This window comes from Xenopus laevis, chromosome 4L (genome assembly GCF_017654675.1).
Source record: "Xenopus laevis strain J_2021 chromosome 4L, Xenopus_laevis_v10.1, whole genome shotgun sequence".
Taxonomy (NCBI): Eukaryota; Metazoa; Chordata; class Amphibia; order Anura; family Pipidae; genus Xenopus; species Xenopus laevis.
Genome location: NC_054377.1, coordinates 24,399,310 through 24,522,044, shown reverse-complemented (window position 1 = coordinate 24,522,044; position 122,735 = coordinate 24,399,310). Strand labels below are relative to the sequence as shown.

At 39.8% G+C, this 122,735-nt stretch overlaps 4 protein-coding genes across 5 annotated transcripts; 1 reads left to right on the top strand and 3 right to left on the bottom strand.

Annotated features, from left to right (window-relative positions):
- Positions 1 to 9,928: 9,928 nt before the first annotated feature.
- slc22a8l.2.L (solute carrier family 22 (organic anion transporter), member 8-Like Gene 2 L homeolog) lies at positions 9,929 to 22,759 on the bottom strand. Of its 2 annotated transcripts, XM_041589990.1 has the most exons (10): positions 22,095 to 22,757; positions 21,872 to 21,975; positions 18,619 to 18,773; positions 17,031 to 17,199; positions 16,737 to 16,857; positions 16,484 to 16,599; positions 16,060 to 16,274; positions 14,660 to 14,768; positions 12,639 to 12,842; positions 9,929 to 10,555 (listed from the first exon to the last, which is right to left on the bottom strand). In XM_041589990.1, the coding sequence occupies exons 1-10, from the start codon at positions 22,425 to 22,427 to the stop codon at positions 10,495 to 10,497; spliced, it is 1,587 nt and encodes a 528-aa protein (XP_041445924.1). In that variant the 5' UTR covers positions 22,428 to 22,757; the 3' UTR covers positions 9,929 to 10,494. The 2 variants fall into 2 exon arrangements, with proteins under 2 accessions (XP_041445924.1, XP_018112541.2); XM_018257052.2 differs by lacking the exon at positions 12,639 to 12,842 and having other exon boundaries at positions 22,095 to 22,759.
- Positions 22,760 to 29,421: 6,662 nt separating this feature from the next.
- On the bottom strand, positions 29,422 to 44,460 carry slc22a8l.1.L (solute carrier family 22 (organic anion transporter), member 8-like, gene 1 L homeolog). Its single transcript, XM_041589989.1, has 11 exons — positions 44,385 to 44,460; positions 43,435 to 44,134; positions 42,148 to 42,251; positions 41,032 to 41,186; positions 39,809 to 39,977; positions 38,192 to 38,315; positions 37,275 to 37,405; positions 36,856 to 37,070; positions 35,353 to 35,461; positions 34,053 to 34,256; positions 29,422 to 29,985 (listed from the first exon to the last, which is right to left on the bottom strand). The coding sequence occupies exons 2-11, from the start codon at positions 43,741 to 43,743 to the stop codon at positions 29,910 to 29,912; spliced, it is 1,596 nt and encodes a 531-aa protein (XP_041445923.1). The 5' UTR covers positions 43,744 to 44,134; positions 44,385 to 44,460; the 3' UTR covers positions 29,422 to 29,909.
- An 18,470-nt stretch (positions 44,461 to 62,930) lies between these two features.
- LOC108713484 (serine/threonine-protein phosphatase 2A 56 kDa regulatory subunit beta isoform) lies at positions 62,931 to 101,550 on the top strand. Its single transcript, XM_041589988.1, has 14 exons — positions 62,931 to 64,088; positions 67,621 to 67,956; positions 78,862 to 79,058; positions 79,817 to 79,918; positions 89,242 to 89,334; positions 89,829 to 89,959; positions 90,425 to 90,484; positions 90,921 to 91,029; positions 92,249 to 92,302; positions 93,491 to 93,541; positions 95,580 to 95,699; positions 96,412 to 96,539; positions 97,383 to 97,484; positions 98,514 to 101,550. The coding sequence occupies exons 2-14, from the start codon at positions 67,764 to 67,766 to the stop codon at positions 98,647 to 98,649; spliced, it is 1,476 nt and encodes a 491-aa protein (XP_041445922.1). The 5' UTR covers positions 62,931 to 64,088; positions 67,621 to 67,763; the 3' UTR covers positions 98,650 to 101,550.
- Positions 101,551 to 104,341: 2,791 nt separating this feature from the next.
- gpha2.L (glycoprotein hormone alpha 2 L homeolog) lies at positions 104,342 to 108,217 on the bottom strand. The gene is made up of 3 exons (XM_018257568.2): positions 108,051 to 108,217; positions 106,690 to 106,874; positions 104,342 to 105,109 (listed from the first exon to the last, which is right to left on the bottom strand). Exons 1-3 carry the CDS (start codon positions 108,139 to 108,141, stop codon positions 105,008 to 105,010), a joined length of 378 nt encoding a protein of 125 aa, XP_018113057.1. The 5' UTR covers positions 108,142 to 108,217; the 3' UTR covers positions 104,342 to 105,007.
- Positions 108,218 to 122,735: the final 14,518 nt, after the last annotated feature.

The following is a 122,735-nucleotide window of genomic DNA, read 5'->3' as shown; positions in this document are numbered from 1 at the left end:
AATTACAGGAAGGCCTTCATGCATAGAATCTATTTTAAGCAAATAGTTCTAATTTTTTTTAACAATTAATTCCTTTTTCCTCTACTTCATGGTAAATAAACTACTTTAATCCATGTTGGTGGCAAACAATGCAAATGGGTTACATGTTTTGTTATCAGACATAAGTCATGGAGATGGAAAACTATGGAAAAACCCTCTGGTCCCAACAATTCCAAATAGTGGTTCCTATACTTGTATTTGTAAGCTTTTTAGTTTTAGTGTCAAATTTCACAAACTCTTGCTACTTTTAGAGGCATGCTGTAGTGCTTTGTGCAAAGGCTTTTTTTTTAATAGTGGCATCTAAGGGTCCCATTGGTTTTTTTTTAAAACCAGGGCTAGATTTTTCACAATTTAGGGAGAAATAAATTATTTTTTTTTGTCCAAAAGCAACCTTGAGTTTTTAGGTTTTGTTGTTTTTTCACATCAGAAGGGGGTTTTGTGCAAACTAGCACCAGATTGTTTTTTTCTTGTAAATTCTTTATTTAAGAGATATATGGGGAAGGGGATACAGAAAGCAAGAAGGGAGGGAGGGTAGGCATATTAAAACAATGGAATAAATGTATTTCAAGAAGCAAGCACGAAAACAGTCATAACTCAGTATTTGGCAATAAGCGTATATATCTAGGGCCAGATTGTTTTAAAGGAGAACTAAAACCCCAAACTAATGAAAACCCCTACCCTCCATAGTCCCACCTCCCTGTTTCCCCTAAATGCCCCTAAGTCTCACGGGTGCCATCTTCACTGCTTCGGAAGTCTTCAGTAAGTGAGCAGTGTATCAATGCATGCGCAGTTGTAGCAATTTTCCAGTCCCAAACAACTGCGCAGACACCAACAGCCACAGAAATTGCAGAAGGGACCCGAAGATTCCCGAAGTGGTGAAGATGGCACCCGAGAGCTCTGTTATGCTGATTCTGCATAGAAGGGTAATTAAAGACTTAGGGGCATTTAGAGGTATTAACACCTATGCAGGTGGGGGACTATGGAGGGTAGGGGTTTTCATTCGTTTGGGGGTTTAGTTCTCATTTAAGGGCTAATTTATGAAAAGGCAATGGGTGAAATCGACCAATAGTATTGTTAGGTTTTTAGGCTCTAATTTTACAAAAGATCTCCATGTTTTTTGTGCAGACTAAGCCCAGATATTTCATAGCTTTGGGACCAAAAATGGGGTCAATATAGGAGTAGGCAATGTCTGAAATTGGCCAAAAGGCATACGTTTTAAGGCTTTTTTTATACTTTGTCATCAGCAGGCCCCAGTGTCCTATACAAACCAGGGTTGGCAACTTGGCAACCAGGTAAAAAAAATGTGTTCCCTGGCATCAGAACATTCCATTTTTTGTGCAAATTAAGGCTATAGTTTTTTAGAAAAACTTGGCCTGACTTATTGCTTTTAGCCAAGAGCTGCCCCTTGGGAGACACCAATGTAACAGAGGTGAGTTGAAAGGGGAAGAGCCTGTAGAAGATGATGTTGATGTCCATGGCACCAGATTGGCTGAGGGACTTCAACTGTAAAGGAATTGTTCAGTATACAAATAAAAACTGGTTAAATAGATAGGAGGTGCACTGGATGTCTAACGTAATAGCCACAACACTACTTCCTGCTTTGCAGCTCTCTTGGTATCCATTGATTTGTTACCAGGCACTAACCAGTCAGTGACTTGAGGAGGAGGGGGGGCATGGGTCATAATTGTTTGCTTTTGAATCTGAGCTGCATGCTGAGGATCAATTGCAAACTCCATGTGACTCCTTTAGGGTCGCTGACTCATAGTTAGAAAGCTGCAACACAGGAAGTAGTGTTCTGGCTATTATGTTAGACATCCAGTCACTCCAGCCTTTATACATTACATTTTTGACTAACTAATTATATTAGAAACTTTTTTTTTTTGGACAGCCTATCTATTTACCCAGTATTTATTTTTACTCTGAACTGTTCCTTTAAGCGAGAAGCTGCTAGGAGAGGAGGTGGTGTTGGAACGTGATCTGGAAAGAAGAATGAAAGAACTGGCAGGGTCATTGTGAAAGAGAGACTCTCTCCTTATGGTATTGAGGCTTTCAAGCAATCAATATCAAGTTGCATTTTTCGGACTACCATTGACTTTGTAACTGATCAATATTCATTTTCTTTCCACAGCATCAGACCAGAGAACTTTCAGTTCCACTCCCAGATCTAAGCTCTGTCTAAAACTCAGCCATGGTATATGAAGAAGAGCTGTGCTAGGCTCCCAACCAATCAACTTAACTCCTACCTATGTGTGTAAGTATCAGATACGGGCCAGGCCTGCAAGCCCCGCTCCCCACGCATGTGCATGCGCCAGAGAGTGAAGAGATGGACGGGGAGAGAGGGGTGAGTAACAGAGGGAGGGTGTCGGGAGGAAAGGAAGGGGAGTCAGACGGAGAGGTGAGGACTAGGGGTAGGTAGAAGACAATTTTAGAGATAGCTGCCCAGCACCCCCCTATTTTTGCACCCTATGCAGCTGCCTCTTCTACCTACCCCTAGTTCCGGCCTAGTATTTAATGATGCATAATAAAAAAAATTGCTGTTAATAAGTAAAGTTGGCCATACACAGGCAGATTGTGTCATGTTCTGCAAACAAGTGTCAGGGAACTGGGAGTTCCCTCTGGGGAGGTTGTCTGGATCAAGGAGGAAGCCCCTCAGGAGGGATCAGGATCGTGGTCTCCAGGGATAAGCAGAAGGGGTAATAGAGTACAGGCAACAGGTCAAAAGGCAGGCAGAATACAAACAGAGTCCAAAGTCCAGGCAGGGGGTCAACAACAAGAGATCAAAACAGGAATATCTTCAGGGATAACAGGAATAGAAGCAGGGAATCCAGGAATCAACTCAGGAACGAGATCCTATTTTCGGGCGCCATCTTGGCGCCTCAGGCGTCCTTTTAAAGGGGTTTTTTGGCGCCCTTGCGTCGGCGTCAGCACGTCTGCGACCGACGCGCTGCGCCTGCGTCCGTCGCGCCGTTGTGACGTCTTCGCGCCTGCGCACTTGTGCGCAGGCGTCTCTGCGCCGGCGCCGCTACCCACGTGGCGGCCATGGGCGCCGCCATTTTGGGAGCGGCGTCGGAAGAGGTAGTTGCGCCGCCCGGAGCTCCTGGTCCTGCTCCGGGCGGCGATCGTGACAGTACCCCCCCTCACGGGGGGCCTCAGGACCACCGGGACAAGGCTTCTGGGGAAACTTGGCGTGAAAATCCCTCACCAGACGAGGAGCGTGAACATCACGGTGTCCTTCCCAGGAGCATTCTTCAGGGCCAAAGCCCCTCCACTGAATGAGGTACTGAAGGGACCCTCTGGAGATCCTGGAGTCTAGGATTTTCTCCACCTTGTACTCGAGTTGACCCTCCACAGAGATGGCAGGAGGAGGAGACTGACCGCCAGAGAACCGGTTGGTGATGGTGGGTTTCACCAGAGACACGTGGAACACGTTGGGGATTCTCATCTCTGGTGGAAGCTGGAGTCTGACAGCCACAGGGTTGATTATCTCCAAGATGGGAAATGGACCCACGAATTTTGGACCCAACTTGGGAGATGGTATCTTCAACCGGATATTCCTGGAAGAGAGCCAGACATTATCACCCACCTTGTAGGGAGGAGAGGATCTTCGACGACGATCCGCGAAAGTCTTATGAACAAGAGCGCTCTTCTCTAGGTTCAACTTGGTAGCAGCCCAAATAGCAGACATATGGGCTGCGGAATCGTCAGCAGCCGGGACGTCAGATAACACAAAGTCTTGGGGAAAAGCTTGAGGATGCTGACCATACACCAACATGAACGGAGACCTTCCTGTAGAGGAATGACAAGCATTATTATGAGCGAATTCCGCCCACGGGAGGAGATCAGACCAGTCATCCTGGCAGAGGGATACGTGGTTCCTCAGGAACTGTTCCAGGGCTTGGTTGACACGTTCAGCTGCCCCATTCGTCTGCGGATGGTATGCAGAAGAAAACTGAAGAACAATTCCCAAGTCTTTGCATAGTGAACGCCAGAATTTGGCAGTAAACTGGGTGCCTCTATCGGAGACGATCTCCACCGGGAAACCATGCAGGCGGAAGATGTACTGGATAAATAGCTGGGACAACTCCACCGCAGAGGGCAACTTCTTCAGGGGGATGAAATGGGCCATTTTGGAGAATCGATCAATGACAACCCAGATCACAGTGTTCCCACAAGAGGGAGGAAGTTCGACAATGAAGTCCATGGACAGGTGGGTCCAGGGACGGGAAGGAACCGGCAAAGGCTGTAGTAACCCACTGGGGCGAGAGTGGCTTGACTTAGATGTGGCACAAACATTACAAGCAGCAACAAAGTCCTTCACATCTTTGCGGATATCAGGCCACCAAACCAGGCGTCGTAAGAGTTCAAGAGTCTTAGCTGGGCCTGGGTGTCCGGCTTGCCTGGAGCAATGGGTCTGTTGCAGGATAGGCAGACGCAGCTCAGGAGGAACAAATGCCATTCCAATGGGTGTATCTGAAGGAGCAGAAGACTGACCAGCCAGGATTTGGTCAGCAAACTGTGGATACAGGGAGGCAATAATCTTGATTGGAGGGATGATTGGCTCTTGTCTCTCAGGAGAGCGGTCCACCGGAGTGAAGCTACGAGACAAGGCATCGGCCTTCTGATTCTTGGAGCCTGGGCGATAAGACAAGATAAAATTAAATCGAGAAAAGAAGAGAGCCCACCTTGCTTGTCTGGGGTTTAGCCTCTTGAGGGACTGGATGAACTCGAGATTCTTATGATCGGTGTAAATCTGAACAGGAATCAGAGAACCCTCCAGGAGGTGACGCCACTCTTCAAGGGCAAGTTTAACAGCCAAGAGTTCTCGGTTCCCGATATCGTAGTTCTGCTCCGCGGACGAGAACTTCTTGGAGAAATAAGCACAGGGATGCAACTTCCCATCAGTGGGGTGTCTCTGAGACAGGATGGCTCCGGCTCCGACTTCAGAAGCATCAACTTCGATGCAGAAGGGTAGTTCGGGATTGGGGTGTCGGAGGACAGAAGCGGACGTGAAGGCCTCTTTCAAGGACTGAAAAGCTTCAATGGCAGATGGAGGCCACAAGCTGGGTTTACCCCCTTTCCGGATGAGGGCCAGGATAGGTGCAATGCGGGAAGAGAACCCCCGGATGAACTGCCGATAGTAGTTAGCAAATCCGATAAATCTCTGGATTGCCTTGGTACTCAGCGGGAGAGGCCACTCCTGGATGGCAGACACTTTCACGGGATCCATCTCAAATCCCTCAGGAGAGATAATGTATCCTAGGAAGGGGATCTTGGACACCTCGAAGACGCACTTCTCCAACTTGGCGAAGAGAGAGTTCTTCCTCAGACGAGAGAGTACCTCCTTCACCTGGGAGCGATGGCTTTCTAGGTCTTTAGAAAAGATCAGGATGTCGTCCAGGTACACGACTACGAACCTTCCTAGGAGATCCCGGAACACATCGTTATCAAACTCCTGGAAGACGGCAGGGGCATTGCAGAGGCCGAAGGGCATAACGAGATATTCATAGTGCCCGTCACGAGTGTTGAAAGCCGTCTTCCATTCATCACCCTCACGGATGCGAATGAGGTTGTACGCCCCCCGGAGATCCAACTTAGAGAATATCTTCGCCCCCTTCAGCTGGTCGAAGAGCTCTACGATCAAGGGCAGAGGGTACCTGTTCTTTACAGTGATTTTATTCAGGCCCCGGTAGTCTATGCATGGCCGAAGGCCTCCGTCCTTCTTCTCCACGAAGAAGAACCCAGCCCCTGCAGGAGAGGTGGAAGGGCGGATAAACCCCCGCTGGAGATTTTCTTGGATGTATTCCTTCATTGCGGTAGTCTCAGCAGGAGAGAGAGGGTAAGTGCGGCCTCTGGGGGGCATGGCTCCTGGCAGGAGTTCGACAGGACAGTCGTAGGAGCGATGTGGAGGAAGGAATTCCGCAGACTTCTTACAGAACACATCGGAGAATTCTTTATAACAGGAGGGAAGAGACTTTAACTCGGTTGAGGAGATAGTTACCTTCTTGAGGGGTTTAGCAGGAAGGCAATGCTGTAGGCAGAATGGGCTCCAACGAGAAACCTGCCCTGTGGACCAGTCTATGGTGGGATTGTGCAGGTGCAGCCAGGGGAGACCCAAAACAACTGGAACAGCGGGACAAGGGATAATAAGAAACGAAAGTCTCTCTTTATGCAGGGTCCCAACCTGCACAAGTAGTTCGCCAGTGGTCATCGTGATTACAGACTCCAGGGGTTTATCATCTATGGCGACGATCCTCATGGGAGAAGGCAAAGGAAATAAGGGAATTCCCATGTACTTAGCAAAGAGAGCGTCCATGAAGTTACCCCCGGCTCCGGAATCGATGAAAGCATTCCCGAAGATGGTCTTTTCAGTCAGACGAATCTGGAAGGGAAGGAGAAACCTGTGTGAGTTTCCTTGGGTCTTCCCCTGAGACCTATCTCGAGACTTTTGAGTAGTGCCCCCTACATGAGTTACCATAGACATACCTCGGGGTACAAAACTCTTAGCCTTTGCAGGACAGGCATTGGCGAAGTGGGAATGTCCGCCACAATACAGACACAGGCCTGACATCCGTCTGCGGAGTCTCTCTTGTTCAGTGAGGCGAGTTCTTCCCACTTGCATGGGTTCCTCCTGGAGAGAAATGGATGCTTGAGCAGGTGGGGTGACAGGAGCCTGCAGGAAAGGCCTTTTGAAGCGGGGTGCCAACATGGGTTGAAACCTCCTGACACGATCTCTCAGGGTTTGATGCTCTCTCAGAAGAGTGTCCACCTTGACAGCCAAGGCGATGAGGTCTTCAACTTGCGTGGGTAATTCACGGGAGACCAGGTCATCTTTGATGCGGAGGGAGAGACCATTATAAAATGCAGTATGGTATGCGTCGTTGTTCCAACGAGTCTCAGCAGCAAGTGTACGGAATTCGATAGCATACTCCGCTACACTGCGACTCCCTTGGCGGATTTGGAACAGACGGGAAGCAGCGGATGTCACCCGGCCGGGAGCATCGAAGACGACCCGGAATTCTTTAAGAAATGCTTCTGCGTCATCCATCAGTGGGGACTGCTTCTCCCAGTGAGGAGATGCCCACTCGAGAGCTTTCCCTGCCAGACGAGTAATCACGAACCCCACCTTGGCACGTTCAGAGTCAAATACAGTGGGGTGTAGGGCAAATCGAATCTGGCACTGATTCACGAATCCTCGACAGGCTTGAGGATCGCCATCGTAGAGAGGCGGAGCAGGAGTATGTGCACCAGAAGTGGAGGACTGGGTAGCCTTGGCAGCAGCCGCTTGCGGAGGAGGTGCCGGCAGGGGGGTCGCTGGTGTCAACAAGGAGAGCTTTTCCAGGATCGCCTCCAGCGTGTGTCCCACGTAATTCTGCCGGGCTTCATACGCCTCCATGCGGGAATGCAGGCCCCGAAAGGCCCTGCCGAAATCAGGCTGAGCTTCCTCAGTGGGATCCATGGCCCGAAAATAATGTCAGGGAACTGGGAGTTCCCTCTGGGGAGGTTGTCTGGATCAAGGAGGAAGCCCCTCAGGAGGGATCAGGATCGTGGTCTCCAGGGATAAGCAGAAGGGGTAATAGAGTACAGGCAACAGGTCAAAAGGCAGGCAGAATACAAACAGAGTCCAAAGTCCAGGCAGGGGGTCAACAACAAGAGATCAAATCAGGAATATCTTCAGGGATAACAGGAATAGAAGCAGGGAACCCAGGAATCAACTCAGGAACGAGATGCTATTTTCGGGCGCCATCTTGGCGCCTCAGGCGTCCTTTTAAAGGGGTTTTTTGGCGCCCTTGCGTCGGCGTCAGCACGTCTGCGACCGACGCGCTGCGCCTGCGTCCGTCGCGCCGTTGTGACGTCTTCGCGCCTGCGCACTTGCGCGCAGGCGTCTCTGCGCCGGCGCCGCTACCCACATGGCGGCAATGGGCGCCGCCATTTTGGGAGCGGCGTCGGAAGAGGTAGTTGCGCCGCCCGGAGCTCCTGGTCCTGCTCCGGGCGGCGATCGTGACAACAAGCTTACAGGCTTAACAATCATTTGAACGAACAATTTGCCCATCCATGGTAAACAATATGTGAGGAGACTTTGGTTGTATCTTTGTTGTGTTGGCTGTAAGATCTCACATACAATGCCCTTCATAATGTTTGGGACAAAGACAATTTTTTCTTTGATTTAACCCTCTGCTTCTCAGTGTAAAAACATGAATGAAACCATTAGAGACATTGGTCAATCCTTAGGATAACCAAAATCAACTGTCTGGAATATCATTAAGAAGAAAGAATGCACCGGTGAACTCGCAAAGGGACTGGTAGACCTCCACTACTGATGACAGAAGAATCCTCACTATGGTCAAGAAAAATCCCCAAACGCCTGTCATGAACTTACTTAAAAGAGCCTGCAACATTCTGGACAAAGGTGTTATGTACAGACAAGATCAACATTAACCTGTAACAGAGTGATAGCAAAAGGAAAGTGTGGAGATGAAAAGGAACTATCCAAGATCCAAAGCATACCAGCTCATCTGTTAAACGGTGGTGGGGATGCTATGATGGGGGCATGTATGGCTGCCACAGGTACTGGCACACATCTCCATTGATGATGTAACTGCTGAAGGCAGTTGCACAATAAATTCTGAGGTGTATAGAAACATCTTATCTGCTCTAGTTCCAGTAAATGCCTCCAAACTCTTTGGACAGCGCTTCATCCTGCAAAAAAATAATGATCCCAAACATACTGGTAAGACAACATGGGAGTTTCTCAAAGCTAAAAAATGGAAAATGTTTGAATGGCCAAGCTAGTCACCTGATTTAAATCCAATTGAGCATGCCTTCCATGTGCTGAAGAGGAAACAATCCCCCCAGAACAAGCAGGAGTTGAAGGTGGCTGCAGTAGAGGCTTGGCAGAGCATCAGCATTGAAGATACTCAGCACCTGATGAGGAATATGCAACAATATGCTCCGCACACCCGCCCCTTTTGGTCCCACCCCCACCAGCCGGTAACAAATATAGGAAAAGTTGGCAACCCTACTGCTTTAAAGGACCAGTTAAATAAAAACATTTTTTTTTAAAAATTGTTTGTACATTGAAAAAAAAACCCACTAAGACACATTTAACTTTAAATTCACGAAGTCTTTATTAAGAAATAACATACTGATACTCTGCCTGCACTCCTCTTCAGAAAAGGCGACAGGGCGACGATCCATCATGCGGCACTCGATTTCTATCTCCTATTCAAGGCAGGGAGGAGAAATCCTTGTATAGGAGATAGCCAGGGAGGAGAAATCGAATCCCTTTGTTTAATTTCACAAAAGGAATATGCAGTGATAGATCTTTTATTATCTGATTGTCCGATCCACTGACCAATTTCATTGTTTCACGACGAAAATTTTTAAACCAGTCCGATTGACTGTTGTGACTGTTGTGTCAATACGATCGCTAGCACCCCAACAATTCCGATCAATTTAATGATAAGTGAACGATTTTATCTGATTGTATTAAAATTGGTAATTTCAAACAAATAAAGCTGACATGGACACATAGGGGGTTATTCATTAAAGTCTGAATGCAAAAAACTAAAAAAGCTTTCTATAACTATAAAATCTGAATCTTTAGTAGAAAAAAAAACCTCAAAATTTTTGGAAAAAAGTCTGAATCTCAAAATCTGCCATCTCAGACCTACTGAGGTTGCATATAAGTCAATGGGAGAGGTCCCTATCCAATTTGGAAGTTGCTGTGGTCTGCGCTGGAATTAGCTCAAAAATCTGACTATTCATTTTGGACTTTTCAGGCAAAAATCTGAAAAACTGAGCAATTCGGTAAAAATATCCAAAAAAATTGTTAGATTTGGATTTTCGCTCTCGTTTTTTATTTGTCCCCTATCTGATTACATGGTGGTTTTTTAAAATAAAAAATAAAGTCCAAGCGTGGATGCTAGTTTAGACTTTGATAAATAAGGCTCCCTGGACTAAAAGAATAGGCATGGAATTATGCTGGGGTTTGTTTTTGACTTTTTGAAAAAAGGACACACATCTAGCTTATAATGTTTTAGATAAAGGAACATGAAATTAGCATTCAGCATGATGTAATACAGCGCCATTTTAGGTTAAACCTGTTCACAGGCTTATTTTCACTGGGATAATTCTGTAATAGTTGAGTGAATAGCAGTCATACACAAGTTTGATAATAACACCAGTAAGAAATGTGAAATTCATTTTGCAGATGTAGACCATTGTGAGATCATCTTTATCTCATGAGTAAGAGCACCATGGTACAAATAGAAACAGTTCCTGTTGATGAGATATTGTTGCAGTTGTAATATGGAGTTCTACATGAGGGAATATTTTATCTGTTGTAACACAGAGCACTGCTATAAGAAACCATTTTCTCTTTGAGGCTGTGTACAGGGGGACCTAATGAACAGTCTTGAATTCCAGTTGTCATACAGGTTGTAGTATTGCTGTTATCTACAGTTTAGTTGCAGGCCCTGAGTTCTCCTTTGGTAACTTGGTCTGAGATTTCGATTTTCTAAAAAGAAATGTAAAATCAAGAGGGATAGAAATTAGAGAATTGATGTAGATACAGAATTGATGGCACGATTTTCCATAAACTACTCTTGAACTATTTACTTGAACTTGAACAAACGATTATGTATGCATCTGTTGGTTTAAGGAGTTGTTCACCTTTAAATTAACTTTTAGGATGACAAAGAGGGTGATATTCTGAGTCAATTTGCAATTGGTTTTCATTTTTAATTTTTTGTGGTTTTTGAGTTATTGAACTTTTTTCAGTAGCTCTTCAGTTTGCAATTTCAGCAATTTAATTACTAGGGTCCTAATTACCCTAGCAACCATGCATTGATTTGAACAAGAGACTGGAATATGAATAAAAGAGGGTCTGAATAGAAAGATGAGTAATAAAACGTAGCAATAAAAATACATTTGTAGCCTTACAGAGCATTTGCTTTTTAAATGGGGTCAGTGACCCCCCATTTGAAAGTTGGAAAGAGTCCAACAACAAAGGCAAACAATAAAAAAAACTATAAAAAAAACCAATGAAGTGCAATTGAAAAGTTGCTTAGAATTGGCCTTTCTATAACATACTAAAAGTTAACTGAAAGGTGAACCACCCAGAGACGGAACTAGCTGGGGGCGGGCCGTGCACCCGGGCCCCGCCCCCCACCCTCTTCCCGTGCGGCGCTGCAGTGGACGTGTGACTTCCGGGAGGCCCTGCGGGGGTGCGGGCCCTGGCCCAATTGCACCCCCTGCTCCCCCTGTAGTTACGCCACTGGAACCACGCCTTTAATATAACACTAGTTTGTATGCATTTTTGCCATTTTAAAACTTCAATGCATTATAGCCCACTACCAGGGCTGGATTTAAATAGCATTTGCCCCTAGGCCAGCTGCCATTCGTCACCCCTGTCCCTCCCCTTAGTAGGGATTGGTGCACTGGAAATTTAAAAAATGATTGTAATTCCAGCACATCCCCAGTGTTTTTTAACCAATGTGGGTGTGGTTGGGCAGCATTCTGCCCCCTAAAATCCTTCCACCCTAGGCCCGGGCCTTGGTGGCATTTCCACAAATCTAGGCCTGCCCACTACTGTTTATTTGCCCCAGTTGTTAACCAACAAATATAGGCCACTATTATGTTTTTATTTTGTGTATGACCCTAGTTCCATCAATTGTTAACATCCAAATAAGGGCCACTAGTATTTGGGCCATTTATATGATTGTTAACAATCATAACAATAACAATTTTCACAGATAGCTCCTGGTATTTATGTTCCCCTTATGCCATTGTTAATCTTCAAGTGCAGCCCACTAGTGTTTTTGTTTCTGTAGAGCCATTGTTAACCTTTCGACACAGTCCACTAGTGTATATATAACATTTTTCTTTTTTTATCTTCCAGGTGTTGGCAGTTTGTGTAAAGCAGTAATTAAATGCAACGTGTGTTCTGCGAGACAACTTGTTTTAATATAAATAGTAAAAGACAGAGGCCAGAAACATACTGTGACCCACATACAAGAGGTTTCAGTTAAAGGAGAATTCAACCCCTTACGTTAAAAAACCCTTACCCATCTACCCTATATAGACCCCACTCCCTCCTCCCCCCAGCCTAAGTGTTACGTTTTACTTACCCCTCGGTGCATATTCAGGCATCGGAGTTCATGGGCGCCATCTTCTTCTGTTCGGAAATCTTCAGAATGAGACCGGCGTGGCGGCACATGCGTAGTTGGAGCAATTCTCTGTTTCCCGACAACTGCGCATGCACCGAAAATTGCCGAAGCGCCGGTCTCATTACGAAGATAGCTGAAGATGGCACCAGTGAACTCCGATGCCTGAATCTGCACCGAGGGGTAAGTAAAACGTTAGGGACATTTGCCTGGGGTAATACTTAGGCTGGGGGGAGGAGGGAGGGGGGTCTATGTAGGGTAGGGGGGTAGGGGATTTTTAACATTAGGGTTGAATTCTCCTTTAACTTTAACTGTAGTATTCTTTAAATCCTACAGTTTGTTTGCCTTTCTGCTTTGCTCATTGGAGGGAGGATACACCTGTTAAAGTGCTGGGTAGTTGCAAGGGCCAAAGATTTTGGTCTATTTCATTCTCACCTTGACTCTACTTCTTCCACTGTATCCATTAGAGGACAATCCAAAGTCTCTGGTAACCACAAAATTGGAAGTCCACTGATCATAGGCATGATGGCAAATATCACCAAGGGCAGAAAGGACACATACGCCTTGGTTATCATTACCAGTGGGGAAATAATTGCACCCAACCTCATCATCATATTAGTGAATCCCAATCCTGTTTGCCTGTAGGCACAGATGATCAAAATTGCAATAGTACTCCATAACATTTATATTAACAAAAATAAACTGCTTTAGCTACCCATTCTAATTATTTGATAATATTCACCTAAACTTTCTAAAGGCTTGCCATTAGTTCATTGTTTAGTACAGCGTTATAGCCTAATCTTTCCATTTGTATCTGAAAGAAAAGTGCAATTTTTAGTAATGGAAGATTATTTTGTTTGCTATTTTAATGATCATATATCAATTTAAGTGGACACTTATTCATGCCCCACTTGGTTAACCAAGTCTGCTATCCAGGTGGAAGAAAATAACTGTGATATTAAAAGCTGTGGTACAAGTCTGTCTTTACCCCACTGTGCCCACCTATATATCAGCATGCTCATGGTTGCTCATGATACATAGTAATATTAAAGATCACTACCTACTTATTTGTATTATCTGATGGCCAAATTAATAAATCATTGGCCAGTCTGTCTACACATACAGGTAGCCAATGTAAAGGAGAACTAAACCCTAAATCTGACTAAAATGACATATTTTATATACTGAACTTATTGCACTGGTCTAAAGTTTCCGCTTCTCAATAGCAGTAATGATTCAGGACTTCAAACTTGTCTCAGGAGGTCACCATCTTGGAAAGTGTCTGTGACACTCATATGCTCAGTGGGCTCTGAGCAGCTGGTGAGAAGCTAAGCTTAGGGGTCGTTGCAAATTAGAACATGAAGTTGACTTGTAATAAAAGCTGATGCTACAGTTCTGATTATTATATTCTGATGCTAGCTGCACTGGTTTCTGAGCTGCCATGTCACGAGACTCTGAATTAATTACTAATCAGCCTTATATTGTGACATTTCAATTCTATGTGTACTGTATATTGTGAGTGGGTCCCTAAGCTCAGTAAGTGACAACAGTGCAGTGAATCAGCAGAACAGAATATGGGGAGCTACTAGGGCATCTTTGGAGACACAGATCCTTACTGCTAAAGGGCTGTGGTTGCCTTGGGCTGGTACAGAAGCCCAAAACCCAATGTACAACATTTCTAGCCTACTTTAGTTAAACTTTAGTTCTCCTTTAATTGGTTTGGGTATGAATTAATACATTCAGTCAATAACAGTCTAGCATGAATCTGTCTTCTAGCTGGTGCAAAATTGCTCAGACTGTTTTAACAGTATCTGCTTGTGTGTACCCAACCTAATCTTTTCATGTCTTAGGACGACATTGGGTCTTTATGTGCTCAGAAGGCAAAGCAAAAAGGAACAGGGTTTACCCTGATGTGGTATGATGGCTTTTCAACTTAATGATCATAACTTTGTAACTAAAAACCCCTGTTCTGTAAACACATGTACTTGCATTTATACTGAATTACTTATGAGACAGGGGAAAAGGGAAGTGCATTGTAAGTAGCACTTCCATTATACTTAAATATACGTTAATTTAGCCTTTAGAGTGCTCCCACAACCCCCCAATTTTTTGTATAGGGTAAACTATTGACCATGAACCATAAACTGATGCAGCAAAGTCTACTTGCATATTTAACAATATTTTACATGAACACAAAGGTTAAGATTCTTCCTAAGGTGGGCCTAATTTGTGTCGTGCATGTTGTGTGTCAGTGAAACTTTAGACACTACGGTGCAGTGCAGTTTTTAGCGAACAGGAGTATCGGCCCAGGGTATCAGGTAAGTGATTATAATCACTAGGGAGTGCCTAACATTTTGGTCCTCCCCTCCCAGTGATTTTAAATATAGTTCTTAGGCTACACCAATTGTATTTTTTCAGTCACTATAACCTTTATTTGTATCTTGTATTAGGCTTACCTGAGCACTGTAGGGTACAGTTCAGCAGTATAAAGGTAGGAGCAGACAATAGAAGATCCAAGAATTCCCTTAGCCAAGACGGTTAAAATCATCTGCAGCAGTAGCATGTCTGAGAAGCACAAACAATATATGCTTACATATTCATGTACACTTTATAAAATGATAGTAATATTTATTAAGTGGGAAATGAAGAGGAATGGCTAGTGAAAATAAACACCCAGCTTAAAGGAAAGCCATTCCATACTAAAAACGTTTACAACTAAAACACCCTTTGCACTTAGTTTGTGTTTTTTATGGATTTACACATTGCCTTGGGTCTTTGAACCTTCATCAGGAAATCCTTAGAAAGACATCTGAAGCTCTCAGAAAATGTTGCAAACTTTTTAGGAAACCTGGATCTGTGGAATTTGCAAGATTCCAGTCCTTCCTCTCTTCACAATGCTTTAGCCTACAAGATGACTTCCTTTGAACTTAGCACTTGCATACTATGCACTTGCATACTAATCATCAGAGTAGGCTAGACAGATGCATTGGGGCTTTCCAAACAATTGCAAGGAGCATGTAAGTAAATACCTTTTGTAAGAAGCATTAATGCTGAGGTTTTTTTTCAATTGAAAAGTTGTTGGCCTGACTTGGTCTTTCTTCATAGAGCAATATCTTTTATATTTATATATATATATATTGTACCAAGCAAAGCAAAAGTAGGCAAGCTAAACAGGACAATATAACAATATGACGAGTGATCCCCAATCAGTGGCTCGTGAGCAACATGTTCCTCACCAACCCATTTGATGTACTCATTTTTTTTAAAGCTGAAGTAGTTGAACTACAAGGAAGTGCACATCATATAATGTATATAGTGTAGTAAGTTGTGTACAAGCCTATATACACACCATACACCAAAGTGTATACACAAATGTGACCAATAAATTCCGCTTAAAGTGATGTGTGTATGAACCATCTTTCTCCTTCACCCAGCACCCAGTGAGTCAGCCTACTCACCAGATGTAGACCAGAATAAGGCTATATAATGAGGGACAGTGATGCATATGGTGGTGCAGCAGATCTTCAAATGCTCAAGATTTTTATTCATGAAATATGTTTTGAACGTCATTAACTGGTGCTCATTTTTAAATTGTGGGCTTGTAGGCAAGTTTTTGAGGCATAAAGACCATGTACATTAACAAATGGAGCCTCCTGCTGGCTGTCAGTCCACATAGTGCTACCAAATAGCTAATCAATTACCTTATTTTGCACTCCCTATGAGCTTTTTTGATGCTTGGGTTGCCCCCAACTTTTTTACATTTGGCTTGCCGCAAAAAAAAAGGTTAGTGATCCCTGGACTAGACTGATATGTTTATGGATAGACAATTGGAACAGACACAGCTTCTTGACACTACCTTTAGGCACTGCCATGGTGCACAGCATAAGGATCCCTGAAAGGAAAAGCAAGAAGGAGATGGTGATTCTTCTTCCTATGTAGGAAGCTGTAATGGTAGCGAGGATCCTGATGGGTAACTCTGAGACAGCAAATACAGCCTGGGACAGATATATGCTAAGGCCAAAACGGTCCACATCCAAGGCAAGAGCAAAGAAGCCAAAACTACAGGAAAACCTGGGGAAGATTGAGTACAGCAAAGATAAACTGGAGAAATGCATAAGTAAGTAAATACTTACTAAATAAAGCACTAAATGAAAATAATCAATTAAGAGATGGAGAAGTGCAAATAATTGTAGATAAAAGGAAATTAATGCATAAACCCTGGCTAATTAATTGCACTGCAGATACTAGATTCTTCTATTGCACAGGCATCAGTGTCTTACCAAGACAGGGAGAGAATAAGGGTTATGGTTCGCATAGCAGGTGTACGGAAGAGGTCCAGAGGCGTCAGCCTGGCCGTCGTTGTTGTCAAACTTTGCTGATCATCGACTTTGAGCATCTAAGCAAGAAGAGAGGACAGCAACTAATGAAGACCAATATAAATTAAAGATTCTCAAAACAATGAGTGACCTTGTTAACAACAAGAGCAAAATCCAAACAAAAGATATACATTCTGGATACTGGGCTTCTTATTACCTCAAGAGTTATGGGGCCTCCCTCTTTTCTTCCATTGATTTTGGCCACACGGTTCAGATTAGCAAGAGCCTGATCTGAACGTTTTTTGAGTGAAAGCCAGCGAGCAGACTCAGGGACCCAGCTGTAGCGAGAACATAATGTAAGGCTTTTTGAAAGCTTAGAGGAGACAACAGTAATACAGGAGTAAGGGGAAGAAAGAACTAACTACCTTGCTTCCTACATTTTTTTTAATTTAAAATTGTCATGCTCTAGTTTCCCTTCCTTTTCACTTTATCATTTTTAGTAGACACGTACCATATAAGTAGGAAGAAAATGAAATAGGGCAGGGACACTGTTATTTGTAACCATCGCCAGTCTCTAATGCCATATGCCACCGCAACAAGAATTATTGCTCCACAAGTGAGACCATAACCTTGTATCATAGATACTATTGGGCGATATCGTTTTGGAGTCCATTCCATAGCTGTAAAATAGAGATAAAATTACAGTGAGATTGAATAAGAATCTAGAGAAAGCCCTAAAAGGGATTCGTTGTACAATTGATTATAAGAGGAGGCTGACAATACAGTATATACAACAGATATAACATCAATCAAATGTGCTTACTTTTTAATGTGTGCTACAAAAATAACAGATTCACAAGAAAATGCTGAGTTTAATAGATTAGGCAAAATTCAGAAGTAGAGTTTATTTTAATTAAGGATTCACCGAATCCAGTATTTTGGATTCAGCCGAACCCCTGAATCCTTCGTGAAAGATTTGGCCGAATACTGAACCGAATCCTAATTTGCATATGCAAATTAGGGATGGGAAGGGGAAAACATGTTTTACTTCCTTGTTTTGTGACAAAAAGTCACGCAATTTCCCTCCCTGTCCCTGGGAGGGAATTCGGATCTGAATCCTGCTGAAAAAGGCCGAATCCTGGCCAAATCCCGAACCGAATCATGGATTCGGTGCATCCCTAATTTTAATATCTAGCTTTTACACATGGGCATTACACAACTTGATGTGTTCCACCCATGTCCAGCACGTGCCTGTGCCTCAGTGAGTATTTTAAAGAAGGGGCTATGTTCCTTGTTGCATTCTCCTACAGTGGAACACATGAAAACAACCCTAACCTAAACATGAACAACCCTTCTTTCTATTCAGTATATAACATGAACCCACTGAGGACGTCAACAAGGCTGAGGGGTCACAGGAGAGAACAACTGACAGACTGGTGAGGGGACCAAGGTACAGTTGTGTAAGTACAAAGCATTGAAAAATTTTCTGGAAGGGGGGCCCGGCATGCTCTTGTTAAATCCCTGCTTAAAGTGTCATTGAAGCCCTATGTCTTTTCTGAAAAAGGAAGTCAGAACACTTAGGGGGTTATTTACTAATATCTGATTTCATCTAATTTTTTTTAATAAAGAAAGCTTGACCAAACACCCATCCATGATTTTACTTTATTTATCATTAAAATAACTTGAAAAAGCTGGGTCCGGAAAAAAAACTCGAATCGTATAAATTTTTCACTTTACTCGTGAATCGCTCGATTTTCGGATCATCGGTCTAAACCCAGCGCAGACCATGAAATCTTCAAATTGGGATAGGGACACCATTGACTAATACGTGACCTTGACAAGTTTAAGGTGCTGGGTTTTCGGATTCTGGCTTTTTGCTGCATTGGGGTATAATTCAAGTTTTTTTTCCACGAAAGTTCACGTTTTTGCCCCTAAAAGCCAGACCAGAAATTTTTTTAGTAAATAACCCCCTTAATATTGAAGTGTAAGAAGCAACTGGAATTCATGTAACCAGGGGTTGCTAGGGCTGTAATGTATAATACACTTACATTATATTTTTCATTGTAATTTACCATTACGCATAGTATACAAATACTTACCAAGACCAAGGTCATTAATGATAAGGCCACACAATCCCATGCCAGTCAGGAAACGGAAAAGGCAGTAAAAGATGATGTTTGGAGAAAAGGCTACACCGATTCCCATACAAGCAATTTGCAGGAGGGAACATAAGATCATGATTCTTCTTCCAAATCTGCAACATAAAATGATAACCATTATCTATACCAGAAGCCTACTGTATATTGGTCCTGTGTGCAGATTCTCCACTGCTGTAGCTCCATGCCCATTGATTGTTATTAAATGTTAAATATATGAATGAACAATCTCTACTTGACCATAGGTTCAGCTAATTAATAATTACACAATGTATTCATAAAGCAGCTAGCTGTTGAGTATTTATTCATTTATACTAGTTCTAATTATATTGATATGGCTGTATTTCAGTATTGTATACTTTAAATCATTTTATTTATTAATTTCCACAAAGCAACTGTTTTTAGGCTGACATTTTTCTTACTAACCCTGCTAAAGCCCACTTCACTAGACATACTGTATAAGGGGTCAAATCCCCTTCTGTGAATGATAGAGCACTGTGTAGGTGTTCAGCAAGGGACAGGGTGAAAAGTACCAGTGTTTTGTGTATCCTGCCCTGCTGGTTGTTAATGAGCTTAGGGTTACTATATCACCCCTTATTGAATAAATACATTAATGAGCCCTATAGCCTTACATTTATGCCTTGTGAATACTTTTTTTAATAAAGAGGAGTTTGTGATGCACTCACACATGAGGCATCCAGATCCTGGTATGCAAAACAGTGTAAATATGAAATTACAGGTATATGTATGGGACCCGATATCTGTTAACTCATGATCCGTTAACCCATTATATGGAAATGCCATCTCCCAAAGACTTAATTTTATCAAAATAATCAAAAATTTTTAAAAATTACTTCCTTTTTCTCTGTACTAATAAAACAGTACCTTGTACTTCATCCAAACTATGATATACCATAATTAATCCTTATAATTATCCTTATTATTATTAAAAACAGCCTATTGGGTTCATTTAAGAGGAAACTCCACAAAAACATAACTTGAGCTTTTTGAAAAGTAAACATAATTTCAAGCAATTTTGCTAAGCCTAGCCCCCTGCTCTCCTGCTGATCTGTCTGACTACTTTGCTGAGCTGGCTGACTACTGTTACTTTGTATCAGCAGCCATCTGTTCTAAGCCTGCATCCTCCAAGCCTCACAATTCACTACACATGTGATTTCAATAAGGAACAGAACATCACAGTGCAATGCATTGTGGGTTATGTAGTTCCTGCATGCTGTCTGTAAGCTGTGGAGAAGTTGTTACAATTTGTAACATCAGTGTTTAGTCCCTTCTTCCCTGCCAGGATTTCAAATGATGCAGAAAGAGAATAACTGTTAAACAGCAGGATTTCAGCATAGAAAATGGCATTTATTCATACTTTTTGAAGAAACAGGTAACTATGATGGGGATATTAGGGATTTCTCTGTTATGTGGGCCTCTTTATCAAATTTTGGTTTGCAACCCGGAGTTCCCCTTTAATGTTTACATGGTTTTCTAATAGACTTAAGGTATGAAGATCCAAATTACGGAAACATCCATTATCTGGAAAACCCCAGGTCCTGAGCATTCTGGATAACAGATACCATACCTGTACTATTAATGCTTTTTTAATAAGTTATTGTTCTTGGTTTTTAACTTTCTAGTATGGGATTAAACTAGTATAACCTGAAAAAGAAATGAATAGAAGAGGGCTTAAGAGTTAACAGAAAGCTGAACAGTCGATGTAAAGGTTCACCTTGGAGATAGGTTAAATATAAATAGAGACTGTAAAAAAAAGGCAATCAGAATATGCTTATAACATTTTTAACATTCAAGAACAGTGATCCCCAACCAGTGACACTTGAGCAACCTATTGGTCACCTTGGATGTTGCTCCAATGGCCTCAAAGCAGGTGCTTATATTTGAATTCCAGGCTTGGAGGCAAGTTTTGGTTGCATAAAAAACAGGTGTACTGCCAAACCTCCTGTAGGCTGCCAGTCGACATAGAGTCTATAAAATAGCCAATCACAACACTTATTTTGCACCAACAAGAAACATGTTTGTGTTGAATGTTGCTCACAGGTAAAAAAAAGGTTGGGGAACCTCCATTCTCAAACTTCATTTAAAGATGAACTTTGTCTTTCCTGTCCCTGCACATTATTGCATCTCAGATGATCAAACGAGACAGCAAAAATAAGTTTCAATCAAAAGTTTTATTTAACCGAAATATCATTGTAGGATATATATGTATATGCAAATTAAAAAAATAATTCCAGCACATATTGGGCCAGAAACGTTATCTCATGGTTTATCACGTGAAAACTCATGGACAAGATTCAATTCAAGGAGAAAAACTTTTCTCCACATTCAGTTACAGTTTTTTCACCGTAGACTAGAGTCCTGACTCGGAACCAATTTGTTAAGCCCGACCCGCAACCCGGATCCGCAACCCGGACCCGCAACCCACATACATACTGGCTTTGACCCGCTACCCGACCCGCAAGTACCTTATCCGCAACCCTATCCGCGACCCAAGAAACAGGAAGTGCTGCAATTGTAAACCAGAAATGACATCATTAGAAGTTGACGTGATCAGAAAAAAAGGAGTAAAACAGGAAGTGTTGTCATTGTAAACTAGAAGTGACATCATTGGAAGTAGGTGTGATCAGAAAAAAAGGAGTAAAACTCGCTATTGAGAAGACCCACAACTTGATCCGCAAACCCTGAGAACCGCCGACCCGCGTCTATGCCCTCCCCCGAAACCTCTACCTGCAACCCACAGGGTACCACAGGTTTTTGCGGGTAACCCACGGGTACCCGACCCGCTGCAGGACTCTACCATAGACTTCAATAGAGTTTTCACATGATAAACCGTGAGATAAGTTTTCTGAATTTAATTGCATCTCATATTGAATCTGGTCAGTAACTTTTAATGTGATAAACATTTTTCTCACTGAATTGAATCTGGCCCATTATTGGAAAAATTCCTAGTAGTCATGAAATTCAGATTTATATTTAGTACTTTCTGTTAAACACAAGCGACACAGCTCCATTATGTGAAGCTGATGCTATAAAAAATATAAATATATACAGTAGAATGATACAGACAGATACAGACTGATTTTACATCCCCCCAACTTAAGTATATTTAAAATAACATTTCATTAATGCAAACACTTAATGCAGACACCATGTAAAAAAAAAGTGGTTATCTCACCTGTCTGCAAGGGTACCATACACTGTTGCGCCCACCAACACCCCTGCCATGTAAACTGATTGAGCCACTTCCTTCAGAGCCTGACGGTCACACACCAAGTCCCACTGTGTAAGAGGGGGGTTACTCAGTGTGCAAAATTACTCCGTAATGATAGTCATATCACTAGATTACAATTTCAAAAATGAGCATAAAATGTGATTTTTGAAAAGCCAGCTTCACTTACCTCACTGATGATTGTAGAGGTATATACGCTACGATCATACTCCCAGCCCTCTTCACATGGCTTTGTACTATTAGATAGTGGTGATACATATTGAGTGCATGGGTCTTCTGGATGGTGGGGCTGGTCCATTGTCATATTTGAGTGGCAGTGATAAGGGGGCACAGCAGCTGCAAAAATCTGCATAAAATTATGGGTGCCAACAAAACACAATGGAGCCGACAAAAGAGAGACCATAATTGCCTGAAATGGGGAGAAAAGGCTGTCCTTATCTAACACGTTCAGCGCCATGGCCACGGGTAGAGTTGGACTTTCCATTGGTAAGACGAGTGTCATTAAGGTTGCATTCTAGTAAACAAGGATAATAATAATAATAAGTGAAACCTTTCCCAATGATGAATACAGATGTATGTTAATGAGTTTCATCTAGTGAATCCAGCATTATCCTAAAGAGAGTGATATCCAAAGTTGCCTGTTAATGAGCAGAACTTGCAGATCCTATAGTTACTATGTCTTGAATTCTAGAGTGCAGAAATGGCTTCCCTCTGTTCTGTTAGATCCTGGAGTACGGATTCTCTTCACTAAGTGAAACTGCTCTGTAATGAGTGAGATAACTTAAGTTTATTGGCATGAAGATAAGTAAGCATGACTTAGCAGCTTAATGTTGTGTGAGTGTTAACGATTCACACTTTTAACTAAAAAAAACAATAACTGACATATTTTTATTAAACATTTACATTATGATGTGATCAGGGCAGCACTGGTCTGTTGAATGTTTGTTATCATGAGACGTATGTACCAAGGGAATTTATCATTTATTTTTTGGTATTACTGTAAAACATCTGATAGTGACGTTACGATATACTGTATAATATCCACTGGCAGAATAGATAGTTTCTCATTCACAAGTTATTATTGGGGGTATAATCACAAAAAGGTTTCTATTAACGTATTTCTAAAAATGGGATCCATTATCCGGAAAGCTCGGAATTACGGGAAGGCCATCTCCCATAGACTCCATTTTAATAAAAATAATTCACATTTTAAAAAATTATTATAAGGGTCATTTAGGAAATAGAGGGTTTACAAAAGGGGAATTATAAAAAATAAAAAAACAAACAAATACAAAAAGTATTGTAGAAGTGATACCCATATTGGCTAACAATAAAAATAAATTGCAAGCTTTCGGAGCACCAAGGCCCCTTCGTCAGGCAAAATACAAATGAAAGCTAGAAAGGCACAGCATATATACTGTTAGATCAGTGAAAGGTAATCATGGGCAATAAAGTGGACTACGATCAGAATTCGATCGTGCGATGCAAAAAATCCTACGAATTCGACTTTGAATTTAGTAGTATTCAGTTCGATTGTAGAATTTCGAAATATTTTCCACTTCAAAATTTGACCCTTGATAAATCTGCCCCACAGTGTGACATGAAACCTGGCCCTAAATTAAGGCCCTGTCTGTGTTAAATAACTCCATACATTTGAATTCATAAATCTTCCTTTCCCGTTCAGTTTTAAAGTTCCCTTTTAGAAGGGATTGTGATTTTGACTGCAGAAATGTATATATATGCTGTGCCTTTCAGTACCGGAACTAGAGGGGGGCGGGACGCGCAGTGGTGCGCAGGCTGCCGGGGGGCCCTGAGGGGGTGCGGGCCCTGGCCCGCTCGCACCCCCTGCTCCCCCTGTAGTTCCGCCACTGGTGCCTTTCTAGCTTTCATTTGTATTTTGCCTGACGAAGGGGCCTTGGTGCTCCGAAAGCTTGCAATGTATTTTTATTGTTAGCCAATATAGGTATCACTTCTACAATACTTTTTGCATTTGTTTGTTTTTTTATATGTTATTTTTGCTACTGGCTAACACGGTACCACAGTTTTTGTTTATTGCAAAAGGGGAATGTAATTGAGAAAATATCACTCTATGCTGACAACATGACTATACTTAGCAAATCTGCATCAGGTTTTAGATACATTTTTAAAGGTGGTCTCTGAATTTGGCAACACTCGGAACTTAAGATCAATCAGGCCAAGTCAATCATTTTTCCAATATATACATTCCCCCAATGCACACCGGACACTATATTACAACTCCAGGTAGTAAAATAATTTAAATACCTAGTGGTAATGATACACATGGACTTGGATAAATATGTACAATTGAATTTGAACCCTGTGATGCATGCATTAAACAACAAAGTCTCAATTTGGCAGAATCTGCCACTTTCCCTCCCAGGTAGGATTAAATGTTCAAAATGATTTTTCTCCCTAACTTCATTGAACCCCCCCCCCTCCCCGTGCACAGCAGTTCATCAACATAGACAGGATAATTAGAGTCTTTTTGTGGGCAGGGGAACACCCACACTTAAACTTTTCTTTTTAATGTACTCTAAGCGCCCTAGTCTGGGGGTGGTTTGGTGCTGCTCAACCTCAAGTTCTATTTTCTTGTGTCACAGTTAGTATACGCCCATTGGTGGCTGAATATATAACCCAGCTATGGTTCTTGAGGCCACCACAGTAGGCTCCTTTGAAGCCCTTGCTAAACTTCCTTACCGTGGAGCCTCTACTTACTTCGATATTACCCCAGCTATGAAAACAGGTATACAGGCCAGTATACAGGCCTTTCAGATATGGCAGAAACTAGTATGAGGCTCTTCAGATGCCTGGTCCCCCCCGGACCCCCCTTTGGGGCAATATCCAGCTTCCTCACTTTCAATATGTACCAGACATTTCCAGATGGGCCCATCTGGGAATAAAAATGCTAGGTGATATTGTTTCAGGAGGTGTCTGCAAAAGTTATGACATGATACGTAAGGTAGTTTGTTTCCCTCCAGATCTGTTTTTCAGGTACCTGCAACTGCGACATGCCTTTGATGTACAATTTCCCACAAGACCTGTAAACTTGTCTCAAACAACTCTTGAAAAGTACTTGTATAGGCAGGACTTGATCAATCCTCTGTCATGGCTGTACCTTATACTATACAAACGAAGTACTCCAGCACACGTATTCTGCTTAAGGGTTACTACCCGTGTTTAATGTCAAGCAGAATACGTGTGCTGGAGTACTTCGTTTATATTGAATTGTGGCGGTGCCGTCCTCCTATGCCCCAAGCACCGTGTATGATACTGAGAGACCAGGTGTGCACCTGCAACCTTTGGCTGATGTACCTTATACTGTCCACATCGGGTCCTTCTCCTTTGGATTAAATGGCAGCAAGATGTCCCTGAGCTGGATGAGGATATGTGGACTGATGCTCTTACACTGGTCCCAGAGGTGTCAATCTCTATAAGGGATAGATATATATAAGTAAAATTCTAACCACCTATCGCATACCGAAAATATCTCTGACCAATGTTCTAAATTCAGCATTGATATAGGCTCCCTGTTTCATGTGTTCTGGTCCTGCACTGTAATACAAAGGTATTGGAGCAAGATTCTTCAATTAATTAACGAAAAGCTCACCCTGCCAAACATTCTCTCCCAAGAACTCTGCTTGCTGGGAATAACAGGGGCCCTTCAACTCTGTCGTACGCCAGGATATGCTATTTGCAGCTGCTTTACTATGCAAAAGAAGCTGTCTTAATGCGATGGAAATCTTAGACCCCCACCCCACCCTACAATAGTGGCAAAAATTAGTGAACGACTCCCTCCAAAGCCAGAAACTCACCTATTTAGCTAGAGGTTTCCCTGAGAAGTTTGATGCTATATAGAGAACTAGGCTAGACTAACAGAATAATTAAGCATGTTAATGACATATAAAATACAGTATATGTCCTGTTCCCTTTCCTCACTTCCTCCCTTTTCATGTTGTTCTTTCTTTATCTCCTTTTTCCTTTTCTATTGCGATTGTTTGTGGTTTTTGAAAAATTGAAAATAAAAATCTTTAAAAAAAAAGACAGGGGATAGAATAAAATTTTAAGGAGTTATAGATGAGTAGAGCTCCACATTGGTTTTTACATTGCGTATTCTATCCATTTACGCAAGGACCTGTATTTTTTCTGACCGTTTTGAGATTTTAGGTCTGTCTCATCATAAAAAGTCTTTGTGTAAGTTAGTGGTCTAAAATTCCTTCCTTGTATTATAGTTATTCAGAAGTTGCCATATTTATTATATGTAGCATATTGTATTGTACTTATTTAGCACCTCAACTTTATTTCGCATAATATTAATAATAATTAGTAACAAGTATTCCTTCTTCAGAACCAAGCTAGTAGCATGTATCCCTTCTACACAACTAGGCTAATAGGAGCCATAACATTTTGGGCTTTTAGGTTTTCAGGCATGTTTTCTTTTTTAATGTAAAGACCTCTGTACGTCTCATGTATAATTCTAAAGTGTTCTTGCTATAATTCTATTTTTATTAAGCTGTTCACTTAATACCATATTTTTCTGCATTCCAAAGAATGTATACAGGAATTCAAGAATGGTGCCGAGCTAATAGTATCTTTTTCTAACTGATGCTGGAAGTTATGTAATATTGTTCCTATTTTTTCCGCAAGGGATGGGTTTTTTTTCATAATTTTTTTCTGCATTTTTTTTTTAAAATATGTTCTGCTGCCTTCTCTCCCATTGATGCCTCCTTGTTCTGTGCCACACAGGGTCAAAATTAGGGGTAGGCAGAAGAGGCACATACCTAGGGTACAAGGCCTTGGGGGTTGCTAGGCACACACCTTTGCCTACACCTAGTTCAGGGTCTTGGAGAATCTCGGGATGGCCTTTTGCAATTCACATCAGCTTTGGGTGCACCTTCTGCTTGGCAGCGGACTGGTGGCACCTCTTTCTATTCTCCACATTACCAAAGGACCAAAGATGCCGTAGATCTTCAATAGTTGGGCTGGTGGCTGGCTGTTTGGGCCTTTGTCAGGGCCTATTTTGAATCCAAGTCTGGTCCTGGCCCCATCCATATACTGTAACAGAAATTGTCTGCAAATTGATATAGGGATATTTGCAAAACAGGGTTGTCATATTATCTGCAGTTAACTGTAGGTACAATTCAGGATATATATATATATATATATATATATATATATATATATAAATATATGTGTGTATATATATATATATATATATATATATATATATATATATATATATATATATATATATATGATAATACCTTTGGTTGCAACATTTTAACAACATTGTAATAAAATGATATAGTATGTGTTACTTTGTTGCATAGACAGCTAAATATATGTTGATATAATTAACCTATTAAAGAATTGAGTTTTGTGATGTCACGCACCAAAGTGAGGCTGTTTACTGATTGGTTAATTATTTTGTTTTTACCTATTTAATGTGATTTTAAATAGGAATCTGGGTCTTGATAAAGGTCCAAGCAGGGGACCGAAAACGTTGACCTGTTTTCTTTTAAAGCATGAACAAATAAAGATAAAGAATTTTAAAATCCCAGTGTGCATTCCTAATTCTGTGGATTACTGAATATTTGGCATGGAATAGCACCTGGGTGTATTATACCTCAGCGTTGGAGTGCTGGAACCATTGGAACCCATATATATATATATATATATATATATATATATATATATATATATATATATATATATATGTATATATATAAAGCGAAGGATGAAGCTTGCACTCACAGGTCTTATAAAAAGTTTTCAAGTGTTTATTGAATCAAAAAAACAATTTATGTTTCGGCTAGCACTCTAGCTAGCCGAAACGTTAGTTGTTTTTTTGATTCAATAAAAACTTTTTATAAGACCTATAAGTGCAAGCTTCATCCTTCACTCTACTTCTACCTTTTTGGGCTTTTTGCACCCAGGCAAAATCTACCGTTTTACAAGTTGTGCTGGCTTCCAGGGGTTGGGGGGGCCCGAGTGCACATCCTGGAAGAGATTAGTTATGTTACTGTACGCCCCTGATCCAAAGAAACTCCACTCATTTTGTTGTCATATCCCCACATTTTGGGGGAAATTCACTATGAACTATTCTATGAAAAACACATTATACCTCTTTCCAGTCATAGGATGTTAGCAGTATGTACAGATATGGGGAATGGTCTTTTTGTAAACATGCTCGTACAATCGGCTAACGGTAACTATTTCTGATAATTTTCTTGTGCCAACAAAGCATTCGTTTGTAGGACTGTAATATAAGAAAAGAAAGTAAATTCAAACCAATTACTGAGCTAGAATAATAGCTCTGGCTTAAGCAACGAAATGCAGAAATTTGCACACTATAAAATAATTATAGCATTTTAATGTTTAAGGTGCCACTGTAAAGAGCAAAGAGTTGTGTGTGCAGCACAATGGCATATTAAAAAGTACGTGTATGCTATTTAAAAACATTAGTTCAATTTTATTTACCCTAACAAAAGTAAATAATGACTTTATCTGGAAACATTGTAAGGACCTCCAGTTTAGTGGTTGCCTGACTTTTTTGGTTCAAGCACCCCTTGAAGAACTAACATTTGTTTGGGGTCCCTTTAGCTTGTAACCAGTTAGAGATATAGGAGAACATTGCTGTATTAGCCATTCATTAATAGTTTCAAGAATATCTGGGGAAACAAATCAACTCTTAAGCTGGCCATACAGGGGCCGATAAAAGCTGCCAACAGACCGAGTCAGCAGCTTTTTGGCCTGTGTGTGGGGCCCTCCGACTGGCTTCCCTTATCGATATCTGGGCAGGGTTAAAAATCCCATCGGATTGTGGACCGTATGTGTTCATTGATGCGGTCCCGCAATCCGACCACTGGTTTGACTGCATTATGGGCCCACGATCGGATCAGCCCAATATCACCCACCTCAATGTGGGCATATCGTGAAGAGATCCGCTTGTTTGGCATCATCGCTCAACGAGTGAATCTCACTGTGTATGGCCACCTTAAATCTCATCCTCATTGACTTTGTCTAGAAGAGCAAAAAGGTATTATAACCAAATCTAAGCCCAAATGACCTTGAAACCAAGCCTTCCTGACACTGCTTCAACCTCCCCCAGGGCTGCAGCCCCACCATTTGGGAACTACTGCTTTAAAGTATGCATTACACCAATGGTGCAACAAGGGCAAACTGGCTGCATTGTATATGTTATATTACACTTCCAACTAGCAAAATTTAGCATTAAGACCAAGAGTAATTACTCTAGTCTAGCTAAAATAAAGACAAATACACGTGATAGACATAAATAATATATTTCACCCCAAAAAATATTTTAACAGTTATTCAGCAATACAGTGTATGTATTGCTAATGCATGTTTTAATATTATAAATTAATTAGACAACTTACATTAAATATGTGTGTGTGTGTATATATATATATATATATATATATATATATATATATATATATATATACACATTATATGTATTTTTCATATACATGTTTTCACCTATTTTTTTTTTTTGGTCTTTGTCTTTGTATTCATGACTTAACCAGTTAGTCATTTGGTCACTTGGGCTTTGATATAGCAGGCAAGGTAACCATTGTTATACTTATTCTTCTTGCTTTGTAATCGCTGATATCTATTTTGTCTTCATACAATGCCTCATCTTCACAATGTTCATCCCTTATTTATCCTTGCTGCTTTACTTTCGATGTATGTCTCTTAATTTGTCGGCCCCCCGCAGCGTCATCTCCTGTTTCTAAAACATAGATCCGTCTGTCCATATCCATAAAGTAAAATCTGTCATGGAGGTGACATGATGCAGGAGATGATGGCAGCCGGTTGAAAAAGGAGAAACACACCTTTAAATAGGGCACATATGCACCTTGGCTTTTCACTCTCCCATTAAAATCACAATTGTGGCAGCGTCATGTTGCACCAGTTCCAGATGGTGGCAGTAGTGGAACTTTTAGAATTTGGTTGAATGAACTACATTGATCACAATTTCTTTTTCTCGTTCCCTCAGGGTCACTTTTTGTCGGGCCCTGCAATGAAAAGTCAAAGACAAAGTCATTATGTGTGTTGGTATGATACCTAATCGGTTCCTCTACAACAGAAATTATGGATCGCAGGTTGAAATACCCTAGAAGTATTAAATAAACATACTTAGGAACTCTGCCTGTTTCCCTTATAAATTCAGAACCGAGGAAGGAACATTAGAGTGTGGGTAATAACCAAACTAGAAGCTGGTACCCAGTTATCATTCTTCATTGGTTACAGGTACAGGCCTACATCACATCTTTTCCACCCATAAATGCCTTTCCTTCCTGCTCCTTTATTGCCTATTATAAACACCAACCGTGTGCAGCTGTCCAACCTGTGCTCCTCTAGCCAGAGTTACACTACAAATCCCATCATCTCCAGTCGACCTTTCCATTTCAGAGTGCTGGCAATTGCAGCAAACTCACAGGTAGAGGGCCACAGGATAGATTGCTCTAAAATTAAGCCATTTTATGTATTGCAGCTCCTTATACAAACCAAGTCTTACTCCAAGCTATATACTATATACCCATGGATAATACTGAAATACGTTTTGGACAATACCACAAAAATACACATTCATTATATTATACTTAAAGGAGAACTAAACCCTAAAAATTAATATGGCTAAAAATGCCGTATTTTATATACTGAATTTATTGCACCAGCCAAAAGTTTCAGCTTCCCAATAGCATCAATGATCCAGGACTTCAAACTTGTCACAGGGGGTCACCATCTTGGAAAGTGTCTGCGACACTCACATGCTCAATGGGCTCTGAGCAGCTGTTGAGAAGCTAAGCTTAGGGGTCGTCGCAAACAGAAAATGAGGTTGGTCTGTAATATAAGCTGATGCTACAGGGCTGATTATTAAATTCTGATGCTAGTTGCACTGGTTTCTGTGCTGCCATGTAGTAATTATCTGTATTAATTACTAATCAACCATTTTTCCGTGACATTTATATTATACAGTATATGTACAGCATATTGTGTGTCGGTCCCTAAGCTCAGTAAGTGACAGCAACACAGAGCATGTGCAGTGAATCAGCAGAAAAGAATATGGGGAGCTACTGGGGCATCTTTGGAGACACAAATCTTTACTGCTAAAGGGCTGGGTTGCCTTGGGCTGGTACAGGAGTCCAAATATATTGTACAATACATCTAACCTACTTTTTTAGTTAAACTTTCTCTCTCCTTTAAAGGGAAACTATACATTTGAATATTGCTGTATATATACATTACATAAAACATTCCATATCTAAAACACATAAATATAAATAAAGCATTTTGGTTACCAGATCACTGGAACATTCAGGGACATGTCTAATAAATGCATGTTGCAAGGCTGCAACAATTTAAATTGCAATTAGGACAGCCCTTCACACTGGATTTTCTAGTTATGTGGTAAGCCTACGTTTCATAAAAAATATTGCATGGGAAATGGGATAATCCAATAATCCAATATAAGAAAAACTGTCCTTAAAGGGATCCTGTCATCGGAAAACATGTTTTTTTCAAAACGCATCAGTTAATAGTGCTACTCCAGCAGAATTCTGCACTGAAATCCATTTCTCAAAAGAGCAAACATATTTTTTTATATTCAATTTTGAAATCTGACATGGTGCTAGACATTTTGTCATTTTCCCAGCTGCCCCTGGTCATGTGACTTGTGCCTGCACTTTAGGAGAGAAATGCTTTCTGGCAGGCTGCTGTTTTTCCTTCTCAATGTAACTGAATGTGTCTCAGTGGGACATGGGTTTTTACTATTGAGTGCTGTTCTTAGATCTACCAGGCAGCTGTTATCTTGTGTTAGGGAGCTGCTATCTGGTTACCTTCCCATTGTTCTTTTGTTTGGCTGCTGGGGAGGAAAAGGGAGGGGGGTGATATCAGTCCAACTTGCAGTACAGCAGTAAAGAGTGATTGAAGTTTATCAGAGCACAAGTCACATGACTTGGGGCAGCTGGGAAATTGACAATATGTCTAGCCCCATGTCAGATTTCAAAATTGAATATAAAAAAATCTGTTTGCTCTTTTGAGAAATGGATTTCAGTGCAGAATTCTGCTGGATCAGCACTATTAACTGATTCATTTTGAAAAATGTTTTTTTCCCATGACAGTATCCCTTTAAAGGAAAACTATACCCCCTGAGCAATGTAGGTCTCTATAAAATTATATTGCATAAAACAGCTCATACTTTATGTAAAACCCTGCTTCATGTAAATAAACCATTTTCATAATAATATACTTTTTAAGTAGTATGTGCCAATTGGTAATCATAAATAGAAAATCGCCATTTTAAAAAAATAAGGGCTGTCCCATGGGATTGTAGGATTCACGCTGCACAAAACATACCAAACAAACCATATATGTTAGGTCACATAAGCCAATTAACAGACAAATTAAAGACACTTCTTCCTGTTACAGTTGTAGTATTTTTGGTCAGGTGATGTCTGAGACAGCACACAGACTATCACGAAATGGTGGTTCAAGACAAGAGATGTAAAAGGGCAATGTTTATGTAACACATTTTTGGACTATACAGGCCAAACGGGGTTAATGTCCAGCTAGTGATTAGAGCATGGGTTACATGTGACTCTGAAAAGCAAGAAAACACTGGCACAACTTGCAATGGCCATGCCATTGCATCCGCAATAAATGAGCAAGGGGTTTCCCTGCTAGAAGTAACCCAAGTTGTGCTAGTGTTTTCTTGCTTTTCACGTGGACTTTGAGGTTGCCAACGCCTCCTTCACTGAGCACCTGGGACTCGTACGGATTGGGAAGGCCAGGGTGTGCGAGGGTAATTTCTTTCCTAATTACATGTGACTCTAACACTTAATGTAGGGCCTTCGCTAAATGGAAGATTAAAGGTGTGGTGTAGGGCACTACAACTCCCACAGTCTACTGTGCAATAAAAATATAAAAGAATGGACGCCAGGAGGTTTTTGACCCACAGGGTTCCTCACAAATAATGAGGCATATGCAGATTTACATTAGCAGGATAGAACAGGTTGGATGAGACAGCTGAGAATGTGACTCCCCTGAGGATGTAGTCAAGTAGTAAGGCAGACCTCCAGGAAGATATACCTTGAAATGGTTCGGATCCCACCCAGCGGAGTGGTCAGGGAGAAGAATCTAAGCCTAACACCCTATCCACTGTGGTCCCTTCACTAAAGGCGATCTAGGAGCATTGGGAAGCTACTCCCATCCATCCTCGATGGAGCACAAAGCTGCTCTTTCTCTTTCTCCTCACTATCTTACTCTCCTAGAGAGTCTATAACAGATATTAGCCTGTCTCTAGTTGGCCTCGTTCACGGGGTCCCTGCTCCCCGACTTGTGTCTCTAGAGGTACTGATCCTTCTAGGGCAAAAGGGCTTTACTGGGCCTCGGTGTACCCAAGCTCAGTGGAACATTCAGATGGTTAGGACACCAGAAGCCAAAGAGGAAGATCCATCCCTTTCCAAGCACTATATAAAAGTGTGGCAGTAAGTGGTTATTACACCTCTTGGTGATAGGCGAACTGGATACAGCAACTAGGGAAATGAGGAAGGGTGGGGATTTAAAGCCATAGGGGCATATTAACCCTATGGGTCCCTACATTTACTTAAATATAGTAAAGTCCAGTCCAGTTTGGTAAGATTTTTAAATATGCCACTTAATTTGATATAAACTATCTGTATTCATTTTGGGGGTATATTTGTCCTTTAAGTACTTAACGCTTGAGGAACTGCATTCCACTCATACCACAAATACATTCTAAGTTACATTAGCCAATGAATAAACAGAGCTGTGTCTTTTACTCCCACGTTTTTCTAGTTACAGGTAGAATCTGCATTATTTCCTGTAGTGATCAGTTAATGACACACAGAAAATCACAAAATGGCGGCTCAAGCTAAAAGATGTAGAGGGGCAATATTTACTGATATGTATATGACAATTTCCTAAGAATCTATAATAGGTCGGTTAATATAATATACATTATCAGTTGGTAAATTATTAATTTTTAAGATATATTTTTCTATATTTTATTTTTCTTAAGCTGTATTAAATATACAAACTTGTTCTTCAAAGCACTGACCTGTCTTCCACTTCCTGTATGGTGTCTGGGAGGGGTGCATTGTGCAGTTCAGGCAGGAAGAGAGCAGAGATCCCAGAGACCATAGAAGATACTCCAAACAGCAGTAAGGGAAGAAAAGGATATGAACTCCTGGCCATCAATACTACTGGAGAAACGATGCCCCCAAGACGAGCCATCATGGTGGTAAGGCCCATACCGCTCTGCCTGCAAATCAAAAGAAAATGTAGGCTCTCCTTTTATAGTGAAGCAGAATGAGAAAAGAAATTCCACTAAACCAGGTAAATAATTCAGTGATCTACTGTATATCATATACTGTAGATATGATATTGTTCCAAGGGGGACGCTAATAATGGCATCACATATACACTATATTTTAAAGATAATGTTTGCCTATATATTTACTCTTAGAATTAAATGTATTTATGCACTAGTTGTACTCTAGTTTAGATGTTAGCTCAAGCTTAGATTAGTCTCTCCACCTAATAAAATGTACCAGTCTTCAAATTGCTCAGCAGACAGAACTCCAGCCATTTACCTTATTGACTTTAGACTCAATAGAATTTTTCATGGGACCCAGGGTGTTATTTTCCCCTAGAATTTAAAGGCTCATATATGTAGACTTTTTTTTTTTCATATGCATTATGTGTGTTAAAGTGCATGATCAAGTTGATTCCATTCTATTCTATCTTGTACCACCATCATTCATAGCTGAATTTCAGCAAATTCCATTGCATTTATTACCAATTTAATGTACTCTTTTTATGCATTTATACAAAATAAAGTTGAAAATTCATGTTGAGCTCACAAAACAATTTATATACTTGTTTATAAAAATGCATCTAAACACAACATTTACTTTGTGATCTGATTAACAAGCATTTAAATAGATGCACATTCAGAAATCTGTGTGTAAGAGCCCTGAAGAGTGAAAATGTGGCAATACAAAGGCTGAAAAATCTGCCAACACAGATGGCTTGGCAAGGACTGCATTGGCGCATTTAATCAGTCCTTAACCAATGGGTCTATGTATCATAGACCAACAATCAGATCAACCCAATTTGGGCATGTGGGTGCACACTTGGGCAGAGATCTCTTTGTTTTGAAACCTCCCTAAATGAGAAAATCTCAATGGAAGGGCTTGAGAATTTTAAACAGTTCAGTTTCAAATGCCAAAATTAATGTTTAGATTTTATTGACATCTCATGTAAGATGCATATTTTACAAAAAATTCAGTAGAACACAGATAGCAGGGGGTTGCATGGAACATTTCTGTTTAATAATCATTTTCTTTGAAACCTACCTGACTACTGTAGGAAACAGCTCTCCACTATAGAGGTAGGAACACAGTGATGAGGCAGAGAGGCAACCCTTGCCTAGGACCACTAAAACTATTCGTAGCAAGGGAAAATCTGAAACATACAGAGGAGTTACTTTAGAAGAATATATATATATTCCCTTATGACATATTTATGTATATATACTGCAAAATGACAGGTTTAGCAAACACAGCAATGCATAACAGGCACAGAATCCATGGGAAATTCCTCTACAGTTCCCAGTCCCAAGAGAAGCAGGATCTAAATGTAGGACATTTGGAGGTTAATTGCTACAATATGTTTCTCAATGTCGAGGAAATGCCTCTGGTAACACTATTTCTATCTGGACTTTAAAGGGATACTGTCATGGGGAAAAACATTTTTTCAAAATGAATCAGTTAATAGTGCTGCTCCAGCAGAATTCTGCACTGAAATCCATTTCTCAAAAGAGATTTTTTTATATTCAATTTTGAAATCTGACATGGGGACATTTCCCAGCTGCCCCAAGTCATGTGACTTGTGCTCTGATAAACTGCAATCACTCTTTACTGCTGTACTGCAAGTTGGAGTGATATCGCTCCCCTCCCTTTTCCCCCGCAGCAGCCAAACAAAAGAACAATGGGAAGGTAACCAGATAACAGTTCCCTAACACAAGATAACAGCTGCCTGGTAGATCTAACACTCAAAAGTAAAAACCCATGTCTCACTGAGACACATTCAGTTACATTGAGAAGGAAAAACAGCAGCCTGCCAGAAAGCATTTCTCTCCTAAAGTGCAGGCACAAGTCACATGACATGGGGCAGCTGGGAAATTGACAAAATGTCTAGCCCCATGTCAGATTTCAAAATTGAATATAAAAAAATCTGTTTGTTCTTTTGAGAAATGGATTTCAGTGCAGAATTCTGCTGGAGTAGCACTATTAACTGATTCATTTTGAAAAAAAATTTTTTTCCCATGACAGTATCCCTTTAAGAAAACCATCTTCTGTATTTACTTTGCATTTCTTCGTCTGAATGTTATTACTATTTTGTAATTATTGCTCTAACTATTAGTCTCCTACTCAGGGCACTGAGCAATGTTGGACTCCATCCTGTCTGTATCTAGCAGCATGCATGCTGATCTTTATCTTATCGACTCTTTTACACTTCAGACCAGGATCAGTCATTGTTTGGCTGGACACTTTAGCCAAAAATCTCAACACACAGTTGCTCCCCAGACATGGTCATTGCTCCCAACTTCTCAAAGACTAAAGGTGGCCATAGGCGTAACTATTACGATCTTCCATTGGTCTCAGAAAAGATCCTGTGTTTTCACTATAGACATTCAGCAGTAAACAGTGACCAAAAATGTTTCCAACCTGGCCGAACACTCTTAAAAAGGGATAGTTCAAGGCATTTCATGCATCTTGATTCTGAACAACTGGGTTAAAGGCAAGTAGCTGTAATTCTGCAATACTTAGACTAAGCTTCTACCCTTGCCAACTTACCTTGAGGTATGGCCAGAGTCAAAAGGAGTAAGGCTCCAGCACAAAAGAGCGTTCCAGACTGCACACATCGCCTGCCAAGGAAGCTGAGGGCTATAGTGGACATTAACTTGGCAATGAGGTCTATAGCTCCAAAAATGACCTGGACCACATGAGGGCCATAGCTGAAGACAGGCAGATCCATAGAAAGGCCAAAATATGACATATTGATGGAAAAACTGGAAAATGACAGAAATAAAGCTTTAGCAAGAAAAGTAAATGCCCACAAGTTTCTAAAATTACTTGTTTACCCAGTATTTTCCAAGCTGATTATATAGATATTGACATCAAAAATCAGTTGCAGTGAGTACTTGTATCTCATTTAGGTATGCCCCAAATAATGTCAGATTTATTTAAATGCAGGGGGGCATAGTGCTACTGACCTTATACACAGCATACAACAGGAGATCCTTCTCATGCCTGGGGTCCGAAACAGGTCAAACCAGGAGGAGGAGGAGGCCAATTTAGGGTTTTCATTTTTAGATGATTCTTCTTGTACCTCACACTGCAACATCTGTGGGTAGAGAAGGCATGCACTTGAAACATCTATGTGTTTTATAATATCTAACAGTCCACATGAAACAAATGATTTGATGCCCATAAATCCTAGGTAGTGGCCCACTTTTTGCACTTTGCACCATGTGTCCCTATCAAGATTTGGGGGTGTTTTTGTTTGCAGTATTCACAGCACATGCTAGAAATGTATTTGTATATATGGGTTTGTGGTAGGTAGGGTGTGGGCATCCCTTGAATGTACTTGTTTTGTAATATCTAACAGTCTACATGAAACAAATGATTTGATGCCCATAAATCCTAGGTAGTGTCCCACTTTTGCACTTTGCACCATGTGTCCCTATCAAGATTTGGGGGTGTTTTTGTTTGCAGTATTCACAGCAAATGCTAGAAATGTATTTGTATATATTGGTTTGTGGTAGGTAGGGTGTGGGCATCCCTTGAATGTAATTGTTCCTCATTCAAATGTGCCAGATAATGAGCACCATGGGCAAGAAGCAGGAGGTCTTGGCCACCCTAGGAAGACAGAACTGTGCTCTGCTGCTTTTCCCTCACTTTTAGGGGGTTATTTACTAAACTCAGAATGTATCTCATTATTTTATTTAAAAAAAACCACAAACAAATTGAGTTTTTGCCCCAAAAAGCCAGACTAGATACATTTGAGCTTTAGTAAATAACCCCCTTAAAGTCCTATGTGATGTTGCTCTACGAAACTACTCTGCATCATGTTGTTTTCTGATCTCTCTTCTTTGTGACACATTTCTCCCTTTTGTATTAGCTTTCTTACATCCAGGCTGATTTTCTGTCCCTCTTCTTTTCTTCCATTCAGTTTTGCAACTCTCTGCAGATTTTTTAGTGCTTTTTCTGGCTTGTTGTTTACCATTAGCCAACGGAGAGATTCGGGTAGCCACCTACAACGTATAGAGAGAAGTTAAGTGAGAATGCAATTCATGTAACTGATGATTATGATGAGCAAAATACATTTTTCCAATTTGTTGTTTTTGCTTCAAGGAGAACTAAAGCTTAGCAAAGAATTACCGTTGAAATGCTGCAACTTAGGGGGGTATTTACTAAAACTAAAATGTATCTAATTTTTTTATTAAAACAAAGTCGAAAAATCAGTTAAAAAAAGTCAGTGCCGGAAAAGTCTTGACAAAAAAAAAAAGTCTCTAAAAATTAGAATTTTTTTTTCTTCGAAAAATTCGAGTTTTTCCCTTTAAAAACCCAACCAGAAAAATTGAGGTTTATTAAATAGGCCCCTTAATGTTTTGGTATTTTGTACCAGCCTAAGGCCACTGCAGTCTTTTAGCAAGGAAGATTTTTTGCCTCTGAAGATGCCCTCAGTAGCTCCCCATCTTGCTGATTCACAGCCCATGCTCTGGGCTGCTGTCAGTTACTGTATAAGAAATTAATTCCAATTTAAATTACATGACAGTTCAGGAACCAGTCAGAATTCAAAAATCAGATTTTATAGCAACTGACCCACATTTTCTGCTTGATTATTTCGGGCGACGTTTAGATTCTTAACAGCTGCCCAGAGCATGGTGAGCATGTGCAGCGTCACTGACACTAAAAAGATGGCTTAACAAAATCCAACATGGGGAGCTCCTGTGGACAGCTTTAAAGGCCTGGATCATTACAGTTATAGGGCTGCTGAACCCCTGGGCTGAAACAGTAGGTAGATAAAATACAGTGTTTATGGAGATATTAATTTTGCATCTCTGAAATCAGTCACATGTTATTTTCTTTTTTTGAAAACTGTATGCAATAAAATACAAAACAAATTGATCTTGGTAACACTAAAGGCTTTCCTCTAGTTACTTTTGGTGTATAGTTGGCCATACTTGTATATTATCAATATTTTCTATGAGTATTTAGGCCATACTTACTTAGAGCTATAGATATGGGTTAGTTCATTGATTGGACAGGTTTGAATATTTCATCTATCTATGCACCAGCTAACAATACATGGTGCAATGCCAGATGAGGCAGTCAAGAGGAGCCTCAGTTTGTAAATTGAAGTAGACTGACCAAAGCACAGTGCTGATTGATTGCTATGGGTTCAATAACTGAATTTGTTAGTAAATTAGTTCTTAAGCCTTTATTCTGGAAAGTGGAAGGTTACCTACAGTACAAGTGTGATATTGCCATTTCTCCTAAAGTGTTTAAGGAACCACAGTTAAATGCTCTCTAGGGCGACTTAAATGCTCTTTATAGCAAGGATTCACAGGGTATAGCTCTGTGTATGCTTAGTAAATGTTTTATACGTATAAAGGGTATTATACAAATATTTTAGTCTAGGCTAGGGAAGCACTGTGACCTTTCCATCATAATCTCACTTCCTGATCTCTTTCTCCAAACATATCTAACTAGCTATTGATGCTTATCATTTGTACCAGCTTACCAGGAATAGAGAAAGAAGATAAAGAAGGGCAAGGAAATGGCCAGCTGCAACCAACGCCAGTCTCTTAGGGCATATGCAAACCCTGCCAACAGCACCTGTCCAGATGTACTGCAGTAACCCTGTATGGCGACAACCAGGGTACGGGACTTTGGGGGAACCAGCTCTAAGCCTATAATGAGTTGAGAGTATAGATATTATGAGTAATCATCAGATAAAGAATACTTGAAAACATAGTATATCGTTTACCCTTAATGTTGCTGATACAACTGCAATTTATGTAATGGATCTAGATGACAAAAACGCTATACAAAGCTATTTTCAGTTATCTTAAAATATGTCATAATGCCCCTACAATATAGCAATCTATGGTTTGATACCATGCTGTTTTGAGGATAAACTAATTCATTTCAAATAGTCTTTGTGAACTTGTTGATCAGCAACTGATATGTACTGATAAGGTCAGCTAGTACTGAGCAAGTCTGGCACAAGGTTGTCTCCTTTCCTTATTTCTCATGAATGGCACTGGCAGAAAGGTCCTGAACAAACCCTTACAAATGAGGCCCCATAATGTCAATGATATTAATGTGGGTAGGTTAGATGAGCAGCGTATAGGCTCCAAATCAGAGGCTTTGCTGGAACATCGGCAATATTATCTTTGATGCTTAAATGTCCACACATGATACCTCATCTGATAATGCTGGATAGAATCTGCACACTTTCTGCTTTCTGTTATTGGTTTTACACTATGGCAGCTTGCCATCACTTATGTAGACAGATAATAAATCAAACAAATTATCTAGATATAGTTCCACAACCAAACAACCAGCCTGTCTAGATTCTTCCTTACTGCATCCTGTTCTGACGCTTACCACTGGTTAAAATATATAACAAAAGGAAGCCTGAACCAACCTGTGATGTGAAAAAAAGCACTGAGCAGTGATCCTGCTTGGTTCCAACTTCCTTTCTCTGTATGTTTTTTTTCTACTTTTTATTTAAAATCTTATTATTTTTTTATTCAAAATATGCATACACTTTGGTGGTCAAAGATAGTTAAATACACAGTATTGAATAGGAAGTGCACTTCTTCTCTATATGTTTCTTTTGTACATGTAGAGGACTTGCTTTGCACCAGATCTATTCAGCACCATATGAATATGTTGTTTATGGTCGTTCAAATGTTGTATCCTGTAAACCTGATTATCCTATAGCCTGGAAAGACTTACTCAAGCAGAAGTAATTGAGTAGTAGTCCAGACAATCCAACACCTAATAATAGTCGGAAGCAGCAATAGGTACTAAAATTGGGAGAAAATGCAGCTCCGGTGCCCATCACGCCGATCATAAAGAGAGAGCACAGCAAAATGACACGACGCCCATACCTGCAGAGAAAAGGGGCCTTAAATTATTAAGAAAACTGATTTTGGAAACTAATATGTTTGTTAGATGCCAAGGTGAAAAAACATAAATAAAACAGTACTGTGCCAAAATAAAATAACACATCTCCCTTTTAATAGATGCTTGCAGTTGGAACTACTGCTTGAAAGACAAGGAAAGGCTTCATACACTTGGGGTGCCAAATGGTAGGCACCCCAAGTGATTGTATTGACTTACCTGAAACCCCGGGCTGGTGCTTCTATCAGCAGAAAACTGGTTATACCAGTGAGCACCATGGAGCGATCCTCTTTCGTCTCTGCTATTTCGTTCAACTGCGCATACATTTGCCCCGAGAAATTTGAAGAAAGAAAAAGCCGGAAGAGGATTGATCCGTGGTGCTTACTGGCCCAGGCTGGTGCAGTTTTCTGCTGATAGGAGCAATGGCCCGGGGTTTCAGGTAAGTCAATACAATCACTTGGGGGTGCCTAACATTAGGCACCCCCAAGTGTACAAAGCCTTTCCTTTACCTTTTAATTCCAGTTCAAATGCAAGGGCTTCTATGGATAATCAGAAATTGTGTCCACTGACATGTTGAAGTTAAATGTGGTCTTTGTTTGGCCAATAAAGATTGTCACCATCTCACCAAAAGTTGCAGCATACCACAATTCTGGTGCAGTGGTACAGATGGAAACTGCATCCAATAATCAGTAGGCATGGTTTCTGAATGCCTGTGTTCCTTTGGATGCATTTTCCAGCTGAACTTACTATATATGGAACCAGGCTGGGACTGGGATTCAAAATAGGCCCTGATATTTAACTACACAGAGGCCCAAAAAGCCCCCAACAAGCCCAATAAATATTGACTTTCTATGGCATCTTACAGAAGCCCCTCTGGCTGAAAACCATAGAAAACCAGTCTGGGCCAATATGGAACCATGCACAACTGAAGCTGATACCTGTACTTACCTATCAGAAAGGTGACCAAATATCAGCGCACCCAGTAGAACTCCAGCCATAAAAAGAGATTGTGCAAGTTCCTTCAGAGACTCCAAACCACACACAAGGTCCCACTGAAAAGCAATAAAAGATTAAAAATAAACTCCCATGCAGTTATTAACAGCACTGTGCAAACAATTACATTATATAACTTCCACTTTCCATGTGCACCCGTTTTAATCTTCACATATATAGTCAGGGTTGTTAGAGGGTATATTTAAATAGACAGATATATAGATAGACAGCCAGATATAAAAATAGAAGGATGCTCTTGTTTCTGTGTATAAATGAGAAGTATCTGTATGCTGAGCCTGAACAACTTGAACTGTATAATTACACTGATTAAATGAGTACACTGTTGTTAAAGTGATTATGAAGGGCAATACTTAAAATGATTTAGTAAAGAGATTGACTTTGACCATATGTTTTCTGTGATTTTAAGCTACTTCTATTATTCTCATTTAATGGGGCTAGTTAAAGCTAACTGCTGATTGGTTGGGCTGGCTCACAGGCATTTTTACATTAACCCTGTCATATGTTCCTGGATGGTGCAAAATAACTGCTGTGATTCGTTATTTGGTAGCCCCTATGTGGAGTGACAGCCAACAGGAGGCTCTGTTTGGCAGTACATCTGGTTTTTATGCAACCAAAATTTGTCTCCAAGCCTGGGATTCAAAAATAAACACCTGCTTTGAGGCCACTGGGAGCAACATTCAAGGGGTTGGTGAGTAACATGTTGGGGATCACTGATACAGTAAATCAGAATTAGGATATATAACTTTGTAGATTTCTGTTCCAATAGAGTTGAAGGGGTGACTACGTTTTTTATAACACTTTTTTTTATAGTTTTTGAATTTGACCCTTTCCAGCTTTCAAATGGGGTCACTGACCCCCAATTAAAAACAAATGCTTGGTAAGGCGACATATTTAAAGTTATTGCTACTTTTTATTACTTATTTTTCTATTCATGCCCTCTCCTATTCATATTCCAGTCTTATTTATATCACTATGTATGGCCGCCAGGGTAAATTGGACCTTAGCAACCAGAACTGGAGAGCTGCTTAATAAAAAGCTAAATAACTCAAAAACTAGAAGTAATAAAAAATTAAAAACATTTGCTATTGGTCTCAGATTATCAATCTCTACACCATGCCAAATCTTTATTTTACGGTGAACAAGGCCTATTGATGAATTTAGTGCCTTCCACCATTAAGAGTGATATATATGCCATGTATATTGAATATGAATCTACCTTACCTCTGTCACGATGGTAGAGGAGAAGATGCTTTTGTCATAGGCCCAGCCTGTTTTGCATGATTCCATCATTACTATTCCTGTATCGTTAACAGCCACTCTCTGACATATCTCATGGCCAAGCTTTTGTATCGCAGGGTTGAATTCATCAGTAACATTGGCTTTGCAGTGATAACCAGGGACTCCTGCACTGAAATTTTGCACAAGGTTGTGGCCATAGATAAAAAGCACAGGGATGGAGAGGAAAATGACCGTGAGAATCTGGAACAGTCCCATGCTGCCCACCTTTTCCAAGAGCTCAGAGAAGGCCATATTCGAAGGCCAACAAACACAAGACTAAAGAGTTATTGTGCTGATGATGGTGATAAGCTGATGTCCCAGTTGAAAGAATAAGAAGTTATGAAGAGATATACAGTGCTTAGCTGCAAACAGTTTGCTCCAGATTCTGTGTTAAAGGTAATTCTCTTTAAATTCTCTTTAAAGACCAGTCAAAAATCTGAACGAAAATATATCCAGCTGCAATGCCCTGGACAACAGCCCAAGTTATGATGGATGAAAGTTATTATATTTAATGAATGTACAAGTTTAGCTCTGTTTTTCTCAGAATCTGTGCAAGATGTAGCTGATATATTGTAGTCAGGTGGAGGTCTTCACAGTTATCTCTCTGGTTATTGTTAGATTAAAAGGACGATCTTTGTTCTTTCTAGACAAAAGATAAAAATATGAAAATTTGTCTTGGTAGATTCAATAAGAAAAGGTCAGGCTTAAGGTACTGGTATTTCAACCCTGTAAAAAAGCACTATGTTGTACAAGCAAGTAAAAAGAAAGTGTTATGTATGAGCTGATTGTAAGACAGATATCCTGTATATATAATATATTCCTAATATGTATGAGCAAAGCTTAAGAAATATATCATCTGGTAAATAGTATTAAAAAGTCATCGCAGTTCAGACCTTAAAACAAAGGCAAAAAGCTGAGTTTTGTTGTAAGGAGCAGGTCTCTCTTCATAGCATAGACAGTCTCTGGATGCGCTTAGGTGGACAAAAAATGCAGTCTATTTTTATAGTCAACCCTGTTAAACGTTTATCCAATATCAGTTGCCAAATGTCACAATTATGATGACTCTTCCTAATATAGTACCGGATGTCACAGCATTTAAGTGGAACCTTTAACCTTTCCCAGTTTGTCATTATAATGAAGATCATTGTGTGTCAATAGCATTGGGAAGCATAGTTAAGTATTATGTGTGTGTTTACACAAACATGCATAGACATACACAGTATGGCATGAACAGGGGTGCTAGTATTACATTAAAGGGATCATTTACTTTTCTTCTGGAAAGTTTGTGGCCATCCACAATCCACTTTTAGCTGTGCTGTGACCTAGCGCTAGGGATGCACCGAATCCACTATTTTGGATTCGGCCGAACCCCCGAATCCTTCTAGAAAGATTCGGCCAAATAGCGAACCAAATCCTAATTTGCATATGCAAATTAGGGGTGGGAAGGGGAAAACTTTTTTTAATTCCTTGTTTAATGACAAAAAGTCACATGATTTCCCCCTGCCCCTAATCTACATATGCAAATTAGGATTCGGATTCAGTTCGGCCGGCAGAAGGATTTGGCCGAATCGAATCCTGCTGAAAAAGGCCGAATCCCGAGCCAAAACCAGGATTCCGTGCATCCTTACTTAGCGCCAAGTACAAAATCTGCTGCAATGTGCAGCTTCAGGGGGGTCTCCATTGGAGTCCTCTTCCATTCTCTTACATGCATCTGAATGGCATGTGAGTTGAGAATGGGAAGGGGAAAGGGCTTAATTGCATGTGTGTTTGATTTGAAAATTCATCAGTGCATAATTATAAGCTATAAACTTGACATCACCGGGCATTTGGCAATGCCAAAATAGGGGTAATATCAAACATTTTGTCCCCTTCTATAGAGTGACAAAGCGGTTGGGGGTTGAATCGTCCTTTGTGCTATTATCTAAATGATTTTACTGTCCCAGTTCGTATATCACATTATCTGCCAGACTGATCCGTAGAAAACAGTAAGCCAAGTATCAGCCCAAACGTTGCTTATTCTGATTCCTTATTCGCCTGCACCCGGAACCATTGTGCCAGCCCTTACATTCCATATATTTTCAGGGGGGACTCCCTTTTATGGCAGATGTGTTAGAGCTTACTAAAATAATCGACTCAAGCACAAATAAAATGTAACAAAATAGCTGACTTTGGCTCAAATCCTGCATTTAGTGAAAGATTTCTGGGGACTTTAAAAGAATGAGCTCTAATATATCTTCTAGGCAAAATGAGTCCCCCCTCAAAGGCTGCATTGGACCTATCAGACTCCCAACTCCTGCATGAAAAGACAATGAAGAGAGATGCTGAAATGGAGAGAGCGGAGATTAACTTGATTATTTAAAAAACTGGTCAAAATTTTTAATTCATTATATTTAGAAAATGTCTTATTTTAGTATGATGAAGCTTATAGCAAATTTTCATTTCCGCTGGATATCTGATGCTGGAACCCTACCTTCCCCACAAACCTATTCGCTTGATTTTGAATTAGCTGTTTAAGAATTTCTCGTAAAATATTTTCTTTACTTAGATCCCCTGCCGAGAGAGAATTTAATTCATGCTTTACTGCTCTCTGTTTGCTGCAGTGATAATTGCTGTATTAGATGGATATCTACATGTTAATTATGTACACACATTGTTGTGGTGCTTTTATTTATTTTAGGTACAAAACTGAAAACATTTTTTTTTGTTTAAAGGGAAAGTGACACTAATTCTAGACACAGTTTGTCCAGGTGGCATTCATTTACTTATAGATTCTGTATATTAATTGTTAGTACTGATCCTAACAGATTATCCAATAATGATCAGCGCCCTAAGGCTGGCGAAGGAGTCCAACAATAAAAAAGGGAAATAGTAAAAGAATATATTATTTAGTACTTGTGCTACTTAAAGCATACCTCAACCTTTTTGTGCTGCAAAATGTTTTTGACCACGCCCATTTTGTGTCCGCAGTTTTATTTTTTGTTTAGGTCCTTGAGATTGGGAGAGGGCAGGGCTGATCCTATCACATGTGGGGCCCAATTGGGACCATGTTGGCGGGGCCCCTAGACAAAGTGTTGCTGGCTACTGACACACCAAGTATTTAGGAAAATAAGGGCATACAGGCACAAAATAGAAAAGAAAGGGGCAGACAAGGTAACATAATAGGGGCACACAGGGTAAGAGAGAGAGGGAGGAAATAGGAGAGTGGACTGGGCCAATTAGTTTGGGGCTGGGCCGATTCAGCTTGGGAGCAGGCTTGGTTGGATTGGGGGCAGGCAGGGCCTATCAAGGTTGGAGGAAAGCTGGGCCTATGAGAGTTGGGGGCAGGCTAGACCTATGGATTTGGGGATGGGCTGGACTCTCAAAGTTGGGGGCAGGACAGGCAGCATCATGTGCTGAGGGAAATATTATCTGTGCTGCCCTGTGGTGCGGGGCCCCCCAGAGGTGCGGGGCCCAATTGGTCCAATTGGCCTAAGGCCGGCCCTGGGAGAGGGGTCTGGCTCGGCACCGGGCCAATCCAACACTGCACTTCTGGTGATTGGGTAGCCGGCAACCCTGATCCTAACAGAACCTGGGTATGTGACATGGTTGCTGTTAAAGGAACACCACAAATGAAAGTATTTTAAAGGAATGACAATATAATGTACTGTTGCTCTGCACTGGTACAACCGGGGTTGTTTGCTTCTATAGACTACTATAGTTTATATTAACAAGCTACCGTGTAGCCATGGGGCAGTTATTCAACCACAGGATACACAGTAGATAACAGATACTTTCTGAAGAATCCCATTGTATGCTACAGATCTTATCTGATATCTGCTGTGTATCCTGTGCTTTTTCTCCTTTTTTAGCTTTGAATGGCTGCCGCCATGGCTACACAGCAGCTTGTTTATATAATGTATAGTTGTGTTTCTAAAGCAAAAACACTAGTTTTATCAGTGCAGCACAGCAGTACAATATATTTTCATTACTTTAAAGGGCATGTAAAGGCAAAAAAATTAAATCCCATTTTTACTTTCTTTAATATATTTTAATTAAAAAAATGTGTACCGTTTTTATAACAAACCTGACTGTATGCAGTGAAATTCTCCCTTCATTTACTGCTGTAGATAGTAATTGTCAGATGGTCTATAACTGCTGAGCAGGGAAACAATCATACTTATGAACAGCAGGGGGAGCCCCCACCTTACTTCCCAGCCATGCAGAATTCAAGCAGCTTTGTTTATGATGATCCCTAAGCAGCCCAGACCACACTGAGCATGTGCACAGACTAGGTCTTGAAAAGATGTTTAACAAAGTTACAAGATGACAGTCCCCTGTGGCCAACTTTGAAAGCATAAATCATTTGTTTGATTAGGCTTGTGGTGCAGTAAGTTCATGTTTATATTTAGTATACAAAATACAGCATTTCTAGCCTTATTCTATTTTAGACTTTACATGCCCTTTAAGGCACTTACATATTTTGGTGTTACTGTTCCTTTAACTAACAGGCTGAGGGACACACAGTCCTCCTCTCATGATCTGGTTTGACACAAAGGAGGAACTGGAGGAAACTGCTTTCTTGATGACTTGCTGAGCCATAACGAACCATGATGTCCAACAACCTATTTGTGGATAAGTCACTGTTTGCTTCAGTTTGTTCAGCAGGTGCTGCTACTTTAGTGATGTCATTGGTGTTATCATTAGCTGCCTTCAAGCTACTTTATAATTGTCCCTGTCTTAAAGGCATAATTGCTGTGTTGAGACTTTGCCACACAAACTGGGCTGAATCTCAGCCTCATCCAAAAGCCTGACAACTAAAAATTTTTTAAAAAAACAACAACACCATTTTTTCTTTTCATTGAGGCTGTCCTCTATCTTGTAAGCACTGGCTTATATGGAAATGCTGATTGCATTTTGTATTCATAATACTGTAACATATGAGGGAACATAAAGAGGTAATACACAGAACCAGTGGCATAGCACCTCCCCTATCACCTGTGTCTGCACTCACACTCATATCCACCATTCTCCTTACCTTAAGGGTAAGGACACACTGGACGATTTGTCGCCAACGTTTAAAAAAGTAAATCGCGGCGACAAGACGATCGTCTTTTTTAAACAGACGATTCACAGCGACTATTGGCACAGAGCGATTTGTATCCCATTACTCTGTTCGGTACGTGCTCCACCCAAACCGGAAACGGTTTGTGCTTCCCGCTGTAACCTGGCGTCTTTACGTGCTTGCGTTCTTGCGTCATTGTGTTCGCATTGTAATTTGAATACAATTGCTGCTACTTATCTGTATGCGTGTCTAGGAGATTTCAGTGCTTTTCTAAGTACATGCTATTTCTGATAAATCGCTCGGAAAAGGGTCTCAGTGCGTTTTGGAGCTACAGGCGATTCACAAACGCGCTGTGGGCACAGGAGCTGGCGTCTTTCATTTGTTTTTGTTCAGAGACAAAACGAGCGATATGTCGCCGCGATTTGCTTTTTAAAAACGTTGGCGACAAATCGTCCAGTGTGTCCCTACTCTAAAGGAATAAATCATTATAAAAATAAAAACTGGGTAAATAGATAGACTGTGCAAAATAAAAAAATGTTTCTAATATAGTTAGTTAGGCAAAAATGTAATGTATAAAGGCTGGATGTCTAGCATAATAGCCAGAACACTACTTCCTGCTTTTCAGCTCTTTTCCACTGATTGGTTACCAGGCAGTAACCAATCAGAGACTTGAGGGGGGGGCACATGGGTCATAACTGTTTTGAATCTGAGCTGAATGCTGAGGATCAATTGCAAACTCACTGAACAGTTATGTCCCATGTGGCCCCCCTTCAAGTCGCTGACTAACTCGATAGAGAGCTGAAAAGCAGGAAGTAGTGCTCTGTTCTGTTATGTTAGACATCCAGTCACTCCAGCCTTTATATATATATTACATTTTTGCCTAACTAACTAAATTAGAAATATTTTTTTATTTTGCACAGCCATCTATTTATCCAGTTTTTATTTTTACACTAAACTGTTCCTTTAAATACCATGCTGCTGTATCCCTAATGGCCCCATGGAGGGCAAGACTGGGTGCCGTCTGGATGTTATCACCCTGGCCGTTAAAATGATACATGGCCACAATGTTATTATTAGTGAAGTATTATAAAAGTATAGGTCAGTTGATGTAGTCCTCACTCAACATGTTTATTTAAACAAACATTATGATTGGATTATTGGTGTTAAAGCTCATTAAACTCCATTTGCTTTAAACTCCATTCTTTGAAGGTACTTGTGTCCACTAATTTGCAGCTGCATTGGTAAATCATATGGACGTGTGATGTACTATACTAAATTTGCTGTAATTCTGCTGCATTATGGGTAGAGCACATTTCACACTCCACACTCCACTTACTTTTGTTAATGAACCCGCCAAGCTTCATTTACATTGGCAAAACCAAAAATCACAAGAGGTACTTATTGTTTCATCCTGCCATAGTTTAGCCGTGGCTGACACTTCCTTCCCCTGCTGATTTATAAGCCATAAATGAATAGAAATAAATTCTACTTTCTGCTGATATTTATGGAAATTGCCCATAGTAATTTACAATTTCTAGCCTGAATGTTAAAATCAGCTCTTCTTCTCAGATTCCCGATGTGTCTTGGCAGCGCAGCAAAGCAGCAATTTCTGTCTGAACAATCCCTGCCACATTCAATGAATGATTTACTTGAAGTTATATCTTTTTTTCTTTTTTGCTTAAAATGTTAGCAGCCTATATATTTCTAAAGCTGGCCATAGATGTTGAGATTTTTAAAAGATCCGATCATCATTGCGAGACCACGATTATTTCGGAACGATTGTACGATCGTACGAATTGTCCATCAACTAAAAATACCAATTTGCCAGGAAAACAAAGGGGAGCTGCCTGCTTGGCCCTGCAAACATAGATAGATTGCACTGGGACCGATAAAGATTTCTTAACCTGGCCGATCAATTTCCTGACAGATGTCGGCCGAAAAATCGTAAGATGTACGATTGTTCGAATCCCACTAGCCGCACAATAATTTCGAAGGATTGCTCAGACTTCGCTAAAATCGGTCGTTCGGCAAGAGAAATCTTTGCTTCTATGGGGACCTTAAAATACAAAGTTGAATTTGTTGGTTCTATGAGCCTGTGACATGCAGAATTGCCCACAAACAACCCCATTAAGTGTACTTTGTTGGAGATAAATATCTGGAGAGATTTCTGGAGATGTTGCTCATGGCAACCAAACAGCAATTAGATTTAAACAGCCATCTATAAGTTAGAAAACATAAGCAAAGAGCTGATTGGTTGCTATAGGCAAAATCTCCAGAAATCTCCAGATATTTATCTCCAATGTTAGTAAACATTAGACTGTTAATAATATGCTGTGGAGTAAATACTGGGATGGGGCAGGGGGTGCTACTGCAACAGGGTCCTCCCCCTGGTAGTAGGGGATCAGTGCAGAGGTGATGCTGCCAGGAGATAAGGAGGGGGAGTACAACATTTGCACCATAGCCAACAGGGAAGTAGTTGCATTACAGATATGAGACCTGTTATCCCAGGTGCTTGGGACCTGGGGTTTTCCAGATAAGGGATAATCAGAGTCGGACTGGGGGGCCTGGGGCCCACCGTGGCTGCTGTCTTAGGTCCGATCTGGGCCTGGGGGTAATTTCATAATTTGGATCTCCAATAGGATTGTTTTGCCTCGAATAAGGATTAATTATATCTTAGATGGAATAAAATACAAGGTACTATTTTATTATTACAGAGAAAAAGGAAATCATTAAAAACATTTTCAATTATTTGATTATAATGGAGTCTATGGCCTTCCTGTAAGTCGGAGCTGTCTGGATAACAATCAGATATATGTTTAAATAGAGTTCAAATAATAAAAATTAATTTTAATATACACACTAATGTGCATTATAACAGCGAAAATATATGATTCATTTAGGTATAATTATAATGTTAGTTTCAAAAATGTACAAGTACATAATATATAATTTGATTTGTAATAAGGAAGAGGTGCTAGATATATATTCCTAATAATGAAAATCTATTGCTTGAATACCTTCTAGCAGCATACAGTGTGTTTCTTCGGTTCATACCATGAGTGTGCGGCATCCTCGGCTGCCGTGGGAAGAAGTGATAGTGTGTAAGTTACAGCCATACAAGGCAAGTGGCCAGCCAAAGGTAGGACAGAAACTGCATGCTAAGCAATAATAAGAGGCTTTGTTGTGCATGTTCTAAGTGCTGCTACCTATAATAAGAACATGCTATGATTTAGCCGCTTTTAACAGATGTCTGATATTAAACCAGACTAACGGTCTCCCTGTTACAAATAGCTGTTGCTATATCTGGTGTCCATTAGAGCTTAATTCTCCCAACAGAGCTAATGGCCAGCTGTTAAACTTACTGATAGATTTTTTTTAGGGACACAAATGACCTTTTTCGCAGAACATATTGAGCCAAGTCAACCAGACATGGTGCACGATTGCCTCCCTCACTGTTCTCAGTGGGATTTTAAGTGGACTGTTGATATACATGGGGATTAGAAGATCTCCCATATTAAAGGGGTTGTTCACCTTTAAAAATAAGGTTTTATTTAAACATTTGTAACATTGAGACAGCAATAAACAGTACAACATTGGTTCTACAAATGTATTTTGTTTCTGTGTATAAAATACACCCAGTACATTGATCAGTCGGTGACCACCTACAGAAGATGATGTTCAGTCACCTTCTAGAGAAAAAGGGGGACTTTGGAGTTCTCAGTGGTGGGAGGGGCTATAGTCTCAGAAGGGTACCCATGTAACCATATATAGTTACATAGTTAAATCAGGTTGAAAAACCACAAAGTCCATCAAGTTCAACCCCTCCAAATGAAAACCCAGCATCCATACACACACCCTCCCTACTTTCACATAAATGATATATACTCATATCTATACTAACTATAGAGCTTAGTATCACAATAGCCTTTGATATTGTGTCTGTCCAAAAAATCATCCAAGCCCCTCTTAAAGTCATTAACTGAATCAGCTATCACAGCATCATCTGGCAGTGTATTCCACAACCTCACTGTCCTGACTGTGAAGAACCCCCTACGTTGCTTCAAATGAAATTTCTTTTCTTGTCTAATGGGGTGGCCTCTGGTACGGTGATCCTCTTTATGGGTAAAAAGGTCCCCTGCTATTTGTCTATAATGTCCTCTAATGTACTTGTAAAGAGTAATCATGTACCTTCCCCATAGGCTAACATAGGTGCTCGGTAGGTTTAAGATGGCGAAGTAGGTGGTCAAAGTTTTTTTAAAGAGACAGTACTTTGACTATCGAATGGTCGAATAGTCGACCGATTTTTAGCTCGAATCGTTCGATTCGAAGTCGTAGTCGAAGTAGCCAATTCGATGGTCGAAGTAGCCAAAAAAATACATTTAATTTATTATATTTATTATATTTATTATATTTCAGCGAATTGCTGTTGATTACGCTATCGCTCCGGATACAATATTATTTCTGAACAGTTGGGTTAGTTTGTCGAGCAGGAAGCAAAATGATCCCTTGAAGATCACTGACGTAGTTCCAGTTAAACACAATGTGAATAATTAGCTGTCCCACCCCTGGATAATCAACTACAGCCACCACTCAGCGACCAGTGCAACTTCCTGTCCTACATCATTGGACAATCACTAATTAACTATATTTGGATTAAAGCTGCACAAAACTGGTGCTATTTTGACAATTAACTATACATTGACTACGCGACTCAGAATTATTTTGTTTTAGTAGTTGGTAACAGAAATACCAGCAACCTACCTGCCAGTTTTGAGACAAAATGCCCATTTTGTTCTGTCACCAGTTTATATGCTAGAAAACAATTGCTGCTGGTGGTAATCTGTTTTAAGATAATCATCAAGATTTAGTGCAAATTGGGGCATTTTCTTTCATGACAGGTGGGTAATCACTATAACCCTGGGACCGTCTATTTTGGCTTGGAATCCATATGGCTTGGAAATTTAAGCATTAATCACCTGATTACATGTATGGGATTGTCTATTCAGAATGCTTGGGACCTGGAGTTTTCGGAATAAGGGATCCTTCCGTGATTTGGATCTCCATATGTTGTCTACTAAAAAATCATTTAAACATTAATTAAAACCAACTGAATGGTTTTGCCTCCAATAAGGATTAATTATATCTTAGTTGGGATCAAGAACAAGGCACTGCCTTCTTATTACAGGGAACAAGAAAATTATTTTTGAAAACATGAATTACTTGCTTAAAATGGAGTCCATGGGAGATGGCCTTCCCATAATTTAGAGCTTTCTGGATAACAGGTTTCCAGATAACGTATACCATTTCCTGTACCATGTCAGTCTATGAAATTTAGGCTGAAAAACCTGAAGTTGTATAATTTGGCCTAAAAGTAATTTCAGTAATAAACTGCATTTTTTAACATTCATGGAAGACATTGAATGAGCCATACAGGAACTATTTTTATATTGATTCCTGTAACGCAGCAGTTTTTTCAAGTGATGCCAGTATGGTCAACCACAACATCACTGACTGAGCAATGACAAGCGCAGTATGAACAGCTAGTTCAGCTGCCGTGGCCATGGGACCTATGTCGATTCTCGTAAACCTGTATATGATTTACTCAAATATTCAACAACTCATTATTATATTTTAGAAGTTTCATTTCAGTGGTAGTTTTGGGAAGAATATTAAATTCTTCTGGCCTCATGGGTTTCATATACAGGTCAAGGGACTCCCAAGTTGACTCTTGCCATGTCTGTTCTGATAGACTCCAGGTGAATTAGAAACAGCAGGATCCTAAACATGGGATAATAGCAGCTGTTACTATCATATAAAAGAGAGGGGTTTCATCAATGCACATACCCTGGTCCCCTGATTAATTAATGTTTTGGTATACACGCAAGTGTGTATATTAGCAGTTGTTTACAGGAAGGACTGCAGGTTAGACATTACTGTCATAACGTTATCATATGTATATTGGAACTTATTATTTCTTATGTTTCACAACTGATGTCACCAATATAACATTTTTGTAATAATACAGTATGATACAAAGTTTCAATTAACATGTTAAGTGGCAAGATCAAAGGCTCCAAGCGGGGAATGGTTTAGTAGTAGTAGTCTTTAAGGGGCAGATTTATCAAGGGTCGAAGTGAATTCGAGGGAATTTTCAAAGTAAAAAAAAATCGAAATTCAAAGTGATTTTTGGACACTTCGACCATCAAATAGGATACTACGACTTCATATTTACTTCAAATTCATTGAATTGAGGGTCATTCCACATTTGTTTAAGGGTGGGCTTATGTCTAGAGCATTAGAGGATCTCGTTTGTCTTTATTATGGTTCACTGGACATGTATTTCAAAAAATGGTGCATTTGCACCAACATTACTAATAAAGACGCCCATATGACTTTTAGGTACCCGCCCTATTCAAATTAACAAGCACAAGAGTACTAGTGAAGTTTCGCTAGGCAGAAATGAACGCTAGCGAAAATTCACTATGAAATGCTGGCCCAGCCGAAGCATTCGGCTGCTGAGACATAACTTCACATTTTAGTGAATTAGCGTAGTGGTAACGAATTTACGCCTGGAGAAGTGGCACAGAGTATAGCGAAGTGGTCACTGGCAAAAATTCGCCCCTTATTGAATTTGCCTGAGCTTACCCTCTTATTGACCCTTATTAAACAAGTAAAAATGTATGAGACGTGACTTCAGCAAAGGTCCAGTGATTTGAGAGGTGACCACAGGCCAAAATCAATTATACCTACAGTATTCATTGGTTACTGTAAGTCAATATCTTCCAAATGTTTTAATAAAAGTTTTTCAAGTTATCTACCCCTGCTTTTCAACAGTTTTGACATACTCCCCCTTTCATGAAGTAGTTAGTAATTAAATATTGCCTTCTGTACAGGATGTTTGTGTGCGCAGCTGTGAATTATAAGCACGCTCTTTGCCCTCTTCCTGTTTGCATTTCCGAAATAATGCTAATAAGTACCAGGGGGTCATCTGAGCATGGTGTGCTACTTGGCTTTATAAACGTCTTTGTTTGTGTGTGTGTTTCTAAATATATGCTCAAGATGATAATAAAAAGTTTATTTTTAACTCACAACTATAAGCAGTCAAACTAATTCAACAGGCAGGGTGTATGTGTTGTGTATGTTCTTCTTACAGTGTCATGTCAACCTTATCTGTTCTCTTATTATTATTACTGAGCAGAAAACATTACCAAGAATTGTAACTTTTACAATACACAGAATTGGCCAAATCAATAACCATTGTATGTAAGGTGCAAACGGGGTTTAATTGTTTAGATGGGTGTTAGTGCTCAGCGCAGTTGCTGAGCTCCACTGAATACTAACATCCTATGGAAAACGAATGATTTCAGTTGCTCATAAACATTTATATCATATATATAATGTAATCTGTAGAACCTTGACTATAGTTATATATTATATGCAACCCCTAATGGTGAACAGACTGGTCTTCTGCTGTGTGTTTTATGGTTTCTAGGTACATCTGTTACCCCTTTGAGTTAGCTTGTCCATATTTCTGGGCCAGTTTATTGATTCAGTATGAAATCAGTTTTAGTTTGATCCCTCTTAACGGTGTTGCTGAAAATACCCAAATTATTTGAAATGTGTTTATCACCATTGTGTGAGATGGCCTATAGTTTTTTTAGTAATAGGTCCTATGGTGTAACACTTTAGGTTTACGGGGTTTGTCAATTTCCCAACTGCCCCATGTCATGTGACTTGTGCCTGCACTTTAGAAGAGAAATGCTTTCTGGCAGGCTGCTGTTTTTCCTTCTCAATGTAACTGAATGTGTCTCAGTGGGACATGGGTTTTTACTATTGAGTGTTGTTCTTAGATCTACCAGGCAGCTGTTATCTTGTGTTAGGGTGCTGTTATCTGGTTACCTTCCCATTGTTCTTTTGTTTGGCTGCTCGGGGGGAAAAGGGAGGGAGTGATATCAGTCCAACTTGCAGTACAGCAGTAAAGAGTGACTGAAGTTTATCAGAGCACAAGTCACATGACTTGGGGCAGCTGGGAAATTTACAATATGTCTAGCCCCATGTCAGATTTCAAAATTGGATATAAAAAAATCTGTTTGCTATTTTGAGAAATGGATTTCTGTGCAGAATTCTGCTGGTGCAGCACTATTAACTGATTCATTTTGAAAAAAATGTTTTTTCCCATGACAGTATCCCTTTAACTGTTTTAGTATTTAGATTAATGGTAGGGTTTAGTCAGGGTTCCATATTTTGATGGGAGCCAATTGTTTTTTCTTATTATGAGGATGTGGTTCAGTAGGAAATTTGTAAATTTGAGATTTGCAGATTTCCTAGGGCCCAGCTTTAGCTCTGTTTCCATCCTGGCCCTGACTTCATCCCAGTAATTTACATTATAGTATATGACCATGAGATTTTCTATGATATCAGCAGCTGCCTGTACCCCTCAGTAGGTGCACATGTCCTAAAAGAGCTAGCTCCTTATCGGAGCTGACTACAAAAGTAACTATAGTCACCTCTTTTATTTCAGCCTTATTTTCCTTGTTTCCAACCAAACTGTCGACATATGCCCATTTGTATGGGTCCACATTGTGGATTGAAATCTGCACAGAATCATGGAAAATTAATTTGGCCAATGAGCACTTTACACAATAATCAGCTGAATGGGTAATGAACTGTCCACCTTATCTGATCATTCGCATGACTGCTTAATGATTGGCTTGACCAATTTGGCTATTTTGTGTAGCCCATTTATCATATGATCTGTCAAGTCATCCATTGAGATGTGCACTTATATACCGAGCTTTAGACATACAACAGATTCACCACTGTAAAACAAAATGCTGATGAAACAAGGATGTTTGAAAAGCAATAATGTTTGAAGTAAGCACCTTTCATCAGCAGAGAGAAAAGGGGATACTTGTCCTTTAAAACAGATTTTTTTTTTCTACTTGGCTCTCTCCTTGAAATGTGCAGGATTACTGTTGTACAAGAAGAAATTAATCCTCTGTGGAAAAATACTTTTGCCAGCCAAATACTTAAAGGGGTGGTTTGCCTTTAAGTTGACTTTTAGTATGTTATAGAATGGTTAATTCTAAGCATTTTTCTTTTTTTATAGTTTTTGAATTATTTGCCTTTTTCTTCTGACTCTTTCCAACTTCCGAATGGGGATCATAAACCCTATCTAAAAAACAAGTGCTCTGTAAGACCCAAAAACTGCTTGCAAGGGGTAGAATACAAACTACTGACACAATATAAAGAATCTTAAATAACTGATATTTCCTACATTTACAAGCTCAACTTCTGAGACCTTCATGTAGCGGGTGGTCCAATGCCTATGCTGGTAGGCCTGCCCATGAATAGAGTAAAAATGGAGATGTTCAGGACTAAACTAGAAATATGTGCATCATCATGGAGGTAACCTGGCCGGATGAGCCAGGACCTGGAGCACCAGCACTTCTTATTTTCCAGAGAACAGATGATAAGAAAGAAATAGGAAAACCCAAAATAGTTGAAAAAGACAGAAATGCAAAAAAAACCACAATGGCAAATTTTATCTCTGTAAGAAAATCAGCTGGAGCTTGATCCGATATACTGACTAGTCTGAGTAGTCTCCACTAAATAATATACCAGCTGTTTTGTGTATAACTGGGTTAAAATTGCCAGTATTTATGAGGCCTCGTATGCATGGATGGATTTAATGTTTTTTTGCTGCTGTCTGTTTAGTCTTTACTGCTCTCGTATTCCTCTAGTGTGACCTTCTTACTCCTGCGATGCCAGTCATACGCTGTGCAATGTCCTGGGTTGCATAATGCTTTTTTGGAAGATAAGTCAGAGTTGAATGTGGGGCTGTAGACAAAGGGCTACTGGCTGTGGAAATGGGCACAAGAGTCCTTTGTGATGGCAAGGGCATCTTTAGTTTCTGGTGTACTTTCCCTTTAATCTCACTACAGGTATGGGACTTGTTATCTGAATGCTCGGGACCTGGTGTTTTCCAGATAAGGTGTCTTTCCTTAATTTGGATCCCCATAGCTTAAGTCTGCTGAAAAATAACTTAAAAATGAATTAAACCCAATAGGAATTTTTTGTCTCCAATAAGGATACATTTACCACTTTACCTGTAAGGGGAAAACAGTGGTTAGCATGAGCGAATCTAAACCACTTTGCTTTGCTGAAAATTCTCAAAAATGCAAAATATTGACAGATGCATCAAATTAAAGGAGATCCGTCACCCAAAAAAAATATTCAAAATCCGATTTTATCACATTAGTCAAGCAAAATGAACTTTAATTACAATATATAAATTATCTGAATCTTGTGTCCTTCAGTCTGGGAATTCATAATTATAACAAGCAGGTAGGAGCCATTTTGTGTTATTAAGGAAAGCTTTGCATCCTCTAAGAATCTTGATTGTGCACCAGAATGGGGGACCCAATGTCCATCCCCATGCACTGATTACACAATTAAACGGTGAAGGGAATGGGGGAATGTGTGGAGAGCAATGAAGTAAGAAGTGTTAAATGGAAAGTGAAAGTGATCGTCTGCCCCGCCTCTATGCCTAAGGCGTAGAGGAGGGGCAGACAATATTTGATTGACAGCTGAGATTTTTAAATGAGCTTACAACAGCTATGAATGCTTTAATAAAAAATAGAAATTGGATTTCATGATTCATTTGAAAAAAACATTTATTAAACAGATGTTTGTGTCAGGGTGACAGGTCCACAGAGTCATTTTTTCACTGCGAAATATTTCACTTAAGTTAGCAATGCTTCCTTGCAATGCTGATGTCCTGATTTTAATGCTAACCTGGGCAATGTCTGGAAGAAGCTTGTATGTTCTCCCCATGTCTACATAGGTTTTCTCCCAAATACCTAAAAAAAAGGCACAGATGCTACTAATGCCTACGGCTAATTTAAAGGTGAGAGTCAGAGACATAAGGAGGCTAAGATGAGGCAAAATACATGGTGGTTTGATCTTACAAACTGCATCAACATATAAAATATAAGAACACTGCTAAGGCTTGTGCAAAGCTATTTAATTGTATCATTTAAGTTCTAGTTATTTAATAACAATATCCCTTAATTGATCAGTATGTCTATTAAGGAGCTCCTGTAAATGGTTTCTCATTCTCAATGGCTGACAGATGGAAGCACAGGCCTGGAATGGCAATTTGTGGATTTTGGCAAATACCAGAGGGGCTGCTGTAAAATGCCATTGACAGTCACTATTTATTGGGCTGGTATGGGGCAATTTGAACTCTGTGTACTTGAAATGCCAGGGCTTATTTTGAATTCCAATCCAGACCTGTTAAAGCATGACAAGTACACACAAGGCACGGTTATAAAGAGGTTAATATTGCACCACTTTAGGCATTGGTCTCCGCCTAATAATATCCATTGTTCAGAAGAGGTAATCACTGTCTTATTCTTTGTAATTTAATCCCCTTTGCTTTAGTAAGGATAAGTATATTGTTACTGGCTCATCGGTAGAACATATGTTGAAAACAGTACCACCGTACCAGCCACGCAAAAATGGAGGCTATTGACACCATTCAATAAAGCCACTTGCTTCCAAAGCTGCTCTTTGGGGCTACTGTAAACCTTCCTTCAAGCTGGTAATAATAACACTACCTTCAAGCTGGCAGTAACCCTTTTGTAGCATACTTGCGCTTAACAGATGTCATTATGACAAAGATAATGTAAACTGACTCTCACTGACTCAGCACAATTGTTTAAATTTGTGTGTAGACACATCAGGTGCAGCTCCCCCTAGTGGCTGCAGTTATTTTGGAATTGTGGGTAAAACACTGCATTCCAGATAACAAATAATGACAAATTGCATGTGAAATTGCACTTTACACCCTGCACTACTGTAAGTAGCCCATATAAATAATCCTTAAACTCTGTATATGGTGCAAAAATGATAATGTATTTTTTGTTTACAGATACAGCTTTCCAGAATGCTCAGGACTTGGGGTTTTCCGGATAAGGGTCTTTGTGTAATTTGGATCTCCATACCTTAAGTATTGTTTTACCACCAATAAGGATTAATTATATTCTTAGAACTATATTTAGAACTAAGTAAAAGGTGCTGTTTTATTATAAAAGAGAAAAAGAAAATCAAATTTTAAAACAGTAATTTGGAGCTTTCTGGATAACAGAAAGGGTTATAATGGGTTCCATATTATATTAAATTAAATCAAACAGTCCATAATACCCTCAAGGGGTAGCCTATATACCTCACCCACACAAAAAAATGCACCAGGTGGTCCACAATATCCCTTAAAGGAAAACTATACCCCCCAAACAATGTAGGTCTCTATAAAAAGATATTGCATAAAACAGCTCATTTGTAAAACCCTGCTTCATGTAAATAAACCATTATCATAATAAAATACTTTTCTAGTAGTATGTGCCATTCATACATAGAACTCTGCCATTTTAAAAAATAAGAGCCGCCCCCTGGGATCGTACAATTCACTGTACACACAAACATACCAAACAAAACATACTTGTTAGGTCACATGAGCTAATTAACAGACAGAGTTCTATCTTTTGCTTCCACACTTCTTCCTGTTACAGTTAGAGTTGTATTATTTCTGGTCAGGTGATCTCTGAGGCAGCACACAGACCATCACGAAATGGTGGCTCAAGGCAAGAGATGTAAAAAGGGCAAGATTTACTTAAAAATATATACCAGTTTGGTAAGATTCTTTAATATGCCACTTAATATGATGTAAACTATCTGTTGCTTAAGTGTTCAATTTAGGGGTATAGTTTTCCTTAAATGCCATCAAGTGAACATGACCCAAGTACACCAGATAGACCTGTAAAAGCCCTGATGTTCAATAGTTTCCCTCATTGCTTATGTTCTTATGTTGGTTATTCTGGGGGATTGGTGATGGACCAAAGCCATGTGCAAGTGCTATGCACACTACTGGGCACAATTGCTGCAAGGTAATTGAGCTATAGTTGCACCTTTAAAGGTACAACCAATAGTCACAAATATACTGCTGACAGCCATGGACCCAGTGCAAAATGTGGACCACTGGTTCCCCTCAACACATAGATTGTCTTTCTACCCCATGATGCTGCAGTTGGACCATTTTACTGGTGGTGAAAAATATATTTCTTTGTGCCAAGTCTCTGATCTGATGTGACCCCTGGCTGCAGCCAACGCATTTCCCCCTGGGTTATGCCATAATAACCCATAATTACAGGTATGGGATCCGTTATCCGGAAACCCGTTATCCAGAAAGATCCGAATCATGTAAAGGTCATCTCTCATAGACTCCATTATAATCAAATAATCCACATTATTAGAATGTATTTCCCTTTTCTCTGTAATAATAAAACAGTACCTGGTACTTGATCCAAACTAAGATATAGTTAATCGTTATTGGAGGCAAAACCAGCCTATTGAGTTTATTTAATGTTTACATGATTTTCTAGTAAACCTAAGGTATGAAGATCCAAATTATGGAAAGATCCCTTATCTGGAAAACACCAGGTCCTGAGCATTCTGGATAACAGGTCCCATACCTGTACTCTATTTAATTCACATTATGTATATTATAAGGCATGTCAGTCACAGCTGTTTAAACTACAGCTCCCTGCTTCCATGCTGCTGGAGACTTCTGGGAGTTGTAGTTCCTAACAGATGCAGGCAGCCAGTATTGCATGCCTGATATAAATTATAGAAATAAAAAAAACATCATCAATTGTAGTACCTTTACTTTATTCAGTTATATCTACAACCTATAGATATGTGCTTTTTTTCTGTCGAAAGACAGATATGCATCTAACAACATTCAAAGCTTTTATGCAGCCAGGTATTCATTGGATCACTCACATAGGGAATATATTTTGTGGTCACAGCCTCATTGCCTAATGGTTTTAAAAAATAGTGGTGAGCACAACTTTCCCTTGTTTGTGATATTTAGACAAATGTGTAATCAACATTATATATATATATATATATATATATATATATATATATATTTTTTTTTTTTTTTGCATACAAATAATGTAACAAATACAAGTTATTTTGCACAATAAGTCCCCTGGTGCTGTTTTTTGTTCCAGATATAGATATATAGATATATGTATATATATATATATATATATATATATATATATATATATATATATATATATATATATATATATATATATAGATATATTCACACTCTCTGTATTTTACATATACTCATTCATTCCATCCTTCCCTATGCAGCCTACATGACTACAGGCAGCTGTTCCTTTAAATCCAGCATGATCACAGCCAATGGCTTTATAGGGTGGTGACATCACCCCGCAGCAGTGACGCAGACCCTATTATTAAAAAGCCAATGGAAGTGCATAGGCAGGATCACATGACATCTGGGAGAAGTGAAGGGGAGGGGGAGGTATTGGTTTGGGTTTTGTCATTGTACTGATCCTGCAGCCTCAGATAAAGAGGGGGCTGCTGTTATTTAGGAAAAGGGAAATCCTTTTAATCCTCTATAGGCTTCTCATCCACTTGCCACTAAGGGAACAGGGAAGCTGCAGATATTTTATATGGAGAAGGAAAACAGACCCTTTGCATCAAGGACAGAATGACAGAAAGGAGGGTCACATAGGCCTAAGAAAAATCCCATAAGGAAGGAAATCCTAAAAGTAGAATCCCATTTTCCGCAGAAGGTCTCAGCTGCGCCGCTTTCTGATGAAATTGCCGGACTGCAAAATTACCATAATTACAGGTCCCAAGGGGTAGGCGTACGACTCATTTCCATGCATTCCCAGTATCTTCCCATATTCCTATTCTGCAAGATCCCACAGGAATGCTCTAAGGAAAGAAGGCATTGGTAATTGTGGTAAGGGAGAACCGGACAGAGGAGAGGGAGAACGAAAGGGACCCTCACCGACATCTAATGCTGATTCTATAGAAAAGAGACTTGCCAAGTCTTTAGTGGATGATTCCTTTTCTAAAGGACAAAATCTTGTTTTGAATGAAGATATAAGGCCTGGTATTCTAGTCCTGGCTTTGTACTCGCTGGTCCAGGAGACCATCCCAGATCGAGCTCCCAGAATCCTACTATCTGGATCCTACATTGTAGAGAGAGCATTAAAATGCAATTTCTGGACATACTGGTTTGGCAGTGCAGTCACAGTTGGACAAGCTGAAGACTGTGTTTGCCTGAACTTAATCTCTCAACGATACAGAAGTACGGTTCATTTTATGCCATTTACTGGGGATGCGACAAGAAGGACCTGTGGATAAAGTCTTGACCTCTACAGCCTTTTCTGTATTACCAGAAAAACCTTGTATTTATTGACAACAGTACGTGCTGGTTGTTGTCCCTTTAAAGCCATCGTGGTACCCGATTACTGCCATTATTACTTTTAGCCCCACCAAAAAAAATTTTGTGACTTATGTCTTAAAGTGTGTGCCGTTGTGAACATTACTTTTGGAAATATTCCATTTTGGGGATTTTTTTTTATATTTGGTCTTTTTCTTAATAATACCAACGCTGCAAGGAAGGGAAATATCAAAGAAAGAGGAGAAAGGAGGGAAAGTTACAGAGGTTAGTATTTGTTAGCATGTTAAATCCCATCTTGGGCCAAGTCCTGCTGAGACCTTTGTGTCGGGTCAGTTAGGGTTATGGAGTTCAGTGGTACATGCACAGTGTAGTGCCATGCAAATGACAGCATAATGCTAAAAGTCTGCAGTTTTACGATAGGGCTGTAACACCATAATGGAAAAAGATAGGGGTAATAGTCTGTGTACCATGTCTTGTATTCTCCAACATTAAGGATATTTTCTCATTGTCGGACTGGGGTGCCAGGGGCCTACAAGAAAATCTTTATTCTCCCATTGTCTTACATCTATCCTTCCATCAATTTATACCCTGTATACCGAAATAGAGAAGGACCACAGTATTAAGGGCCAAATGGTTGGGTGAACAGGGGGCCCAGTAGTTTTCTTGATACCCTGGTAAACCAGTCCATCATTGTATTCTCACTATATGCATCAGCTATTATTAACTGCACAGTATTGATTTTATTTGCTCAGAGTGTGAGTTTTGTTCTGTGGAATTAGTGTATTGGTAGGTTTGCTCCATTTCAAGGGGTATATACCTTATTGGCAATGTTTACTTTTCTTCCCTTACAGTTGCTGTAAGTATGAGGATGAAAGTTATTGGGAGCAGAGCACATGTATATTCTGTATACTGGTTTTTATACATGTGCATGTGCATAGGAGCAGCCATATTCCCTAACTGCTTTAAACTGACTGAAAGCAGAAAGATCCTATCTTTTGGCAACGTTGCCTAAGAAGCATTTCATAACCGATTTGTGGGGAGAGGGTCACATTAATGTGATCCATTTTCTAATCTTCCTTATTAATATATGACAAAAATCGACCACAGGGGCGTTTCTGGGTCCCTTGTTACACTTGTTGACAACCTTTCAGATGACACAGTTATGCTCTCTGCACTCATTAAAAATTGTAATTTTGTCTCACCAGCTTTTTGCCACCCTTGGTAACCTATGGGCTGCCACTCGCCTCACAGCAGCACCCCTAACTTTGGGGGTCCCTATGTAAAAAAACTGCTGGTGATCTGAGACAGAAGCAAAATCTCAGGTCACCCGCAGCCCAATTCCTAGCACAAAATCACAGATGACTACCAAGGAACTAGTACCCTCAGTCCCCCAATGTGCAGTTGCTGGATCTGCTTCCTCAGTAGTTACTCCACTGGCCCAGCAGATGTTGGTCAATGAAGCCATTACTTTGGCCCCATACATGGGCAAATGAGCTGCTGTTAAGGGTGGCCAAGCTGGCAGTCAGAAACAACCTGTATATTTACCAGCTTTAGGCTAATGTCAAGCAGGGTGGCGACCAAAACACTGGTGACTTTACTGTCGGTTAGTTTCCATTCACAGCGATTGATAGCTAGCCCTAAACCCACAATTGTTTGAAAACATGGCTGTGAGTGGGTTCCAGGTCCAGCTTCAGGGTCTCCCATTACTGTCATCGTGAAGTGACCCAAAGGAAGAACCAGGTGTTTTAATCCCATCTTCAAGAAACAACAAACAAAATGCAGTGGACAAAAATCTTAGGATCTCTCCATAAACGGCCACTGAATGCAACAAAAGATATAGGGGGCAATGGGTTCAGTTATTTATTTGTGGAATGCCTCTGCAGTGCAGAAAACTCTATATATCAATATTCATATAATAAAATACAAGTAGGGGTGCTGGCAGGGGTAACTGCCTTGTGCCCAGCAATTAGTGAGGTCATGCAGAGCAGGAGTTGTAGATAGGTGTAGTAATGGTGGATAACAGCTGTGGCAGAGAAAGATGGCAGTGGCAGGGCAAGATGGCTATGGTATCACTTTTGCCCAGCTTGAAGGGTGCTGGAAGCTGAACTTGAGCAACAGATGAATGCTTATAAGTAGGAAATTCCTGCAACTAATTGTCCCTTCAATGGCATTGCTATAGCCAAGGGTTCACATTGAATAAATAATTCCTTTTATTTTATTATGCATTTAATGGTACATAAATCCTAGGGATGCATCACACCCACTATTTTGGAATTCAGCTGAATCCCAAATCCTTCATGCCAAATACTGAACCATATCCAAACCATAATTTGCTTATGCAAATTATGGCAAGGAAGGGGTAAAGAGAACCCTTTGTTTGTGTGACAAAAAGTCGGATTCGGTTCGGCCAGGCAGTTGGATTCGGCCAAAAAAAGGCAGAATTCTGGATTCAGTGCATCCTTAATAAATTCCATACAGTAAACTATTCTTACAAAGAAGGCTTATTTTTCCTTTAAATACTAATGTGACATGATTAATATATTTGCAAATCGAATATATATAGACTGATAATTCACATCCATCATCAGAGAACATGATATCAGCACTTTGCAGGCGATGTATCTGAAAAAGGCAGCGATAATGTATTTAACTCTCAGATAACAGCACTTACCTCTACTAAGGAATGATAAAAGGGCCACAATGAAATGCACTTGTATGCAGTTTCCTAGCAGGGAAAAAGGACCATTGAAGATTGTTCACCTAACTATAACTATAATAATTATAGACTTTAATCACTTAGATACAGTAATATAGTGTAGTTTCCATCTACATTATTTTTTGGACTGGAGACTGAGGCCCTGCTCAGGGGGCTATTATGTAAATCAGGACTGTCCAACCAAAATTCCTCCACTTGTTGTTAAACTACAATACCTTACACTCCCCTAGGAATATGTATTCAAGAACATATCCTACAATTGTTACTCTAAGGTGCAAATTTACTTAAGGTCGAATATCGCGGGTTAATTAACCCGCGATATTCGACTGTCGAAGTTAAATCCTTCGACTTCGAATATCGAAGTCGAAGGATTTAACGCTATTCCTTCGATCGAACCATCGGAAGGATTTTAATCCATCGATTGAACGATTTTTCTTCGACCAAAAAATACTTAGAAAGCCTATGGGGACATATTTCGGTAGGTTTTAGGTGGCGAACTAGGGAGTCAAAGTTTTTTTTAAAGAGACAGCACTTCGACTATCGAATGGTCGAATAGTCGAACGATCTTTAGTTCAAATCGTTCAATTCTAAGTCGTAGTCGAAGGTTGAAGTAGCCCATTCGATGGTCGAAGTAGCCAAAAAAAAAAATTAATTCTTTCACTAAAGCTAAGTAAATGGGCCCCTATATGTTGTTTTGATCCCTGCTGGAGGTTTAGAGAAAATACCCTCACATAACATAGTAGCATAACTATATCATTTTAAGATTTAGGAGATTTGTTTTTTTCCAAGCATCATCTGCCGTGTCTCCATTGGACATCTACACATTGGTGCTCCTATAAATATTCTTAAGATCTACTTCCCCAAACTTGTTCCTAATTGTTTTGCACTATGTTTAACTAGTGACATTAAATGTCAGTTGGATTCATAAGTGATTAGGTTGATTGGTTGCTATGGGCATCTGCACTAGTGCAGTTTAGCACCTATGTTAGTACATGAGCCCAAATATCATTGCTTTTTCTGTTCACAAGGTCATTTTTTATCTTGTTCTGAATGTTAATTTATGATCCCTTCTAATTTCAGCCTTCCTTTCTGGTGCAATGGCCAAGCCTGGTTCATCGAGTACCTACTTGGAGCTAATTTTCTAGTCCATCCCAGACTGCTGCCATCACCCTCTGTTGCCTGTTACTGAACAGTAAAGGTTTGCTGCCATCAAGCTCACAGAAATGGAAACCAAGCTTCCTGTCACCCCAACTAGTCCTTCCTCCCCAGGACTGTCCCCTGTTCTGGCTGCAGATAAGGTGGACGGTTTCTCTCGGCGCTCCCTCCGCCGATCCCGCCAACGTCGCTCACATAGTTCTTCTCAGTTCCGCTACCAGAGCAAGCAGCAGGAGCTGACGCCTTTGCCCCCTCTCAAAGGTGAGCATGTGGTTTATTTCTCCCAGTTCACTTTACTTAGTGTTCAGTCTTTATTTTTTTTTTTAAATCTCTCTCAGGCTTGGTTACACAAGAAGTGTTATAGTGATTTTACATCTTGTAGAGTGGAAGTGAAAAACACGGACAAGTTGCGTTGTTTATCGGAAAGTCATTGTCAGAGGCAGTCATGCAGTAATAGAGGTGCTATCGATGACAGACAGTAGCAGGAGGCATTGATTTTTATAGGCTAGGGTTACACAAGTGGTTTTGTTACTCAGTAGCCTGGGTCTGCAAATGCATCCCTAGGGAGCCCACAAACTGCTGTCTTCCTGGCAGGCTTACTCCCATTGGTTGTTTGCAATCTGCAACCAGCAACTAATCCCTCATCTGCCTTTTTTTCCTGTGGATGACAGTAGACAAGCAAGTGCACTCAGACTCTTCCCCCCGACAAGAGATCATTAGTGGAAATTTCTTTCAGCCAGATATCCATGTCAGAAGCCGGTTGATGCCTGGCTCTGTTGGAGAGTATAATTATTTTTTAATAAGTAATGTTATAAACATCAGCGAAATGCCAACTGCCAATTACAGCTGGGTGGCAGACTTTTAAGATAGACAAGAAAAGATCAGTACAGGCATAGGCCCTACTATCCAGAAATGGGGTTTTCCATATAAGAGATCTTTCCCGAATTTGGATCTCAAATCAAAAATCATTTCAATAGTAAGTAAACCCAATAGTATTGTGTTGATACCAATATATATTTACTGTATACAGCTGCGTCTGGATCAAGTACAAGGTACTGTTTTATTATTACAGAGAAAAGGGATAATCATTAAGATAAATTAGAATTATTTTGTTATAACGAAGTCTATGGAACATGGATTTCCTGTAATTCGGAGCTTTCTGGATAACGGGTTCCGGATAAGGTACGGTACATAGTCTCCTATGGAGTCCCTAGGTGCTGTCACCTTCATCGATGAATAATCTCGATTTTGCAGGTGACGTTTATATGAAGAATCAAGCAGTAAAGAACAGTTTGTAGCCTATGGGCATGCAGGGCAAAACATCATACTAATTGATGTAATTAACAGCTGACCAGTCGCAATTGGCCTGACACACTTAATATCCTCTTGTTCTTTCTCATGTTGTTCCTTCAGGGTATCCCTACTATATATATATCCATGGGAGAGAAATGCCGTTATTTTGCACATTAATTACCTACTTGTATATGGGGGGAAAAGAAAGCTTCTTTTTGGAGAAACGTTGCTGCTATTCAGCTGTTTAGACTCACTAATATAAACCAGGCCTTCCTCTCCCCTTAATCTTCTCTCTCCTCCCCACCTTCTCTTTCTCCCTCTAATGCAATGCCTCAGATCAATAGCACTTTTTGTACACATAACATTAACATCCTTTCTAATGTCTTTTTAAAAGGCTGAAGTGAACTAGACATCCCAGGCTTATATTTCATTTTTCTCTCTCCCATAGTCTATTTAATCCCTGCTTCTTCTTTCTGCCTTATTCCATACAGCTGCCCTATAGTCCATATGGCCAAAAATCCATTTCCAAAGGAGGCAGATACAAATCTGTCATCATTATACAATAAACTTACTCGGTGTCTGTCAGTACTGACTTGTCATTCTGGTGCTGATGAACATGTTTTTCAAGATGGGGCTGAATTCTGGCAAACTGATTTTCCATGTTATCAGCTAAAAAGCATATTTGTTTCTTTTCCTTTTTTGCTAATGTGGAGCAAGAACTGTGTGTCCAAAAATGGATTCCATTTTGTCTTCACATTAATTATCCAGCATTGCCTGATTGTTAGGAATGAAGAAAACGCAAATCACCTAAGAGGATGCTGTCAACTGTTTAGGGCATAATACAACACTTTGCTCACTCACACTGGCAGGCAGGTACAATTTGTGTCCTCAGTTGCTGATATTTGGGGGACTTCAAGCCCAATGCTAAGTGCTGCCTCTGCCTTTCTTTAGTGAGGTTTGACCTCCTATACTTTATACTATTAGCTGTGTTTTTGGCTAATGTATACCATGATAAATATCACTGCATCAATAAAATGATGAATATTGTGGGCCAATTGCCCTGTATGAGGACCCTAACCCGATTGTTCTAAATTAGGTCTTAGGCCTAAGGAGATCAGAAAACTCCTTCACCTGTGTCCTCCTTTTGTCCATCTGGGAGGTTATGGATTAAGCATGGGTTTATGGGTTGAATGTTGGCTCTGGGTCCCTGAGTTCAGCCCCTAACAGGGCACTATATACAAGGGGTTTTTGTGTTCTTCCCATGCCTGTGTGGGTTTCCTGAAGGTTCTCTGGTTTCCTCCCACACTTTAAAACCAGTTAGTTGACTTTTTAAAAACTGACCTTGGTGTGCAGAGATGTCTACTAACTAGGGTTGCCTCTGGTCCACTTTTTGATTTGGCCAATCATGGCCCACAGCATCAAAACCCTGCCCCTGAAGCCTGCTCCTAAATAACAAGCCTGCCCCTTATGTAACCCACTCATCCCCTTGTTCAGTTCATCTGACCATGAAAGGTGACAGCCCTACAACTAACCCCATGTCATTAAAGTAGATATCATTAAACCTAATTCCTCTATGCTCCGTACTATATGGTACCATGAAATCAAAAATTCTGAAGCTGGATCATTATCATCCTCATGACGGGGACGGGGACGTCAAAGTGTTGATTTCAGTGCAGCCATTGACTATTCTTCTAAAATGATTTCTTGCAGTACATATTTTGCATGTACATTTTATAGGTGAGATCTCATGCCATAATTTAGGGCTAAACGTGAGTTTCAGGGATGGCACTCAAAACCTGTGACTTCATGAGATTTGTCATGCAGCATTGGGGGAATATAAAGTATCTGTATAAAAGGAAACATACGTCAGGACTATGCAGAGATATGCCCAGGTAATAACTACTGGGAAATGCAATTAGAATAGCAGACCTAATGGATTGGGTTACTGTAGTCAGGTTGTCTGTGTTACTATTTAAACTTCATCTATTTTAGCCGTTTTAGAACCGTATAAAGTTAAATCTCTGCGTTACAAGAGTGCAAATAGGGGATTTAGGTAAGGTGTTAAGGTGCCCATACACAGGCCAATAAAAGCCAACAGTTGGCAAGCTTGGGTCTCCAATTTCTCAGCTCAAACGATTGGATCAGCCCAATTTGGCTCAGCACATTCTTTTCGGAGTTATACATAGGGTGCCCCCTTTTAGATGTGCATGCATTATCTCGATTGGTCGGGAGCCTGGTTATTGGAGGTTGTGTGAGATTCAAAATGCTAGCAAATCTCCTCGATGCGCTAGATGGCATGCCACCCCTACATTTTTCCGGGCCAGGGCCTTTGTTGCCTTTCCACTCAATTTTTTTCTGTTTGATTTTTAAACTTTAATTTTTGAGATTTATTAAAGCCTGATGCAGCAAAAAGACAGCATCCGAAAATCCACCATCTCAAACCTGCCGAGGTTATGTATAAGTTAATGGCAGAGGTCACTATCTTATTTTAAAGTTTCTGTGGTCTGCAGTGGAATTAGCCCGAAAATCCGTCCATTTTCGACTTTTCTGGCAAAAATCAGAAAAATACGGCCTATTTGCGGAAAAGGCAGAAAAAAATCAATCGATTCGGAAAAAACTAAAAAAAATCGGATGATTCGGGTTATAACTCATTTTATTGAGTTTTTACCTGAACCATTTAAATTGAGCTTTTTAAATAATATAAGATATATAATAAATAAGGTAACATCGGGTATAGGAGTTTGGTCATGTTTTTTTTATTTAAATAATGAGATAAAATCAGATTTTAGTAAATAACCCTCTAAATGTTTTTAGTAGCCTTAAGATTTGATCCGTTTATCCAGAAATAAAAAACAAAAATATTTTGCACCTGTAAAACAATAAATATGGATGTTTAGCCTGATCTTTGCAGAGATATGTTTCTTCAGCACCTCATCCATCCCTAAATAATTCTGCAATGCCAATGTGTGAAAGAATGAAAAAGAAGTGTCAATAATTTAATAAGGCAATCATTCCCAGAAAGCTGCAAGAGCCACAGCTCTGTAACATGGGATGTACTAGGGCGCAGATTCTAACAACTGATACACTTTATACACTGATGTATCACACCCTTAAAAGCATCTGTATAGATATTGAGTAGTATAATAAAGGTATGCATAGCTGCTATATTTTACTGCATGGGATACTGTATTAATATATTTAATGTAATGCTATGATACCAGTGTATAAAGGGTATCAGTAAATATAGTATGAATTGTAGTTAAAGATAATACCCAGTCTGCTCCACATTTCTACTGCAGCAATGTCTTTATTATAAGGATACAGTATCAGCCAATCAGCAGAATGCATTTTCTGTCTCCTGTTTAAAAGCAAGCATCTCATTGCTATGCATTACTGCAAATTTAATGCATGTTTTTACATGTGTAGGTAAGAGTTTAGTGTATGGGTGCCTATAGCATGCATGCTGCTATATACAATAGGCTGAGATATTTCATTAGCAGGGACCACCACTGGGTCCTCTGTGCTTCGAACTCCCCCTCCTTCCCTAGCAGTAGCTGGCTCTGCTGTTGCATACCTGCATTGTATGTAGCGTATAGATACTGCAGTGTATCAGTGTCTATCAAGGTTCCCAGTGAACCAGTATATTTAGTACTGGTATGGGATCCATCATCCGGAAATCCTTTATCCAGAAAGCTCAGAATTACGGAATGGCCGTCTCCCATAGGCTCCATTTTATCCAAATATTCCACATTTTTGAAAATGATTTCCTTTTTCTCTGTAATAATAAAACAGTAGCTTGTTCATGATCCCAACTTAGATATCAAAACCAGTCTATTAGGTTTATGTAATGTTTACATGATTTTCTAGTAGACTTAAGGTATGAAGATCCAAATTACAGGGAGATCCGTTATCCGGAAAGCCCCTGATCCAGAGCATTCTGGATAACAGGTCCTATACCTGTATAACAATATGGCCAAGAGGATATCAGTGTATCACTGCCTAGTGTGTACATACAGCAGGATATCATATATAAGTGGTTTAATGCAATATTGTTGTGTTCATTATCTGTGTACAGTATGTCATGCCGTCAGTGTGAATAATGTATAGGAGCTGATCATTATTTACAAAGTGCAGTCTGCACATTCTCAGTCCATTAATGCAGTTGTAGATATTGTGTATTTGGGAGCCAATGATAAACTGACTGTTCTTTTAGACAACTGGCAGCAGCTAATCTAGCACATTATACAGTATGGGGCAAATTCACTAAGCAGCGAAAATGCGCTAGCGACGCCTTCACCGCACTTCGCCAGGGCGCCGCTAACTCATTAAAATCCGAAGTTGCGCTCAGGGAGGTCGAACGGTAGCGAATTTGCGCTAGCGTTAGTCACTTCGCCCTTTAGTAAATCTGCCCCTATGAGTTTTATTATACTATAATTGTTATACACGGTTATTGCTTATAAAGGTTATCGGTTCTGGGTAAGAATGTACCACTATATACACCTGTAGGTAGCACAAAACATTAGTGTCTCAATAAAAGGCAGAATGATCATTATTTACCCCATGTGATTATACACTGCAAAGTGTTTATCTTTTCGCGTGGTTACACAGCACAAAGGGTTCCATATTAATACACAGATAGTATTGTAACACATCAATTGCAAAAACGATGGCATACGGCGGCACTGACACTTTGTGGGTGTCCTTGGTTACAGCCTTTGTAGGCACCGTCCCTGGTGGATCTGTTGCTGCCGTATGGCTTTCACTGTCTTTTGCTTTTCCAGGTTTTCCTCTCTCCTGCCTCCCTTTCTCTTCTCTCCACCCGCCCTCCCCACGTTATTTCCCATTCACCATTTTCCCCTGTGCATTATGCGCTGTTATCCACTCTCATAACCACCATCAGCAAATTGCTCTCATCTGCTGCTTCACTAAAGCACTACATCCTACAGTTTATTCCAGGCGTGTCAAATTCAGAGCCGGGGTGGGCTGTAGTTCACAGTAGCTGGAAGGTCACAAGCCTGATAACCCCTGTGTATTTCTTGTTCCTTTATATGAAACTCTACATTTGCCCAATAATTATAAAGTGCTTGGTTGAAAAGTATATCACACGGCATATTTTTGCAGCTCCTATTTGCTCAAATGAAGAACAAGTGGGTCTTTGCTACAACCCCCAATATACTATTCACTAAACCATCATATACCATCACTAAACCATGATGATGTATTTGTGAGAGTGCTGGGCATTGCAGTCTAGCAACATGCTGGGACCAAAGCATTAAAGGAGAAATTTTGTGTAAAAGATAAGAATGTACCAGTGCATTATACTCATTTAGATATAGAAGAATTGTGCTTAAAAAAGTAGTGTTTCATGCTGATTTATTGAATATTCCTACAAAAACCCTAATAATCCCTCCCTTCTCTTCCACTTCCTGCTCCCTGAATTCCCAGGCTGTGCAGGACCTGATAGGGAACTAAAGCCTGTGTTTGGATGTGTGACTGCAGGGTTGTGATTGGCTGTCCCCCTCCTACTGTGCTTCTGGCGATATTACACACACACCCCTCATTTGAAGCACAAACAGGGACCAGAGAACATTTATAGGGAGCTCGAAAAAAGGGGCTATTTTTAAAGATAATATACATTTTTAGCACCATGTAAAAGCAACATCATATATTACTTATAATTGCCTACAAAATTAGGTTTTTTTTTCATTTATTTTTCATATATTTCTCCTTTAAGCAGTGTCGTAACTACCGGGGGAGCAGGGGGTGCGATTGGGCCAGGGCCTGCACCCCCTCAGTGCCCCCCCGGCAGCTCACGCACCACGATTCCCGGCCCAGCAGCGCGTCCCGCGCCAGGGCCCGCCACCCTCTAGTTACGTCACTGCCTTTAAGACAAATAGAACATAGGACTGCCATTGGGAGGAACAGGACTCTTGTAAGGGTGGTGGCACATGCTGCTACTTGGGGAGATTAGTCGCCCGCAACAAATCATCTTTTCTTCTTCTTCAGGCGACTTACCTCCACGAAAAGCCTTCACGTCGGCTAGAATGTGAATTGCTGACGGGATGGCACTCAGATTGCTTTGGCTTTCCGAAGACACCTGAAGTTACCTCGTGAGGCAACTTCGGGCGACTTCAGAAAACGAAGCATTCCAAGTGCCACCACCACCAGTCACAGCAGGGAGGGGAGTGGCCAAGAAAAGGGCAGGAATCTTCCACAGTGGCTGGGAAAGAGAAAAGCTAGAACAAGGGCAGATCTTGGACATGGTAGAACCTGGCAATTTAAAGGGCCACTTTCGTTTTGTTATTTTGCCTTGGTGTTTTTCTAGTGAAATATTTAAAAATAAGGTGATATATAAAGACCTGCCTCATGCTTCTTCCTGACTGTTACTGGTTCACCTTGTAGCTTTAGTTTACCAGATCTGCACATTTTTTCAGAATGTCTGACCACATCCTTCTGTTAAAACCATATCACCTCTTGGTTGCAACCTTTCCCTGGAAAAATATCAGCTTAACTATTGCTGTTACATGGCCTGTATAAGCCCATCGGGAGAGGACTGCATCGGTGTTATGATGGGGTCATTGTATAAGTGGTTTTTCATACCTTTTTGATACCCTGCCTGATTTTTGCCAGTTATCAGTCTGGCTGTCAGAGTTGTTTCATACACAGGCCAATCAGCTGCTGGTCTGGAGAGAATGACAACTTCTCTCAGGCCTTATATATATCTGACCTAAAAGGGTGGTTCACCTTTATGTTAACTTTTACTATGTTATGGAATGGCTAATTCTAAGCAACATATCAACTGGCCACAGGGCCGCCATCAGGGGGGGACAGGGGGGACAGGCGTACCGGGCCCGGGCATGAAGGGGGGCCCGGCAGCGCTGCATTTTTTGAAGATCCGGGCCCCCCTTACGAGCGCCCGAGCCGTACGTCTTGCCTCTTGCGTGCCGAATGCGGAAGTGCCGAAAAGCCGAAGCCGATGCGCCGAAAAGACCCGAAGTCACGGAAAAAGCCGAAGTCACGAAGCGCCGAAAAGACCCGAAGTCACGAAAACAGCCGAAGCCGAAGTCCTGAAGCAGCGCAAAGACCCGAAGTCACGAAAACAGCCGAAATTGAAGTCCTGAAGCGGTGAAAAGACCCGAAGTCACGAAAGGAGGCGAAGTTGAAGTACTGAAGCCATGAGTTCAATCCTACTGAACACCAGTTTGTGTTTTTTTTTTTTTAATCCCCTGGCCACCAATGTATTATTTTAATATTCTATAGGCCCCTGCCACCAATCTTTTTTTTAAAACTTTTTTTTTGGGGCCCCAATTTTTTTTTTAACTCGTAAGGGGCCCCTTGCCACCATTGTATTTTTTTTTTTTATATAAAATTAATTTTCTTAACTTGTAAGGGGGCCCCTGCCACCAGTTTTTTTTTCTCAAAAAAAAATTATTTTTTTTTCAAATTTTTTTTTGGGGCCCCAATTTGTTTTTAACTTATAAGGGGGCCCCTGCCACCAATGTTTGGTTTTTTTTTCAAAAAAAAAAATTTTTTTTTTCAAATTTTTTTTTGGGGCCCCAATTTGTTTTTAACTTGTAAGGGGGCCCCTGCCACCAATGTTTTTTTTTTTCAAAAAAAAATAATTTTTTTTTTGGGGCCCCAATTTGTTTTTAACTTATAAGGGGGCCTCTGCCACCAATGTTTTAAAAAAAAAAAAAAATGTAATTTTTTTTTTTGGGGCCCCAATTTTTTATAAGGGGGCCCTGACCATCAATAGCTTTTTACAACTTGTGTGGGGGGGGGTTTACTTTTTTAGCGCTGATGTCTGTGTGGTCTTTTAACTGCGATGTGGAGTGGGCGGGATATGGGGTGGAGCTTGGTCGTCAGTGTGGGCGGGGCCCAGGGGGCCCCAAAAATTTTGTTGTACGGGGCCCCGTGATTTCTAATGGCGGCCCTGACTGGCCATCATAGTAACATAGTAAGTTAGGTTGAAAAAAGACACGCACATCAAGTTTGACCTTTTTACTTTTTATTTATCCTGCCTAACTGCTAGTTAATACAGAGGAAGGCAAAACCCCCATTTGAAAATGACAATTGGACTAGTCCCTGGATCAACTTGTACTATGAGCTATCTCCCATAACCCTGTATTCCCTCACTTGCTAAACACTATCCTACCCCTTCTTAAAGCTATCTAATGTATCAGCCTGTACCACTGATTCAGGGAGAGAATTCCACATCTTCACAGCTCTCACTGTAAAAAACCCCTTCCGAATATTTAGGTGGAACCTCTTTTCTTCTAATCGGAATGGGTGACCTTGTGTCAGCTGGAAAGACCTACTGGTAAATAAAGCATTAGAGAGATTATTATATGATCCCCTTATATATTTATACATAGTTATCATATCACCCCTTAACCGCCTCTTCTCCAGCGTGAACATCCCCAATTTGGCCAGTCTTTCCTCATAGCTAAGATTTTCCATACCTTTTACCATCTTAGTTGCCCTTCTCTGTACTCTCTCTCTCTAATATAATAATGTCCTGTTCGAGTGCTGGAGACCAAAACTGTACAGCATATTTGATTTTTTATAGTTTTTCAATCATTTGCCTTTTTCTTCTGACTCTTTCCATCTTTCAAATGGGGGTCACTGACCCCATCTAAAAACAAATGCTCTGTACGACTAAAAGTCTATTATTATTGCTATCTTTTAATACTCATCTTTCTATTCAGGCCTCTGCTATTCATATTCCAGCCTCTTATTCAAATCAGTGCATGGTTGCTAGGATAATTCGGACCCTAGCAACCAGATGACTGAAATTGCAAACTGGAGAGCTGCTGAATAAAAAGCTAAATAACTCAAAAACCACAAATAATAAAAAATGAAATCCTAATGCAAATTTTCTCCGAATATCGCTCTCTACATCACACTAGGGGGCACATTTACCAAGGGTCGAATATTGAGGGTTAAAAAAACCCTTGAATTTGGCCCTCGAGGATTTACCGCAAATCCTACGATCGAACGTTCGAAGGAAAAATCGTTCGATCGAACGATAAAATTCCTCGAATCAAACGATTTGAAGGATTTTAATCCATCAATCAAAGGATTTTCCTTCGATCAAAAAAACCTTAGAAAAGTAATGGGGAAGGTCCCCAAAGGCTAACATTGTACCTCGGTAGGTTTAAACTACCGAAGTATGTAGTCTAAGTTTTTTTTAACGAGACAGTACTTCGACTATCGAATGGTCGAATAGTCAAACGATTTTTAGTTCGAATCGTTCGAATCAAAATCAAAGTCATAGTCGAAGATCGTAGTAGCCTATTCGATGGTTGAAGTACCCAAAAAAAACTTTGAAATTCGAAGTTTTTTTACTTCGAATCCTTCCCTCGAGCTTAGTAAATGTGCCCCTAAAAGTTAATTTAAAGGTGAACTACCCCTTTCAGACTTAAGGCAAAGGCTTGATGAATTAACAGGTACAGGTATGGGGCCTGTTATCCAGAATGCTCGGGATCTGGGGTTTTCCAGATAGGGATCTTTCTGTAATTTGGATCTTCATACCTTAAGTCTACTAGAAAATCATGTAAACATTAAATAAACCCAATAAGTGGGTTCTGTTTCCAATAAGGATTAATTATATCTTAGTTGGTATCAAGTACAAGGTACTGTTTTATTATTACAGAGAAAAAGGAAATCATTTTTAAAATTTTGGATAAAATGGATTCTATGGGAGATGGTCTTTCCATTATTCGGAGCATTCTGGATAACAGGTTTCTGGATAACGGATCCCATACCTGTACTTTAGGGACCCACCATGCAAAGCAAACCCTGGTTGGCTCTGTCTATTACCCCTTCAAATGTGACTAACCTGCATTTTCATTGGCTGCTCTTTCTCCTCAGATGCACCGGTTTCTGAGCTTCATGACTTGTTCTGCAAGAAACTGCAACAATGCTCTGTTATCTTCCAGTTTATGGACTGTGTGGCTGATCTCAAAGGCAAAGAGATCAAAAGGGCAGCTCTGAATGAGTTGGTGGAGTGCGTTGCAACAAACAGGGGAGTTCTAATAGAGCCGGTGTATCCTGAGGTCATTAAGATGGTAAGAAGGAAAAAAAAATGATTTTATTAAGTACAATTAAAAAGAAAACAGCAACAAAAAGCAAATGTTAACTTTTAACTAAAATACATATATAATGGCTGAAAATATGAACAGTACTGTACAAAGTCCAAAAAACAGAACCAATTTCAGTTCCCCAATGATGTAGGGAAGCCCAGGAACAGAAGAACATTCCACACATTTGTTAAAAAACATTATTTATTATCATTATAACATAATTATAATATATAACAACCCCACAGTCAATGGCCTTACGCGTTTCATGCCCCAATGACACGTAATCATAGGCAGTGAAGAGCGGCGGTGCCATCTTTTAGTTTTTTAAAACCTTGACCAAAACTTTTCATTCCTCCCTTGCCTCCTATTGTTAAATAGAAGGAGCACTTCCATAAACATATAGCTGCACATGGCTGCATGATGGCTGCTTTTATAAATCTAGGGAGTACAAAATTTCTTATAATATACACGTTTCTCCAAGTCATTTGACAAAAGTGACATACCCCACAAATTCATTCAATCATGTACAAAGATCTTGTGCAACATAAAGATATTATTCCTGATACATGCTCCAAATAATTAGGAAATTCACGTGTACAAAAATCCAATTGCTGTGGATTAATGAGCGTGTCCCTCCCACGGCAGGGTGACAAATCCGTACAGACAGAAGGAAGCTATGACTGTTTCTCTAGCTCCGTGGGTTGATGCTGTGACACAGCCATGTTGTTTTTCTTTCCCCTCAGATCTCAGTGAATATATTTCGGACGTTGCCTCCTACTGATAACCCAGAGTTTGACCCTGAAGAAGATGAGCCAAATTTTGAGCCCTCTTGGCCTCATTTACAGGTAAAACTGAATCTGAATCTTTTATGGGCAGTAGGGATGCCCTAAATTCCCCGAAAACAATTAAGATTATTAGAGCATTTAAATAAGTTGTGACACCTTATACCAGTGGAGTCAAAATGTAGGCCACAGTAACCATAACAACCCAAAAATGTAAGTTTTTTTAAAATCTAAGTAGGTAGAATTAATTAATTTCCCATTTTATTTTGTTTATAAATATAGCAAAAGCTATGTACATTTCAAGCTTCATGAGAAAGGGACTGCTGTGAATGATGTTTAATCTCTGTAAAGCTCTGCAGAATATGTTGGTGCTATACAGGTATGGGACCTGTTATCCAGAATGCTTCGGTTTTTCCAGATAAGGGGTCTTTCCATAATTTAAGTCTACTAAAAAACATCAGTTGAACCCAATAGCCTTGTTTTGCCTCCAATAAGGATGACTTAGCTCTTAGCTGGCATCAAGTACACAAGGTACTGCTATTATTATTTACAGGAAAAAAGGAAATCATTTTTAAAAACTCGAATTATTTGCTTATAATGAAGTCTATGGGTGGCAGGCTTCCCGTAATTCAAATAATCAGATAATAATAATTACAATAATGATCATAAAGAAACTGAAAAATGAAAGGGTTTTATATGGATTTAAATATATTGTAATGTTACCATACACTGGTAAAAACGAAGTGTTTTTTCTAGGGATGCACCGAATACACTATTTTGGATTCGGCCAAACTCCCGAATCCTTCATTAAAGATTCAGCCAAATACCGAACTGAATCCGAATCCTAATTTACATATGCAAATTAGGGGTGGGAAGGGGAAAACATTTTTTACTAGTTTTATTTTCCCCTAATTTGCATAGGCAAATCTGGATTCGGTTTGCCAGGGCTACTTATGCCTTCCTACAGGACTTGAGAATAAAGACTATTCTTATGTAAAGTAGGACATTTATTAATGGATCTTAAACAATACCTTAAATTAAAGCAGTGATCCAGTGAACCAGTGTCTCGCGAACAGCATGTTGCTCACCAACCCCTTGGATGTTGCTCCCTGTGGCCTTAAAGCAGGTGCTTGTTTTTCAATTCCTGGCTAGGAGACATTTTTGGGTTACAATACAAATCAAGCTTACATCCAAACAGAGCCTCCTTTAGGCTGTCATTCACCATAGGGGCTACCAAATAGCCAATCATAGCCATCATCTGGCATCCCATTGAACTTTTTTCATGCTTGTGTTGCTCTATCTCTTCATGCTTGTGTTGCCCCATCTCTTACATTTAGGGCTCATGGTTAAAAATATTTGGGGACTCCTGCTTTAAAGGATATGAAAAATGGGGAAATTTTAAGTGCAAGAAACCAGGTAGACAGCAAAATACTAAAAATTACCTTTATACAAATGTTAATGGTAATCGCTCAGACCTGCTGTTGTACCTTGGAACAAGGCTTTCTGGCTGGGAATTCTTCCGTATTTCTGAGTGCTCGTGGTTTACCCGACTGGTATTCTGGCACAGTTAGACTCGTTATCATGGAAGTGACTACTTAATGATGTTTCTGAATGGTGAGACCTGTGTGTTGACCATGATAAGCATGCAGGATATACAGTAAAAATATAGTTCTTGAGAACTGTCAATATAGAAAAAGTAATATGCAACGGTAAACATCCAGCTGGAGGGCAGAAAGAGCATTGTTTCTTGTTATTACATGCTAAAAAAAGAAATGTGTGTAATAAAAAAAAGGAACCAGAGGCACCTGTAAGCATGGAGCTGCAAGTATTTGGAAGCTTAACATGATAAACAAAGGGACGTGTTAGAAATTTACTGTGTTCAAATCTTGAAGGAAAAACTGTAATAAAATAGAATATATTCTGATGCAGATGGATGGTGCTCTGATGCAGATGGATGGCGCACTACAGCTGTGCCTGCTACAGCTGTGCCTGCAACTACAATTCCAAAAGCCTAGAACTGGCTGAAGGCCAAAGCCAAAGTTTGTCAAGATTTCCCAAGGAAGCCTTGCTTATACTGCCATATTTTGCCCACTAGCCATGTTCCCTCATATAATGTGGAATTCAAACAAAATGTCATTCACCTATGGTTGGCTCCACTAGAAAATAAAGGATTTTAACATTTTGAACAAATTAGTAACCCTTTAAAAAGTAAATGCCTTCTAATACACTTTTTTTCTCACGTGAACTGCCAGCCTCTTTGTGAGTTTTGGTGGGAGTCTGACAGTGGTTTGGTTGGTCCTCCTGATGCAGACTCTTGGTCTCTGCTGGATGCTGATGCCCTCTCAATTAATGGGGTTCTGACAAGCTGGGTGCCTCCAACTATGGGCTTCCTCTAGTCAGGGGTTGGGTGCCTCATGCACCATCTCTACAAAACCCTTCTCCTCTTTTACTTGTATAAATATCCCAATATTCTCTGTGGCTTCCCACCCTTTCCAATTTTGAGGATTTCTTAGCAGCAAGCCAAATTAAAGATGGTGGCACCTTCTAGAATTAGGGGCTGTCTGCCAACTAGAGCTTGGTATGAGGAAGTGTGATGATGTGAGTACCTTCTAACTTAAATGACTGAGCACCTAACTTCTAATTGTTCCATCCTGGCCCTTTGTGTAGCGCTTGAAAAATAGGTATGACCCCTTATATGAAGTCAATTACCCTCCAGTTCATGGTAAACTACCCCTTTAAAAGTGGAGAGACTAAGACCACGTGCACTCAAGAGTTTTGAAAGAAAGATTTGCAATATCGTTTACTTGCCGTGAATTGGATTAATATTGTATAATGTATATTTGAATTGGATGAACGTGTTTGGGTTATGTTTTTGTTTATTTAAAGGGGTTACAAAATAGTGCAGCTTTGGTCTGATTTGCTCACCAGTAATCTGATCTGTTCAGAAGGGTTGTTTTAACCTTCTTCTGGGTCAACTGGCAGTTGGGTGGGTTTTACTGTGTATAGGCATGGAGGATGAACTTGATGGTCATGTGTCATTTTTCAACCTAACTTACTTTGTACCTGTTTTATTGGAATCCACTCATAAGACACCTAGGGGCACATTTATTAAACCTTGATTTTTTTCTGGTTGAGTTTTTTATGGGGAAAGTTTTTCGTGGAAAAAGAAAATTCACATTTTTAGAGATTTTTTATACACCAAAGCTGCTAAAATCCAAATCCAAAAATACGCCATCTCAAACCTGTCCATGTCATTTAGAAGTCAATGGCAGATGTCCCTGAAGTTGTTTCTTGACATTGTGATCTGTGCTGGATAATCATTAACATGCAGGGTCTTCGTCCGACAAAGTTGAGTTTTTGGTGCATTAATCGTACTATATGAATTGACGCTTTGCTCCAAATTGTTTTCCAGATTTTTAGAGGAAAATTATTGATAAATAAGTTCAGTTTGTGGAAGGAGGAAAGTTTGGTCGACTTTGAAGTAAAAAAAAGAGACTAATTTGAGGTTTAGTAAATAGGACCCCAAATGTGTTTCTGCTAGGATTTTCACATGCCCAGAATGGTGCATTTGTAAATATGAAGCAATATTGGTAGTAAAAGTATTCCTTTATTTAAACACGTGTTTGTCTGACAGGTGCATTGGAAAATTGATGCCACCATAGCGCTTATCAGTGGTGATCTTAGATCTGTGAGCCCCTTGGTTTCCCGAGACTGGCCCTATTCTGGCCTCCCATCACAATACACAATTGCCTGGATATTTACCACAAAAGAATTAGATGTGTGCATGCATAGTAAAAGTAAGTAAGTGATGTGGAAGTTCTTAGTTTGAATGTGTAGTGAGCATGTCAGAAACTTTTATCGGGAGCTGACATCTTTGAGATCTGTGCATCTGAAGATACCTTATTAGGTCCCTGTCTTCTTTTCTGGTGTACCGACAGTTACCAGCCGCCAGCTACTTGAGCTAAGGGTTCAACTCTGTATACAGTATACAACTTAAAGTTCAAGATACAAAACTGATTAGCAATTATTTCAGATTCAAGTTGCATGTCAGCAAAACAAAATAATGCCTTATGCATCAAACTGATTAAAAATCAGTCTTGCAGCATCATCACATTTGTGATAATTTCCAACAATACTTCAGATTAGATTTCTTTTTCCAGATCAAACCCTAACAGGCCTTCAGGCTGGGCCCCCAAGTCACTACAATGAGTTCATTTACATGGAGCTAGCCTAGCAGTTTGGAAAACAATGATCCAAAATGAATGTACAAGAATGCCCAGATGATTGGTCTCAGAAATACAATATCTGGTGCTCTTGCAGCAATGCCAATCTGCAAGGATCATATAAGGCTTTTCACCCCCTCCCCTAGATTTCGGCATATTAGAGCCAAAATCCACCAATCTCCTGCTTGTCAGTACACACAGAGGGGACAGGAGGCAGCAGATTGGGTTTTCTCCCCTGGCACATGTACGTCAGTGGAGAAAACAACCCATGTGCCGTTAGAATACTATCTATACTAATAAAAGCTATTTGATTCACAAACTACTTGGAGTGCGGCTCTATTCAACTGATTAAGGATCCTTGAGAAAGGTCCCCAGGAGGGACCGAAACATCGGATTGTGATGTGAGAAATAAAAGTTGTTATACTTTGAAACGAAAAGGAGAGTGCGGATCCTCTATTACATATACCTCAAACATTGATCAGGCACCTCCAACCAACCAACTTCATTTGTGCGGGCACTCCAAAAAAGTTTATATATATATATATATATATATATATATATATATATATATATATATATATATATATATATATATATATATATATATATATATATATATATAATGCACAAAAGCCATGAATATCCTGTAAATTATATCCTTATAAACGGTGAGTTCTGATGTCATCAGTTATAAACGGTGAGTTCTGATGTAATTTCTGTCACATGACTCATTGAAACTTGTGTATTATAATAAATAAAGTACCCCCAGTTGCAAAATATGAGGATATTAGAAGTTACCTCGGAGTTCCATGACCTGTATAAAAACACTCGGCCTTCAGCCTCGTGTTTTTATATGGTCATGAAACTCCTCGGTAACTTATAATATCCTTATATTTTACAAGAGGGGGTACTTTATTCACTATATATATATATATAAAAAAATTCAATTTAAATAAATTATGGGATTAGTGAACATTACATAATTACCAACATAAATACATATTACTCAAAAAAGTATGTTTTGCCCCTGAACTCAACATATTACATTCACGTATTGAACAGAGGACAATGTTCCACATAAAGGATACAAATATAGTGATATATAGTAAACCCTTTTATAACTTGCCTGCCTTCTATAAACAAGTGCCTGCAGGCAAAAGAATAATGCATGACATTTATACGCTTATTTTTGGGTGGAAATCATCGTGAATTATCGCAAAATTCTGGAAGTAAAGAATTTCCAGAACTTCATTTAGTCACTTTCCCTTGCTGGCAGTGTGGGCGACGGGAACGATGATCAGAAGAAAACAAAGCCACCCACCTTATTTTCTGATCTGATCATTTGTGGTGCTCCTTGATATTCCATGACATCACATATTTTTAGAGTGTTTTTCTTGTCCTTTTTAAATGTTCTGCTCTGCATGTGGGTGTTTGCCAGATCTTTCCTTACTTGGCTATTAATATTAAAGTGCATTTGCTGCAAGTTGGCTTTGATTTTGATGAACAACACACCAATTATTTTGTAAGGCCTGTTAGCCCCGGTGCATTAAAAGGTATTCTAAAAATAGAATGTTTCCTTGGAGAAATCTACCCTCTGATGTCCATTTGCTGAATTATTTATATGGATTTTTTGTGTGTGTTTCTTAGAAATATGATCCCCAAGTAACTCCCTCTTCAATCATTGTTTTCACTGGTATTTTTAAATTCATTTTATGGCAGGTTTTTATTTATGGTGCTTGGGGCCAGATTAACTGCAGAGGTAATAATAATTTGGCTCCAGACCTCCCAGCCCATAAGAGTAGGCTAATCAGTTTGCTATTATTCAGTGTATGACTGGGGCTGCCATGTAATGTTTGTACTTTAGCAGGAGCAGCATGGATTAGCAGTGGTATTTCCGTCATAGCTGAAAAATCAGTGATCCATAGACATTACTATGAATATACAGAGATCTTGTATAAAATGCTTTGTCCTCTAGTCAACTCTAATAGGTACATCAGATCATAAAATGCATCTTATTGAATAATGCATAAATCTAGGTATATCAGTCCAAAGCATGTGAAGAAGTATGTAGAATCTATGGAAATGTTCACGTGTAGAACATCACTCCCTCTGGGTCAGTCCAGATTGCAGAGCCATTCCAAGTCCTCTCCTGAAGCACGTCAATAAAAGATAGCAACAGAACACTTGATAAGTAACATAGCCTAAATAAAGTTTTATTAAATCAAAGAATAATAGCCTAGTGTGTCTCAGGACCAGAACTAGGGGTAGGCAGAAGGGGCACGTGGAGGGGTGCCAGGCACATACCTCTTCTGCTGCCTTCCTCTACTTTGGACTCTTGTGTCCCCCACCTGCAGCAGTGGTATTCTTCATTCCTGCAAGCGACAGTGTACTTGCTTATGCACATGCATGAAAAGGGGTCGACATATTTGACTGGATAACCTAGGGCGCCCAGGCAACTTGGCCCGGCACTGGTGTGTCTAGACTAATAATCCACAACTAGTAGCTCTTGAGCAACATATGTTATAGTACCTGGGAGTTTGGTGGGGATACCCGCGGCCTCCTCTCCTGTGTGCCTCTTCCTGTTTGATGCACATGGCCCTTCCTACTCGATGCGCGTCGCTCATGCGTGCCCATTTATATTTGCCACGCTACCTCTATAGTCGTGCTTGGCGCAAAATTTCAATATTTAAAGGTACCTTGTCATTTTTTTCATTATCCAACATAGGTCTATTCCTGATAGCTCCTGGGTATGCTTCTTGCCTGATTGTTGTTCCTTGACCCTTGCCTGTCCTTGACCACTGCTGTATTGCTATTTGAACCAACCTCTGCCCATTTTCTGACCACACTTTTGGATCCTGACTCTGTACTGCATTGACCTTGGCCTTTGACCTTGGCCTTTTGCACTACGCTTATACTTTCCCTGTCCTTCCTGACACACATTCCGCTTATCTTGCCTGCCCAAAACCCTCGCCTTGGTTCTCTCGCTTTAAGACCTGGCAGCATCCGAGTATTGAAGGGCTTCTTCCAACGTGAAAGGCGGCTGTTATAGGCAGAAGGTTGAGCCGTTACCGGAACCTTGGTGTTTGTCCTTGGTTTTGGTTACTGAACATGACAACATGTTGCTTACCAACTCCTTGGATGTTGCTCCCAGTGGCTTTAAAGCATGTGATTATTTTTGAATTCCAGGCTTTAGTTGCATGAAAACCAGGTGTACTGCCAAACATAGAATTCTACCAGTCCACATAAGGGGTTATCAAATGCACAATCACAGCCTTTATTTGGCATCCCCAGGGTCTTGTGTTGCTCCTCAAGTCTTTTTACATTTGAAGGTAGCTCATGGGTAAAAAAGGTTGGGAACCCCTGGTCTAGACCAGGGATCCCCAACCTTTTGAACCCGTGAGCAACATTCAGCAGTAAAAGGAGTTGGGGAGCAACACTAGCATGAAAAATGTTCTTGGAGTGCCAAATAAGTGCTGGGATTGCCCATTTGGTAGCCCCTTTGTGGATTATCAACCTACATTGAGGCTCTGTTTGGCAGTGCACCTGGTTTTTATACAACCAAAACTCTCCAAGACTGGAATTCAAAAATAAGTACCTGCTTTGAGGCCATTTGAAGCAACATCCAAGGGGTTGGAGAGCAACATGTTGCTCACGAGCTACTGGTTGGGGATCACTGGTCTAGACCATTAAGGTTATGCGTTTCTCATCAGAAGAACATGTATATTTTACAGCCATTAATGCTACAGTATATACAGGGTTCCCTTTTGCTATCCTTTAGTTGTTTTATGGGGAAGTCCCATACTATGAGTACCCAAAAATTATTATTTGTTTTTGCATAAGGTGTGCTGCTCTTAATTGTGTTATAAGCTGTTAAAGGGATGGTTTAGGTTTACATTAACTTGCAGTATAATGCCTAATTTTAAGCAACTTTTCATTTGGCTTTATTTTTTTCTTTTTTATAGTTTCTGAATTATTTGCCTTCTTCTTCTGACTTTCCAGCTTTCACATGGGGGTCACTGACCCCATCTAAAAAACAATTGCTTTGTAAGGCTATATATGGTTATTGCTACTTTGTATAACTCATCTTTCTATTCACCCTCTCCTATTCATATTTCCGTCTCTTATTCAAATCAGTGCATAGATGACTGAAATTACAAACCGGAGAGCTGGTGAATAAAATCCTAAATAACTCAAAAACCACAAATAATACCAAATGAAAGCCAATTGCAATTTGTATCAGAATATCACTCTCTACATCATACTAAAAGTTAATTTAAAAGTGAACAACCCCTTTAATCACCTCCGGGATAAAGAGATCTGGTGGATAGATGTCTCCATAACTTCTACTACTGAAGTCAGGGAATGACCGGATAAAATCTTTATTTAGATAAATAAGGGTAAAGTATCTAACCAAGTTGCTGATACATAGGGAGATAGTTGTCAGTATACATTATATTGAGTGTTGTTTGCAGACAATTCTATGTATTTTGTGGTAGAGACATATGTCTACAGAGGATATCTAAAAAAAATAAACAGTGTAGGAGTATTAAATATATTTCCTGCTTGTTACCAATCAAAAAATGAATTTGTCTTGGAAATGCAAATCATATGGCTGTAGGTGTTGCAGCAGTCGCTGATATGATTGCATCATGCAAACTGAAATATGTGTAATGCAAAAGGGCCTATCCCCATTTGCCTCTGAGCGTTATATGTCACACTGGAATAGTTGCTGTATTACTATTTATATGTCTTATTTATGGCAACAGAACAATGACAGAAGTGGGCCTGACAGTTTTCTGCCTAGATAGGCTCCACGATGCATGAATTTCTATGAGAATTTCTATTAATATCTCTTTTCTCTGTTTCCCTCCTACTCCACAATTTCCCTCCCACTCTCAAATGTCATCTCCTTATCTTTCACTGTCTCTATGACAATATATATATATATATATATATATTTAAATAAATGTTTCTATTTCCTTTTCTATCATTATTTCCTTCTTTCTCTGGGCTCTTTCTTCACATTTCTCAATTCTCTGCACAATGTCTTTGACACCTCTATATCTGTCCAACTCTGCCTTTCTTTTTTTCTCTTGTCCATGTCTATCCTAAATTGCCTTCTCCTCATTTCTCACCCTGCCCGTTGTTTTTCTGCAACTCCAGTTGGTGTATGAATTCTTTCTTCGGTTCCTGGAGAGTCAAGACTTTCAGCCATCTTTGGCCAAGAGATATGTGGACCAGAAGTTTGTCCTCATGGTGAGTGCATGTGTATGTGGGATATTCATTCGCCCTCTGTTCCTAAATTCCTTTTGGGAGGTTGGTTTACTGATACATAAAAGATCACATGAGTGATCCAGTTACTGCTGTGATCAAAGAGGAAAGAAATAGATTGGTTGTGCCAATAGGTTCAAGCAGAAACAATTCTTATTTCTCACACATTCTCCAAGCAGGATCAGCAGAGTGAAATACCTCCCTGACTACCCACATTTAACCTTCATGAGAAGAGTTATAGCACAGTTTAGGTTGATGCACTAGGTCTGGTTTTAGGGTAGGGTACTGAGGGTATTTGCTCTGGCCCAATTTACATCACGAGGGTCTACAGTGGGGAAATGCTATGTTCTTTAGTGTTTCTTCAAATAAACACTCAGCATTCTGCATCATTACTTTCAACGCTAGGGTAAACTATAGGGAGTGAAATAACTCTTTGCTATTCCTTTCATTTGTTCTCTTTTCCTTACTTGCTGTAAAAGCTCCTAGAGCTGTTTGACAGTGAAGACCCAAGAGAGAGGGAATATCTGAAAACCATCCTACATCGAGTATATGGAAAATTTCTTGGTCTTCGAGCATATATCAGGAAACAGTGCAACAACATCTTCCTCAGGTACGGTTTTAGAAGGGCAACCTTAATATTTAATGTTTTTTGTAATGCGCACTGTCTGGGGGTCGCCACCCAGGGTCAGAAGTCCAAGCTCAATAGCTCACAAGTTAGCAAGTGAGAGTAATGTAAGCTGGGACCAAGTCACCAGCATGAATAATCTTGTCCATATCTTATTAAAGGCTTCTCCAGCTCCACACGTCGAAGGCCTTAGATGGCTTTACTCTTCTAAAACCTATGGCACAGAGAGCACTGGAACACTGGAAAATCACCCAGAATTATGTCTTTTCTCTTGGCACAGTCAGTTGTGGTGCTGGAGGCAGTAATGTGTTTTTCCTATTTTCAGTATTGATTCTTCTGTATAAAAGTGCTACCTGTATACTTGGATAACATTTTGCATATGTATATACAAGTACATGGTTCTTTGGTTCAATAATTCAGGTAAAAACACATCTTCTCCTCCTCTTCCAGATTCATCTATGAGACAGAGCGGTTCAACGGGGTTGCTGAACTACTGGAAATTCTAGGCAGGTCAGTGGAACATTCTGAGGAACCCAGTAATTCAGCATTTCCCCAACTGTCCCTTAGGGCAATGGTTGTCCACAGTGACTTCAGATGTTCTGCCCTCCGCATTATTTCCAAAATAAAAATGAAAACATCATAAATCTCCTTTTGTTGCAAACTATTAAGATAACTTGCAATTGCAGTACAGATGCTTGTCAGGGGTTCTACCCATAACCTGACAGAGACAGCATCATTAATCCTGCAGGGAGTCCACATGGGCACAATAGAGCTGTATGCTCCACAGAGCTTACAATCTGCCTGCCATTGTGTTCTTAAACTGACCACTTTTATCTCTGGAATAACTAGCGATTTAAAGGGGCAGTATACCTTCTGGTCTAACAAGTGCAATGAATAGGACTTGTGCTTATTCTTCATGGCAATCTTCTCCCACCTTGTTTTCCAGTATAATCAATGGGTTCGCTTTACCTCTGAAGTCTGAGCACAAACAGTTTCTCGTCCGGGTTTTGATACCCTTGCACTCTGCAAAATCTCTCTCTATATTTCATGCTCAGGTAAGGAGACACATCGCCTGCTGAAAATAGCTTTTCTATACTTTTGTACATAAGTAATACAGAATAACTGGGGAAGTAAAAAGAAAACTGGTCTTACACAGCATTTGTCTTGTATCATCTGACTGCCAGTGATATAAATATATATATATATATATATACGCTGAATGACCCGAAAATAAATACAATACCTCTAAATTCTCTAATGTATTTCGCACAATTCCTAGCAAAAACAAACGGGTCAGTAGGATCAGCACAGCTCCCATTGACTTCTATAGGACCTCGACAACTTTTACCTGGCAAATTTTTGTATTAGAGTTTTTCTTGGTTTTTACACTTAATAAATCTAAATTTTTTGGAGCTTTTAAGAAACATAAGAAAACCGCACATTTTTAGAAATTTGTGGGAAAATAGAAACTCGATTGTTAGTTAATCGGCCCCTTAATGGAAACTGGTGGAAAGTGGTTAGAATTGTGTTCTGAACAATTTTACATTAAGTTGATTTCAGGGTTTACATATCCTTTAGGTAGAACAACCACACGCTTCTGATGAAATGGTATATCAACCATGAAATACACCAAGCATGAGTCTACAATGTTACCCAAATGCTTTGTGTTTAACAAAAGACACATAAGGGCTAATTTACAAAGTGCAGCGACCCTTAATTCTCATACACTTCTATCCAGGGCTTAAGACAATGAACCCTATAGAGTTTATATTGTTGTAGTTTCCCTGTGTGTGTGGAGCTGTTGTACTGTGTTATGCTAAGAATGACTTAATATAGGTAATTTTCGGGAAAGACAGGATGGACTCACAGCTGCTTTCTAGTAGTGTTAAACTGGTGCACACACACTGTTCACTTGCTAAAGTCACTAAACGAGCAGCCCATCCAAGCGGTAAACCAGATTGGCCTGATCCGAATGTTAAGTTCCTGGGCCGGTGATTACATAATATGCAGCGTCCATGCACAACTTATATCCATCTGACCCTCAAACATTAGTATTTCTCATTCTTCCCAATCAGTATCCAAACAGTGTTCCAAACATATATTTATCATTATCAATGGAAGCATCTGTTTTGGTCTATGCACAGATCAACAGACTGCCAACCCAAGATTAGGGCAGGACAGATTCATAGCCCTCATTTGGGTAAAAAAACGATTTGCTGTAATGTTCTGTATCTGTGCCTTTATCTGTTTAACCAGTATTCTTGCCCCCTCTAGCTCGCCTATTGTGCAGTGCAGTTCCTGGAAAAAGATTCTTCATTAACAGAACATGTAAGTCAATACCTTTATGTAAATGAGAAATTTAAGGACTGCTCCAGATGATTATTTCACCTATATATCGCAGATAATAGATTAGCACAACCTATCACATCCTTTTTATTTACTTCTTTTTTTTAATATCATTTTTCTGCTTGGCTAAATAAATGATCATTACATTTCTACTAAATGGGATCTATATAGCTCACCGAAAGCAAGTCTTAGCACTCTGAACTTCCTTTTGGCTGGCCTCAGTAGTTAGTTATAATTAGGGTCGGACTGGGCTAGTGGGAAAAAACCGGGTGGGCCCTATTGACTTAGAGCTACTACCTGCATGCCTGCACAACCGGAGGGGGGTTGTGGCTAGGGCGGGGGGCCCAGATTGTGTGTGTGTGTGGGGGGGCCCCTGATGCAGAAACTGGGTGGACTTCAGACCCCACCACCGTCCAATTCTGGTTATAATAACTGATAGGTGCAACTGCGAAAAGTATCCCAGACTGGAATGTTTTTAGCTTATGCTAAAAGGTAAGCAACGTGGTCAACAAGGGGTGCCTAACAAACTGGAACCTTTTAATATACTTGCATTGTTGAATATATTTTGCATATTATTTAATGGCCCATATAAAATAATAAAAAAGAAAGGGAATAAATCCCAAAAGCATGAGCCTTTTACAAAACATTAAGCTTCCCTGCTGCTGTTCTAGCATATAATTGTGGTGACACCTTGTGGTGGTTGTAGAAACAAAACAAAAAGTATGAGCGTTTTTCAAAACAATAATCCAAAAAAATGGTTAAAAGTTCAAATCCATTTATTAGGACAATACAGGTGAAGAATAACGCTTTGCCTATGAGTAAGTGCCCCAATAGGCACGAAATGCGTTAGGCCATTACCTGAATTTTCCTAATAAATGGATTTGAACTTTTAACCATTTTTTTGGTTTATTGTTTTGAAAACAGCTCATATTTTTGGTTATGGTTATGTATACATGCACCCATAGACTGGGGTGAACTGTGAGTATTTTTTTTATTCTTTACTATACCGATTAATTATTTTTTTCACTTGGTAGTGCCAATAATTGGCTGTTTGCACCCTTTTTTCATTTGTGTTTGTAGAAACAGCCAAGCAAGTTTAAATATAATGGAATAGGGAAGCTCTAATACTTTATTACATCTATTAAAATAATATGTGTCTCTTCTCTGCAGGTTATCCGAGGTTTGTTAAAATACTGGCCAAAAACCTGCACTCAGAAAGAGGTAAGTGCTTGTTTTATGTAACTCGGGCTGTTTGGAGGGTTCAGTCTCTTTACTCATTAAACATGAACTAGTTATTCAGTCACACCTCTCTTAACTGGCAGTGATCATTTAACACATAAACTCGGGTTACTGACCGACCATTAAGAAAGAGACAGAGTGTGTGTTTGTATGAAAAAATATCATTCTACTTTCTTTTGCACAAGGAATTTGATTTTGAGGACTAAGGGTGTGTTCGTAGAACGGAGGGTCAGTGGCTGGGTACTTGTTTTTTATGAGTTATGTGTGTGCATACAGAATTCCCTGGTGTTGCACAACTTGTGTGTACTGATGTCATAACCTTAGGTGGGTCTGTGTGTGTATTATTTTTGTGTATGCTTGTAAGTAAGTGCTGGGATATTTGTGTCTGCATACATATATGTCTGTGTGCCATCCCCCGCCATGGGTATGAATTAATTTTGCAAACTACAGTGCAATACAGATTTCTTTTAAGAAACTCTGGTAACCTACCCTCCACATCTGGTAACTAACAGTAGCCTGCCAGCTATCAATTCATCCTTACCCTAAACTAGCATTCCAGAGGCATGGTACTGCTAGCAGATAGGCCAAAACCTCCCTTAAACTACTTCTCCTGTCACCTCAATTTAGCTTCAGCCCTATATATCACAGGTATGGGATCCATTATCCAGAAACCTGTATTACGGAAAGGCAGTCTCCCATAGTCTCCCAAATAATCAAAATTTGTAACAATGGTTTCCTATTTCTCTGTGCTAATAAAACAGTAGCTTGTACTTGATCCAAACTTAGATATATTGTAATTAATCCTTATTGGAAGCAAAATCAGCCTAATGTTCACATGATTTTCTAGTAGATTCAAATGAAGATAAAAATTACGGAAAGATCCATTATCCAGAAAACTCCAGGTCCCGAGCATTCTAGAGAACAGGTCCCATACCTGTACTAAATGTATAAGCCCTAAATGTCTAAACCATTATAGGGTCAGTATATACCTATATAAACTGTTTCTAAAAATAAACAACAATAAATAGAACTTGTATTCCAGTTATTTCTCTTTAGAAAACCATAATGGAAAATTGTTTTTTTTTCACAATCCCTCCCTCCCTATAATCAGAGCAATTTATTCAAAGAAAACTCTGTATAAACAACCCTCTGTATAAACAACCCTCTTTCCCTAAACGGCAGCCTTTGTTAGGATTTGCGATAAGGATGAGCTTTTTACAAGGAGGGCTTATCTGTGGACAGTTTTAATAGCTACTCTCCTTGGCAGAACCAAGAAGTGACAGGAACTTAGAAAGAATTATAATTTTCTTATTTGGTGAAAGAAATAACATATATATATTTCTTAATTAAGAATAAGCAAAAGGTGTGTTTATCACTAGGCGTATTAACTGAGCTCAAAAAGCAAGGGAAGAGCAAAGGCAACTTAAGAAAAGCTTAAATTGCTTGTGTTTTTGCCAATGAACTGTGTCTCCCAGACCATGTCCTGTCCTGCTTAGACCATACTCCTGTTCTGCTTCTGTTGACTTTTGCAGACTTTGCTCTAGAGCTTGCACCCAGGAATGTTGTAAATATCCCCTAGTTTTTTCCTAAGACTGGAATCAGACAGGTGACTAGATCACTCAGCATGGCCCAGTGGCTTGTTCTGGTCAGGAGCACCAGGTGCTCAGACTGGGGTAGGCTCTTGAAGACCTTCAAATAATGTGCCATTGCCACTCATCGTGAGCTCAGTTACTTCAACAACGATCAGTGGGAGAACAAGAAGGGACATAAACTAAAACCAAGAAGTCAGCAAGAGGTTGATACACATCTGAGACTCATGAATGAGTTATATACAGGAGGGACATACACTAATAAACAAAGGAGGAACCAGGGGAGACATTTCCTTTTGAGGAAGACAGCAAGTAAAATTTGCTGTGGGATGTGTGTGGATTAGTTTAATTGCTGATTAAGTTGCTTTCTAGCTAAAAAAACTGCTTGGTCCAGCAGATTTGACTTAGAATATGTTGCTTCCGTTATCCAGGTGATGTTCCTGGGAGAACTGGAGGAGATCCTAGATGTCATTGAACCTTCTCAGTTTGTGAAGATCCAGGAACCTCTCTTTAAGCAGATTGCCCACTGCGTCTCCAGCCCACACTTCCAGGTACATTCCGTCTGAGTGTATGTAAAGCAGAGAAGCAGGCTACAACAACAGAATGTACACCAGGCCATACCAACTTGTACCCCCTTCTAAAATACAGAAGACACATGACAGCAACCAATGTTATACAAGCTTGGAAAATTATAGGATGGGCATTCGTACAGAGAACAAAAGGAGCGAGGAAAAGGAAAATGTTCATTTGGATTTGAGCCCTAGGCTTAAACGTGGGAATGTAATAAAAATCGCTAACGGAAAAACTATTCGCAATGCGAAAAGTTATGCCTTTGCGGGAACAAATTTAGCTTTGTGCGAATTTAATATAGCTTTTGCGAGCCCGGAAACTGTTTAGCGACCACTTCCCGACAGTGAAAGACCGTTTGCGAATTTTATAGTTTGCGCCAATGCGCAGTCAATGTAATAAAACTTCTTACTGAAAAAGTCGTTATGTTTGCTCCAAAAGATTACGACACCTTCAAGAACTTCTTATGAGTGCACAATTAAAATTCGCAATGCAATAACAGTTTAAGGAACAATATTACATTGCGAGATGTCGATTTTTAGTCTTATTGGTGCGAATTGTTTTGCTCTTTGCGACTTTTATTACATTCCCCTGAAAATGTATTTACTCCACTTCTGCAACACATACACATCCGTCCCTTTTACCTTCCCCTATGCCTCTTGTTAAGGTTTCTTTTATTTGTTCTTTCTTTATCAGGTTGCAGAGAGAGCCCTTTATTTTTGGAATAATGAATACATCCTTAGCCTCATAGAAGAGAATTGTCACACCATACTTCCCTTGATATTCGGTACCCTCTACCAGGTCTCCAAAGAGCACTGGAACCAGTAAGTATTTCCCAGCAATCCTTCATTCTCAGAATTACTTAATAATAGATTTACTAGGGCTCAGCTATTATGCTGGCAAACTGCACAAAATTGTACATCTTACATGCGCATAAATTTATGAACACACAACAAAACCAGAGCCATTTTCATCTTAGCATGGCAGTTGCTAAGTGTATAGTGCTATAATTGGGGCAATCTTGCATCTCCTGAAACTAGCGCCTATGGTAAATAACTTGCTTGTTTTCAGAAAGTCAGTAAGTCAGATTTCACCAGTCCTTTGGTTGTTACACATATGCATGTAACTTATATTTAGCTTGAAGAAGAATGAAAAGACCAACTTCGGCCCTTTGTGCTGTTTATTCAGACAGATACACCTTTCACCTGTAGCTTTTTGTAAGAAGACACTTCTTTTTTGAATCCCTTCATACCTTATACCTTCATAAACATATTATGGCTGATTTGCTAATATAAGTGTTAACATGCATAAGTGCTGTTGCCCATGGCAACCTATCAAATCCTTTACTTTTCTTTTATAACTTGTAGTAGGCTAACAAGAACTTATTGCTGATTGGCTACAATCAGTGTAACTGCACTGGGGCAATTTGGCATGTATGTTAGAACATCAGTTCCATTAATTTTAATTGAAATTATTATATGGTAATTTTGCTTACCCATAAAGATATTTAAGGCTTTGAAAGTATGAAAGGAATCTTCCATCACAAAATCGCTGCTAGGCAGTTCTTGTTTCCATTCCCAGGTCAGTTTGTACTTGCTGTTATTATTGGGGTGGATTTTTGGCAGCTTCTGCATCTTTCAAGTGCGTTTTCTTTTTTCTGCCCACAGGACAATTGTCTCCCTGATTTATAATGTTCTGAAGACTTTTATGGAGATGAATGGAAAACTGTTTGATGATCTTACAACATCTTATAAGCTAGACAGACAGCAGTAAGTATAAATCTATAAATATGCATTAGGTGCCAATGACCTTGATGAGATAACACTCTCTGCGGTATTATACAGTAGTGATCAGAAAAATGTCCTTCTAGTTGTTAAAGTGTGCACTCTGCTTACCAGAGCTTTGAGTCTACAAGAGGTGAAAGTGCCTGCCTGGAGTAGTGAAAGATGTGCATTGAAAGGGGTTTTGAAATGGAGGATAGTTTAGTTAGAGTTCTAAAAGGTATCAATGCTTTATAAAGAGAACTTACTAATCACTAAAGGTGGCCAGCGATACACCAATAATATTGTACTAAACATATTTCCATACAATATTTGGTGCATGTATGGTGGGAAACCAGCCGACCGATATCGGCAGAAGACTTGGATATCAGTCGGCTCGTTGATCATGATTTTGATCAGGTGCCTTTTTTCCCCATTAGGGGCGGGGAGGGAAATTTCGTGACTTTGTCACAAACAAGGAAGTAAAAAATGTTTCCCCTTCCAACCCCTAATTTGCATAAGCAAATTAGGATTCAAAGACTTAGGTCACAAAGGATTTGGGGGTTTGTCAGATCCAAAATAGTAAATTCAGTGCATCCCTAGTTTCTACCTGTATATCTGATGATTCAGCTCTACACGTAGATTCAGCTCTACACATTGTTGGCCACCTTTAGAGATATTAGGTATGTTCTTGATACTGGCAAAATTTGTTTGTTTTGAAGATGGCAGGTCAAGTTGCCAATATAATAAGAGCTGGTAGGTTTTATAAAGAGAAATTCTGGGGTGGGGGTTGTGTATGGGCAGTAGGAGAGATGAGTAGCAGAAGTATGAATGTGGTAGAGGAAAAGTCTTGAACACGTGTTCAGTATAGATTGTTGATAGTGATGAAGAGTTGCAGGAGTCGAGATAGGAACTGATGATTTGTAGAGGGCACCAAGCAAGCATGGGATTTCAGCATTGTTGATAGCACTTGTTTAGACATGGACATTAAACTAGACAACAGTCTTTTTTCAGTCTATGTTTTTCTTTGAATCACAGGGAGTTGAAGCGTGAAAAGGAGCGCCAAGAGCTTTGGAGAAAATTGGATGAACTCCGTCTCAAGAAAATGAATGGTATCGAGGAGGCACAGATGAACCAGCTCAATTTACAGCACAGCCGGGGCAGTAAAAGTTAGGAAATCTCCCACCACTTTCCACCAATCCAAACCAACAGAAGATCAATCCAGCCACTTCACAACCCCCTCCTCCCCATTAGGTTCACAACCACTGTTAGCATCCCACAATATTTCCCACAAAAAAGAGGAGAACCAAAGTCTCTTTATGCTTCTATTGTGATCATGTGGCCAGCATCAACGCTTGTGGAGACAAAAACTTATTGGAAGGTCCCTTTGGCTTTTTACAGTTATCTTTTCCTGTTACTGAAAGGTGTAGAAGATGCATAGTAGTGTGCTACAAATCACACCACATGGCATTCTCTCACGAAAAGCAAATTCTTTTGGTAAACGCCACTGAGCATCTAGCAAGCAGAGGATTCAGTTTATCATTTCCACTACAAAAGCAAAGGTTCCAGGGAAAAGCCACTGAGAACACTTTAATTTCCTTCCCAGTGGCAATGGGGACTTCTGGGAAGTTCCCTGCAGGTCCCCTTTGTTTTAGAAAGGAAAGGCTTCTGGGAAAGCCATCATGTCTCCTGGGTCACGTGAAAGCAACGGCTTCTGGGAATGCATCTTCAACAATCAGCACTGGTCACTTCCTGAGAGGCTTCTGGAAAGGCCCGTGTCTCCTGTCTATTTCTTTCTGTACGTGGGAACAGAGGCTTCTGGGAAAGCCTCTCAACCAATCATTTTTATCCCGTCAACAAGAGCAGAAGCTTCTGAGAAGCCCACTGTATCATTGTCTACACCAATAAATAAGCTTACACATCTCTATTATTAAGACAGGAAACAGTCAACTTATTCCTTAAAAAAAGATTCAGGGACACAAACTTCAGCAAATCTTACTCTGGAGATCTATCACCATGCTGGATTCATGGGAGGAAAGGCTTCTGGGTAGCCGGACCTATCCGTCCCCCACATCCATAGGCTGGTATTTCCAGCCAGTGGTCACAGATATCTTTTAATATAAAAGCAGAGGATTTAGGCAAATGTGTCACCGTACTACATCTTTTGCAAGAAGGCGTTCTCTTTGCTTTTTAGTAATAGAGTGTTTTGTGAGGTCATGGCAGCAGTCAACATGCCTTAATGTCGCATCAAGATGTCTACACCACTTATCCATGTTTCACATATTTTGATGCTTGTTTCACGTGTTAGTGTACATCATGTCAGAGCAGGGCACCCAAGGGCCTGAGACTTCTAAATGGCTTTTTGCACCTACATTTAGATAATACTGGATTAAAAATAAACATTACGACCAATCAATAACTTTCAATGTCATGGTGCATGGAAAAAATATAACCACTGTGGAAGTTAGAGGGAATAATAATCATGGTTAAATACCCTTCATATGACTATATCCAAAACAGTGTGCTTGGTAAGGTTTCAGCTGTTACAACTTTTCAGGCTTCAGATTTCCAGGAAGATCATTTCTATTGGTTGCAATTCTTACATTTAATTTTTCCAGCTGCAAGTGGTTCTGGGAAGATCCTTCCAACAACCCTCTTCTCAGATGATCTTTGGGGCCAATAGCAAGATCACATCATCCTGGGGAAAAAGTACACAGAATTCCACTCTGAATTGGAAAAGCTTCTGGGAAGCATTGTGATGCCACATTCTACCACGGAAGGAGAAATGTGGATGACAAAATGCTTATTAAAGCATCCATCTTGGGACTGAGATGATCTGGGCCAAATTATATAGTCTGCTTCTGTATCCAGGACTAAAGCTTTGTGAACAACTTCCTTTAACTTTAGTTGCTAATATTTGTGTAAATTGAGCATCACCAAGATTAAGTATTTTGGGTATATACAAAGACTCTGGGACGGTGCCCACTATCAATATGGCAAGAACATCAGGGAAGCAGCGTGCTGCTTACAGTGCAAGACAAGAACACTGTGGCAAGTTGGGAAGGGGAGGGGTTGGGGTACAGAACTAATATTTACGTTTACCAACCCAGTAAGCCATTTAGCTGCTACCTGTTACCTAGAATCTTAATTATTGTTGCAATAAGGGGTTCTTCAGTAGTATAGCATCTTGGAACTGAGTTGAAAGTAGGTTGACCGCTAGGGCTTTCATAGAAATGGTTTGAATAAATCGGAAGTTTGAGAAATCCACATCTCAAGCCTAAACTATTAGCAATCTTTATTGTACGAAGGCCATAAGACGATCTGCTTAGATGTTTAACAGATAACCAACTATGGTTTGTGCAGGTGGGGAAAAGCTTGAAGCTTTCATCTCCACGGTGGCATTTTAATATTTTAGCCACCTACAGTTACAGGTCAGTTAGGTTAGGTTCGAGCATTATTTCAGAGCAAACAGGATTCATGCTATGAATAGCAAAGACAAAGTTCCAAGATTGAAAATCCCATGATAGTTGGCTAGCACTTTTAGAAAAAGGATTCTACTGAAGCATACTTCTAACACATTTCTGACATTCCATTGTGACTTAAATAAGGTTATACGACACCGTGCTTGACCCGGTAGATACTTTGAACAATGTGGAAGGGTGCTGAAATCTCACACCTTGCAAAATATGTTAGGGCTAATTATATATCGACTGTCTAGCAACTGCCTGCCCCTTATACCGTGTAGGAGGAGCTCTCCATTTCCTCCTCTTGCTCCCTTTTTGACTAGTTCATTTCATTTTGGTCAGGGAAATCTCTGTCTCTGACCCCTTTCTCCAGATATCTGTGTAAGGGAAATCATCATTCCAAGCGTCAGCTATAACCCTTTCTCTCAGAATATATAATGTGCAGCTTTTCTTTTTAATGTTATTTTTTTTAAAAGATTATTTATGGTATTATTTATTTCATATTTAAAATGGTCAACGTTTGATCTGTTGAGTTCACTGAGGGGGAGGGGAGGGGTGAAGACAATATTTAACTTATTCACTGTCAAATTAAATGCTGGGTCTTAAAGCAAGATTGTTTTTGTCTTGATGATAATGTGGAAAAAGTCATTTCTAGGTATCTTCTAGGTGGTTCAATAGAGGATATATAATATGATAGATTTTCTATTCCATTTCTGGCTTCCAAGCAATATGTAAGGTGCCCCTCGCAGGACAGGTGCGATTGCTTACGTCTATGCACTCTGGCCGGCAGGGACGTCATGTTCGGCCTAAGCTGCCATGTGAAAAGTCCGGTTTCGCTTTGCTGCCTGTGTAATGACGTTGCAGCATGAATGGTTGTGTGTTTTGAAGCTGCAGTCGCCATATTTGTTTTGGGCTATGCTTTATTTTACCTTTACTTCCTGTTTCCTGCTTTTTGGAGCCAAATCTCCCTATTTAAACTTGCTCAGCCAGGCATTCCTTGCCCAAGTCCTTGCCTGGTCCTGTCAGATCCTGCTCAAGCCTTTTGTGTGTTTCTGATCCTGGTTTTTGGCCTGCACTTTGACTACAAATCTCGCTGCCCGTGCTGACCTCTGCCTGTTCGTGACTCCTCTTCGTTTGACCCTTGTCTGTACGTAGTTTTTGAACTTTAAACCACTGAATTTGATAGGATCGCTGCTAGTACCACAGCAGAAAGTTCCAGTGCCCCAAAAGGGCGTTGGTGAAAACCGGAACTAGTTTGGCTCTCCTACTTTACGGAAGAGTCAGACTGGTCCGGCTTAACTAGTACTAGTATTCTGGCCTACCAGAATAGATCGAGGCAAGCCCAGGCCCTTGTGGCACCAGCCTAGGACAATTCCAATCAGACCATCTTTATTTCCGCCATGGCCTGATATAAAAACCTATGCCATTTAGTACTATCTTAATATAATTGAGTGGGCCCAGGATATTAAGTTCTCTGGTGGCTTCTTGCAGACCCAGTTCAACACTCTCACTGTCTGACACTTTATTTCACACCTCTGTGGTGAATCTATTCGTATAAAAGCAGTCACGGTAGTGGAACTCACCCACAAGTTACCCAATAGTTAGTGGGCAATTAGTTACACAGTAGTAACATGGCAAGTTATAGAGTAGGTTCATACTAGATGATGTACAAGATCAGGACATTTCTTGAAAATCCAGTTGGAAAGCCTGCAACAGTTGTGTTGAATTTAAAAGTAACATTCACTGGAGCTGAGGAATTTCTATTTATTGAAAGCACGATTTCCCAAATGATCTAGTAACCATAACCTAAGGCCAGTGGTGTGGTTGTAATTTACAGAAGTCTGCAACAAAATCTTCTTAGGGATTCTGGGACTTGAAATCCTTTTGATGTCACTTCACAATTAGCAAGGTGACGGAGGGGTTGCATTACACTGTGAGCCTGAGAGGCATGAAGAAGTGGAGTATTTGAGCACAGACAGACTATCATGGTTTGCTTTCAATTTGTGGAATCAGGTATATATGTTAAAAATAATTTTATATGTATTTCTAGATAGTGTTTATATACATAAGCCCAACTGAATTAGCGTATATAAAAACGTACATATGTTATTGCTCCCCACATACAGCAGCCTAATGAAGCTTATATAAATGCTTCTGCTGAAGATAACACTCCCTCACGGGCAATATTATGTACATAAATAAAATGGATTAGCAACTGGGCATACTGGTGCCCTACTCTCCTATACGTCTCACCCCTCATTTCACCAAAAGAACTTTGTAAAGTAATATGAGGGCAACCGTTGCCATTGCCTGAGTATTAGAAGCCAGGGGCATAACAATGACTCTCATCGACATTTTGTACAGCAACACTATGCTTTCATTCAAACAAGCCTTTACTTGTGTTGGGGCCTTAGTTGCCCTATAAAATAGAGCTTTATTATGGCCAGATAGCTGAATGAAGTTGGTCCTTCTGGCTGGAAATGGATCACCGAATGAAAGGTATTTAACCTTGTAGATGAAAATGTGACTAATTTTGGCAATTCAAGACTGCCAACCAATTTGTTGAAACTCCAAGGGGCAGGTACAATGACCTCTTGTTGGCAGCAAATCTGATGTTTTTCTATGAATAATCTTTGCATATTCTGTTGACTATATTGGTTAAGAAGCTGTCAGTGGCACCAGAAATTGTTGTGTAAGCTGGCCTCAAAATGTATGTGTATGCTTACTAGCAGGGTCGGACTGGGCTTGTGGGACACTGGGGACAAAACCTGGCCATTGTGGGCCTTGTTGGCCACTTGACGAGTTTGGGACTGGGGTGGGGTGGGGTGGGGTGGGCCCCGGACATCCTAAGTCTGACACTAGTGTGAGAATTAAAGAAAACATTAGCTGTAAGTATTGCTTGTTATTTCTTCCCATGAAAATAGTTAATAAGTAAAAAGTCAGACCAGTCCAGGATAATTACAGAGGTGGCACCTGACCCATATTTCTCCAATGCTCAAAAAACCTACATGGCAGAAGAGGTCTAACACTGGTTAAATGTTCACTAGTAGTGGAAAGTTCTCAAACAAGGTATTTTAATTGGATTTTACAAGATGAACCTTCTTCCTTATCTTCTTTGTCACTCACTGCTGGATCATGCCATTACACATTCATGGATGGAGAAACAATGGTGGCTCAGTACCTGTAGTTAATGGGTCCAAGGATTATTCACAAGTTTTTATATGAAAAAAAAGCTATCAACTAAAACTTAATTAAAGAATAGGGTCGATATGCTGTATGTGCTCTTGCACTTATGTTAAGGGTCTCTGTAAATACACAGTATCAGGACCATTCAATACTTATTATGCAGACACTTTTCAAGTGGTTATGTAATAAAAGATGTACAGTTTGTTACAGGTCTAATCACCCATAGCAAGCAGTTAGCAGGTGGCATTTATTGGTCACTTGTTTAAAAAGTATTGGATGCTACAGGTTACTGCACCTGGGCAAGCTTTGTGTTTTTTATTACCGTACATTGGGTTAGTCTCACCAGGCACTCGATAGAACTCTTTCTACCATAGCCGCTATGTGTTAAGAATGGAAGAGAACAGTAGGCAACTGGAGAACATAGGGTAATTGAATTTTGAACTGAAGAAAGAAAAACGAGCCAAAAACACATACATGCATAGTTTTTTAAATATGTTGATTTTTATTTTAAAGACAACGCAATATTAAGAATAAATAAAATAAATTTAACATAGGATCAAATTTTCACAAACTCTACCAAGTATCAGACTATAAATAGCGTTACAGTGTGTTCATTATAAATAAACAGGGTTATTTAATAAATGGCACAAACTTTGCTACAGGCCTAGTCGTCAATAGCAACCAGTTAGCAGGTGGTATTTTCTGGTCACTTGTTTAGAAGCATTTGCTAGTATATGCTTCCTACATCTTGGTGGTTGCTATGGGTTACTGCACCTGGGCAAACTTTGTTCCCTTTATTTCATGAGGGAAAGGGTCTTTTTCTCAAGGGGGAGTCAAGTTGACTGCTACTACATCATTGTAATTTGACTGCTTGTGTGTGTGTTAATATCGAGACAAACGGCACATGTCACATTGGCATGATAGGGCTGTACCAATTTCAATCTCTTCTTGGTGGGACCCACCACAGTGCAGCTGAACTTTGACCTGGAAAAGATACAACATTTTAGAAAGTGATTAATCTTTTCTGTCATTATTGCTGTTTATGTCGCCCCAGAGTTCTGTTCTGTTTGTTGGCCTACAGTGGCCCCCTATTGTATTATGGACTGATATATAGCCCTGTTCTGTTTGTTGACCTACCATGTCACCTTATAGTAGGATGGACCAATGCCTATGAACTGTTTGTAGTTCTGTTCTGTTTGTTAGCCTACGGTGTAACCCTGTAGCAGGGTGGACCAATAGTCAACAGCTCTGTTCTGTTTGTTGGTCTACAGTGTCACCCTACGGTAGCACGGACCGATACATAGCTCTGTTCTATTTTGTTGGCCTACAGTAGGATGGACCAATACATAGCTCTGTTCTATTTTGTTGGCCTACAGTTTCACCCTGTAGTAGGATGGACCAATACATAGCTCTGTTCTATTTTGTTGGTCTACAGTCTTGCCCTATAGTCTGCCCAGATTTGTGGAAAGGCCACAAAGGCCTGGGGCTAGGGCGGCATGCCACCCAGCCATAACGCAATGGGTTTGGAAAGCACTGATGACATGCTGGAGATTTGCTAGCTCTCCTGTGCACCAATTTTAGTGCTCTGGACACAATGAGATAAGACTTGCACATGTGTTTTTGTGTGTATGAAGGGGGAGGCAGGATGGGGAAAGGGGAGTGACGAGTGGTCCTGGCCTAGGGGTACCCTATGTATAAATTTGGACCTGCCTATAGTAGGATGGACTAATACATATGTACTGTTTGCAACTCAGTTCTGTTTGTTGGCCTACCACGTCACCCTATAGTAGGATGGACAAATACCCATGTCAGGGCAGGCTGGCACATTAATGTGTTCTCTTGCCCAATAGCAGTGACCCCCAACCAGTGGCTCATGAGCAACATGTTGCTCACCAACCCCTTGGATGTTCTAGAGGCCTCAAAGCAGGTGCTTATTTTTTAATTCCTGGTTTGGAGGCAAGTTTTGGTTGCATATAAACCAGATGTTCTGCCAAACAAAGGCTCTAGTAGTTTGACTGTCAACATGGGATCTACCAGAAAACCAATCATAGCCCTTAGGAACTTTTTCCATGCTTCTGTTGTTCCCTAGCGCTTTTTACGGTACAAAAGGTTGAGGAACCCCAAGCCTGGATTTCTGTCTTGCACGCCCCAAGGCCCATTCGTAGTGCCTCAAACTTCACACTACAGGGTTCTAGCGACCCCAAACTCCGCAAGTAACCCCCTGCCCCACGCAGGAGCACACACACTTAAAATACCACCCTAAACATGGGCCTCTGTGGCTTTACCACAAATCTGGGCCTGGGACCCCTGCCCAATAGTAAGGATAAATACTGTTTGTCATCTTGTAGTGAGGATGGACACATCCAGTTGGAACAAACTTCTAGGCAAATGGCTTTTGGTTCAAGTCCATCTTGGACATCCTTAGCTCATAACAAAGTTACTGCCTCCCCTTTATGCATCAGATGTAGTGTCTTAAAATGTCTTACCAATGAAAATGCCACCCTGTCATGCCTGGCCTCTCTGATCCCTGCCCAATGATATGTTTCACCCTCACTATTTCTTACCTTTTGCATCTTGCTGATGGTGCAGCATTGTGATGCTGATGTTATATTGTGTTTGAATCCACTTGCCACCAACACAGAGTACTTGGATGGAAAAGCACTGGACTCACAATAACCCACACACGCATTGATAACCTGGGTCCCTCGGCAGGTCCCTTTACGGTCACTACTGATGGTGACATTAAATGCTATAATGCAAAAGAAGTCGATTTGTTAGTTTGTACTCATGAAGGGATCCTGTACAAAAACGTAGCAGTTGATTATGTCATTCATCATACATAATTTTCTGATTTAAATATGACACTATTAAGCAGACATACCCTACTCTATCACCCCTTGTTTGTGCAGTTATAAGGCAATAAATGACCTGCTAATAACATATATCATTGCTTCTACATAAGAGTAAAGGCTAGTTAACCTTTAAGGTAATTTTTTTTAAATGTCCAGTACTTATCAAAATTTCAATTGGTCTTTATTTTTTATAGTATGTAAATGATTTACCTTCCTCTTCTAACTCTTTCAGCTTGTACTTTAAAATGCTGTCTGGTTCTTTGGGGGTCACTGTCTTCAGAAGCCAAAAAAGCTACAATTTTGCCCTACACTCTCAATAGTGGCTGAAAGAAAAAATGCAATGGGAATTTTCGGGTGTAGGGCCCATGGAGCTCCCACTACTGTCAATGACACATAGTGAGTCACATAGTTATAAAGTCTCTGCTGTATATTGATTAAGTGATTTAGGCAGTAAAATTCTGAGTAATGGCAAATCTGGAAAATAATAGAATCAAAATAATTTTCCCCTAAAATGGCATGGCATAGGTCATTTTTGGACACATATCTGGCAGAATACTATGCAGATTCATTTGCATATTATAATGTGAGAAAAATTAACAAACTTGTGAACCAAAACTTTCAGTTGTCCACAGTAATAAAGGTTAGTCAGTTTGGCTGAACACTAAAGAATTGGCCAAATTAAGAATCCTAGCCTGAGATTTGTCCAAATCCTGGCTTCTTTTAAGCAGCTTATAAATAACAAATTTGTCTTCCTGACCCAAACATTTGTTTAATTTTTGTAATTATTTTTTATTGTACAGAGAAATTGTAGAGTGTTAAAAGGGATTACAGAGATTCATCTTGAACAGCTTGGGGACCCATTTTTGGTTCCCCACCAAAAGGTCAAGAATCTCAGCAATATGGATACATTTCAGTATAATATTCTCAATTTCTTTTACAATACTGAAGGAGATAACCATAGAAAGCATATAAACTCCTTCCCCATTGGAGGTCCTTAGATAGTGACATGATTGGTCTCATATTGTATTACTGCATGGATGCTTTGCAAAGTGTGAAAAGAGAAGAAGACTTACGATGAAGGTGGCATCCAGGCCTGGCAATCCCAAAGCTCTCCTGCACCATCACAGCAAGGACCAAGAGGACTGAAGCTGAAACCAGAGCCATGGTCAATGTGTCCAAAGGTGGGTGGAAATATCTGTAAGGAAATAAAGATAATATCTTAGTCTTGTGTGAATGCAACACTGGGGGGGCACATTTACTTAGGGTCGAATATCGAGGATTAATTAACCCTCGATATTCGACTGTCGAAGTTAAATCCTTCGACTTCGAATATCGAAGTCGAAGGACTTAGCGCTATTCGTTCGATCAAATAATTCGAAGGATTTTAATCCATCGATCAAATGATTTTCCTTCGATCAGAAATTGGCTAGAAAGTCTATGGTGACCTTCCCCATAGGCTAACTTTGGAGCTCAGTAGGTTTTAGGTGGCGAAGTAGGTGGTCGAAGTTTTTTTAAAAGAGACAGTACTTCGACTGGTCGAACGATTTTAGTTCGAAGTCGAAGGTCAAGTAGCCAATTCGATGGTCGAAGTAGCCAAAAAAAATACTTTGAAATTCGAAGTATTTTTTATTCTATTCTTTCACTCGAGCTAAGTAAATGTGCCCCTACGAGTTCTATTTATCATGCTGTATAAAAAGTGGAGTAAAGCATTTCCGGTGATGTTGCCCAGAGTAACCAATCAGCCATTAGATATCAACAGTTAGATAACAAAAGCAACAATCTGATTGGTTGATATGAGCAACATCACCGGCAATGTTTTGCATCACTTTTTACACAGTATGATAAATAGAGGCCGTGTAGTGTTGTGTGATAGTAAGGAAACTTATGTCAGGCCCCCTTTGCTCAATGTAAAATTATCTCTCCTAAATGTCCGGGAGTATCCAAAGCAACCTAGAAAGTGTTGAATTATAGTTGGGATACACTTGGGTTCATTTACTATCACTAGACACATTTGTCCCAGTACAGTTAGTCATAGCAACCAACAATTAACATTACTCATTTTATTGCAGGCATAATAATAATAATAATAAAATCAAAGTTCTGACTGGTTTCTAAGTATTACTGCAATGATGCAGATTTGCCCAGTGTTACTTAATGAGTCCCACTGTATCTAGGATTCAATATAACATTCAACATGGTTCAGATACCAAAGAAAATAAGAAAAAAAACAGTATTTCATTTTACTTGCATTTACTACATTCTTTCTGTGTTACCTCTTTCCCATCCACCCAATGGAATCACTTTTGGATTCGGTCTGGCCTTTCTATACGGTCCCACATGTGCCAAGTTTTAGGGTGAATTAGATATAAATTTAGTATATTTCAGCAGGCACTTACCTAGAGTGATGAGCAAGTACCACTTTCAGCTTTCTTTTCCTATGAAACCATGGGTGTATATATAGCTACATATGGAACTTAGACACACCCATATATACCTCTTACACTCAAACATTCCCACCTTTCTTACCACCTCCCTTCCCTGGGGCACATAGCTCAGGCTCAGATGTAAAAGAGATTTCATTTATCATTGTTTTAAAAGAAAACCTCATGTTTTGTTGTAAAGCACAACACAATGCTAAACATCTACACCTTCTTATTGTATAGTCCATGTTCTTGGGAAAAGAGTCTTCAGTCCACTTGTAATGAACGGCATATGAACAGTAGGCACTACTTTTACTACTGCACTTTAGATGGGTATCTCTAAGTACAGGTATGGGACCTGTTATACAGAATGCTCGGGACCTGGGGTTTTCCGGATAATGGATCTTTCCGTAATTCATTCTCTGAGTCTACTAGAAAATCATGTAAACATACAGGGGCAGATTTATCAAGGGTCGAAGTGAATTCAAGGGAATTTTCAAAGTAAAACAATTCTAAATTCAAAGTAATTTTTTGAATACTTCGACCATTGAATAGGATACTACGACTTTGAATTTACTTTGATTCAAAGTAAAAATCGTTCGAATATTCGACCATTCGATAATAGAAGTACTGTCTCTTTAAAAAAACTTTGACTTTAATACTTCGCCAAATTAAACCTGCCGAATTGCTATGTTAGCCTATGGGGACCTTCTACAAACTTTTTCTAAGTCTTTACACATCAAATAAAAATCCTTCGATCGTACGCTAAAATCGTTCGAATTGTTCGAACGATTTTTATTCCATCGTAGGCTTGCCAAATTTGGTGAAAAAACATTGAATTCGACATTTAAAGGTTGAATTTCGAAGTTTTTTTTGTACTTCGAAATTCGACCTTTGATAAATAACCCCCGACAATGTCACAATTCAAATGGTATATTATTTCTGAAAAAAAAGGTTAAAAGTCTAGAATTTAATCGAATAGTCCCAACTTGAAAACTCGAATCAAATTCGAATCGAGTTTTCCTCCAAAAAAAAAAACTTGACTTTTGCGTGTCAATTTTTTTTTGATACTCAACATTTTTTTTTTCCCATTGTGGAGTCATTTTGGGGCGTCATTTTCTAAGCGAAATTTGGCTCATCACTACTATTAACATCTTCAAATAGACCTCTGCCATTGCAGAATAAATAAATCCAATACACTGGTTTTGCCTCCAATAAGGATTCATTATATCTTAGTTGGGATCAAGTACAATATATTGTTTTATTGTTACAGAGAAAAAGGAAATCATATTTAACATTTAAATGTTTGGTTAGAATGGAAAAATTCACGAAACGCGCCGGCGTCTTGTTTTTGATGCTGGCGTCCATTTTTTGATGCCGGCGTCCGTTGTTTTCAACGCTGCCGAAATTTTTTTTTGCCCATCACTACTTATAGGTGTCCCTCTCTGATGTTGGAGAGTGGTAAATGCTTAGTTAATATTGCATAGTAAATTCTAAGGATATTAAAGTCACTGAGGAGTAAGGTCCCCATATAAAGGCACATGGTTTTAAATGCTTTATACAGGTTATGCGTCATGCAACTTCAAGGTTAATTCTAACATCCTAATATTTCAAAGTTGGAAGGTACATGTATGGGTTCCATTATCTGGAAACCCATTATCCAGAAAGCTCCAAATAACTGAAAGGCCATCTCCCATAGACTCCATTTTATCCAAATGGTTCAATTTTTAAAAAAACGATTTCCTTTTTCTCTGTAATAATAAAACCATACCTTGTACTTGATCCAAACTACGATATAATTAATCCTTATCAAAATCAAAACCTATGGGGTTTCTTTCATGTTTACATGATTTTCTAGTAGACTTAAGGTATGAAGATCCAAATTACGGAAATATCCGTTATTCGGAAAACCCCTGGTCCCAAACATTCGGGATAACAGGTCCCACACCTGTACAATATTTCTTATAATACACAGGTTTCAATGGCCTGAGTGACATCAATAAGCAAAGATGGGAACTGATGACATTACTGTGAACCATTTATAACAATATGAATAACAATTTAGATGCGATTTATGTTTTATTTAAAATTTGGTGACCTGCATAAGGGCACTCACACGCTCAGCCCAAAACCTCATTCTTTTAGATGATCACAGATCTAATCTTATAACACACAATGGTCATGAATAACCTGTAAAACATATCTTATTAAAGGGCTGGTTCACCTTTAAGTTGCATTTTAGTATGAAGAATGGCTAATTCTAAGCAACTTTTCAATTGGCCTTCATTTTTTCTTTTTCTTTTTTTTATAGTTTTTGAATTATTTGCCTTCTTTTTCTGACTCCCAGCTCTCAAATGGGGGTCACTGACCCCATCAAAAAAATGCTCTGTAAAGCTACAAATTTATTGTTATTACTACTCTTTATAACTTTCTATTCAGGCCCTCTCCTGTTCATATTCCAGTCTCTCATTCAAATCAAGCCATGGTTGCTAGGGTAATTGAACCCCAGCAACCAGATTGCTGAAGTTGCAATCTCTGGTCTGTAACAGAAACTTTACTGTAGAATTTTGTCTTTGTGACACTTGCCCCTTTCTTATTAACTCTAACTCTTATTCACTATGGGTCGAATATCGAGGGTTAATTAACCCTCGAAATTCGACTAGGAATTGAAATCCTTCGACTTCGAATATCGAAGTCGAAGGATTTAGCGCAAATGCTACGATCGTACGATCGAAGGATTATTCCTTCGATCGAACGATTAAATCCTTCTAATCGAACGATTCGAAGGATTTAAATCCAACGATCGAAGGAATATCCTTCGATCAAAAAAAGTTAGGCAAGCCTATGGGGACCTTCCCCATAGGCTAACATTGACTTCGGTAGCTTTTAGCTGCTGAAGTAGGGGGTCAAAGTTTTTTTTTAAGAGACAGTACTTCGACTATCAAATTGTCAATTGTCGAACGATTTTTAGTTAGAATCCTTCGATTCGTAGTCGTAGTCGAAGGTCGAAGTAGCCCATTCGATGGTCGAAGTAGCCCAAAAAATACTTCGAAATTCGAAGTTTTTTTACTTCGAATCCTTCACTCGAATTTAGTGCATCGGCCCCTAAACTATATAGCAAATTGGATCCGTGAGATTTATTCAAGGCCAACTAAATTCAGATGCAGGTATGGGACCTGTTAGTTAGAATGCTCGGGACCTGGGGTTTTCCAGATAACTGAGAATTTCCTTAATTTAACCAGACGTTACTGCCAAAGCTCAGAACTTGATGAGGTAGAAAGTTTTCAAAAGGATCAAGAGATGAATTAGGGAGGATGAATTCAAAGCAAACGAAGAACAGTGGCTGTGATCCGTTAATCTGCCTGAATCACATTTTCCACTTCCTGATGTCTCCTCTATTAAAGGAAAGATGTTATCACCGCTGAAGCATTCTCCTGCAAAATCCCAATAAATTAACTGCTGCATTCTAAGAAAATGTTTGCACATGTACAGGGATAATGACTGACGGCTCACTGCTCCCTTCTACACACATTTGATGGATCATCTAGTGAGCTCATTATGTTTTAAGTCCTTATCAGAGAACTAAACACTAAAAATAAATAGTTCTCCTACTGTACCCCCTGTTGTAATAATATGAGGATATTAGAAGTCACCTCCGAGTTCTAAGACCTGTATAAAAGCACATGTCCTTTGGTGCTGCTGGTTAAAATATTCTCATATTTTACTAAAGGGGGCACGTTATCCACTATATAATACACAAGAGCCATGAATATCCTGTAAATTACTGTATATCCTTATAAACTGAGCTTAATGATGTCATTGGTTATAATTGGAACTTAGTGATGTCATTGCTGTCACATGACTCACTGAAACTTGTGTTTTATAATAAATAAAGTACCCCCTGTTGCAAAATATGAGGATATTAAAAGTAACCTCAGAGTTCCATGACCTTCGGCCTCTTGCTTTTATATGGTCATGAAACTCCTCGGTAACTGATAATATCCTTATATTTTATAAGAGGGGGTCATTTATTCACTATATATAATATAATGAGTGATATGTTTATAAGTATAAATGATGGCATCCGCTGCCAAGAGAGCAGTACCTAAAAGATGGCTACTAACATTTACACTTATAGCATATGAAGTACTGGAGATATATGTTAGCAGTTTTTTTAAAAAATATATTTTTTTTTAGAAATAACAAATATCTCAGTAGCTGAGAAGCAATCTGTATAATGAGTTTCTCCTTATCTGAAAGCCTAACAAATGCTTCAGCTGGGGGAAAAGCTTTATTTATACAGAGGCTTTTCGGTGGAATGGCAATTTGTTTTGATTGGACCATACCTCCCAACATTTTGGAAAAAAAAGAGGGACAAAAAAGTTGCCGCGCATAGCCCCTAATTACCATGTTTATTTTACAAAATTTGGCAGGTTATGAAAGTTTGAACATATTTCTGTGTTTTTTTTCAGTTATTACAGTTTTGCTAATGAAGGTGAATTGCCCTTTCAGCTGTGAGTCTAACTTTTCCCAAGGGACCTGTTATCTTATATTGTTACAATTATGTATTTGCTTATCTCGAAAGTGTTACTAAAGTATCTTATTTGCTGCTCTGGTTGCTCTGGGCTCTCTGCCAAAAGCCAATTAAGTTAGAAACGTTGTTTCTTTTTATGACTGTTCAGTGCAGAGAAAAACGGGACTATCCAGTATGAACAAAAGACTGTGGGTTGAGCTGGCAAAAGAGGGACTGTTCCCCTAATAATGGGACAGTTGGGAGGTATGGACTCCTACAAACAGGAAGTAAAATGTGACTTTACTTTCAATTTCAGATTTTGCCCTGTTTAGTGCATGAACTAACAAAAATACTACATATTTCTTAACTAAAGCTATGTTCATTTGGTGACCTGGGCCTGTTTTGGCCACTCACACTGCTGGGGCAAATCAGCCTGGGAGCTAATGATCAGATATTGACAGGGCCTAAAGTTCCAACCCTTATCAAAGGCAAAAAGTATGTTCATCTTAATCTGTATTGATCACACCCATATTAAGCAGGGGTTTAGTGCCTTAGTAAATATTTTGGGCACACTCTGCATTTATTTGGCCACCTACAGGGACAATGTTAGGTAGCCAATGTTTATGTTGGTGTTGCATATTGTTATGTTTGGGAAGCCGAGGACAGGGTTTGGGAGAAAAGGTGCAGGCTGCTGCAGAGGTAGAAGAGACATCTTGTAGCCAATTTGTTATATTTTGGTAGCCGAGGATGAGTAGAGTACAACAGTGCTTTATTAGCAGGCTCATGTAGCCATTAGACAACAGTAAGCAACTCTCACACCACAAGATGTATAGAAAGTATGCACAGTATAAGTCTTGAGCACAGTGGCATCTACAGGCCATTTGTATAAACACCACACATATTGCCACATCTTTGTCCCTAGTGAACAGAGTAACAGAATACTGCTCTCCTCTTTATGTTCCATTATGTTTTTTGAGCAATACACTGGTGGAATCTGCAGCTTATTTATCATTATAATGTGTGGCAGGGGAGCCCGGATGCCCCCTCCCCTCCTTTTCTACTGCATTAGACTCGGCGTTTCAATCGTTTATATTTACATAGAATTACACTGACGCTTTTAAGCAATATCTTCCCCTCGCTTAGCTCAGAGAAACCAAATAAGTGTCTAATATCACCAGAACTATAAGAGAAATTATCTTTGCTTATATGAAATCGGTCAAGTGGATAAAAGGGATAGAGAAGCTGGCACCTCTAGGATTGGCACAGTCTGGCACCCTTAGGGAGAGTATGCAAACAAAACAAAGGAGCATTTTTTTTTAGCAGTTTCATTAACTTTTAATTTAGAACCGACAGTGCATAATGTAACAGAATACAGTAGAGCAATAGACTCCAGATGTAATCCATGGGATCTGATCCGTCACAAATGAAATTAGTGCATTAGGAATCCAAGCGTAATAAATGTACTGCTGTAATGGCTTATGACAGGCAGAGGCAGCTGATAATAAATGCACTTCCATCCACCAAACAGGTACTGGAGAGGATTGAGCCTAGCAGGAAACAGACATCAAACATCATTATTTCATACTTCATATATGTGTGTGTGTGTACATATATATATATATATATATATATATATATATATATATATATATATATATATATATATATATATATATATATATATACACTGTATATATACTGTATTTATATATACTGTGTGTGTATATAGATATATACATATATGTATACTATATATACTATGTATATATATATATATATATATATAGAATAGCAACACTCATAGGACTCTTCTCATGCAAGATTCTTTATTAGAACTCAACGTTTCGATCCCTCACTGGGATCTTCATATATTCTTCATATATATACTGTTATACTATCGCTGGAACCCGGGCATTACTGCAGTATATGGAAAGCACCTTTGCTATATCATATATATATATGATAGATGATGAAGATAGATAGATACATAGATACATAGATACATAGATAGATAGACCCCATACCAGCTGCTTACAGGAACAGTTCAGTATAAAAATAAAAACTGGGTAAATAGATAGGCTGTGCAAAATAAAAGATGTTTCTAATATAGTTAGTTAGGCAAAAATGTCTGGAGTGACTGGATGTCTAACATAATAGCCACAACACTACTACTGCTTTTCAGCTCTCTAACTCTGAGTTAGTCAGCGACTTTAAGGGGGACCACATGGGACAAAACTGTTCAGTGAGATTGCAATTGATCCTCAGCATTTAGCTCAGATTCAAAAGCAACAGTTATGGCCCATGTGGGCCCCCCCTCAAGTCACTGATTTGTTACTGCTTGGTCACCAGCAGTGATGGGCAAATTTCTCCCGTTTCGCTGGAAAATTCGCAAATTTCCCACAAAACTTGTGAAACGTCAAAAATTCAATTTTTGGCTAACTAACTATATTAGAAACATTATTTTGCACAGCCTATCTATTTACCTAGTTTTTATTTCTATACTGAACAATTCCTTTACGATGCTGCCTATGCTCAGGGACAGGTATAAAATACTCTAAAAATAAAGCGCCTTCTGCTGTTTTGGCAGGAGCTGTACAGAATGGCAAAAGCATCTTCTGGTAGAACTGAGCAGTACATTCTCCACCAGGAGAAAACCATAGAGTGTGCTCCTGTTACACATTCATGATCATGTAAAAACTGCTAATATGAAATAAAAAAAAAGAAAATACAAATATTATATATTCTAAAAGTGCTCAGAAGATTTTACTCCATGACTTTTGTTTCATTTGCATCTTAAATTGAATTGAGTACAATCAGCTGAAGACTGGAAGAAGAGATTTGAAGTTAAAAATGTAACTTTAATCTCTGGTTCTATGCTAGGCTTTAGATTTATTTAGAAAAATATCAGTCTAAACAGGGCCCTAGGGCCTCAGTCTCATAATGGGCAGGACTTGCTGAAGGGAGAGTGAGTTTCAAAACATACAGAGAGATAAATGTCATTTTCCACATGCTGAAAACAATTTAAAGAGAGATGGTCATTGTTTAAAAGAAGGTCTTGCCCAGGCAGGGTGTACTGTTACACTCACATAAGTACACATGATCAGTTTTTTATATGTGCTTTAAAGTTCTTAAGATGATACTAAATTGTGCAGAACTATAGGTTCCATGCAGGATGCTGCCACTTTGCAGAGTGATTTGTCTAAGTTGGGAAACTGGGCAGCAAACTGGAAAATAAGGTTCAATGTTGATAAATGCAGGTTATGCACTTTGGCAAAAATAATATCAATGCAAGTTATACACTAAATGGCAGTGTGTTGGGAGTCTCCTTAAATGAGAAGAATATTGGGGTTTTTGTAGATAAGTTGTCTAATTCTGGGCAGTGTCATTCTGTGGCTACTAAAGCAAATAAAGTTCTGTCTTGCATAAAAAGGGCATTAACTCAAGGGATGAAAACATAATTCTGCCTCTTTATAGGTCCCTGGTAAGGCCTCATCTGGAGTATGCAGTGCAGTTTTGGACTCCAGTCCTTAAGAGGGATATAAATGAGCTGGAGAGAGTGCAGAGACTAAGTGCAACTAAACTGGTTAGACTTAAATTATGAGGGTAGACTGTCAAGGTTGGGGTTGTTTTCTCTGGAAAAAAGGCGCTTGCGAGGGGACATGATTACACTTTACAAGTACATTATAGAAGACATCATAGACAAATAGCAGCGTCTGCTTCCTCATGCGCATTCGCGCTGGCGTGATGACGTCAGCGCACAATGGGGCAAAAATGTGAAAATTTAAAGGGCCATTGTACAGATTCTCATTGCCCATTATAGGTTTGTTCCTGGTGCCTTTAGCTTTTTGCTTTTCTGATTCTGCGCTTGATTCTGACTACCTGTTGTGACCCCTGCCTGTTCCTGACGATTCTGACCTCTGTATCCTGATCCATTGCCTGAATTTCGACTACCTCTTCTGCCTTATTCCTCTGATTGATCTCCCGGTTTTGACCCTTGCCTGCCTGACCTCGCTCACTTCCTGCCTGCCTCGACCCGGCCAGTTCCGACTACAATTCTGATTAACACCTTGTACCACGACCTTCTGCCCAAAGACTTTGCTAACAGTCGTGCCCCTCTGCTTATCCAGAACCTCTAGCCTTGCACCTCTCGTTTAAGTCCCGTCGGCATCCAAGTAGCTGAGGGCTCCTCCCGAGGCCGACGGTGGTCACACTACAGGTGAAGCACGAGCCAAGACCAGGGTGCTTGGCATTTGTTCTGGTGTTGGGTGCCGACCATGACAGTTAATGCCTTTAAGAGTGGCTTGGATGATTTCTTGGACAGACATTATATCAAAGGCTATTGTGATACTAAACTCTATAGTTAGTATAGATATGGGTATATAGAATTTATGTGAAAGTAGGGAGGGGTGTGTGTATGGATGCTGGGATTTCATTTGGAGGGGTTGAACTTGATGGACTTTGTCTATTTTAACCCAATTTCACTATGTAACTATGTAGCTATGTAAAATGTCTCTTTGAAAACTACACCTCACAAACTCAGAGGAGCTAAAACAACTACAACATTGGGTGCACCCCCTCTGTAGCACTAAAAGTCCAGCATACTGGTTTCCTGCCCTTGCTGTACCAAGTCATTCCTCAGCCTCAATTGCATTGCTTTGCACCAAGCAGTTATTGATAGTGGAATCAGAACTCATGGATTTTAGTGTTTGAACTGGGTATCTGCTCCTGATAATACACTTAAAGGAGAAGGACTGAATTTGCAGCATCACACCGCTGCTGTCTGATCTGTATGATGATCTGGAATCCCTAGACAATCGATCTGGCCTTAAATGCGACTAAGCAAAACAAAAAGCCAAACAGACAGACTGACATTATTCTGTGGCATTATACCAAGCACAACATTCACTGCTGTCTGTTTTTTTTTAACTGCTTACATTTATCCCAATAATACTAATAATGTATTATGTAAGAAACCTGATGGCCAGATGGTAAAGGTTCCATCAGCCCCCAAACCTAAACTGTACATGATTTTAGTGACTTAATGTCGAGTTACGCACCTTGTAAGGAATCTTGGAATTCTACGTTTCAGAACACTGAAGAGCATGGATCCTGGTCTGCTTGGTCTGGGTACGTTGGTATCTGTGTAACAGCTTCATCTGAAATGAGAGCAATATTATTTATGTAGAAATGAGCAACTGTAAAACTAAAAACACATACAGCTCTACTGTTCACTACTCGTTTACACCATTCTGTTCAACAGTCAATGCAAAATAATTGTCCCTGTTCCTAATTTCCAGGGATAGTTCCCGTTTTCAACTGTGTCCCATGAGTTTTTGTCTCCAAAATCATTCACGCTTTTTAAAACTGACCAACTGCACACACATGCATGTCTATGTTCCTGTGATGATTATTGCCTTCAGACTTAAAGGGAGCATATCAAATAAGAATAAACCTTTTTTTCTTGGTGTGTGAATTGTTCTTTAAGTGTGCAGAATAGAATTATAAGGGCACATACCCAACGCAGTGTACAAAGTGCAAGAAAAAGCCACAGTCGGCCATGTTCTTGTACTTTGCCTACTTCATGGGGCATTGTTTTGAAAAGCTGAAGACCTCTACTCTGAATTTTGTGAAGTTTGAAATTGATGCAGCCTGGATTTTTGATGTAATGCTCCCTGCAAAGATCAGCACACCCCTGGGTGCAGGTAATTTTAGAATGAGGACTAAGGAACATGTTCAGGGGTTAAGAAAATGAGCCCTATAGAGTTATACACATTTACAACCACAGTTGCAGTTGTGCAAAAATGAACACAGTCGTGTGAATTGATGGCATTCATTAAAAGTACTTGTGCCAAAGACTCTTTTTGCACTTCCCCTGCTTGGTGGTGGTGCTTCCAACCTGCCTCTTATTCCAAATAAAGAATTGGCCAAGAGAAACCCTCAAGCTATCTTCACCTTTAAACTCCAGGGTTACCAATGGTGTCTATGACAATACACACAGCTGACTTACCCCTAAGGCCAGGGCCAAACACAGAATCCGCCAAGAATCCGCTGCCCCCTCTGCTTTTTCGCTCCTGCTCTGCCTGCACCCAGAAACATTGTTTCCGGGGGCAGGCAGATGTGGTAGAAAGCAACATTTTTCATTTCACACTGAAATCCGCCCACAGTTGACAAGGCAAGGGGACCAGCAGGATAATCCACATTGCTATACAATGTAGGCCCTAGCCTAAAGATTCAATGCAGATGCAACTTTGCTGCTGAGTTCCAAAAATGACAGCACCCTGTGCTAAGGGGTCCTATTCGCACCAAAAGACAAGCACAATTGCCTGAGCTTTTTTATGCATCAGTTGCACTTACTCCTTGGAGCCAAAATTAAGATGGAATTTGGGGGAAACACTGCATTCTGGGTAAAAACCATGGCAAGACCAGAGGCATGTCAGCAAGTGAGCTCATACCTGCTAAGTCACATTGGCTTAGACGTTAGGCACTGTCTGTCTGCAGGGGAGTATGTATTGCCTCTCCATGTCTATTTGGTCTTCCTCCCACATTCCGAAAACATACAGACCGGTTAACTGGCTTCTGACAAAACATAAGTTGTTATAGGGACCTTAGACTGTAAGGAGCAGGGACGGACAATCTCTCTAACGAGTCGTATAAATGTGTCAGTGCTAATAATTATATATAAGGATATGAGGGGTGCTGTCATGCTTATTCTTTCTAATTTACAGGGCTGGCCTATGACTGGCAATGGAAGCTCCGCACAGTCTCATCAACAAGTGAGTAAACTTGCTTATTGGTGGATAGAAGAGGTGGTGACATAAAGCTGGTGGTCACTGGAGAAATAAGTATATTGGGGGCTAGAGTTAATTTTCAAGTGAATATCAATGAAATATCCTTAATATATCTTATAACAACTCTGCACCAACAATCATTTCTTCCTGACCTTTTAAAGAGTTTCATAGCAGCCTCATAGCTCCCTTCTATTTGTTTTCCTCAGATGCAGATAAAAGGCATCACAGTTCTACTCTGTCTGTTTTCCCTGTGGTGTAAATAGCAGCAGCAGCACCATTGTTTCCAACTGTTTGTTTTCCTTGCTGAGGAGTATATAACATGCTCAGAACAAAGGTGAAAGGAATTTGGACTCAGCACATTACAGGTTTCCCCACCAGCAGCAGAGAAAGCAAATGCCTTATAGCCAGTTTAACATTTCTATAGCAAAAACCTGCAAGCATGCACTCAATTATTGAGTACTCATAAAGGCTTGGCATATATATATGAATCCTAAAAGGGATACTGTCATCAGTTAATAGTGCTGCTCCAGCAGACTTCTGCACTGATTTTTTCATTTTGAAATCGGACATGGGTTTAGACATATTGTCATTTTCCCAGGTGCCCCCAGTCTGTGACTTGTGCTTTGTTAAACTTCAGTCACTCTTTACTGCTGTACTGCAAGTTGGAGTGATATCACCCCCTCCCTTCCGCCAGCAGCCCATCAGCAGAACAATGGGAACCAGATAACAGCTCCCTGGTAGATATAAAAACAGCACTCAATAGTGAAAATCCATGTCCCACTGTGACACATTCAGTTACATTGAATAGGAGAAACACCAGCCTGCCAGAAAGCAGTTCCATTGTAAAGTGCTGGCTCTTTCTGAAAGCACATGACCAGGAAAAATGCCTACACACCAATATTACAACTAAAAAAATACACTTGTTGGTTCAGTAATGAACTTTTATATGGTAGAGTAAATTATTTGCAAACAGTGTAATTTAGAAATAAAAACTGCAAAATCAGGACAGAATCCCTTAAATGAAAATGCTAGGAATATAATTTGTAGTTCAACAGTAGCTTGAGACACCCTGTTTAGATGATCTTAATTTATGTATAGTGCCCCTTTCATTGAAGGTCACATCATTCCTGACTATGTAGCCCCAAACACGTCTGAAACTCCTACCTGGAATAGCGCTGCTCTCTTCATGGTTCATATCTCCATCATCTTCTTTCTTGGGTGCAAATGAAAAGTGACACCAATAATTACATTAAAAACAATGAGACACTATAAAGAGTTCAGTACATAGTTTCCTAGACACATTGCGCTTCCTGCTTATCCCAAAAGTTCTGTTCTGAGCAGTCACTTTAATATTTTATGGCCCGGTGACTTCGCACAAAGGGAATTTGTAGTAATTTGTTGAATTCTCCATAAAACAATTCTTGATTGTTCCCTGCCTTTAACTGTGTACGTGTAGAATGATATTAGGGTTTAGCTTTCTTGTACGCAGCTCTCTCATGACCCTACAAGTAATATTTTACTGTAATCCAATTAAAAAATAAAACTACAGCCAAAGTACAGGATGTTTCTACATAAAAAAAGAGTATTTGTTAACGCTCAAAATATTAATTAAAGGAGTAGATCATCTTTACGTTGACTTTATATAATGGACTATTCTTGCGACTTTCTAACTGAATTAATTGCCTCCTTCTTCTGCCTCTTTCCAGCCTGCAAATTGGAGTCACTGACCCCGGCAACCAAAAAAACTATTGCTCTGTGAGCCTACACTTAATTAATATTGCTACTTTTTTATATCTGTCTCTTTAATCAGTCCCTTTCCTATTGACCAGGCTCTCATTGAAACCACTGCCTGGTTGCTAGGGTAAATCGGACTCTAGCAGCCCCATGGGACAGATGTGATCCTCTAATGGTTTTGTATAGATTTATTATGCTCACAGGTGCCACTGACTTCTTTGTATTACATCATCGTTTTTCTATAATCTGGTTCTCAAACATGTGGTATGACAAACAGGTCACTACATGTAAAAAGTTTTACAG

Excerpts from the sequence above, each read along its gene's own strand:
- LOC108713484 (XM_041589988.1), top strand. The coding sequence starts at position 67,764 with ATGGAAACCAAGCTTCCTGTCACCCCAACTAGTCCTTCCTCCCCAGGA. Across the intron at positions 67,957-78,861 it reads GCCTTTGCCCCCTCTCAAAG|ATGCACCGGTTTCTGAGCTT; the intron begins GTGAGCATGTGG and ends CTTTCTCCTCAG. Across the intron at positions 89,335-89,828 it reads ACCAGAAGTTTGTCCTCATG|CTCCTAGAGCTGTTTGACAG; the intron begins GTGAGTGCATGT and ends TTGCTGTAAAAG.
- slc22a8l.2.L (XM_041589990.1), bottom strand. The coding sequence starts at position 22,427 with ATGACACTCGTCTTACCAATGGAAAGTCCAACTCTACCCGTGGCCATG. Across the intron at positions 16,600-16,736 it reads GAGGCCCCATAACTCTTGAG|ATGCTCAAAGTCGATGATCA; the intron begins GTAATAAGAAGC and ends CTTCTTGCTTAG. Across the intron at positions 16,275-16,483 it reads CTTATTCTCTCCCTGTCTTG|GTTTTCCTGTAGTTTTGGCT; the intron begins GTAAGACACTGA and ends AATCTTCCCCAG.
- slc22a8l.1.L (XM_041589989.1), bottom strand. The coding sequence starts at position 43,743 with ATGGCCTTCTCTGAGCTCTTGGAAAAGGTGGGCAGCATGGGACTGTTC. Across the intron at positions 39,978-41,031 it reads ACTCAATTACTTCTGCTTGA|GCTTAGAGCTGGTTCCCCCA; the intron begins GTAAGTCTTTCC and ends AACTCATTATAG. Across the intron at positions 38,316-39,808 it reads ATCTTCTTTCTCTATTCCTG|GTGGCTACCCGAATCTCTCC; the intron begins GTAAGCTGGTAC and ends TATACGTTGTAG.
- gpha2.L (XM_018257568.2), bottom strand. The coding sequence starts at position 108,141 with ATGGCTCTGGTTTCAGCTTCAGTCCTCTTGGTCCTTGCTGTGATGGTG. Across the intron at positions 106,875-108,050 it reads GCCTGGATGCCACCTTCATC|CATTTAATGTCACCATCAGT; the intron begins GTAAGTCTTCTT and ends TTTGCATTATAG. Across the intron at positions 105,110-106,689 it reads CCATCAGCAAGATGCAAAAG|GTCAAAGTTCAGCTGCACTG; the intron begins GTAAGAAATAGT and ends TATCTTTTCCAG.